Source organism: Pangasianodon hypophthalmus, chromosome 8, assembly GCF_027358585.1.
Source record: "Pangasianodon hypophthalmus isolate fPanHyp1 chromosome 8, fPanHyp1.pri, whole genome shotgun sequence".
Taxonomy (NCBI): domain Eukaryota; kingdom Metazoa; phylum Chordata; class Actinopteri; order Siluriformes; family Pangasiidae; genus Pangasianodon; species Pangasianodon hypophthalmus.
Window position 1 is genome coordinate 8,932,231 of NC_069717.1, and position 128,982 is coordinate 9,061,212.

At 36.6% G+C, this 128,982-nt stretch overlaps 6 protein-coding genes across 9 annotated transcripts; 1 reads left to right on the forward strand and 5 right to left on the reverse strand.

The window, feature by feature from the left end:
- Positions 1-21,790: 21,790 nt before the first annotated feature.
- Positions 21,791-28,619, reverse strand: LOC113532982 (thyrotropin-releasing hormone receptor). The gene is made up of 3 exons (XM_026924744.3): positions 28,448-28,619; positions 27,413-28,299; positions 21,791-25,868 (listed from the first exon to the last, which is right to left on the reverse strand). The coding sequence occupies exons 2-3, from the start codon at positions 28,199-28,201 to the stop codon at positions 25,452-25,454; spliced, it is 1,206 nt and encodes a 401-aa protein (XP_026780545.1). The 5' UTR covers positions 28,202-28,299; positions 28,448-28,619; the 3' UTR covers positions 21,791-25,451.
- Positions 28,620-33,691: 5,072 nt separating this feature from the next.
- Positions 33,692-37,971, reverse strand: ocstamp (osteoclast stimulatory transmembrane protein). Its single transcript, XM_026924870.3, has 3 exons — positions 37,834-37,971; positions 34,791-35,799; positions 33,692-34,531 (listed from the first exon to the last, which is right to left on the reverse strand). The coding sequence occupies exons 1-3, from the start codon at positions 37,863-37,865 to the stop codon at positions 34,064-34,066; spliced, it is 1,509 nt and encodes a 502-aa protein (XP_026780671.3). The 5' UTR covers positions 37,866-37,971; the 3' UTR covers positions 33,692-34,063.
- Positions 37,972-41,210: 3,239 nt separating this feature from the next.
- On the reverse strand, positions 41,211-70,711 carry slc13a3 (solute carrier family 13 member 3). Its single transcript, XM_026913003.3, has 13 exons — positions 70,212-70,711; positions 66,445-66,710; positions 60,036-60,199; positions 58,587-58,650; positions 57,672-57,851; positions 55,669-55,794; positions 55,257-55,349; positions 51,605-51,709; positions 48,666-48,763; positions 46,285-46,397; positions 45,735-45,896; positions 44,773-44,910; positions 41,211-44,080 (listed from the first exon to the last, which is right to left on the reverse strand). The coding sequence occupies exons 1-13, from the start codon at positions 70,317-70,319 to the stop codon at positions 43,919-43,921; spliced, it is 1,779 nt and encodes a 592-aa protein (XP_026768804.1). The 5' UTR covers positions 70,320-70,711; the 3' UTR covers positions 41,211-43,918.
- A 12,199-nt stretch (positions 70,712-82,910) lies between these two features.
- Positions 82,911-84,171, forward strand: mc3r (melanocortin 3 receptor). The gene has a single exon (XM_026914420.3). It carries the CDS (start codon positions 82,911-82,913, stop codon positions 84,012-84,014), a length of 1,104 nt encoding a protein of 367 aa, XP_026770221.1. The 3' UTR covers positions 84,015-84,171.
- Positions 84,172-87,717: 3,546 nt separating this feature from the next.
- LOC113529618 (uncharacterized) lies at positions 87,718-101,048 on the reverse strand. Of its 2 annotated transcripts, XM_026918920.3 has the most exons (8): positions 100,873-101,048; positions 100,515-100,630; positions 98,063-98,285; positions 94,669-95,646; positions 93,754-93,896; positions 93,064-93,283; positions 91,130-91,308; positions 87,718-88,822 (listed from the first exon to the last, which is right to left on the reverse strand). In XM_026918920.3, exons 4-8 carry the CDS (start codon positions 94,697-94,699, stop codon positions 88,775-88,777), a joined length of 621 nt encoding a protein of 206 aa, XP_026774721.2. In that variant the 5' UTR covers positions 94,700-95,646; positions 98,063-98,285; positions 100,515-100,630; positions 100,873-101,048; the 3' UTR covers positions 87,718-88,774. The 2 variants fall into 2 exon arrangements, with proteins under 2 accessions (XP_026774721.2, XP_053092412.1); XM_053236437.1 differs by lacking the exons at positions 93,064-93,283; positions 93,754-93,896 and having other exon boundaries at positions 100,873-101,031.
- Positions 101,049-103,316: 2,268 nt separating this feature from the next.
- LOC113539947 (uncharacterized) lies at positions 103,317-109,402 on the reverse strand. Of its 3 annotated transcripts, XM_053235833.1 has the most exons (5): positions 109,163-109,400; positions 105,956-106,069; positions 105,728-105,841; positions 104,817-104,959; positions 103,317-104,469 (listed from the first exon to the last, which is right to left on the reverse strand). In XM_053235833.1, the coding sequence occupies exons 1-5, from the start codon at positions 109,179-109,181 to the stop codon at positions 104,371-104,373; spliced, it is 489 nt and encodes a 162-aa protein (XP_053091808.1). In that variant the 5' UTR covers positions 109,182-109,400; the 3' UTR covers positions 103,317-104,370. The 3 variants fall into 3 exon arrangements, with proteins under 3 accessions (XP_053091808.1, XP_026791924.1, XP_026792000.1); XM_026936123.3 differs by having other exon boundaries at positions 105,728-106,069; positions 109,163-109,398; XM_026936199.3 differs by lacking the exon at positions 104,817-104,959 and having other exon boundaries at positions 105,728-106,069; positions 109,163-109,402.
- Between the last annotated feature and the right edge of the window lie 19,580 nt (positions 109,403-128,982).

Consider the following 128,982-nt stretch of genomic DNA (forward strand, 5'->3'; position numbering starts at 1 on the left):
ACATCGTTGTAAGACGTTTATTATTCACACAGTGGTTACTTCACTGACCCAACAGATAGATGGATTTCTTTCTTTTGTCCACTGAAAGCTCTCTGTGTTTACATTGCGGGTGGAAATGGCAAAAAGCAAAGCTGTAAAAAAGTAAAACAAATAAATAAATAAATCTGAAATGTACTTTTTTGAGCAGCATCTCAATCATAGGAACAAACACAGCCATAATATCTTGCTGTGAGAAAGAAGAATTCTGTAGCAACTCACAATACTTATTGAAATTCTGTCTCTTTCTCTCTCTCTCTTTCTCTGTCTGTGTGTTTGTGTGTAGTGTAGAGGATTTTGAAGAGGATGAACACAGATGTTCGAGATCTCAAGCAAAGTCAATCAAAACTTTGTTCTGAAAAGGTTTTTTTTTTTTTTTTTTTTTTTCTTAAATTGGCAAACATATTGGTTCCCCCTTCATCATACTGAACACCTCTGAAAATTGTTGTGACAGGATTTTCTTTTCAGATGTTTCTTTATTGTATTGTGCACTTGCTTCTGGTGTCTAATTTGCTGTGCTTTGACATCGATCAGCTCCAATCAAAACACTGAACTATAACTGGGAATATTTTGACTGCTTCTTTAATTGCTGCCATCAGTTGCTATGCTTCAATAAGGTCTATTGTGAAGTGCTTTTAAAACTGTTTCAACATAATGTCGTGCAATAGCTGAACTAATCATTACTGCCTACATGGTCCGAGCACATGGCAATTTTCTGGCTGGTCAGAATCCGGGAATATCTTCTTTATCAAAGCAGACATGCAATCCATGGATCTGTAACTACTGTCATCTATAATTGTGTACAACACACACTACAAAACACCCTCAGCTGCAGATATAGTGTACCCATTTCTCACAAAATAGTCTATAATTTCCCTGATAAATTTCTTTTATAACTGCACTGCTTTGTGCTCTGCAGAGTGAACATAAGATTCCCTAGTGCACATATTAAATTGATATTTCAAAAATAAAGTAATGCCTCCATCTGTATCTGTATCTTTAGTTTAGTGCTCCATAGCTGGTTTTAACTAGAGATGTGTGGGGACTGTTTTTTAATCCCATCCACACAGTTATTATTTTTTTGTACCTGCCAACAATATTTAAATAAAAAAATAGATGGATCTATTTCCCAAAGCATAAATAAACTAGTAGAGTAATTTAACGCACCATGACCCTGACCAGGCTGATACTAAGGATGAATGAATGAACGCTGTACGAATATATTAATGAACACGGTCTTTGTTTGTGCCATGAGCTTCATATCTGACCGCTTACTTGCCTGAATGAGAGCAAAAACCTCCCACTCGTGTAACTTTTATGTTGCAACCCATTGTTGCATCAAATCCTGATATAAGTGTTTAGTCTCAACCAGTTGCTCTGTGACATTTCATGGCAAGCATGAACATTTTGTGCTTATTGCCATTCTGTGCTTATTGCCTTTGGTGTTCAGTTATAAGCTAATGGACTACTTGCTGCCAGCTGCATCAAACTGTCCAGCAAGCTGAAGAAATGAATTTTCTAGCAAAATCTGTTATGCGGAAAAGACTATACTGTGATATGTTGTGTGCAAGGTCAAAACATCCATCAACAGTGCATGAACTGAGATAAAAAAAAAGGATATGCTGTCTGCATCTGAGTAACTAGAAAAACAAAATCCAGGAAGTTTTTATATAACAACGTGCACAAGTATTCACCCCCATTGAACTTAATCCATGTTAAGTCCATTTCAATTCCAGATTGTAACACTACAGAATGTGGAAAAGTTCAAGGGGGTGAATACTTATGCAAGACACTGTACATCCCAGCCAGGCCAGTATTTTAGGCCATTTTAAGTGACAGCATGTCTGAGAATAAGAGGACGTCTGGTCACCCTACTAACACATCAGGTAACTGCTGTGTTTATTTGATATTGATCTCCATTGGTTTTGGAAGTGAGTGACATGATGTTGATATTTTTCAGCTTTTGGGATTTTAATAACATTTCGCTGTGATAGGGAACTTTTTGAGTAAGGATAAGAAAAGAATCAGGGAATGTACGTAGACATCACTGTAATCCCCCTGTGCTGATGGTTAGATGAATTATAAATGTGTCAATAGAATCTAGCTGTCTGTAGCACATGCATTTAAATTAATTTATTAAAAAAATAAATAAATAAGTTAAAAAAAAGCTTGAAAGAGTTAACAGCAGAGGTGAGGTCTCTGGGCACAGAACAGAACAGTCGGTTGCGCCTCATATCTTGGCATGTCTGGCAAACATCTCATCATAAATGACAGCCCATTACCTGAAGCTGAATCCTAATAAGACTGAGATGCTATATTTTCCTACAAATGCAAGCCCAAGTTTCTGATAATGCTGTCTTCTTTTAGAACCGTTGGATCGCTCTGGATTTAAATATAAGAAACGTCAGTGTAACTTTGGACCAACAGTTATCATTCTCAGCAAACGTTACTTTTTCATCCAGACTTCCAGAGCCACTGTCAAGAACGGGCATGGCTGGCCTTGGATGCTATTCTGCCAACCAGACAGCTGATTACCTCAAACATACACAAAACCTGTTGGTAATTTGAATTACAATGTTTTAAATAAAACATCTAATTTAAGATTTATTTTTAAAGTATTGTAGAGTATTGAATTAAAAAAAAAGCTAAAACTTGACAGATAAGGAAATTGGCATGGAAGAAGGTTTGGATCAATTTGAAAATGATCTTCACTGCTAGATAGCATGGATTGCTAGTAAAAACCATTTGCACCTTAATAACCCCTGTCATTAGGACAATGTAACCTAGCTTCGTAACTTAAAATCGCAGTCATACAAGGTTACTTGCAGACTTACAAGATTACTTACATGTAGTTATCTTCCAAATGTAGCTACTGATTTCTAGCAGTTAAGCAGTGATTAAATCGAGTTAAACAATGTCTTAAATAACATGGAAATTATACAGTGGGATTTATTTGGGAGGAATGTGGCAGACATTATTTGCAATTGAGCAGCAGCAACCTTTGGGTCTTCTTCTGAGTTATGATTGGTGAGTGCTGTGTGGCTGCCTCTTCTAATTAGCATAAATTAGCTTAATATTTCTCACAGTGTCATGAGTCAGGTTCTTGTCGCTAGTCATCACACAATCCCTTGCCATTTTTCCTGTGACTCCCCATTGATAAATCTCTAGTGACACCCCATACAGACTAAGCTATACAGAACGCTATCTAGGTCAGCAGTAATGGAGACTGAATACAGACAGAATTTACTAATGAGTGCCCCGTAAACATATCATCATGACCAGCCGTTACATGAACTCAAACATTACAAATTACCTAGCAACCTGATATCACAAAAATATAGAGGTATTAAAAATCAATTTTCTGTATTAAATACACAACTAACAAGTACCTCATTTATACACAAAGTTGGCTATCCTTGTGTAACCATTCTGATAACCAAATTTCAGACATAAAGAATTGTAGCACTTACTGTAGAAGTAGTCTGTATTGGTTGTCCTGTACACTTGATATATGGTGCGCCGTGGCAAGTATAATTTGTCCGTTGAGACATTGTACAACAAAACAGCTGCACCCTATGATATAGTGCACTATATTGTGAGCAGGTAATGAATTCAGACATACTTGGAAGGGCACACATTTATGTGCTAATTGATAAATAAAGGAAGACTTATGCATTGTCAGCAGGGCCTGACTCCTTCCAACAACCTAATCTACAAAACGAATTCAGCGACACTCCACTGGCTTCTCATAGCTGCCTGCATTCGATTTGAAAATCCTGTTCCTTGCTTACAAAATCAAAAACAGTCCAGGGTAAGGATGTGTTCTTCAAACACATAACAAATCACTTCTGTAAATCACTTAACCTACATGAATGTTTGCCAAAAGTTATAAATATGCATGTATAAATGTTTGGTTGGTATATTGGTGAAGTTATGCATTACATTGGTGAAGGAAGCACAGGAAGCATTAAAATGTGTCTATAACCACTGACATTAAGACAACCGGTCTGTAATCATTAAATCAGCTTAATTTGGAGTACTCGATTATCCGAGTTTTCATAGCCTCTTTGAAGAAATTTGGCACTTCATATAGACTGAGAAAATATTTAAAAACAGCTGTACACTGAAGACAACTGGGAGAAACATTGGCTGAGCACAGTAGGCCTTAAATGGTCAGGACTGGCAGCTTTCTTCTTATTTCCTTTTTGGAAAATACATTTAATCTCTTCCTCTACGATGAGGACAGAGGGGAAGTCAGAAGCCATGGGGCTAATGATGAATTTAAATTATTAAAGCATTCACAGAACTCATTAAGTTTGGTACTTATCAGCAGGATATAACTGCTGAAACAGAGCACAGGATTTCTTCTAACATTTATGTTTTCTTTTCGTCTAATTCACTTTTAATCCATTTCGTTGTAGTAGATCTCTTGAGTTTCCTCCTCAGTGACTTCAGCGTGCATTGAGGCAGGTACCAATCTTTTTTTCCAGTTGTTTTTCCAAATCTGATTCATTTCCTTCCTCTCTGAGGCTGTTCTCAATGAAACTGTGTGAAAAGCCTTAGTTTAGAACGCAGCATACACAGTCACTCTTCTCAGGCTCATCAGCCCTAATTCAAGAGTGCTTGCATAGATTTTAATATTAATAATTAACCTCTCAACGAGCCCTGCTCTCAATTTTCATGTTTTTTTTTTTGTAGTCAAGTTTCTTTGTATCACTGACTAATTCTACTTTATATCCTCCTCAGGAAAGAGGAGGACTTGTTCAGCTTGTTTATTAGCATCACAATGGTAGGATAATGGGGGAGCTAAAAGAGGCTGTTGCTACGAGACGGCTGACGGGGACTGTCACCGGGGCGGAGGTTTATCTCGCGTTCAACGGCCAAGGCGCGGGTGGAGAAGGACGTTCTGGCCTTCTCCAATTGGAGAATGAGCGAGGCATTTGGGCTATTAGTCACTGAGGACCACTACTACTCTCCTGAACCTATTCACACACAGCAGGGTGCTGAAAGGAGACACTTGAGCACACACTTAAGCCTTTGTTTCACATATGACACGATAGTAGATATACTCTGTACATACTCTTATACACTATTGAGTCATGTATCTCCATGAGCTGAATGCATCTACAAGAACAAAGAAGACACACATATGCAAAAATGCTAAAGCATTGCAACATGGCCATTTATATAAATGAGAATGATTATTCAGTCATATTAAGGTGCAAGTTAAAGTGTTATGCATGCTAATAACATCTAATGAAACAATATGCCTAAGTAATGAAAACATAGAAAGCAGACAAGTCCTTTTGCATGTCACACCCATAATGTGAACCTGATCTCATGCAAAATTTATAAAACAAGCATAGGTGAATGAAGACAAAATTGTGACCACTAGCCCTGGCCCTAACCTTATCCTTATTAATATTCAGTAACTATTATGAATTATTTATTAACTATAGTGAAACCAATTGGAATGATATGTAGTTACAAGAGTGAGGAATGAAAGAGTATTAAAGGGGTTAAAGTTGAGACAGAGCATATGTAGAAGACAAGTTTACAAAAAATGTGCTGTAGGGGTTTGCCAAGTTTCCAGTGTTTTTCTTCAGGCATGTCTGGACCAGGTCTCCCTGTGGTATCTGATGCTGGCCAGATGGAATCTGCTTCCCTGTTTTTCCCCAGGTAAGTGTGAGACAGACAGACAGCTTGACTGTCAGACATTTTTACTATTTTATTTCACCTGTTCATTGTGCCCTAAATGACTCGTATATTGTGCGTATGTGCACTAATAGCCTCAGAGGAAGTTCTTTTCTAGCAATATTTTACTACATTCTCTCCAATATGAGCATCAGAATCAATGACATCATGTGTCATGTGTCGTGTGCTGAATTATACACTAGTTCATTAAGTGTAGCACTTTTCATTATCAGTTTTGTCACTGCTTATTAGAAGTTCACTTGCTTTATGTCCATCAGCTACAGTAACAACAGAAACACAGAGATCCAGAGATCACAGAGATTTAGTTAGATAAGGAAGGAATAAAACACAACGAGCATGCTGTTATAGGAAAATAATCAGACAGGTTGGTGTGATGCAGCCCAGATGTGAAGCAGAGTTATTGTTACTACCCCAGAGTTGATTATTTTCCACTAACACTAAATCCTGAAGTGCTTTATTCCTCATATAACACAGCAATTTGCCAATGATTACAATTTTTAATTTACTGATGAACGACACATTGCAGCATCGTTCTGTCATCAGTCTCTCTCTAGTCTCTATCTTAAAATTAATTTCCAGTTACCAAGAGCCTAGAAAGTACTCTGTCCTCAAGACTTTTTAGTGGTGGAAAACATACAGACTGTCACAAAGCACTGACACTGAAGACTCCTTCCGTAAATGCTGTCATAATCATCTTATTACAGAAATCTTCAACATCTTAATGATTATATATATATATTTTTGTTAGAATTAGATTGTGGATTGTCCACTATACAAGTCTCTGTGAATTAAATCTTAGTATAGAAATATATAGAACTAGTGTATTAATATAAACCTGTGATTTGAATTAAACTGGCACTACTATCCAAGCTGCTGTTATGAAATATTAATCAACACTTTCTGAGGAATCAGATTCAAAGAATTCAACAGTGCTGTGGTATAAGAGAACATAGTGAAACAGCAAGGAATAGGTAAGCTTGATAGAAGCTGATGTTTGGTCCTTATCAACAGGTTATTCTTGTACAAATTCTTCAAAAATCAATATGCCTTTACAAGCAAGTCTGGCTACATAACATATGTGTACAGAGACCCATACACGTCATTTTAGACCACAGCGTAAATAAGAAAAAAGGGCATTTAACAGTGTCATAAATGCATTGACCTTAACGTAAGGTCAATACGTATCTGGCTGTGAATGTATGCCTACTTTATGCTCATGAGCTCAGGTGTGTGATTTGAGTCATCTGTGTATCTGCGTTATGGGAACTGATAACATGAAGGTAGAGTATTAACACAAAGAGGTTGGTTGGATAGAGATAGAGATGGCAGCAATTGCAGCAAAAGACATCCGGACACACACTGAGCTCCACACTGATTCCTGGCAACACATCACACTTGCTATTTGTCAATACATTTTGTCAATCCAGCTTTTTTTTCATGAAGACTCTCACAGGAGAAATACATGGAAGCACGTAGAGCAGTCAGTGATCTTTTAGAAAGACAGAAATGAGAACAAAAATACACAATACTGGGCCCATGGTCTATAACAATAAGTGATATTGTTGCATCTTGATTGATGAAGCCCTTGGAAAGTGTATAGATCTAATATGGTCAATATATAAGGAATAAAACACTATGGGGTGTGTAGAAAAATTCGCAATGGCACGATGGTGGGATATGGCCCAACACAAAGCTGAGTTACTGTTACCACCCTCAAATGGATTCTTTTCTTAAAAAGCACTTCTAAAAGTACTTTATTCCTCTGATACCATTTGCTAACGATTTAAATTTTTAATTTCTTAATGAATAAATGAATAAACTTATGTTTATGTTTAATGTTGTGGAACATCCCCAAGACAAGTTAGTTCCTGTTACATTAGAGCAGCAGTCATTTCCTCACCAGTATCTTTTTTTTCTCTCTCTCTCTTGAAGTTAATAAGACAAATAATTCATGAGAAACCTGATGAGAAACCAGAAATCAGAAATTTAAATAGTTTTGAAGACTATCCTGTGAATGAAAACAGTGACTGGTACAAAGTGCTGACAGGATACTACTTCCAAAAATGTTAAATAAATCTTTTCTTACACAAAGCTTCACCATGTCAACAATATTCCATTGTTAAATAACAATACTTTTTAATCTGTTTATTTTAAACCTTAGATTATGTGGCACACCTGCCATACAAATCCTTATGAATGAGCTGTTACTATAGAAATGATACCATATTAGAACTTGCATAAATGTAAAGCTATCATTTGAATTATAGGCTGCACTATTGTCAGAGCCATGCTGTTATAGAAAATTAATCAATACCTTCTGACCAATCAGATTTGAGAATTTAACAGTGCTGTGGTGTAAAAACAACAATAATACAGTCATGGACTAGTCAGAGGACTAGTAAAATCATACACATGTAACATGACATGGTTTTAAGCTGTTCGTTCTCCTATCCCAATGACTATTTTGCCCAGATAGACTACTGATGTGCTTGTGCCTCAAAGAAAGGTGCTAAAAGTAGGCCGCAGAGATAAATATTAAATCAAAAGCACACAGATACAATGTGATGTATGTGACAGTTCACTACTCAAACTCTCAACGAAGTGTGAATTGAAGTGTCTACTGTACTGAAGCCTACATAAAGGATTCATAACAGTACAGTGATACAGCTACACATAGTACTCTGAAACCTAAATGTAAATTCAATGAAACTTTGATTTATAGCATCAGACCATTTTTTAGGTATGTGCTGACATATGTACACCCATGACGACAGATCCACAGGTGTGTATTTATCTGTGATTATCTGCTTGTTCTTTTTAATATTTGGAGATGTCTTGCTTTCAAAGGAGAAGAAAGCCATTTTAGCATTTATTTTATATGCCAAAACTATATGATCTTGTATCTTATATGACATTATTGAATGTATGAATAGCATATTACAGTGAATATAGAAATACTGTTAATTGTGTCTGTACATTTTTCTATATTTCAGCCTACATACTTACATATGCTGCAGACTGAGCCTTATTTTTTTTACATGAGGGTTTCAGATGAAACAGTTGATGAAATATAGGGAGGTCTCAGAGTTTCTGAATAAAGCATAAGTATTCAAAATAAATAAACAATAAATTGGAATAGATACTTAATTATAAACACTCCTTTAACCTAAGCATTTAAGTAGCTGCAAAAGTTCACTGTATTCCTTCTTCCCTTCCATATTTTTGGGTTGTAGCTACTTTCTTGTCACTCATTAGCGAGTACTTCTTGTGGAAAACTTCCAGAATTGATGAAATTCAGTATTGGTATTTCTGCTGTCTCTGTTGTATTGGCATCCACCATGCTTGGCAGAGAAAAGAAGGCCAGATGGAACAGTCTGCCAACAAACATGTAGGAAAACAAGCAAGGGTTACTTATTCTTCAGAGCATTTCCTGTCAACATGTTATAGCTTGTCTTGGACTATGGAAGAATTTGCATACAGACTTTGCATATAGAGAATAATTTGCATTGATTCTGATGAAGGTGAGCAATAATTCCATTTGAGGTGCTGTATAGTATTGTTTGGTGGATGATTACTTCATATTTGACTACCTTTAGAAATCAAATAAATCACAGCCAACATAACACACTACCATAGTACCAAAACACATATCAGTGAACTGATGAACCAACATTTACATTGAGTTGAGTCATTGGGTTGAGTCGAGCTGTGCTTGGGAGAAATGTGGTATCGAGCAGGGATTGATGAATGATTGCAGGTAGGTGGAGGCTAGATGACATGGGACTGCACAAGCACTTATGTGGCTTCTGTGGAGAGGAAAGGTCAGATCCACCAGATGTTTTAAAGGAGAAACCTGCAGGACCAAGTCATGCAATCAACATGAGTGGAAAATGATAGCAACTTACAGAAGTGCTTTGTAGTCTCTATCAAAAACACATACCTTTTACCCTGAGAGATGGTGGGTCCAATCAAGTAGTGCTTGGAGAGCATGTGGTGCAGAGTAGGGTGCGATAAGTGCTTTATGATAGGTAGCAGTGGTCCATTTTTGGCTTTGTAGGCAAGGATTACTGTTTTATATCTAGTTGTTTAAATCAAGTACAGGATTAGGTACAGAGGTTGGATTAGGTACAGAGTGTAGGTGCAGACCTGCCAAGAATGAGCTGCAGTAGTCCACTGTCAAAATGACAAGGGGCTGCTCTGTGGATAGAAATGCCAGAATCCTCTTGGTCTTGTAATGGAGAAACCTGCAGGAGTGAGTCAGTTTAGCGATGTGAGGACATTTGGTTGTCAAGGAATACCCCAAAGTTGTGTGCCAGGACAGATGGTGAGATCTAAGAGTTGTCCATGGAGAACACAAAACCTTGACATGAGGGTGCATCTCCGGGTATGTACAACAGCTCAGTCTTGCTGGGATTTAGTTACAGCTGATGAGCTGCCACCCATGAGATGTCTGGCAGACATGCTGAGATCCATGCAGAAAAATGAGTGTCTGATGGAGGAAAGGATGAGTTGAGTGTCATCAGCATAGCAGTGGTATGAAAACTCATGAGAGGATATGACCTTACCAAGAGAGGGCATAGAAGGAGAACAGGACCCAGCACTGATCCTTGTGGGACACCAGTGGAGAGTACTCATAATGTGTTGTTCCCCTTTTGCTGCTATAACAGCCTCCTCCTCTGGGAAGACTTTCCACTAGACTTTGGAATGTGGCTGTCAGGAGTCGTGCCCATCTGACTTTGTGCACAGGGCATTGTTATGCATAATGTTTGGGCTCGGTATCTTATTTGCAGTCAAGGGAAATCTTAATGCTACAACATTCAAAGACATTCTAGACAATTGTATGCTTCCAAACAGTTTGGGGAAGACTCACATATGGGTGTTATGGTCAAGTGTCCACATACTTTTGGCCATATAGTGTTCAGACTTGCTTGGATTTAGCTTCAGGTGATGAGCTGCTGTCCATTGTGAGATTTCTGCCAAACATGCCATGATCTTAGCAGGAACATGAGTGCATGATGGGGGAAAGTAGAGAATGTGTTGTGTGTCATCAGCATATCAGTTACATGAAAAGCCATGTGAGATTATAACCTTGTCATGAGAGTGGGTATACAGTGAAAATAGAAGAGAGACAAGCACTGAGCCTTGTGAGACCCCAGATGAAAGTTTGAAGGGAGTAAATGTGGCTCCTCTCTTCATCTCAAGAGATGATTGCTATTCCAGGTAGGAAGCAAACCACCCTCATGCTGGGCCACTAACTGGGGCAATTTTAGAGTAGCCAATCCATCCAAAGTTTTGGGAGGCAGGAGGAAAATGGAGAACCCAGAAGTAGTCTATACAGACATGGAGAGAACATACAAACCTACATACATTAAGTAGTCTCAATCCCAGAATCAAACAGGGGACCCAGGAGCTGTGAGGTTATGCCACCATTCTGCCAACACTTGCAAATTTGTACCAGTTTTCATGATTCTGTCTTGAAGTTGTGTGAAAAGATATTAAGGTTAAGTTTAGAGGGCACGTTAGACTTTGTACCATTTTACAACTTCATTTGAATAAAATCAGATAAAATCTAACACAACTGCCATCCATCATCCAAATTGATCTAAATGTCTATAGCTTTTCAGCAGTGAAAAGAGCTGCAAAGATTCTGCCTTGGCCATTGAGAGTTAAACCCTGGGTAGTCAATGCCAACCTAGCCGCTATGATGATCGACCCTAATCATGGCAAGCATTCCCACCAGATAGTTTGTGGTTTTGTTCCCAGCCTAGTGAAAGAAGAATAGATCAGCTTTTCTAGACCAGCTGAAGGGCTCTCCATCAACAAACAGGCACAGTGAGGTTCCTCTTCACTAAACCCTTAGCGTTGGCACTGTCTCTGTTCTCACTCTGTATGCTAACACTACTGGACACATTGTGAAAAAACAAGCCAATGCATATTAATGAGAGATGGTTGGGCGCACTTGTCCAGCACTTCAAAAACTCTCTCCACACTCTGTACAACAGCATGATGTAAAGGGCTGTTAGTCTGAGTCTGACACACAGAGCTGCTCTCCCATCCCTTAATTAGCATTCTGCCTTCTTTATATCTGTGAACTTAGCAGGGCTACAGGAGTTTATAGCTTATTATCTTAAGTTAGAGCAAGGTTTATGTGAAGTTATCTTTCTTAGATTGAACTTCAATTAAGAACTCAACAGTTATGAGATGGAGATCAGTTACTCTAAACTACATAATTTAAAGATATGTGATATAATAAACTCCAAGACTAACGTCAAGAGCTGGAAAGCATCAAAAGTGAAAATATTAAGTAAAAATCAAGTCTGAAAAAATCAGTTCAATTAGGTGCATGTAAATGCATGTAACATTGATAATATAATATAAGGAGATTTGACATGTGTAATTGACAATTATTGCTTGTTACATGTTTAGAAAATCCATTTTATTCTTTACATTTTCACTGATGATTTCGAAGTACTCATTACAAATCTCAACATTACTTTACATTACTTGAATTAATAAATTTCATCTCAATCTCATTAAGAAAAATGCTAAACTCATCCCCACCACTAACCCTATGCTTTGTAATTTTAAAGAGCATGCTGAAAAAAAATCATTCCTGATTTCTAGTTTCATTTTTAGGGGCTCTATTTACAAAAGAAAAACATTTGCTTGGTAACCCTGCTGTGTTTCTGTTTGGATTGGAAACAAGGTTTTTTTTTTTTTTTGGGACTGGGTGCTGTTATTTTTGTGATCATAAATGAATGTGCTGTATTGAATTAGTTGGAGTGGTGCAACAGGGTGTGTGACATTCAAAATCGGCCCACACAGTTGGATTTTCAAACATATGTTGGTCCAAATATGAGCATGCACTAGGCTACCACTTCCCAAGAATCCGCCTCCAATTTTTCCATCCTCAAGTGCATTAAAATTTTTGTCCCATTTGTTACAACTATCTATGCACTATTTATGCCACCCATCTCCAATGTAAATAGGCAACTCAAAAAGAAACTCATTTTTGTGTGTGTGGTTGTGTTTGTCTGGCTCTATGTGTTTCTGGTATTTATTCATATAGAAAGCTACAAATGTTCTAATAACTTAAATTACACAGTTGATCAGCTATTTTTTTTCTATGAGACACATCCAGGAAAAGACTAGACAATATAAAGCAAGCGCAAACAAATGGGGAAAAAATATGGACTCAGCAACTCAATAAATTAATCAGTGAAATGAAGAATGGGAAAAAAGAGAGCTCTCAAGTATCTTTATTCTTTTTTTATCATGCTGATTTTGCTGGGCAGCCATTTTTAATTCATGTGGTCAATATATGCCCACATGTGCTGGGTCTCTGGCCAACTCAAGTGAAAAATGCACAGTGATTACAGAGGTGAGGCCTCAGAATCGATGCGCCCTGCTCTTATCAATCTCTCACGCCATAACACAGATGGATGGACACAGTCCTCAGAGGAAATTAGACCTGAAGTTTGACATTTAGGTGCTCTGGTGGATCACAGAGCTGTGAGAGGGGGCAGAAATACACAAAGCCTTTCTTGAGTGGAGTGAATAGTAGTCATGGCAAAAAGGTGAATCTTAAATGCCATGCTGATTCTTATCTTTTCCTCCTACCCATAAGGTCATGATAGTCATTCAGGTGGACACGGTAGTCTGAAGTAATGTGTGTTACTGATGCTGTTGTCAACACTGACTTCCAGCAGCACTTTGATGAGTTTACAGAGGGAAAGAGAAAGGGATCACATGGGATTTAGTCCATACAGGGAACATCTGTGTCCCTCATATATAACCAACTCCCCCAACCACACACACACACACACACACACACACACATCAGTGAGATATTGTTGTTTACTTCCATGCAATGTTCAGATATCTGAATTTTCTATTTGGGTTTCTTGGTCAGTTTTATTAGTCCCACAATTAGATTCAGAGACTTAACATGGATTTTAAATGACATTTAACTGAAATTTCAAGCACTGTGAGTTTTAGAATGAGGTCAGGATTCATTAGTTTAATAATTCAATTAAATTGAGCAAGTGTGATGTCCAGTCCACAACACTGAATCACCCATAAAGCCAAAAGTGCAACTGGAACAAATAGAGTAAGGAAGAAAACATGATGTGGTGTGCTGCTTTACGAATAACGAGTGAAAGGTGGTTTGAACCTGGTTACTGGTTACTGCTACCATCCCAAAGTTGATTATTATCCTACAACAGCACATCCCGAAGTATTTTATTCTTGTTATAACACACCAATTTGGTGTAACCAAGGATTACAGTTTCTAATTTATTAATGAACTCATCACACTTTTAATTGTTTATAGTTACATTTAATGTTGTGGAATGTCTGTGAGACAAGTCAGTTCCAGTTAACACTTACATTAAGCTATAAACAGTCATTCTCTCAACAGCCTTCCTTTTTTCTTTCTCTTGAAGTTAATAAAACAAAAAAAGCACCTTGTCATGTTACTGAGAAACAAGAAAGCACAAAATCCTCTTTCCTGAAGACTCCTGTGGTGGAAAATCTACTGTTCTATTGTTTTTTACTGTCAAAGCCCTGACACCAGAGACTCCTTTTCTAAATATTAAATAAACATAAACCATATAATTGATTATATATTTTTCTTTGCTAGATAACAGCTTAATCCTTTTTATTATTAGGTTTCAATACAAGTCCCTGTGAATGAGCTGTTAGTACACAAACCATAATGTACAAGTGTATTAATATAAACCTTTAGCCATCATTATTGTCAGAGCTGTTGTTCTAGAAAAATAATCATCACCTTCTGACCAATCAGATTTGAGAATTCAATAGCACTGGACTGTAGTATGAATATAAGGAAGCATCAACAGTGTACACGGTGTGCACAGTACATGCTGTTACAGAGAGATGCTACGTGAGATCCCTACTTGCCTGTTTGCTTAATCACCAGTAAATGTCATTTTCCAATCTTGCATGTGTTTGCACAGGTTTCTGCTTAGGCAAGACGCCAGACCTCTCCATGGCCATAAATACAGTTACAGAGGTTCCAGTATCACTATAGCTGCAATCAGCCTGAAAACTGTGCTTCTGTATTACAGACAAGCTTAGATTGCAACAGAGGCAAAAGCAATGATATATGAAAAATACAGTATTTTTATGTACTTCATCCTTTCCGCCTCAATTAATAGTTCTCAGCTGCAGTCCTGGGGGATCCTTGTTTGCTTTCTCTAACATCTGGTTTAACTAATAAAGGCTTCATAAGTAGTTGCTGAGCTGAATCAGATGTCTAGAGGAAAGAAACGTGACGTATTATGTGTGATAGCATGGACAGGACTTTATCAAGAGCAACACAATTAACCAGAGATGTTGTGTTATTTAAAAATGTTGGTGGGATGTCAGAGCTGTCATTTAATTTAACCATTTAAAATCTTTATATTAAAATCCTTAACCATAAAGCAGCCACCTTTGCTACACACTTAACAGTATAGTCAGCAGTTTTGGCTGAAGTTAGCAATTTCGAAACTTAAAATTCAAACAGATACAATCCCTCTCTTCAGTGTTCTCTCCAAATTAACATGCCTTAGATAGAACACCCGAACAGAGACTTTCCAAGCTGGAGACAACACGACTGACTAGACAGTAGAGACACTTCCTTGTCCTGATGGGTTGGATGTTGGTGATTTAGAATGTCAGTCTTGGCCCCCCTGAGACTGGAGTTTCTTTTTCCTCTGAGCAAAGATTTTATTGACAGCTGCTGAAATGTGGAGAAACAACCCAGCAACACTGAAATTAAAGACTGGCAAATATTACAAAAGTGTTCTGACTTAAATATCACTGACCATACCTTCACAGCACAATTCTCCTAAATCAGTAAACAATAATTAGCTGTTTAATTCCCTAATTTTTGTTTGTATCATATAATGAAAGTAGCTAGCTTGTGGTCTCAGCTGTGACTAGCTTGGTGGAGCATGTGCATTACCCTACATGTATCAGCCTCAATCTCAGTTCTAACTAACTACATTTTATTTAACATCATTAATTATTTCATCTATAGTAACTAATTTATCCTGGTTGGCGTCAAGGTAGATCCAAAGCTTATCCTGGGAACATTGTGCTTGAGGTGGGAATACACCCAGGATGGGACACTAGTTCATTTTCTAGTGTCCTAGAAACAAATTACAACCATAAGTCTTCATCAAAATATCAATGACAATGACCAGGAATAATGACATCTTTAATCTACACTTTTGAATGTTAGTTTATGAGTAATCGCTTCAGATTTAAAACAATAAATGTATGCTCTTTTCCTGTACTTTTCCACAAACTTGGGAAGTATGGATTTTTAAGCACACTTAAGCCTATGCATAATAGCTGTGTAGGATGCAAACAGGACTCCACTCAAAGACAACATGCAGCCAGAAGAGCTCTTGAGGCTTTTTAGAATCTTCATAGGAAATACAAACACACATGCACGCAATCACTTTGAATTGTCAGTAGAGAGAACCTGAAGGAGTACTTGGGGACTGGGGATGCATACAACGTGTTTGTTTCACAGGAAATTATAAGCAAACTACTTAAAGGAAGCTGTGCTTACATTTCTCTACCTTCTCCTCTCTCTCTTTCTGACTGTCTTATTTTCTCTCCTCCCTTGCAGACTTATAAATTCTGCATCTGCCTCTCTGCTCATATTATACCCAAAACATATATCTGATGAGGAGCATGATCATCAATATTCATCCAGTGGCTATTGAGGCATTAATATTCATGGTGGTCGTGCTTCTTCACAGATTCACCCAGCAACTAGAATTACTGTAGGAGGGAGAGCGGGTCACGCACGGGCATTCAGACCACTCTTCATTAGAGGTCCTGCACAAGCAAGTATAAGCGAGCGAAACCTCCTGCAGTGGCAACCGCTATTTACTCTGTACCACTTTTCTGGCAGATGCACACAGAGAGACAAACACAGAGAGAAACAGCAAGTGGTTAGGGCTGTCGAAAAGGGATAACAATGCAAGCGATGCAAACACTCATTGTGTGCCATGTTATATAGAGATTGATATGATAAGGAGTTAATGAAGTATGTACAAGGTTTTCTAAATAGGTCTTCAGTCCTTTTATTCACTGCTATAGCCACTGCTGGCATTATGATTTCTGTTGTGGGAAATGAAATCCTTTGGCACCATGGTTTTGAATGTTAAAAAATTCTTTCTGACACACAAGATCTGCTACATAATAAACACTTTATCAACATAAATAAGAACTACTGTATATATTTTTAACTACATATTAATTATAGCTAATCACTACAAAAACCTAACATTTTCTACTCAAGCGCAACTGTGTGGGCGAGATAATGATGGCTGGTCATGATATTAGAAGTGAGATCTAATCAATTGCTTGACAATGAAACTATTAGGGTTGGGCAATGCTTTATATCAAGAGGTTTCACTGATGGCATAATAAGAATGATGTGAGGTGAACAATTACACACACACACTTAAAGGCAGATGGCCACTTGCTTTCATGACTTCTGTTTTTTCGCGGCTGTAATGCCATACTGGCTTTATGCCGTGTTTCTTCCGAGTACCAATATGGTAAGCAGAACTTCACTTCAACCAAAACTCTAAACTACCAGTACTGTCATATGTACGTTTGCATCAGTTGTACATTGATTGGACAAAGTTTGTCTACTTTTAGTTTCTCCTTCAAAGGCATTTTAGGCATAAAAGGATGATAGAGTAAATAATCCACCTTGTTCGGGTTTATCGCACCCATCGCTGTATTTCATATTCTACTTCTCAAACACTGCTGATAATACGTTACAGACGTGTCAACGAAGCAGGCTAAAAAAGCTCAAATTGAGACCAAATGTAGAGGGTGTTTCACTCTGTGTAATCACCTGACACGAATGTCACTGAAAGACAGCATGAATCTACAGTGTGAGCTAGAAAGAAATCAAGCCCAGCCTTCTTTTTTTTTTCTTGCTGTTGCACTCGGTTCTACAAAAATCCCAAATAATCCACCTTAAGACATTTGTTAATGGCAAACAAATGTCTAACAGCACACAGAGGGTTAACTCTCCTAGCACATTTATATAAGAAATCTCTGGTGTAATCTTCCCAGCAGCATAAAAAAAAAATCAGACAACAGGGAAGGAAAAAAGTGTAAGAAAGATATATGACCTGGACTGAGTGCTATACAGGTCAGAAGCAAATTAGGTAGGATTGATAGTTTAAAAATCTACACTGATTAAAATAGAACTGTATTGCAAACTGGGCCGCAATATAGCAGAAGCGGCACATTTAGTGTGTCTGGCATGAAATGTGCTCCCATTTAACTGCCTATTATCATACTGACGGCTCCACTGTGGCTATAGGCAAATTAACCAGCATTAGTGCTTTTACAGCACTTGGCATAGATGACAAGGGTTATTACCAAGATTATTATCTTGTTGCAGTCCAGTCTCTTTGCTGATTCCTGTTCATTTTCTGACTTAAAAAAAATCCTCTTAGGATGTACTTGCAAGGACAGCATGTAAAATCCAAATGTTAAAAGTTTCAGTCACAGCTGCTGATACATAAAGAGCTTAGTGAGCAGAAAAAGAAGAGGTAAAGAGGTGGCTGACTTTGTCATTTTACTAATTATAAAGACGTTTTCACACTTGGCCCGATTGCTCGAGTACATAGAAACTTGGTTGCAGGAGGGAGTCATTATTTCATGCTCAGATGAAGCCCTTCAATTGAATCTGCTCGCTTATAGAATGTCTTCCCACGCATGATAAGTTACATAACAGCCAATAATTTGATTCACTGCCCAGTCTTGCGAGTGGATCTTTTTTCATCACCATGTTCAGGTGGGCCAGAGAGCCGTTCCTGGTCGCAAGCACAGCTTTCCCAGTCGGTGCCAAGCGTGAATGCATGAAAACATCCTAATTTGCTAAAAAATAGCAGAAATCTGTCAACAGGAAAGCGCACCTACACTACAGAAACTATGGCTTACAATGTAATGCAAAAGTGAATCAAAAGAAGATGACATTGGCTTCAAATATCCATTTTCACTAATCTCTAGTGAACAAAAATGTAGACCCAACCAGTGCTATGAGCAGGGCTATAATTATTTTGCAGGAAAAAATACCTGTTTGGTAAAGTGATTGTGGGCTTGATCAAATTAATAATATTCAGCAAACTGTCCTATATAATATTGCTCTCATCCGACCATTTTACACTATAATTATGAGTTAGTACACAGGGATGGGCAATACAAGCATGTTGTCATAGATTATATACAATTTCTGTCTCATAGCTGTATATAGCTCTTTACTATGTGTTAAAGCTGTCAGCTATGACCGTCAGCAGCTCTACTTATATATATATATATATATATATATATAATCACCTCCTGTGTTCTCTGATAACAATCTGGCATGTCAATAAAGTAGCAGCATGGTATTCTTTTCAAGTGACTCACTTTAAAACACACCGTGGCATATGATAAAATGGAGACATGAATTAGAGTCTCTATATAATGTGTACTATTCGTGTCTCATGTTATGGTGTCTTTAGCTTTTCACAGACCATTTACTTCAGCAGGAGTAGCAGAGGACTTTAATGAGGAAATTAATCACCCATTTCACACTGGTTAAATAGACCTTAAAAAGCAACAATGCTGGTAAATGTAGTAGGTCCCTTTTCAAGATGTACTTTAATCTTTCATTTGTAAATGTGGTAAAGTGGTAAATCTGCATTTTTAGCCCGAGTAGAACTCAGAAAATAAAAGAACATTACAACAAAGCACATGTATGCTGAGGTCTTCCAACAAGAGTATTTGCAATAAATAGCGCCATCATACAACCATCTTTCCTTAGAGCTTCTTATCAAAGTCAGCACAGGTTCCAAATAACATTGTTGGCATACATTATCTACATGTTTTAAACTGTCCTGGCAGTTATCCAGAGATCATAGAACCTGTTACATATATGTAGTGTTCTATTTTACTCTTCCTAAACACCCGGGCTAGTGTGGAATATATGGATAATGTAAGCCAACAGTGGCATGAGGAATAGGACTCATCATAGGACTACCATGAAAGATTCTCAGAGATGGTTGCTCCTCTTACACTATTGGGAGAGGCAATGTTAACCTTGTAGAATCTGGAGAAAGTGCAAAATAATGCTAGCAGCTAGCTACCTAATAAGGCCCATGAGACGTCACAGAGTTTGGACAACCAGCTCATACATAGTTCAAGGTGATGATGTCCATTAGACAGTAGGACGGTCTCTGCTTATACAAGGGAGCTTCTTGTGTCTTTCCTCCATAGATGATGAACAGTTGGTCTCAGGATTGGCTGGTTGCTGTGTCTAAATCAGGGGTTTTCAAAGTGGAGTCCGAGGAGACATAGACATAGCATCCTCTTGCATTTCTAATAAGGGGTGAGAAAGATGGCTGGCCACTGAACAGAGGACTGTGGAAAAAAACAAGCCTCTGAGGTCTACAGTCTTAGCTTCTAAATCATTGGTTTCAGCCAAGCCATTGTCTGCCACATAGTCATTGTTTCGTCTACAGGATAACTCAGACTGTTTTCTGGGCTTCTCGCACTTGTTGGTTGTTGCCAGGCCTGGGTATTTGCAACTAGCAGGCTGTTTGAGGGGCTTGGGCCAGATTAATCTCTAAGCTATGTTCCAAATCTATCATCCAAGCGTCAGTGTGGTGGATGTCCAAGTCAGAAACAACATCTCTGAGATGGTCAATATATTGAGGCAGTAAGCAAATACCTGGCTCCTATCTTTGGCTTCGAATAGATTCAGAGACTCACCATGAGTCTTGTCGAAAGGTTATTTTTGGCTATCCACTGATCCACTTGAAAGTGATTAGAATATAGTAGAAATCAACTGATTAGCAAACTGATGCTATGCATTTTTTGTTGTTCTTAATGAATAATAATCAGTTTGAATGGAGGCCTAATTCACACACCAACTCTAGACCTAAATGTATTGTCCTTTAATCTATTTGAATTAGAATTTGTCAGAAAAAGAACCGAAAGCCTTCTCCAATGAATGCAGCAAGTACACATAGAGGAAAGAAAGAACAAAAATCTTTTTGCATAAATGAACTTGAGTACCCACACTAAAGGGCAGTTTCTATCAGTAATTTAAATAATGTACTACTAAAAGTAACCGATAACCATTCTTAGAATAAAATATGTTTTAAATAAAGGAACTGAGTGTACAGTTTTAGCTTCAATATAAAGACCTTAAAACATTCATGAGCTACTCTAAAGAATTCATGAATACAAAATGCCCAGTGCAAAGTTGTTTCCACAAAACACAAGCATGAATTGCTTTCATTTGTTCCCGAAGATTGTACAGAAAGGGCTTTTAACTTATCTGGATAATAGAATATATACCTGTGTATGTTTTTCAGCTGTAGCCTTCGTGCAATTTTGTATCCTTTTGTAAAAGCAAGTGACATTGCAGATAAAAATGTGACACAGTAAAGACTAGAGCTCCTGTTTATAGGATTCCTGAAAAATAGCACTTACTCCAACTCTTTTATTTAGCTGTGTTTCTTTCTATTCTTTCTTCAGCATCTTGCATTTGTCTGGGTCATTTGATGAGTCATTTGGATCACACCTTTAAGCTCATTTAAGCCATTTAAGTACCAGGTTGTTATCTAGTTCTTCTTCTTAAAACATAATATTCTGTAATTACAGTGAAACTAAAAGGAAAGTTATATGGTTATTAAAGGAAAGAACATAAGCCTGGACCAGCTAATGATTCACAATCGAATAAATATCCTGCCAAATAAACACATGTAAATGTTACCATTTTCTACTTTGTCTTTGTTTTTGATCCTAAGCAAATATTTACCACTTTCACATAATACTAGTACAATTTTTGTGCACGTTCTGAATATTTTCACTGTACGAAACCAGGCAGGATGATTTACACAGTTTTTCCTGCAAATCTGATCTGTTACCCACTGATTAAAGCTATCCACACAAAAATTGTCAAAAACTTTTATTCAATTTACACTTCAATTTACACCAAACGAAAAGACACCAATAAAATATAATAAGTCCAGAATATGACATTTCACATTTCATGTATGATTTCATTAGTCCTTCTGTAAACAGTGTCTTACTTCACTTTGCGCAAAAAATGTTCCGTCCTCATGGACTGAAAGTAAGATCATTTAGAGTCTTTCTTTCAAAAGCAGATGTTTGTGGAGAATAGACTAATGAGCTGGCTTATAGGATTCATTTGGCCTTTTAAGTCCATGCAAAGACATTTTAGTGCCACTATTTCAGGGATAAACAATCAAACTGCTTGCTGCAAGCAACATTTATTTTGTCATATCACTAATATGCGCATCCTAACTCTAATCCATGCATCCATAGGAGATATTTTTTTATTATTATTAACTGTAATTGAAAAATTAGTTCAAAGTGATAATAAAAATCAGAAAAATGCTCAACTAGTTAAGAATGAAGCATTCAGTACCAACCACTTAGCATTTTTAATTTGGCATTTAAACTTTACCATTCGAAATTTTATGAACATATAAAAATACATGTCACACGACATAAAATAATATTCATGCAACATAACTTGCCACATACTCATACTTTGTTTATATTGCACAGTGCAGACTGAGCTATTTAATTTCACATGAACACACTTAGACATTATTAAAGAAAACAGCATATTAAATCCATATTCAACAGATTCACAAAATGTCCCAAGTACTGAATGTACAAAAGTGATGGGCCAAAAGTGATTTACTTATATATTTTATTTTAAATTTATATATTTCATATTTTATTTTTTTATTAAAATAAAATTGCAAATGAGATTTTGCATGTCTTATCCTAATAGCTTTACTGTTCTCTTTATTTCTCTTTGCAACAATTACATTCTGAATGCTACGTTGCGTTTGCGAAATTAGGCGAGGATTTGTTATTAGATGAAAATGTTGCACCGGATCATCTAATGGTCTAGGAATTCAAACACAACCTCCAAGTAAAAGTGCCAATGATTAATATTATTATGAGCACTGTCATCTTTGTCAGTATGATTGTGATTCCGATAAATGGTTTTGCTGTTGGTCAGGGAAACTAATCTGATGATATCATTCTCTGAGTAGCACTGATACTTGACTGACATTTCACAGACAGTTTTGTTAGCTGTAAAACAATTTATAATGACAAAAAATATATACTCATAAATAAAAACACATTTTCATTATAAATACTACATTATTTACACCCATTCACAATTGTTCAACAACTGTTAAGAATCTGAACAATACCAAATGATGGGAAAGTAGTTGCTGTTTCCTGATATATTGAAAACTGAGTGATTTCCACAGAGCTACATTTAAGATCATTACAACTGTGAATTAGAAGGATGTATAAAGTTGCTCATACACAGCCCCAAAACATAAATTAAAAACAAACAAATAAATAAATAAAAAGATAGAAAAAACTGACTGTGAGCTTGTAATTTGTCACATATTGTTACACTATTTTAAGTGGAAGCTGATTATCTGATGAAATTCACAAAGAGAACAAAGTAAGTCAAGAATCCCAATAAATATCTGAAGTACTGTTATTTCTGTAATCATGACAGCATCGTGGGTGCTGATTATGAGAGACTATGTGATCTCAATAAGATTTTTTTTTTCTGAAATAATAACTTAGGTCACACAAAGTTTCATTATCAGTGAACAAGGAATACAATCATGTGACACATCATCAAACTGCTGTCCTGCAAACACTGAAAGAATGCTTTGTGTTCATGTATATTGATTTGACTTCAGACAGCAGGGGTGGAAAAAGCACAGAGAAACTGAACTTAAAAAGTATGGGCATTGTCTCAAAATCTTAAAAACCATTTCAAAATGTAAAAAAAAAATAAAATTTGCAATGAATACTGAGGCAAATTATCAACAAAACAAAACTTAGCTAACTAGCTAATGTGAGAAGCCAATTTACAAAAAATGTAGCTAGCTAGCTAATTTAACTAGCTAAAATACAAAATGTAGCTAGGTAGCTAATTTAACTAGCTAAATTGCAAAACTTAGCTAGCTAGCTAATTTAACTAGCTAAATAAAAAAATGTAGTTAGCTAGCTAATTTAACTAGCTAAATTACAAAACTTAGCTAGCTAGCTAATTTAACTAGCTAAATTGCAAATCTTAAAGTTAAGTTAACATACTTATTTAGCTTTAATGGTCAATTTAAGTAAGAGTACACATATTCAATTTCAATAATACATAAGTAAAAATCATCCAAAACAGTATTTAAGCACAGTTAAAAAAAAACTCAAGTATTTTCTACGGCTGTCAGGCATAACATTATACATGCGTCATCATGGATATTTGGTTATTTTCTTACAGTTCATTTTCATGTTTTTCATGGCTTTTTCTTTTTAATTTTTTATCACAGGCATGAATGATTTCATTTCCAGCTGTGCAGTCTCTTTCCATCAGTTTGAGAGCACCAGCTTAAGATGATCCCATGCTGATTTCCCCTCTGTGCACTCAGGTGGAAGCTAATTTAATACAGCCAGAACTAACAGTACAGATCAGCATAGCTCAGAACAGCATGTGGCTGTTGTTTTTTTTAATGTCTACTCAGCAATTTGTAAGAAAAAGCTTAACATCGTAAAACCATTTTTACTTAAATGGGAATGTCAGCTTGAAAATTGCATTCAGTGTATGAGCTGTCAACTTACATAAAAATCTCTAGGTTTTTGCAGATTTCATTTCTTTATTTTGTTTATGTTCAGCAACATTCTGTCACTACAATACCCAGCATTCATTTCACAAATACGTCATATCATTATTGAAAATCCAGTTAGCAGTAATGATACCACTTTATAACGCTGACCTTAAACTGAAGAGGCTAATGGTATGGTTTTTTTTTTTTGTATTTTTTTTTTTATGATTTCTCAGAGTAAGTTGTATAGAAATGTTGTTAATGGCTAACTGAAAGAATGCATATGTATGTGTGATGTATACACAGTATAGGCTACTAGATGAGTTGTTGTTGGATGCTAACCAAGGAAAATTGAAATTCCATTTTTTCCCACACAAACAGATGCCATCTCAAGAAGTTTAACTGAGGTAAATTTGCTAGTAAATGTGGTAGCTAGCTATCCAATTTGCTAGCTTTAGCTTCTGGCTTTTTGTCACACAAGTCGATTTTTGTTCAGGTAGGTTTATTTGTGTAACATATTCATTTTCCTTCACAGTCTTTTCAAATGAAAAAGCAGTTGGCCAATGGGACATTTTTCACAGTGGACTAGGCAAATGGCCTAAAAAAACGAGACAGCTTTTTTAAACATATAAATACTATATAGATGCCTTGAGCGACTCCAATACATGCACGTGTCAAGCATGCATCTCAGTTTAGTCAGGCAGTCAGCCAGAAAAAGAGCTCTTCCTAGCTGGCAAAAATTTCAACAGCCCACTCAACAATATCTACCCTCAAAACACTTGTCAACTTGCAAATTTATTGGCATCTTCAAGAAGCTTGTATACAGCCAATTTTTGACTGTGACCTTTAATGTTTTGTTCTAATTTCAAAAGAAATATTTGGACCACTGAGACGCTGAAATATGAAACATTTGATTAAATCCCCATAATGAATGCCCTAACAACCTCAACTGTTGATCTGCAGCAAAACTAAGTGTCTTTTTCTCAGGTTTACTCAAGCAATACTAAACATCCCCGGAGTGGTCGCTCTTCCAGTCTGGGCGGAAAAGTTCACCCTCTTGGCAGAGCCACTGTATGTGCTAATGTCCTCCTGCTCTGTCTCGTATTCAGGACTTGAGGAGTCTTTGATGACACTGTAGTAGACTGGGGCATTGTGTTTAGACGCCTTCTCCTTACTGGTGGTGCCCTTGCAGTGGCAGAGCTTCTTAAAAGCTGTGCGGAATTTTTGCGACATGGCGTTGTATATGATGGGGTTGATGGCGCTGTTGGTGTAGATGCTCATGCGGCAGAAGAGCAGGAACCAAGTGTTGAGGTACGGAGGGTCCATGAGCGAGTTCACCACCACCAGAGTGCGATAGGGCATCCAGAGCAGAGCAAACAATACCACCACCACCGCCAGCATCTTAGTCACCTACAATAAGAAAGGACAGGAACTAAACATCACCATACTGTGTGTGTAATACATGAAGATCTCCTGTATCAATAGCCAGCATTTATAATTTAACTTGAGACTAGAAATTAAACAGTTTGTTCTTTGTTTTGTGTCTTATCTTAACCACTAAATGAGCCATTCAGGTTCTGTTTTCAAAGGATAAAATACTTCAAATTTCCATTGAGGATTGACTAAGGCAGTCTCATTTTTCATTTATTCATCTTAATTAACCACTTTATCCTGGTCATGTTAGCATTGGATTTAGAGCCTATCTCAGGAACTGGCTGTGAGACAGGAATATACCCTGGATGTGATGCCAGACCATCACAGGGCACCATGCACACACACATTCACACCTAAGGGAAATTTAAAGTTGCCAATCTACCTACTGGCATGCTTTTGGGAGGTGAAAGGAAACTATCAAACCCAGAGGAAACCCACAGGCAGTAACCTGAGCTCAGGATCAAACTAGGAGCTGTGAAGTAACAATGCTACCTGCTGCTACCTGCCTAAAGTTCAGTTAATTCAATTTAAAATGAAATGATTGCCTCATTATGTTTCATAATACTTTAAATGAAGATGTAGTATTCAGTTAAATGGGTTTCTGATGAATGTTCACAGTGCTTCAATTTTTTGGCATTTGAACAGGACAATTTCGTAGTGCTTAAGCTAATAAAAAGTCATTAGCTCCTTATGAAATTCATTCCACGATGCATTTTTTTTTGCTCTGCAAACCAAATCATCTGTTATTTCAGGGCAATTAATGAAGTTCATAGGTGGGTGAGTACAGTGCATTGTAGCCTGCATAATGCCTCAGAGTTCACTGATCAAGTTACTGGAAATACCCACAATTTTAGAACCATTGTCGGGAATATTTTGGTAGTTTACCACTAAGCAAAGTGTTGTGTTAGATGCAGTGTAATTTTAGAGACTAAGTGTCAGACAGTAAGCCTTTGAATCTCTTGTGAGAATGAGTGTTTTATGGTCACTTTGCAAGTGTATTATGGGTACTCCTTTAATTGGCAACAAAATGAGATCATACTTGTCTCTCACTTGCAGCTCTGGATGGAATGTCATATCATTTTTGTCTCTGCCTCACAGCCTGTCTTGCTTTCTTTCTCATAAAATTCTGCTTTGGCTGCATTTAATAGGTACAGTATTATTACAAAGAAGCAGTGGCTTTACTGTAGTTCTGTATACAGCACTTGTGTATTGTCTTGAAATCAATATTTTTGTCACAGTGTACGCATTGGACAAATATGAGATGGCACTAAAATTTACACTTGAATAATATGTGACAGGTGGCTATTCATGTAAATATAAAATTTTCCTCCACGAAAAGAAAGTAACTAAAGAATTTGTGTATGCTTGACAAGTCATGGTCTACTTATGGAAATCTCAACACCTTAAAGCTATTCACGTGACAGCTGGCCATTAAGAGGGTTTGTCAATCATTCCAACTTTGTGATATTTAACACTGTAGGCTATTAGGTTCTCACTACTCATATAAAATAGCAGCGCACCTGTTTTCTGGAGGACACTGCACCCTTATTTGGCTTGCAGGAGACCTTCACTGTGCTGTTTGTCCGTCCCTGGTGGATTGAGTCATTTCCTCTTTCTGATAAGTTTGCTGGCAAAGGGTTCATGAACAATATTCTAGCAATTAACCCATAAAGCACTGTAGCCACGACCAGCGGAATTACATAAAACAGGGTGAAGTCCAAAAAGTAAATTGGCATATAGAGGTTCCTTGACACCCGATAACCACATCTCACAACAACACCATTGGCGTAAACCATCTCGTGTATATCGACGAGGAAAAACCACATGATGCAGTAGAGTGAGGTGAAAATCCAAACGCAGGCGATGATCTTTTTGGCTCTGGATACAGTACATATGAACTGTGCCTTGATGGAGTGGCATATCGCAATGTAGCGCTCAACAGTGAAGGCTGTGATGGAGCAAGAGGAAACATTGATGCCCAGATACTGCAGGTAAGTGATACACAAGCAGCCAGCGTAGCCATAGATCCAAGAAGAAACCACCTCAGAGATGTTGGGCAGTCCAGCCGCTAAGAGAACGATGAGGTCTGCAATGGCCAAGCTGACCAGATAACAGTTAGTTGGAGTCATCATGTGTTTGGTCCGGAGAACCACCAGGACGACCATGATGTTGCCGGCTATTCCCACCCCACAAATGAGCAGGGACAGTAGTATGGTGATGACCTGCACTTCCAGTGAGTTCTCCGGCATATTGCTCAGAGGTTCAGTATTGGTGAAGTTAGTGATAGCGCTAGGAGTCACATTCTCCATTGTAATGTGACTATGTCTCCTACACTTTTGGGTTCTCTGGATAGATGTTAATGAACGATTGGATTTTTTTTTCAATATCAGTTGACACGATAGAAATCCTGTAAACCATACACAACCAGAAAGAAGAAAATTATCTTATTTTGAAGTCTTATAGTGTCTCAATAGTTCTATTAAGACAAAACAAATCTGCAATTTCCTACATGCATTTTCTATGAAAGTTGTAAGGAAGAAAAAAAGAGAACTTACCATGATTACATTTTGATTAATATAATTGGATTTCCTCTGGTCTTGTAGAACAGAGTAGTGTATGTATTTGTGTGCATGCAGATATTTATTTCAAATCAGTGTTCCTCAGCATCTAATAAGGTGGCAGCACACTGCAGAGTGCCAGCACTCTCTATCAGCTTCCCTTTTTCCTTCCTCCCTCCTTCTCGCTCTATCTCTCTCACAGTCCATTGGCCAGCCCCCCTTTTTACCCCTTCTCTCTTGCTCATCACCCTCACACTCCCACTCCTTTACTGTCACCACCCTTTTTCTTCTTCTGACTCCCTCTTTAATAGCTGCACTCATTATCTTGCCTTATTATAACCTCACTATCACAAGCATACTAATTGCTCTCAGCCTATAGACTCTACATATCTACCTAAAGCTTATTTCTAAGGTTATTATTGTATTCTATTTTATTCTTGTTCCAAAATAGAAGGTGTTTGGACCGAAGTCACAAACTGAGGTAATTCAGGTAATGAATTTGGCTTTGACTCCAGCTTTAGTCTCCAGTGAGCCAAGTCTGTGATGATACAATCGTCAGTCATCAGAGAAGAACAGAAGGAGCTAACCTTAGACTAATTTGTGAGCCAAGCACCTTCAGTTCATTGATAGTTAGACAGCAAAGATGTATTACATAGACTCTGTTTATAGTATTTTCACTCTTTTGTACTCCCTCTTTGTAATCACAGTTATTAATCATAATAAGTGGATATGAATGATCCAAAATGTAGTTGCACATTTGAAACCTCATAAATGAGATTCCATTTATTTTGGCAAATGACGAACCAATTAGTCTGTCAGTAGCTACCGTTCCATCATCTTGCCTTCTTCTCTCTCTCTCTCTCTCTCTCTCTCTCTCTCTCACACACACACACACACAAACACTCACACACCCTCTATCATCCTCTTTCTCTTACTCTTCACTCTCTGTCTCCCTTGCTTTCTATTTTACTCGAATTTCTGTGCCACCAGCCACCACTTTTTTTGTAATTTTGTGTGAGCTGTTAGTGATAAGACATGACAAGAGCCTTTCATTTGCTCTGCTGGAGGAATTTGAAAGGCTCTCCCTAGCTGATTCCATTTACCGTGTGTTATCTTTCCTTTGTCATTTACTCTGCAACAGGACACAAATCTACTTACCTCAAATGAGAGCAAGAGGGCCAGAAAATGTCACTCCATTGTTTACAAACAATTCAAATATAAAGTAAGAGAAAAGACCCTCACTGTGCAATTGACTGCTGGTTTATTGCACTCTGTGTTGTGCTCTGAAATCTACAATTTACAGCTGAGAGTGTGCTGTAAATAATAGCAACGAATCAGTTCTGAGTGAAACAGACACCTAGAAATTAGAGGGAAACCAAGAGAGACATCCAGGCAGACACACAATATGAAAGATAGTGAGAACAAGCCTATTTTTTCACAGAGAGAATGAAACAAATGATAGAGAGGAATGTTACATGGAATAGTTTTTCCTCAGCCAAAAATTCAATGTGCAACAAGAACTTTTTTCACAGTCCCTTTCTTCAACATTGTGGAAAATTTGGTAATAAAGTTTTTCTTAGGGAGATTATCCATTTTCAATGCAATGCAGATATCCAACATCTAGTATTTACACACTGATCAGCCATAACGTTAAAACCACCTGCCTAATATTGTGTAGGTCACCGAAACAGCTCTGTCGAGGCATGGACTCCACAAGACCATCTAGCCATAACAATATGGGCTTTGTCAATGTTGCTCAGATCTTGCCCATACGCTTGCCCATTTTTCCTGCTTCCAATGCATCAACTTCAAGAAGGTAAGAAGACTGTTCACTTGCTGCCTAATATCTCCCACCCATTGACAGGTGCCACTGTAATGAAATAATCAGTTATTCACTTCACCTGGCACTGTTTTTAATGTTATAGCTGATCAGTGTATACTGCTAACTCATGTGAGGTAGATGCAGTGAAAGTATGCCTTAAGCCTAGTTGTGTCCTATATTGATGTGCAAAACATGTGCCATGTCAGTCAACATATCAGGTGTTGGATCTTATCAGACTAATCAGGCAATAATGTTTAGAATGTGGTTAAATGTTTAAACTTGGTTTTCATTTTTTAGCTGTTTATGCAGTTTATTGCCATAGATCAAAGGTATTCAAACTGTGAGGCTGGAAAGACTTGCTCGGGTTCGATGCAGGTGAGTGATGAGATGAAAAATACCAAAAGATAATTATTTAAAATGATCAGACCTGGCAACCTTTAAGTATTTTGCACAGGAGCTCCACATTTTAACATCGGCGTATGCTAGAATGCAAAAATATGCTGAATATATGGCCATGATATGCCGTCTTCTTTTTCTAAAACTGTGGATTAACCAATTTATGTATGACTCTGAAATGATTGACAGTTGTGCAGGTATTTTTAACTGACCCCCTGGAAGCTCTGGCCCCTTTCACCCATCTCGCATTGTAACCTGTCTTCTTGACCATATTAAACCATGCTACCATCATCACTATGGGGTACCTGATATATTGGGGTATATTAGTACCTGATAAAATTTGAGATGGTTCTTTATACCCCAATATATCAGGTACCCCATAGTGATGCCTATCATGTGCTAGTAACAACGTGTAGCAAATCTTAGCTAATATTAGCATGTTTGTTTTTTTTCTGTTTAGTTTTATGACCATTTATTACATAATTAAATACGACTAATAATTAGCTATTAGTTAACTATTAGAACTTTAATCTAACATTAGCTAAAACATGAGGTAAAGTTAGCACTTGTGTGGTAACACATTTAACTATGCTGACTTGTTTTTTTTAAGCTTTATGGGTATATTATTGCCTAATAAAGTTTGATATGGTTGTTCAAACCAAATTAGATCTAACAGTGAGATTAAGCTAAAAGCTAAGAGTCTCAAATTTACAAGAATGAGTATTTAGAACTAAGTAGACGGCACCGTAGCTGTCAAATCAGGCTAATGAGGGGTTCTGAGTGGTGCAGTGATCCGAACGTTTGTTCTAAGCAGGTCCAGCTGTCCTCTGACGTTGCATGAGCAGTCATTGGAAAGGATGCAGTGGCTTCATGTGCCTCAGAGGAAGCATGTGTTAGCTGTCACAGTCTCGGCTGTCATGTGATAGGGGAGAATTAGCTGGTGGGTATGTCAGAAAAAATCTTGCTACCAAGAAATAGAATATCTTTCTGTGCAAGTTTAGAGAACTTTGTAATACTACTACTTTAATACTAAGTAAAAGTTATTTTTAGGAAATAACTATATAAATAAATCTCTGAATGTCTGAGAGATAGAAAGAGACTTCGTCATTAGTACCAGACAGAAACTTCTAAATTTAAGTGTTGTGAGTTTTTAAGTCCAATTAAATTCTATGCCATCATGTGTACTGCTTATACTAGTGTTTATACCTAGATTTATACAAGAAATTATTGTAAATAATAAAAGTAAGCAGCTGTAAAACATAGCTGTCTATTGTGGCCTGTACCCATTTAATAAATAGTGAGAATTAAATTATGACTAATAGAGTTTGAATAAAATTACTGCATATCTAAATCTTGTTATACACAAAAGCACATTTTATTTAGAAAATCAGTGTACTTTGGGTTGTTGTCCTAGCAACACATGGTTAATAATTAAATGGGTTTGCAATTTTGTTTGAAATTTGAAATGAGATGTTATGAAGGTTTATTGTGTATGTCTTGGCAGAATAACATGGTTAATCTTTTAAATACTATTATTTTGTATTGCTTTTTTATATTAAGGTAAGGTAATCAGGCTTCTGGGGGAAAATCCCCAATTAGTTGTGTAGACAAATAAACTTGGAAAAGCTTTCTATGAAGCTAAATTCACATGGCTAATCTTAAAAACTAGCCCTTGATACTCACATTTATCAAGCATGCATTAATATTCACATTCAGAAACTAGAAAAAATGATTGCAGGTTTTACAAAAGGATTTCAAAGAATGGCAAGAGTGTGGACTAAACCAGCGTACCCCTAAAATGATGAATGCACATATATTTTTGGATGATAAAATGCTCTGCTCTCAAAAGGTTTTAGAGCTCTATCCAGAAGATACCTAGGTGCTGCAGTGCCATCAGAAAAATGTGAGATGAGTTAGAAAAACACAATACAGGCTTTTAGTAGATCTTCACAAAAGAGGAAGTGTATAGATCTGAGTGCTGTTTTGATAAATAGAAAGAAGGGACAATGCCAGTGATATACAATTTTAGTCAATTTCAAATTTGTTTTCTAATACATATATTGTATGTTGAATCCAACCATTCTGAACAAACTGAACAAAACTGAAAAAAAAAGAAACATTGTACACAATACTTTATTACTCCAAACTAACCCATTATCAGTTACCAAGCAAAAGAGATATCTAACATGTGAGCTCTGTATAGAAAAGTAATTGAAACCATTTTCCTAATTACCTGAAGAATCAGTAAAAAGGCATGATTATCTTTTCATTAATATCCTGTTTTCTCTTATCCTTTTATTCTGCAGCATGTGAACAGGTACAGTTCTTTGCATAAAGCCTGGTTCTCTTTCACTGTATCACGATGACAGTAATCAGCAGACTGAGACTTAATTTGTAAATCATGACTAGCAATCAGGTACAGGTCTGTGTTAAATAACACAGAGATGGGATATTACTGCAAAATTGAAAAGCCAAGCCTGTTTGTACAACTGATTTAATCAAAGCCGATTCCCGTTCAATCAGGCAGACACAAATATCTTTATGGTTTAACACTGAAAAAGGAGATTTTCATTATTGTTCAATAATAACAAGCATTTTATCTCTTGTTAATCCTGATAGACTTCTATGCTGGCTAACACTGCAGACCACTGCAGGTCTTCCACACACATGCACATATGTATACACATTTACATTTATGTATATACACAAGCATACATACAAACACACAGAAAAAAAATTGTCACTTTATGTAGACTCCATTATTCATGCACAGCCAAGCGGATTTAAATCTGTTAGGCTACTGACATCAAGTGGACATTTAGAGACATATCATCCTGGACCTGTTCTTCAGAGATGTGGAAACTGTACCATATACAGTATTATGTTACAATTCTTAATATAAATTTGTTAGTAATATATATATATATATATATATATATATATATATATATATATATATAATATAATATAATAGTAATAAAATGTAATGAATATAAATATTAATTATTATAATAATATCATTAGATCAAAATTACAAGGTTTTAATGGTACAAAATTGATTTGTGTAAAGCATAAATTTGTGTTCCTTTCTTTCCTTTTCAAAAGCTCCTCAATCTAGAGTAACCAATACACCTACCAGCACCTTTTTGAGAGGTGGGAGGAAACTGGAGAACCTGGAGAAACCTGCACAGACACAGAGAGAACACTACACAGAAAAACACTGCACAGAAAGTAACCCAAGCTCAGGATCCAACTGGAGAACCTGGAGCTGTGAAGTGGCAATGCTACCCTCTGCATCGCTGTGCTCCCCTTACCATAAATAAGTCTACATAAAATATTTTGCAGCCAAATATTCAAATATAACGAAGCTAACTTTTCAGTTTCGACCAGTACAGTCAGTGATCTGACTGCTTGATTTCATCAGTGTGCTTGACTGCATTGTCTTTTCTTGCAGGAAAACATGCATATAATCTAGAAAGAGGTAAAATCATGAATAGTCTCTTATCATTCCCCTGCTTAATGCTCTCAGTACTTTCAAGTTCTGCTTGTTTGGCCTGTCTTCTCTTCTTCTTGTTCATAATCTGATCAATAAGAAATGTTATTCTTTTCTCCTCCTGCACCTGGAAGAAAGAAGAGGCCACTTTCCTGCGAAGGCGTCGAGCGTAGACCTCCAGGAAAGTGAGACAGTAACTGAGGAAGTAGAGCAGGAGCAGTGCGAATATCACATCTTCTTTCAGCTTGTTTGGCGTGGTCTTGCACTGAGTCACATCAGAGCTAATGGTGGCATTGTACATTTTGACGAAGTTCACCACTTCTGAGGGTTTGCATCCAAATATCTCACAGGTGTTATGCTTAAAATAAACCTATTTAAGATTGGATGGATAGCAAGCAAAAAAAAAAGAATGTTCAGATGAAAAAGATAAAAGATATGGAAAATTACAGTTTTTGCAATAACTTGAGGGGTTAATGGTAGTGCTTGCAAATTAAAAACATTACAGTTGCTGCCACCATGGTTCAGGTGAAAATGTTAATTTTGTTATGGTATGACAAGCCTTGTAGCCACTTATGTAACTAGAATCAAGTCAGTAATGGGCAAGTTCTAAGAAACGTTGCAAAACTTACCTTAAAATGGATGTCCATGGAAATGTCAGTAGGTGGAATGTCCAAAAGCCAAGGCCCGCCTGCTACCACAGCATAATGCACTATATGGTCAAATACTAGAAGCACAATCGTCATCAACAGATACAATGTGATCATGAGAACGGGAAGTAAACACTTAAGGAGTTCTCTTTTCGACATTCTGAAGCTGGTGACGTTCACTCCATTTTTCACATCATTTGCCTCCACTTGGATTCCTCTCTTGTCTGCATTTTTTTTGAGCAGCCCAGTAATGTAGACATTATCAAATCTCACAGATGTCAGGTATGACTTCAGGTAAATGGATGAATCCATAAAAAGGTAGATTACTAAACCAGCAGCAAGTATTCTGCTTGATAGGAGCTTCAGTGCCTCTAGTTGATGTATGGCCTTGGAAAAATCCTGCCCAACGTGTCTGCTTAAACTTTTCAGATTTTCTCTTAGACCAGTCACGTCAATGTCTGTGCGGTGGTTAAAACTACTTAGCTGCTCCACGAAATCCCCCAAACCTAAATTCTGAATATTTTTAACTTTAGAAACCAGATCACTCTTTATGATGTTGCTTAATGCCGATGAATTGAGGACACTGTGAGCGACGTTCTCTGATGTGCACTTCATGAGATGTGTAAGTTCAACTATGTTAGTGGCAATGTTCGGCAGAACATAAACCAGCACAATCATCACGCACAATGAGAGAACAAGTTTGCGTCCCTGTTGGGTGCCCAGCGTTGGAAACATCAGTGTGAATGCACAACGAAAAGGATGTACGAGAAATGAGATAATCAAGATGGCTACTGTGTAGATGCCTGTGGCGATGCCCGCAGTCTTGGGGTGGTACTCTAAGAGCCCACTTAGCCAGTGGAAGAGTAGAGCACCAGTGCTCATGGAAATGATCAAACAGAGGAGCAGGAGGGTGAAGACTTGTTTGACACTCTGTGGAGTTGGAGTAGAGTAGGAGGCCCAGAGGAACCCCAGGCCATTCATCACTGGCACTCTGGAAGGCAAAATTTAGAGGTTAGGACATGACTTCGAGCAGTGGGATTGTAAACCAGTGTTACTCTTCACTGAAGAGCTGCAGCTCTTTACATATCTAACAAACTATTAGGGTTAATATCATAGTGTATGAAGCCAATTACCCTTGGATACCCTTCCTGGATTGTTGCCTACACAAAGTCACTACACCAGGAAACATGTCAGGGTTATGCGAGAGTTTCCCATTTGTGGCACTCCAGTACATACTGTTATGTTGTGATTGATGCTGTGCTTCACCAGTGTTAACCTCAGCCCCCTTTGTAATGAGTTCATGAGTCATGTTAGGTGAATTAGGAGCAGCATAAACACTAAAATGTGCATTGCATGGAGCCTGGGAAACAATAGATGGTGCTGATTAGCTGGGTTAGATTTGCTCTGCAATTCCCAATTAGACCACTAATAGAGAATGTGGTGTTACATCAAAATGTACAGCATATTGGGGAAACATTACCATCTTGTATGGAATACAGTGTTTGTTGTTATTGTGAGCTTAGTATTATATGGTTCTATCCAGGTGAAGTTTTGAGATATGGGGCATCAATTTTCCATCACATTGACATTCCATCTAGCAAAACCTGAATGTACTGTAATCTACATGTACAACCCAAGAAGGCCTGCACTCAAAAAGTTAATTTCAAGTTTCCGTCAAACTTCCAAGACACTTTACAAGATTTTTGAACAGTCATCAAATACAGATAGAACCATATTATTCTGTAAAATCAAATACTGTATAATCAAATACTGGAACGTTCAGTTTTTTAGGCATATTGCATGTAGCTTGCTAACATCTGTAATATTTAACGTTATTAGTGTACCATATTAGCTTCCAATGCAGTGAATGTGCCAGAATGTTTACACCCTGTAAGTCTAACAAGTACAAGTAAAACTTGCACGCATTATATTAAATTCATCACACAAACAAAACAAGGCTTCAAGTCTCTTCTATCAGCATGTAACTAGACTGTAGATATCTCTGCCTATATTGTGTATTCATCTTGGATGATGATTGCCTAGCAAATAGAATTTTATAATACCACGATTATCTGTGAATCTGAAGGTAGAATTATGCTTAATGTTTGTATATATATATATATATATACAAACACACACACATATATATATATATATATATATATATATATATATATATATATATATATATATATATATACAAAACTTTATACTGAGGTCAGTGGCATAGGGAAGGGGCATGTAATGCTTGTACAAGTCTACTACAGATGACATGCATCAATTACATTTTTTTGCATTACACTACTGACTGTGGTCAAATAGGATCATTTACTATGATAAGTTATGTGAGGGAAGGTAGCACAGCATAGCATAACTTTAACAATCATTTTACCCCTGTGTACACCACAGCATAAACCATTTTGTGTATTAGTTTAAGTTTACTAAATTAAGATCAGTTTGTAACTTTAATATTGGGCAAACTGAGAAACGAAAATGCCATGAGGAAGCAAGTTACCAGCTGTGTATAAATAAATGTACTGTATGAACAGAGGTAAACTTCTGCCTTTAAAGAGCACTATTTTGTCATATGACTTAATATTTTAAATGACAATTACCTTTCATAACCCTCTAAAATATTGTGACATTTCATTGTGACATTTACTGAAATGTGCTCTTTTACTGTTTAAAAATGTATAACTTTGACAAGCCGCATATAGTTTTGTATTATTTATGCCTTTGCCTTTTGAGACTAATAATTTCTGTACTTACAACAATTCTAAACATACATACAATTCCAAATTTACAACCAACTTGATAAATGTAGCTTTACCCAGAATTTTCTATTAAAGGTCTAAAAGATCTAGTAACATAATTAAGTCAAAAAATATATGCTTGACAGGTAGTATTTCACTAAAAGATTAGAGTTATTTTCTAGAATATTTTATAATATTTGTTGTAGTAACATTATATCTGACCTACACTGATAAAAATAAAAAGAAATAAAAAAAAAAGTTAAATGACAAACCTGAATGCATGCCAGTTACTCTTTAGGAACATTTCGCTGTGTAGTAGTTATACAGCTAGATAGTGAAGTAGATAGAAAAATGGACTGAAGGACAGGGATCCAGATGGTAAAATGAGAACAGTACAGTTTGTCAACATCATATGGAAGTAGAAACTGACCACAAAAAACACACAGTGTGTTTAAATGCACTAACCCCTGAGTCATCATGCTGCTCAAATTCACATGATAAGCATTCAGCGTAAGCAGACATTGTATTCATACGAACAAACTGTGGCTTGTGACAAGTATGTAATGCAACAAAATATAGCATTCTCGTTCTGTGGACTCATGAAAATAATAAAAGATATAATTGCTGTAATGATGCTCATTAGTGTGTGAGCTTTATTTGAACAATAATGAATGAATACCATAAACAAACTAAAAGACACTAAATAAAAAGACAAAGAAACTAAATGAGAATAAAATTGCTTTTGATCACAGGACCACACACACCTTCCATCCCCACTGAAAAGATGCAGAAAAACATCAACCTATTATTCATGCCCACTATTTGAAGTGAAGTGAAGTAAAGTGACTTGTGGCCAAGTATGGTGACCCATACTCGGAATTTGTGCTCTGCATTTAACCCATCCAAGTGCACACACACACAGTAGTGAACACACACACCATGAACACACACCCGGAGCAGTGGGCAGCCTTATTTGCTGCAGCGCCCAGGGAGCAGTTGGGGGTTCGGTGCCTTGCTCAAGGGTCTCACCTCAGTCGTGGTATTGAGGGTGGGAGAGAGCGCAGGTCATTCACTCCCCCCCCACCTACAATCCCTGCCGGACCCGAGACCCGAGGACTTCAGGTTCACCTTCGGGTTGCAAGTCCGACTCTCTATCCATAAGGCCACAACTGCCCCATTTTTTGTTATACAGTATGCCCCATATTTGTAGTTATACAGTGTATTTCAGTAGGTACTGGTTGTAAAACAGTATTCATACAACTGTTTTTTTGGAGAATGGGTTGAGGCCGGAGAAACTTGCTCGCAGACTGGATCCAGCCCATGGGCCACCGTGTGATGGCATAACTAGGTATTCATTTTACCCCATGAAGACTTATTTGCTTATTCACCCTCCCAGATATGTATGAGGCTGTATGGACTTTGCAGGTCTACTTTGTTGTACTACCAAATTCAATGCAGTTGCAGTGTGGCAAGTAAATGACATAAAATATTACTGTGAATTAATGCACCTCTTACTTTTTGTTTCTGGACCCTTTCACTGGCGCAATAGGCATCCAGTTAGAGTTATGTGGGGGACTGTTTATTTTTTAAGCCCACTGCTGCTCACTTATGGAGACACTCTTGACCAGTCCTGCCCACTCATGCAATTCTTTTTATTTGTATTTTTTCTGCAGTATTTCTGATTAGCTTAGTTGGTTAATAACCTAACTCTCCATGATTTTCTTTATTAGGTCCCACAGGATGCCAGTCCTGTTGCACACCGCTACATGCATCCACTGCATGTACGAGCAGAGGTGTCTGACAGGGCTGAACAGAGATATTAAAGGTTTGGACCAACACTGATTAATGAACTTAAGAATGTTTGGTTGCCCCTCTGGCAGAACCCTTAGAGGTTCTATGTAGACCCCTACGCCAAAGAGTCTCCCTGTTAGAAAGGATATTAATATCTCTTATTAATATCAAATAACTTCAGAGAACCCTGTATCTAAGTGTGTATGGGGTTTGGGTCCCTCTCAGTACAGTACATGCTACTAAGATGTGTTGTGCATGTCACGCCAATTTCCATAGGCTCATGGGAACTGGCTGGTGGACGTTTTGAAAGTTGTGGCTGGTTTATGATGGCACTGCTCTCAGAGCTAATTATTCTGCAGGATGGCAAGGGAGGAAAGCTGTTTCTTTACAGGCGATTGGGTCTATAGTTTTGCCCTGAAACTGTTTGCCTTACTCCCTCTTCTCAGTGGGATGGACATACTAACATAGCCTGAGTGAGATCTGTGAATTGTTTATAGGACCATGTTTCCATTCCCTGTGATTCCCAATTGAAATAGTGGCATGAATAATATTGGTAAGGTCATATTCAGCAAACACAGAACTTGGTTAAAGAAATACACCAGGCTACAAACCATAGATAAATCAAGACTACAAACAATTGAAGAAACAGCAGTAAATGGAATAAGACAAGCACATAATGTGCAAGACTCACAACTGGGAAGTGTTTGGTATTTAAATAGTATCTCCTGAATCAGCAGGTGTAATTATTCAGGGGAGGTGTCAGTATGTCAGAAAAATCCAACCTGCATATTACAGCATATTCAAAATAAAAACATATGTTAACCCTACGCAATGCTGAAAAACTAGTACAAGGTTTCATAACCTCTAGATTGGACTATTGTAACATGTTGCTGCTTGGATGCTCAGTGATCACATTAAACATCCTTTAGATAGTCTAGAATTCAGAGCACATATTTGCATTGTCTATAAAGTCTTACTTAAGATGTTCTATATGCTAAATACAGATTTAAAAAAAAGTACCATAGTTGTTTAGCCTAGCATGTTCACAGTTCTTTTGTTTGTAATTTAATTTTTTTTCCAGAATTTGTAATCATTTTCATAGATTTATAATTATTTCATTAATGATTGCAGACTAATTTGATTGACATGCTTTCTCATTAATACATTTTCCCTGACCAAGAGAAAGCGGTTGCTAAAGAAGGTTGAATGAATGAATGAATGAACGAACGAATGAATGAATGAACTTTATATTTTTTAATATTTCTATAAAGCTTTTTGAGATTTTTTTGGTCTCCAAATGCAAAATTTCTATGTAATTTGTCTATATAAATACATCATTTTTAATCTGTATCAGGATGTATTAATAGTATAATATCATATACATAAGATGAGTATTATTATTATTATTATTACTATTATTATTATTGAAATTAGCTCACACAAGTCCCAGATATTCTCACGTTAGCTCACAAAAGCTTACAACTTTCTAAGTATTGTTAATTTGTCATGAATGAGTCAACGACAGCCTGCGAGTTACACATCAGTTCTGCATATAAGAAAAGGGAACTATGACAAATAAACAGATGCTTAAAAATTTTTACTTCTCGGATCATAACTGGAGAGTGTTTTGCTACATAATGCTGTGATGCAGTCCTATTATGGTAATAAAAGGTCAGCTAATAATAGTGAAATAGGAGGCATGCCGTTTATGCAAGTGATAAATGTTTCATGTTTCTTAAGAAAGTTTATGTAGAATTCTTCAATTTTATGAATGATTTTTAAATATCTCTTATTTATATTTGTGTGTGTGTGTGTTTGTGTGTCTATTGGGGATAAAAAAGGACAACCAAACAAAGGCCTCATGATACCTTTTATTGAATTCACAGTATAGATTGGTCTACTATAAATCTGATCTGCATGTTCCATTTTCCAATAATTAACCACACGTGTAAACATTCACTCCATCTTTAAAAAGTAATAATGAGGTCTTTTTGCATGGTATGTCAGAGGAAGTAGGTAGTGTTTATTCTGACAGCAAAGAACTGCCTGTTCCCAGCTCATACTACCATTTTCTTCATATTTCCTGAATGCTTTATTTTAAGGAAATTTATAATATAGTGTATTATATGTATACTGTATGTAACTGCTGGTCATGTATTACCATATGTATACTTTCCTCCAGCAGTTTTAACAATACAGCTGAATTCTGACAGTTAAAACTGAATCCCATGCCAAACAATACACAATTTGACCATTATGTTATTGCACAAATCATGATTTACAGGTTGCAATTGCAATTAACCCAGGGTACCTACAAAACACAAGGATCATCATTTACATTCCATTACATTTACAATCAAACAATTCCTAAAAAAACAAAAACAAAAACAAACTCATGTGATCATGATAAGTCTATTAATTACATAGGAAACTACTCAATTCTCCATAAACTAAAATATAGAGCATAATGTAGGTAATTTTTAACAAGTTCCTGGACATAGATATGTGTTATATATTTCTATATATACAGCTCTATACAGGTTTTACATACAGTTTACATTCCATGTGTGTAAAAAAAGAATGTAGCACTTGTTAAAGAATCACATCTTAAAAATTCAGAATCCATTAACATATATAGGTATATAAATCTAAATAAATTATTGTTGTTGCTTAAGGATTGTTTTGTACAAAGAGTTTAAAGAGCCACTGTGTGTGTGTGTGTGTTGTGTTTGAATGTAATTTATCACCAGTCAGTAATCAGTGGTCAGTGACTCATTCACAGGTAGATTTAGGGTCACACAGTGCTCTTACTGTTAAATAGAGGATGCTATACTACTCACAATTACGCATCCAAGCCCACACAGTCCAGTGACTTTGCTTGTGTATTACCCAAAACAGTAAAGTCCTGAATTGTGTTCTGTCAAGTTCATATGGACTGACTTAACAAAATATTGTTGAAAAGTCTGCATGTTGCGAAAGAGATGGTATTTAAAGGAAGTGGAACCAAATGCAAGATGACCAATTTGTGAAAAGAAAAAAAAAAGGAACGTAGAAGTAATATTTCATAAAACGGATAGTTTCAGTTTTAAAATCCAACTGTCTAAATCAGGTTTAAAGATGTGGTAAAAGCCTTGATATACACACACCTGTGACCACATCACAGTAACTGTATTCTGTATTAATGTGCCAGGTTTTAATCCAATAAAGCTGTTAGACTAAAGTCATTGTTCTGTCCTTCGAATACTCTAAACTTTGGCTGTTACATTTCTTAGCAACCGAAGCTTTCTGTTAACTGACTACATTGCGTGGCGTAAGAATAGTGAATTGTTTCATATTATTAATAATAAACTGTATTATATACTGATGTTCGGCATGTGATGCAGAACAATGCAAATTAGACTGCTGCTACCCCCCCTTTTGTATAGAAAATAATATTTTAAAATTCAAAGCCTCTCTTGTTTTATAGCTTAACACTGGATTTACATTTATAATTTATAATAATTTGTACGAATGACTGTTTTTCTGGTTGATTGTGGGTTAATACACTAGGGGGCACCATTTTCTTAGAGTTTAGGATTCCCCAATCATGTAGTGTGAGCAGAGAGTATGAAGCTAAACAGTTGTTTAACTCATAATCATAATACATTACAAATATAAGGCAATGGGCTGTGCAATATATCATTTGTAAATCATTATGACAATAGTTGACATACTATTGATAACAAAGAAATACTGATAACAAAGAAGGTGGCAATATGCAAATTAGCACTCTAGTACATCCATAAATAATTTCTTGTGTGCCGTGATCAATCTACCAAAACCTTGGATGCTCCAGTGGAGCATTTTTGTATATTAATGTATATTAACTACTGTAAGGTCAAAATTGTTTCTGTCACATCAAGTATACATTGCAATATATTAAAACAGTGATGAACTATTGATATAACAGAGATAAATAACACAATCTTAATATGATGGGAATAATCAGGTTTTGATCAAATAGAGGCCTATATTTATGAACATTGACATACATTTGGTTTCAAGTCTGTCAAGGTTTCTGGGTGTTCTGAATTTTTTTTTTTTTTTACTTAATATTAGCAAGCATTTTTAGTAAATACAGATGTTTCTATAATGTTATTTTTTGTTTAACTAGGAACATTATTACCATAAATGTTTTTATAACATTGCAGAAACCTTCCTGGAACCTTCTCAGAAGCTTACTGAATGTTCTAATAATGTTCTTTGTTAGCTGGGAGAATACTGATCTAGTGAAACTGTTGATAAAAATCTAAAAGCCATTTGCAGTTATGCCTTCATTTTGACCTTCTTTGTTAATAGTGATAGTTGTTACTATGGCAGCAAAATAGTTAGGAAACATAACGAGAAAGAGCACTTCTACACTCTGGACATGAAAACAGTGAACAATTTTCCAACATCTCATCTCACCACAGATATTATTCATAAATATTGTATATAATATATAGGGTATGTTACAGAACCCATTTTGGCAGCTATGACTTTGGCCCACTCTGTGGGTATATGACTGTTTGAGGTGTGTGTATGTGTCTATCCGGTAACGTTAACTGTTGGTACCGTAAGCTCTGTAGAGTTTACAGGTTTGGCCCAGTCCGGGTAGGTGTCTAAGCCCAACATGTGCAGTCCCCACGTGTTCATAGCTAGAGATACACACATAATCCCCAGAATGTTCATCATAAACCCCGTTTTCACCTGTGAAAAGAGCAATAAGAAAAGATATTTTCTAAAGCAGCAATGACTTTCCAAGAAGCAGGAAATTCAACTATTTATTGTGGAAGTCTGGCAAATATGATTTCCAGATTTCTGCAAAGCTGCTTTGTGACAGTGGCTATTGTTATTTAGAATTTAAATTAATTGAGTAAAACAAGTAAAAAGCTTGATTCAATTAATTTAAACTCTATGAGAATCTTATGAAAATTGTTGTTTTTGTTATAATTTTGAAGCTTACAATATGTACATACGTTCATTGAGAAGTTATTTTAAAACTGCAGTATTTCAACCCATTTCTCTGATGTTTTTTACTGTGCTTTGTCTGTTCTATGTAGACGTCTTAGTGCTTTAGAGTGCTTTGTTAAGCTGTTCTAAGACCAGTTTGTATATTTGTTATTTAATGGCTAGGATAGGAAGTTGTGTAGGAGAACCTGTTCTTACATTTGACTAATTTTACCCAGAAGAAAACAAAATAGATTCTCCTGAGGCATTTGACAATTTTAGAAATCGTTAAGGTGTTTCAGCTTGGAGTTCCTATAGATACACTATAAGAGTATGATGTATAACCAGTAAATTTTTCAAATTTCTGCATGACCAATTGAAACATGATGCCAAAATGCCAGGCTTGTTTTTGAATCTAATTTTCTCAATGAGTCTTTTGTTGTATTACTCACCATATCTTTGACCATGAGGTGTCCAGAGGCAAATGCGATGGAATTGGGTGGAGTAGAAACAGGAAGCATGAAGGCATAAGAGCAACCTACAGTAGCTGGAATCATGAAGTAGAGAGGATTCACCTTCACATGAATGGCCTGTGAATAAAAAACATCAGGTGAATGACCGCCGCTTCTATATTAAGTGTCACGAAAGGGCTGCGTATCAAGGCGGATATATATGAATTTATTTGTATATCATTCATAAGAGCATTCACACAAGAAATATGGTATTCATGATGATCCAGTTAGTTTGGAAAACCTTGTATCATACTAGAGCTCCAGAGTTTGTGTAAATTTACACAAATTTTCATACAAATTAACTTTGAATCATGTAATAGGCATGCATTTTTGCAGTTCTAATATACAGATTACATTCACATGTTTAAAATGGCTTATTTGTTTCAATAACACAGATGAATTTAGTGAAAATTTAGTGAAAATGTCATTTCATATTCGTGACTTGAAAGAAAGCAATGTAAAACAAATCCATAAAGGAAGAAAAATAAGACTAGCAATTCAATTAGGACGCCCTATAGTATATAGAGTCAGTATGGCCAATGTGCTGCAATGGCTGAGCTTACTGGAAAAATTAGCACACTCCATGGAGGCTCTCTTTCACAGTTCAGTCATTTTCAGCTCTCTGTGAGCTTTAGTAATTTTATAGGTGATTGGCATTTTTAATGTACATATGTGAGTACAAAGAAAATCAGTTTCAGTGAAACTTTTGTAAATCTGGTGGGAATTTTTACTTCGGTTCTGGCTATGAAAAGTTTTACAGGCAACTTTACTAAAAGATTAATAAATGAGGTTTATTGTTGGAATTGCACCATTCCAAACCCAACTTTCATTTCCAGCTCTAAAGTACACTGAAGTGAACCTGCTAATTGCTGTAGGTCTTGGGCAATGATGCAGTTACTCACCAGTTCAGCAATGACTGGAAGGAAGATGATGATGGTGGCGGTGTTACTGGCAAACTCCGTGAAGCAAGCAATGAAGGCTGTGATGAGAATCACAGCTACCGGAGGTGGAACCTTAGCTAATGGCTGCAAACGTCCTCCGATCCATACAGCCAGACCAGACTCCTGTCAAAGAACAAACAGAAACGAACAGAACTGAACTCACATCAGTGTACTGGAGCTGAACTGCATATAAATCATGACCAGACATGCGTTTTACTGAATACACTCACCTGCATGTTGTTATAGCTCTAAATCTTTTTCTGTTCATTACTTAGTAAGCAATGTCCTGTGTTCTTTCAGATTTACAAAAATTAAATGGCTGTTTGGTTGTTTTTTTAAAGCTTGTAAGTTCCAAATTGTTTGAAAAATCTTTTATTTATGTACTAAACATTTTTAAATTGGTCATTCTGACCTGAAGCAAAAATTGCTAGAAAACAGAAAAAAGTCAATAATTAATGAGTCCTGACATTGTGTGTGACAGAGTGAGAGCAGGAAAGACAGGTAAATGTACCTCACAGCCTTTTGCCAATGCAAAGCCTCCACCCAGCAGAAGGATAATGTTCCAGGGTACACATTCTTGAACTCTTCTCCAAGACAACAGAGGCACATACGGCGTGTTCGGGGCTGTAAACGAAAGTGGTGGTGGAAAATGTAGCTGTTTGAATAGTTTAGCTACTTTTTATGGCACTTTTCTGAATGTCATTATCTTTATGGGTACTTTTACCAAGCGATTTGTTTTCATTGGCAGTGAACCACACTACATCTGTTGATTCTCAAATTCACATTCTTCAAAAGAATTGGACTTTGCATTTTGCATCGTCACAATAGTTACAATTTAAACTGTACATGTTAATCGCAGAACTTTCAGTACGTAAAGAAAATAACAACAGTCACATGTTTAGTTCTCAAACAGCTGCACAAAGGTAAATTTACTTCATTTTAAAATTCGCCGCTAACTAAGTATAATGGTAGAAAAGATTTTAAAGTATACCAAACAGGCACTAGAAGAGTGTTATGAAATGTATAAAGAAGTGGGCCACCTTTGTGTGAGATTACTATAATCTGTTAGGAACAGTGGCATTACAGTGTGAGCCCTTGGCAGGGCATGATAAGCAAACTCATTAACATTCCACATCTTATTTACTGTGGCTCCCAATGCTTCTCTCAAACAGCCCTCTGGAAAGAACATCTAAAAACCTCCAAACTTGAACTTACTGTGCTAGATTGTGAGTACATTGTGAAATAATTTCAGTTAGCATGTCACTTAACCAAGAACAAAGTTGTGAAAATACTGTAGCAAATCTATTTTTGTTCATTAAGAAATCTTACATTGATCTAATATGTCATAATATATCTAAAATAGCATGTACTGGTATAATCATACCTGCATATACCAGTACATGTACACAAATAAAACTGCAATTTTATTACCTTGTTATGTACGGAATAAAATATGAAGGATGTGCTGTTATAGGAAAATAATCAATGATGGAGTGGTGTGATGCAAAGCAGAAAGTTTATTATTTTCCTATAATGACATGCCGTTATGTTTTATTCCACATATTCCACAGCAATTTGCGTACGAATAAAATTTTTATTTATTGAAGAAAGACACATCATACTTTTGATCTGCTTATAGTTACATTTAATACATTTAAATTAGTTCCTGTTATCAGTTATGCTATAGCCGTTATAAACAGTCATTCCCTCAATTTCACTTGAAGTTAACTAGACAGAAAAACGCTGCTTTCACCTAGAAACCACAAAGCATAAAATCCTCTGTCCTTAGAAGGAACAGCTTTACCTCTGATACTTTTATCTCTTTACTGTTTACTGTTTCAAGTGCTGACACTGGAGACTCCTTCCACAAATGTTAAATAAATATCTCATTACAGAAACCTTCACAATATCTATTATATGTTTATCTTTGTTTAATAACATGCTTTTAATCTGTTTATTAGGCTTATTATAGGCTCCTATGTAAGTTGTTACTATAGAAACAATAACATATCAGAACGATGCATTAATATAACCCTGTGATTTGTATTAAATCCGCCCTCCTGTAAGAATCATGCAGTTATAGAACAATAATCACCAGAAGACCAGTCAGATAAGAAAATTCTTCTTTGGTATAAACTTATTTATATATCACAGCACTGATGAATTCTTGAATCTGAAGGTGTGGATAAATTTTCTATAACAACATGGCTAGGACAGTAGTTCTGGCTGTAACATAAATAATACATTTATATTATGTGCTTGTTCTAATATGATATTATATACTCTACTGACAACTCACACCGACTAGTATGGAGAACACTCTCCTTAATCTAAGCCTAATAATAAACAGATTAAGAAAACATGTTATTTAACCATGAAAAACATTTCGATACTTTTGATATATATGAAGGTTTCTGTAAGGAGATGTTTATTTAACATTTATGGGAGGAGTGTCAGGTGTCAATGACTGTTTATAACTGTAAGTGATAACAAGAATTACCTTGTCTTGAGGACATTCCATCAAATTAAATATATTAGATAAATATTAAATGATTAAAAAGTGTGATGTGTTGTTCATAAATAAATTAATAATTGTAATTAACTGTGGTGGCATCAGAGGAATAAAACATGACAGGGCATGCTGTTATAGGAAAATAATCAATTTCCGCTTTGTGCTGGACTTAATTACACCACCCCAGATTATGGTGGATTATTTTTCATAACATCACACCTGGTCATGTGTTATTCCTTACCACTAACAGGTCCTAAAAGGTGAAGGGGTTAAGATGATCTTAACTTTACAATGCTTTAGGGAAACAAGGCCACTATCAGAGTATTAGCCTACTTTACTCAAGTTATGGCTAAGGTGACTTGTCTGGCTTATGCTCTGACCTCTAGTGTTCAGCCACCAACGCAGCGATGGACACTTGGAAGGAAAAAAGAAAAGGATGGAGATGATGATGACTCCAGTAACAGCATCCGACACGTAGCTTTAACCATAAGAGAGAGAGAGAGAGAGAGAGAGAGAGAGGAAAAAACAATTTATATAACATTATTTTCTTTATTTTTGTGTTTTTCTTATCTCTTCAGCACACAGGCTGTTTTATAAGAACCCATTAATAGAGACCTGACCTGTTTGGGTCCATCTTGATTATTAAATCACCTTTTGGAGCCATTTCTTCTACCTTTTTTTTCCGCTCCTTCCTGATGGATAGATGATGAGGCTGATCCTTGTTTAAGGTAACAAATTTAGTAACCCATATTAGATGCTGAATTGGTCATAAGATTAGCTGAAAGGATAATAAGCATCAGAGTGTGCTTTTGTCCTGAATCTCTTTCTTCCAGCTAAGCTCAGTGTGCATGCTGTGCTCTAATGTTAATGCAGCTGAGGTTCCTGTGGAGACACTTTTGTCTCCTTCCCTCACTATCGTCATTCATCTCTGTACTTCTCTACATTTTTGGCTATTTGTTTACAATTAAAAATGTACCGGCTTCATTCATGCTGTGTTCAATTAAAAACATGTCCATTTTCATAAAAATATGTATTTATACCTACGTTCTCAGATAAAAAATGATCTACAGCTATATCTACTTTGCTTATCACTGGAGGGTACATGAGTGGTCCTTCTTTTATACTTCTTGTTTGGATCTTCACTTGGCAACGTGTATGTAATGTTTTTTTTTAAACCTAATTAAAAGACAAATTACTAGAAGTGCTGTAGTAAACATTTTATATTAATTCTGAGATTGTAAATCAAATCAAATATATAGACTTGATCTGTTGTCACAGTAGCATATATCAGTACATGTCAACGTTAACAATTTAATCTACTCTCTTGTTTCCTTTTTAAATAATGAAGAAAACACAGGACATGCTGTTATGGGAAAATAATCAAGGAGTCAAAATAATGAAGGAGTGAAAGGGTGGTGCAAAGGTGATTATTTTCCTATAACAGCATGTCCCATTGTGTTTAATTCCTCTTATACTACAGGAATTTGCCAACAATTTGCCAACAATTACAATTTTTGAAGTTTATTAAAGGACAGCATGTCATACTTTTGATCCATTTAATGTTGTGGAATATCCGCAAAACAAGTTCCTTTTATCACTTACACTATAAACAATGGTTCCTTCATGTTCTCTTGAAGTAAATAAGACAAATGCAGCTTTTTACAGGGAAACCACAAAGTATGTACATTCTCAGAAAAAAAGAGGATACATTACACCTTTGTTTGTCACTAGTGTATGTATCATCACGTGGAAAAGTAAATGTAATGTATCTTTAAAACTAGTTAAGGTATATTTATGGTGACTGGGATATAATTACAGTCTATACTGGATCTTAAATGAGCCTTAAAGGTACACTACATAGTAAAGGTACAAAAGACATACCCTCGAAGCTCTCACTCTGGTAACAAGCAACAGTGCAATTTCATGCCTTTTTAACCACTGTAATAGAATTCTTTGTGACATTCTTTGTACGAGTGCAAATATGACTGAAAGTTTGTTTAATCCAGCTGATAAAAGGCCTGTAAAAACATGAACGTCTAGCATTGAGGTAGTCTAGAGGTGAAGTGTATGAGATGGATGCAGTATTTGATATATATATATATACATATACACACACACACACACACACACACACACATATATATATATATATATATATATATATATATATATATATATATATATATATATGTGTGTGTGTGTGTGTGTGTGTGTATATGTAAGGTATAAGGCCTGTATATATATGTATATACATATATCTCAAACAAGTCCATTTATTCAAGGCAACATATATGGTAAAGAGCCCTTCTCTATGGTAGAGAGAACCTTCTCTCTCTTGTTTTATAACTTTGTCTCTCTGCTGTGAGTCTTCTCTTAGGGTAAATAAGGAAAAGTGAGTGTGGACAGACACCCTGCCGTCAGAGAAAGGCCAGTTTATTGAAAACTATATGAGAGCTGGACCCCTGCACCTCCCTGTCTCTGTTCATTAGTGTGATGGGGAGAAGAGAAAGTAAGGAGATGAGGTGATGGGTGATTGACACACTCTGTGATCTATTCACACTCTGTGATCTATTCCTTCCTCCTTGATGTCGAAATGTGGTCAATTTTCAGTCATCTTGCTACATGAAGTTCACCTGATTTTCCCAGGTTTAGTCATAGCAAGTTCCCAAAACAGAGGAACTCTGAACTGCCCCTAATCTCTCATAGGTGATGTTTTTCTTAACATCATGTTCACTCATTATCTCATTTATATAAAATGTATCTTAAAGCCATAATTATAATTCTAACAATCTTTCAATCTTTCTAATGTGTTAATAAAAACAGCTCTGGGTTAAGGTTCTTTCTCTGTGGTAACGTGCACTGTCCAAACTACATTGCCTACATCTAATTTAAAACCATCAGGTTCAGTGTGAGCCTTTATTGTGTAGCCTTTAGTGTTAAATGTGAACTTGCCACTGGAAATACAATGATTGAAAGTGGAAAGCACCATAATACACCATAAATAAATTTCATTTTTTGTCACTAAAACAACATCTATAAGATGGGTGAGTTAAAAAGAAGGAAAGGCCCAAGATATACAGTCCTTATACCTTTATATTTATATTGTGATTAATATCTGATATATAAAATATCAGTATAATATATAAAAAAAATATAGAAGTGTTTTCATATGTGCTGCTTGTGACCTTTATGAATGACTATGAATGTGAAAGTTCACTGTGTGAGATTTGGAATTTAATATCAAATGGACAATAATGTGGTTAAGATGTTTGCAAAATTGACTTCCATGTTCAACGTTAGGGATTAGATTCTGTCTTACTCTTTTCTGAAGAATATGGCCCAGCCTCTGACAAATTTCGGGTCTCTGGTGAACAGGAGGATAGCGAAAAGGATGAAGAAGAAGGAGATGGCTTTCTCTGCAAAACTGGGGAGGAAAAAAGGCAGTAAACATAGAGATATCAAATCCAGTAAAGATGTGCTTGTTCTACAGCAATATCACTATGCAACACATAAGACAATGAAGGATATGATGGTATGACATTTGCACAACCACAAATAGAAATACAGGGGTCTGTTCCAGAAACAGGGCTTGAAAAAAATCTAAATCTAAATCCTGAGATGATTTGTCCAAATTTCAGCCTAAGAATTATTGTTCTAAACAACAAATTACAATTAGCTTAACTAATCCTGTATAGTCTGCGTTAGGATCATACATGTTCATGGCGAATTTTGAAAGCAGTCATCAAACACTGAAAATGTGAAAATCTATAGATTGAAAGTGGCAAAAGAAAATAAGATGAGAAGACAAAAACAAGTCAACATGTAAAATTTCACAGTTGCGTAGCCTATTTATCTAGCGTTTAATATTTATTTTTATTATATCTAGAGTCAAAGTGATATAATATAAGCTCATGGGTGCAATGATGAATACATATTGTATTATTGATTAAATTGGCCAAATATTAAACATAATTACTATACAAAAACATCATCAAACTCTTTATTTGCATAATAGATCTTAAAAAGATCACAAATTTCTCAGTTTTACTTTGCAGTGGGTTCCCACCACCACATTTCTCCCTGAAGAGCTGGCCTTGATCCAGAAATAGGACTGGCTGTTTATTAAAAAAAAAAAAAAGATGTGATATTTATATGTAAAGCTTTACCCTAACATTACGTCCCTGGAAACAACTGAAAAACACTGATAAAAAAGGTAGAAATGCCAGCACTGGTGGCATGATCTGTGAATTCTGATTCTGATAGTTCCTCAACCTCATCTTCATCACTCGAGTTCACAAGTGGTCTCAACTAAAGATGTGTGAGGGACTGTTTTTTTAAATCCTGCTTGTAAAGTTATTATTTTGTTTGTGATATAAAAAATTTAGTTTACTCTAATTCCCAAAATATAATCACCCTGATTCTGACCAGGCAGTTACTAAGGATCCTGTAAATGCACTGCACATGTTAATAAACGCAGTCTTTCTTTGTCCTGTGACCTTTTTTACTTTCAAGTGAAACTTATGTGACTTAACTGACCTATGTTGTGTTGCAAACCTTTCTGGCAAGCTTTATAAAAAAACACAAATATATATTTGTGTGACAAAAACACAACATTAAAATGTTACCTCAGAGTTTAAAATGTTACCTCAGTTTTTACAAAGTCGTCTTGTCATGCATTACTAACTTTATTTGTAGTCAATAAGATGCTCAATGAAAAGATCCATGATTGGATCCTCTGCTCCTTTTATATTGCAGACATGGTTGGTCTCGACTCAGTCTAACTTGCCATTTTTCAGGCTAGTTTCAGGCTAGTTTTTGTCTTGACTCAGTCTAACTTGCCATTTTTCAGGCTAGTTTCAGGCTAGTTTTTGTCTGGGTAACTGAACTGGACTTCATCTAATCTCTGCATCTGTAACAAAAAAATCTGGATTTTCATGAATTTCAAGCTACTTGCTCTAGTTAACCTGCAAATCCTGTTTTTGGAAACAGACCCCAAGAGATTACAATACAAATAAAGCTGGTGGTATACTTCCAACAATGAAAGAAATAAAGAAAACAGAACCTCCACTAAACCTGCAGTTGTATGCTGCAGGTAATAAAACCTCCAGTTGTTGGTATGCTATAGGTAATAACCCTGCAGTTGTTGGTATGCTATAGGTAATAAAACCTCCAGTTGTTGGTATGCTATAGGTAATAAAACCTCCAGTTGTTGGTATGCTATAGGTAATAACCCTGCAGTTGTTGGTATGCTATAGGTAATAACCCTGCAGTTGTTAGTATGCTGCAGGTAATAACCCTGCAGTTGTTGGTATGCTCAAAAAGAATGCAGTGATGTGGTTTTGAGAGGATGTTGCAGTGGGTGTTAGTGGCAGTGAAAGTGATAGTGATAGTGATAGTGAAGTGACTTGTGGGTGTTGTTGGAGGGCTGCCAGGGCAGTGTTGCCACAGTCTACTTTTTTTTTTTTACTGCCATTAGGAAACACTGTGTGATTCATTAAATTATATTGCATGGTCCTTATAAATATTACAATGGAATTTGCAAAAGTAACCATGTTGTTAGACTTTAAATAAACAGTGTGTGTTGCTCAGAAGGGTGTGTTTTTTTTCTAGCATGCATGGCAGTCCTGTCAAACTGAAATAAACCAAAAATGTCAGCAGTGAAAGACAAATGCAGCAGAGGAAGGGAAGATGCTGGTAGTGGTGGTTACCAGATAGATGAAACAAAGAAGGATTTGGGTATTGTGCTATTGGGCTACTGATTGGAAGGTCGTGAGTTGAAATCCCAGCACCACCTTAAAATAATCTGACCCCTTGAGCAAGGCCCTTAACCCTCAATTGCTCAGTTGTATCCAGTCTCAGTTTGCTTTGGATAAAAGCATCAGCCAAATGAGGTAAATGTAAACATAAGAACATGTTTGTGCCATTGCTTCCTCAACTGCATGCTAACATAGCCGCTGGAACCAAACTGCCACTCCATGCACTGACTTTCAAGAAAATCCCAGTAGGCAGAGAGGAAAAAATTTATTTCAGCACAAAAACTCAAGTATATGCTGGTGGACGAGACGGCTACTTACAACAGTACAACGGCAAAAGTCTGGTGTGACCACTACTAAATTAGATTTTTTTTATCGACCAAAGACACCACAGTCCCACCAACTTGTTTTCTATTGACTCACAAAACCAAGGCTTGTGAATTCAAAGGTTCACCTAGATAGTTCACCTCGGCACAAAGTAACCGCTACCAGAAGCAAACGTCTTTCACATCAAGTGTCCTTCCCCCTTCAGTGCAAAGACTTTTCTGCTGAGCGAATTTTATACGCATTTGGTGGAACCACTGCTTTGTATGAAAAAGCAGAAAAAGCCTAGTTTTCAGGTGACTGCCGTAATGCAAGAGGTCAAAATTTTAAATGCTATGACTAAATCAAAATATTGGCGAAATATTGACCAATCGCAGACAGGGGAAGGTCTCAGAACAAGAGATTCTTCGGAGTTCTATTTGGAAGCTTGTTTTCAATGCGATGTATGAACTTTCTCAAAAGATGTATTTTTGAGTCGAAACATTTTTTTTGTTTGAAGTATACTGCCAGCTTACCAGTCTATTCCTAAGGTATATTTGCCAGTTTCTTGATATGAAAGCAATTTATACTGTAATACAGAGTAATGTCTACACTAGAGGCCAAATACTGGAAAGCAACTCCAAAAATTACATTTTCAATAATGGACTTAATATAAATGTTGGCAACAACATCATACAATTGATTCTTCATTTCTTAGTTCTTTTCCCCCACATTCAGATCACAAGGTTTAATTATCTGAAGTGGATGTGTATGAATTAGTAGCTTAGTAGGCTACTAAATATTTTACAATTACTGTTTGCTTCAATACTTTAGCCCTATAGTGCATCTCTAAGCAAAAATGATGTTTTCAGCAGTGTCTGTATCTGTTTAGAATATCCCAGCATGTAGTCTCACGTCATGGGTCCCAGCTTTTTGTAGTCTTCATCAATGACCGCGTTGGCCTTGGCTTCCGCAGCTGCACGGTCATTGTGTTTGTTTATACACAATCTAAATACATAAACATGCACATGCATGCATGCACGCGCACACACACACACACACACACACACACACACACAAAAGACACACAGTGACATAATAAATATATATTAAATAATAAATGGAATAAATGAATGCATTCAGCAAAGACAAACACAGAATGAGCATGCATGTGTATGAATGCATGCGTTTGCGTGTGGTCAACATTTATCTCTTTGTGGGGACAAAATGTCCCCGCAATGATAGGATAGCTGCAATAATAGCCGCAGTAGGATAGCTGTGTGTGTGTGTGTTGGGGCGTGGGGGGTGTGTTTGGGGTTGACTGTACCTTGTGCTGATTCCTCCATATAGGAAGGCAATCCAGATCCATGACACGAGAAGGAAGATGATCATTAGTGGGAAAGCGAAGATGAACCATGAGCCAAAGTTGATCAGGTCACACTCTGGGAAGTAACTGCAAAATGGTTCAGTTTCATTATTGCAAACAGTTCACATTAAGTAACTTACTCACTCCTTTTTAAGCTGGAAGGTATTAGAATTTATGATTCTTAAAATTTAGGAATACTATCTTAAACACCAGATGTATAATGTAGAATTTTAATCTAAACTTTTTACTGTGATTTAAATGAAGGTTCTTTCACCTTTGTTTAGCTTGAACTTATTTTCACTAAAACAGAATATAAGTTCAAGATAAACAAAGGTGAAAGAACCTTCATTTTGCATCAGTTTTCGTGTGGTTACTTGATAATCCTAGATTAAGTGAATATGTAGAAAAAAAATACAATTTATTCAAATTGAATAAAATATAAAGTGGAAGTGCAAATTTGCTAGTTTGCAATTTTGCCTTGATTGTGTAAGCAGTTGGGGAAACTTATTAGTTTCTACTAGTGTCTATTAGAGTGAGAGACTGCTGTCTGCATTTCCACGTGAAAAAACTTAGGTACTATGTTCCTAACATGTTTTTCTAAATAGCAAAATACATGAATAATTGGCTAGCAGAATCTACATGGGATGCAGCATGCTGCCATAATCAAAAGAGTCTGAGCCAAGCACACAGTGATAGACAGACTGGAAAACACACCATCTGCATTATCATTTTTCAGAAAAAAAGGTTTCCATCACCATTCATCACTTTATGTTTTCTACCTCACGCACAGTATAATTTGTTTTCAATATTTAGGCATTTTCTCATGCATAATTTCAAAATTTGCATAAAAACATGGGTTTGGGAATGACAACTTTGAACATGGAGGCTAACATTTGATTCTAAAATACCAATGTGAACTGGGTTAAGTGTATGTAGATAGGGAAAACAAAGAGCCAGGACATCTAGTGTTGGATAAAAAAAAAATATGTTGCTCTCTATCCATTTTAGCTTTTCTATGCTTAGTCACCAAAGAAGAGCTAAGGTTAATAATCGCTAGGGATGGCCTGAGAAGTTATTCAGTCTTCTTGAGCTTTTTCCAACTTTGTTACTTAAAAACAAGGTGAAAGTTCTCTCTGTATACTTTGTAATTTCTCTTTTGATAGTGGCATTGTGAGTCAATTAAAATCCAACAAATTTCATAAGGCTAGCTAAATAACAATATGAAACCTGTTTACTTAAAGAAGTACAACTAATCACCATTTGCTTGATGAACAATTAGAGATGTCCTTCTTCCTCCCATTGACATATTAAACATGTCATTTTAAATCATATATTAGTAAACCTAATATCATTAACATTAGCTAACATAGCTAGCAGGCTAGATGATTGTATATTTCAAAGGTCAGCATGAGTGGGATTTCTGTATCTGAACCTTGATTTGCACTGTCATGTTCTCATTGGTTTGTTTATTTACAAACTGCCACCATAGAAATTAAAGTGTTGTTCATCATTAACATAAGCTGAATTAGCTAGCTAGTATAGCACACAGTAAAAATTTGCTAGGTTCTGCGTCATCCTCTAATCTTGTGACTGGTTCAAAACAATACATGGAGGTTATTTCATAACATGTCTAACTGAGCTTCCTGATTTAGTTTTACTGGAAAAGTATGACTTTTCATTTGACCTTATTTTTACTTCTGATTTGTTAATACATTTGACCCAAACACATCTATATATTCAGAATCAGCTGACCAAGTTGAATTAACTGGGACTCACATGAAGGCTATAATATTTCATATTGCAAGAACTGATTCTGATTATATGGTTGGTGTTGAACCATTTTGAAAAATTTCTTTGTTGGACAGTAAATGTGGACAGTAAATGTTGTAGGGCAGTAAGTGTGTTTTTTTTGTGTTGGTTGTTGTGTTGATGCTGCAGACCAGTATAAGCCTTCTCCCACTAACCTCTTCAGCTGTCCGATGAAAATGAGGTTGGGTGCGGTTCCAGTGAGGGTGGCTGTTCCCCCGATGCTGGCTGCATAGGGGATACAGATGAGAAACCCTTTCCACACTTTCAGCTGGTATTCTGCCTCTTTCCTGGCCTCCTCCTGACTCTTCTGCTCTATCTTCTCTATTCCATCGACCCTATGATGTTAGCATAGTGTTAGAACAGATAGATTATTTCCCCCATTTTCTCCCCAATTTGGTCACCAGCCAGTTCCCACCCACTCAGCAAATCTCCCCTATCATATGACAACTACCAACCGGGAAGGGTGAAGGCTAACACATGCTTCTTCCAAGACACATGAAGCCAGCAAACTGCAACTGCTGCTCATGCTGCATCACAGGGCAGTGTAACACACTTGGAGGAAAGTGTTATCCACCCTCTTCTGCAAACATGACCTCTCAGACTTCCGCTATTGGCTAGTGTCACTGTGATTGACAGAGGATTGACAGCATATCATCCCTTCCAGCCAGAGACATGAATAATTTTGCTCCTTTGACTCCTGGCCATGAATGGTTGTAGGACAGACTGATTCTTGATGTCTTGTGATCAGTGTCAGATCAGATTTGGGTCATAAGTTAAGTAGATTTTCTAAGGCAAGGATCAAATCACTCACTAGTTACTTTTGTAACCAAGTTACACTTTAGCCACAATTACTGATTACAATTCATGGCTCAACATTTAGTGATGATTTGCCATCTTCATGCAAATACATCCTGACATCTTAGTCATCAATTTTTATATTATTATCTTGTCATCCTGACTTGACTGATGAAGACTGATGAAGCTCAACTCTCAATGAGTAAACTAGCTGATATATTAAAGCAGGTAAACTGGTTGATATGTGTTACAGGTTCTATTCTTTAGTCTTTCACCTGTCAACTGCAGTCAGAGTGTGTTTTTCAGAAAGCAGTACATGCAGCTTCACCTGAGACTGGCCTGCAGAGGAAGAAAACAGTTGTTACTGAGTCATATCTGAAACACTTAAACAGCATTCATAAAATAACATCTGTGTCCTTGTGCATCCTCAAATGTGGTTTAGTTGGTTTTCTCAGTGTCATGTGCTTAAAGAGTGGCATTATTCTGCTTGAAGTAAGCCAGTGATCTCTCTGGGCCAAGACGAGACATGGTTTAAAGATTATATGCACATTTCGCAAAGGACTGCAGTGTGTTAAGTGTTAAGCCCACTACACTGTGTGTATTTGTGTAAGAATGTGTATGATGAAGTATACTTTTAATATGAAACAGTATTCCTGGAAACATCTTTGAACCCAGCTCTTATCATTTTAACAGTCATTACATGTTATTGTTTGAGATAATTATATCTTAGCGTGGGGAGAATACAGAATAGGAGAGCAAATGTTTATATAACATACAGCAAAAACATGTCTATTATATATGCTGTCAGACGTCATCTTTATGTCGACATGAGTACATCCTTTGAAAAAGATTTGGGTGGCTTTTCAGGATAATTAAACAATGGACTGACATATCAGACTAGAATCTTTTAAGCAAGCAATAAAACACAACAGGGCATGCTGTTATAAGAAAATAATCCATAACAGTGGTGTGGTGTGATATGACCAAACGTGAATCCAATAATAGCTCATCCTGAGATGTATTATTTCTCTTATACCACAGCAATTTGTCAACAATGACAATAACTTATTAAATAAGGAATATCATCATTTGTATTATGTTATTCATTTGTAGTTACTTTTAATATTCTGGAACATCCACAAGATGAGTTAGCTCTCGTTATCACTTACAGCAGTTAAAAACAGCTGTTCCCTCGACAGCCTCTCTCTTTTTTCTCTCTCTTAAAGTTGTAGGCTCGGTGAGGTGGTTGTATTTGCTTTCTCTCATATTACCACTGAGGCCAAGCTAATATTGAAGAACTCCAAACTTCACATCTTTTAATAAGTCAATATTATTCTAACTTGTTAGTCATGTTATAATAGGTGAGTTGTGGCAGATGATATTGGTGCAAATAATTAATAATAAATTAATTATCATTGATTATTTTACAATTTTTCTTAAAATTATTTGCAAAAGTGCAAAACAGGAGTCTATATATGTCTTCATATAAACCTTGCAGTGGGAAGAAAAAAAAATACCCACCGACCAATCAGAATTGAACATTTAACAGGGCTGTAGTACAATGTGCAATAATGCTGCATAAGCATGACGATTCTGAAGACTACGTTTATGAATTATAAGACCATGTGAATATATATGAGTGACTAAAACATGATACCATTCTAACACAGACATGGACAGCTATCACATAAATGCTTGCTTGATAATTGCACTCTTTTGCATACCCTCAGGGTCATCTGTGACCTTGCTCCTCTCTTTAAGTGTTTCCAGGTCTCCAAACAGGCTTTCCAGAATGGCATTAGCGATGGGCAGCATCATGGCTGTCGTAGCAGAGTTACTTAACCACATGGACAGGAAAGAGGACGTGACCATCATCCCCAAAATCAACCTGAAGAAAAAGACACACCTGTTTACTGGGGAGTTTGACAGGAGAGGCCTACAGTATCACAGCAGCACAATCTAACACAGTTACACTGCTGACTCATTGACAGTCACACCAGATAATATTTGACATACTGATACCTGCATATTGAGGAGAATCGTGAGGAAGGCAAAAAAGAAATCAAAGTTAGCAAAGTTGTTGGTTGCCACCTCCATAGTGACATGGACTGTTAGTAAGGGTCAAAGAAGTAAGGGTAAAAAAGTCCTTCCCCCAAAACAATTCACAAAATGCAACTTCACTAGAACTACAATTGGAGAACAAAATTGAACTTTTTGGTCATGCACACCATCACCATGTTTGGTGACAAAAATGGGCTGCATAGAAGGGAAATCACCTGATACCACCGTAAAATATGGTGGTGGATCATGGTGGTGGTGGTGGCTAGTGGTTGTGGGGCTCTTATAAAGATGGTATTAGGAATTCTGGGATATTGCATCCCAAAACCTAGTTGCCTCTGCCAGAAGTTTCAGACTTGGCCATAGATAGGACTTTCAACAAGATGATGTGCTAAACACACTCCCAAATCAACATAAAAATTGTCAAAGAGACACAAAGTCAATGTTTTGCAATGATGCCAGCTGGATTTGAACCTTACTTAAAAACCTCTGGTCTAAACTGAAGAGGGAAGTGCATATGCACAAACCTAAGAATATAAAACCACTTCCGCATGATCATATGAAACTAGCTTTAGCAACAAGTATCTGAGCACCAACAAGTCCTTTGGGAAATGAATGACCTTCAAAAATATTTGTGGTATGCAAGTCACTACAACGCTAATCAAAATGATTTTACTGCAAACGTCAACATCCACAATTATCACAATTAATACAGAGACCATCAAGGACTGTCATGAAGTCTGCCAGGAAGAAAAAAGAGGTAAGAAAATCCTAATATATTAGTCAAACAGTGTGATCCTGTTTAAAGACAGCTGAGGAGATTATTCTTCTGTAAGCTATGAGCCTTGAAAAAGTTCAAGGACTATTAGTAATGTACTGGCAGATAATGGAGTTGCTTTAACTTAATAGTCAAAAGCATTTCTACTCTTCTGCCACCTATCATTTTATTAATATTTAGCTTTATGTTTGAGATAAAGTCAGGCAAGATCATAGATTAATATGTAGAATGTTATATACAAAGACTTTATACTGAATCCCGTCCACTCGGCGGCCATCTTGCAAACACCATGAGGAAGTATTTCCAGTCATACAAGATCAGGCTCCTATCTACTCGAACAGTAAGAGACCCATAAACCCAGGCTGACATTTCAAACATGGTTGTAAATTGTCAGACCAAATAAGGCCAAATACCGAATGGTTTCCTTTCCCCCACATGCACGCAAACACAGAGCAAAACATAACGGCTTTGTGCCCCATGTAGGGAACTTTACTGTCAATATGGGGCCATATAGGATTTTCTTTGCAGCTTGGCTAGGTAGCTAGTTCCCCTGAAGTTTACCTATTCTGGATTTTAAGACTCATTTCCATTAGAGTTAATACATATTCCTATAAGTTTGAGTGCTGCCACTAAATATACTATGTGTTTTGGTTTACGTCGACCAAAATAAATGCAATATAGTATATTCATCATCTGGAGTTGCCATGTTAAATCAATCTGGCATCTGATATTGAGAAGAAACTAAAGGACATATGAAGATTTTGCAAATAGTAGTCAAAATGGTGTTTAAAAAGATATCCAATCCCTGATTTTATTAATTAGGCTTTATACTACATTTCTTCATGCCTGTGCTACCGTTTATCTTTGTGCTGTGAGGCTTTTGGGAAACTCAGCCAAGATTATAATATTACAACGTTCTGTGTGACAGTTCTGTGATTTTAGGATATTGAGCACTAAAGTATTCACATTAGGGTCAAAGCAGAAACATTTTCTGAGGCATTGTCAGGCATCGTAACATATAACATATTCATAAAAAAATGTCAGAAATTAAAACCTAAAGGTCTAGATACAGAGGAATAAGGTTAATGAGCTGCCAACTCAGTGGTATAATGAAATAAAATAAAATAAAATAAAATAAAAAGCCTTCATTACACTGCCATTATGATCAAAGTCAAGTGTCAGGTAAACAAGTTTTCTGTGATAGACATAAGCCATAGGAAATAAAAACACTGTAGTCTCACTGTACTTTATAGAAACCTGAATGAAACATGACACTCCTGGTTCACACTGAATGGTTTTCACTGTGTCTGTACATGCAGACAGAAATATAACATCTATCTGTGTACTGGTAAAAAGATGAGAGGTGGAGGTTTTTTGTAAACGTTAGATTACACAACCAGGCCACATGACTGCAAACTAGATGCAGTTCCTCTATGTTGGACTTACATCCTGTGGGACTTTTCACATGTTATGCTGACATTACAGCCACAGAGGAACTTCCAATTTAACAGCACCTCATGCCATTAGCAGAACTTGTTGACTTCACCTTGGCAAAGTTTAGACACTAAATGCTGGAGGACTTCATCTTGTAGTGCAGGATTAGCTGCAGTTTAATATCAGCAAGAAAACAAAAATGGTGAAAGACTTCCAATGTGAGACAGAGGAGCAGTTTGCACAGAGAATGCACAGAGAATGTGTAGTTCCACATGTACATGTAGATCCATCTAAACAGTATTGTGGTGTTTAAAAAGGCCAGTGCAGGCTCTTCTGCAGAGGCTCGAGTCATTGTACAGATGGGTGACGAATTAAAAGAAAAACCAACATAAAGTCTTTTAGTAAAGCACTGGGCCTCCACAAGCTGCCAGCTCTCAATGCACCTTGGGATTGAAGTGATGTTTTGAACACACAGCTACGAAATCTCCCACAAGTGTCCAATTGGGTTGAGATCTGGTGACTGTGAAGGCCATATCATATGATTAACATCATTTTCATCCACATTAGACCATTCAGTGAGCCATTGTGCCCTTAGGGGGGGGGTGAGGTTATCCTGGAAGAGGCCACTCTCATCAGGATAGAAATGTTTCATCATAGGATAAAGGTGATCAGTCAGAAGAACTTATTTGTAATGTATTTGTACTTACTTGCAGTGACTGTTCTTTCTCAAGTGGAACAGTCAAACCATTTCAGCAAAATCCTGCCCCAGCATAACAGAGCCTCAGTTTATTCCTTTAATTTGTCACCCAAATGAGCTTAACATGCATGATTGTAGATTTGCCTACTAGCTATCACCCACCCACATCTAGCAAGAAGTATGATTTATAAAACACACTTACTAGTCACGTGAAATCCCATGAACACCCAGAAACACCATTACCAAATATCATAGTCTTTGCAACATGATGGAAAGAAATGAATCACAGCATGTGTTCACTTGATAATTTACCACATGATGCTTCATCATCTGTCTGCTTCAGGTGGCTGTTTCAATACCCCTTTCAGTGCATTAACATGGATTTGTTTATGGCTAATTCAAGTCTTCTCCTTTGTGAGGCACTCGTCTGACTGGCCAAACGCAGTGTGGCAGATGCACTCATTTGCATAAAGCTGACTTTCTCTGAACACATAGCACCAGTCACCAGACTGCTAGATTTCAATTTCTGCTGACAGATCAAGGGATTTGAAAGTTGCTATGCTGTTCATGAACTGTTTACAATCAGAAGGTGCCACCCTTAATCAGTCTTTTTTGCTGCAGACAAGTTAGTTCCCTAAAATCTACCAAAATCACAACGGGACTGTAGTTGACAGCTTTACTGTGGCTTCTGTTTATATGTATAACACTGATATACAGTGGACATCAAATGTATACACGTTCTTATGGAAATGTTGGAGTTTCAAAGGCATCATATATATCAGGCCTTTAAATATGCCAACACTAGAACTTGGCAAAAGTCAATATATCTTTACAGCCTAAGATGTCCTAAGCCTGGTACTGAAGCTCAAGGGGTCACTAAATGGCAGCCAAAGGCAACCTGCAGAGAGCTGCAGGAATGTATGGCAGTATGTAAACCATTCTACATACACGCCCACAAATTTGAGCTGTGGGACAGGTTGGCAAGGCGAAAGCCATTTTTCACACACACACACAAAAAACAAACAAACGACCAAAACCATGTGATAAAAAGTCTTATGGTGTGATGATTCCAAGTTCTGGCCTTAATCCCAGAAGATATATTTGGCACGAAGCCAACACCAAAAAACTCCATCACCAAGTACACACAGTGCCTGAAGTCAAGCGTGATGGTGGACTGTGGACTGACCTAAAGAGGTCTGTGCTCAGCAGATCACTTCACCTTCGAACTGAGCAAGAACTGTACTGAATAGAAAAGTGGGATAAAGTTAAAATCCCACTGTGTTAAGCCAAACACACTTCCACACAGCTGTTAAATTATTTTCATGCTTATGCAATCAAAGCTTTGTTACTGAAATGATGCATTTCGAAATTGTATTAAATATCTCATTAAAGGTTTTAAGATCATGTTGGAGTGAAAAAAAGTAGCAGTATTTCTCTCTTCTTATATAAATGACAGTTCAAGAAAGATGTATTTTTGATGATCTTCATTATATTCATGTTATTTATAAGGTAACTTGTATTCCCTTGTTTTGCTCTGTTTAAATTAGATTATTCATTTATTATAACACTTAAATTTGATTAGTATTTCTTTCCAGTCTAGAATACATCACAGATGAAGTGGTCTGGAAAAATTCACTAAAGACACGGAGATCATAGTGGAGGAGTGAACAAGGATCTTCTTTGTCCTTGGTATACTATTCAGCTCCTAGACCCTTTCGAAAGTCATTTTTTTATATGAAAGACAAGAAATTCTTCCCAAATGCATTGAACTGGGTATTCAAAGCTTTCTGTGAGAAGCGTTTTAATGTTTTGTACCCTCTGTCATTTTTATATTTAAATGTGTTTGCAACATTTACAAGGAAAGATTCCTCCCAATTACACTCAGTCAACAATTTAATTTGTTGTCATTTGTTTTGTTTTTAATTCCTGTTCTTTGTGTTTGCTTCTGTCAGTACTGTATTTTTTCAACAAACAATCAGTTAACTGCAAATATTTGCTTCTGCAACATGATGAACAGTCAGTCTACATTAAGCTATAATATAATATAATATAATATAATATAATATAATATAATATAATATAATATAATATAATAGAAGGTGATATATAAAGAAAATAACCCCATTTTAACCCCATTAAGATGCTATACATGTTGTGTATAATATTTACTGTTATAGGAAAATAACCAACAACACAGTAGTTTAATGTGTGTAAGTGCTTTACTCCTCTTATACCACAGCAATTTGCTAATGATATATACTGTTGTTAGTTTCTGTTACCATTTACATTATAGTACCTATAAACAATCGTTCCCTCACTAGCCTTTCTTTCACTTTCTCTCTTAAAGTTAATAAGATTAATATCATATTAAAAATCTGTTTGTGGAGTTTCTGCCAAACATGTCCCTGTCCAAGTTACTACAGCAACAATAACATATTAGAATGAGTGCATTAACATTAACCTTGCTGTTGAAATTACCATCTGAGCCATGCTGTTATAAAAAAAAAATTAGAATCACACATTCAGTGTTCTATATAGCTGCAAAAAAGAGTTTTACTATCGTTAGATGAAACAGAACTTTCTTCTATAGTTGTGAAAAGACATCAATCATCTAAAAATTCCAGTGGTTAGAATGTTTATTGAAACATTATATTATCATAAAAATTAAAAAAAAAAAAAAAAAAAAAAAAAAAAAAATCACACATAATAACTGAATTGGCAAACCTTACTATATTACTATGCTGCAAAGAGATCCTTCTTGTCCTAGCAATTAAAAAAAGGAAAAATGAACTACATAGTTTAGGATGGTTTAATCATGTCGGAATTAATGTCAGAATTTCTTCAGTGTAGGCTGACCTTGGATCATTATGTTCTGTTCTGCTCTCTTGCTACAGTAATGCCAAGTATCCTCTTGTTACAGTGTTCCTTACACATAACCATGTTAAGCTCCAGCAAATTGACCCCTTTCTTTCTTTTCACTTGACATATTCTTATACTATTCCTGTCCTTGTGTCTTACTGAAGTTATGTATACACTGAATGTAGAATTACACAATACAGGAAATTATATATAACAAAACTGAAAGAATATAAAATGAATATATTGCATATGTTAGTAAATGACTTTTATGTATGATTGTATTTCCTTATTAGACTGTAATTCTTACCAGGCTGGTTTCACTCCAACAATCTTGAGCACTCTGAGGGCGATACGTCTGTGTAAGCCCCACTCCTCAATTGCAGTTGCCATTACTAGGCCACTCAGGAAGAGGAAGTTAGTCTCTAAGAAGTATTGAGGACAGACCTTCTTGGAGGCTAGAATACCCATGGTGGGGAAGAGGCAGATTGGCAGCAGGGCAGTAACTGCGAGAGGGAGAGCTTCTGTACACCAGTATACTGCCATCAAGAGCACCACGTATAGACATTTACCCTCCTGCAGGGAAGAGAGAAGAGGGATGGACAATAAGAATTTGGTAGATAAATAGTTGGATGCTGAGAAGATGGACAGACGGATGGACAGATAGGTGGACAGATGCATGGATGGATAGACAGAGTGAATTGATATATGCTGGGTGGATTCATGAATGGATAGCTGATAGATGGATATTTGCTGTGTAGATGGATGCATAGGCGATCTTACACTTTCCAAACAGCGGATTCAAGAGGCAGAGAAAGAGGGAGACCACATAGTGTTAGGATAAATCCGTCTACATTTGCTATGTAATTCTAAAGGCATCAAAAGCTGGCAGCACATCGATGAAAACCTAATCAAGATATCATTTTGGCAACATCAATCTACATACAGTTGCCAAGCTATAAACAGTCATTCCCTTATCAGCCTCTCTCTCTCTCTCTCTCTCTCTCTCTCTCTCTTTAAGTTAATAAGACAAAAAATGCAGCTTATGTTATAGAGAAACTGCAAAGCCCTCCATCTTGAAGATTTTCCATGTCATGAAACATAAAGTCATATCTTTACCTCATATCAAAGCACTAAAATTGGAGATTCCTTCCAAATATGAAAAATACACTGCTTCACACAGTTTTTATATAGATCTCTACCTTACAAGGTACCTTATATATTAGAACAAGTACATTAATATAAACCTTGCAGCTGGAACTACTGTCCGACATAACCTGGTATGTAATGAATAATACACAACAGTGTATGCTGTTATAGGAAAATAATCAGTGCCGAGGTGGTGTAATGCAGCCCAAATTTTGATTAATTTCTAATAACATCACATCTGGAAGTGTTTTATTCCACATAGCACAATTTATCAATGATTACAATGTTTAATTTATTAATGAATGACACTTCCTTATTTTAACTCTTTCTAGTTACAGTTTATTTAATTTTGTAGAACATCCATGAAACAAGTTGGTTTGTTCAGTTACTTTCAAGATACACTATGTGCTTCCTCAGACACACCAAGAAACATGATACATTTCAAATTCACTCAGTCAACACTTAACAGTTTTAGATGACATGAAATACAGATGATATTTATTCAAACCCCAGGACTCATGCACTCCTCTTGGGCTCATATAACGTCAAACTCACACAGAGTTCAATAATTCACCTCTAAACCTACTAGACTCACATTAATTTGAACAAATACAAACACAAATCTTTAACAACAAAGATATGGAAAAGACAAGCACAGGATCCCTGTTCTGACTAGTCAAACTCTCAGCAGACACCAGACCCCATCTTGTTTATAGGAAGCCCAGGTCCCATTTAAAGGGCTATGTATCATTTCTCTAACTGATTTGCATCCATGGTCCAACCGCAACCTATTAATGGAACTTCGTATCCGGTAAATGTTTGTGCCCCCAGTTCTATAAACACTGACTAGTCTTTCTCACAGCGTTTAGCATGCATGCAGGTCCACGGTCCTACCATGGCCTCTCAACACAACCCCAGGTCCATTGTATCTGGGCCCCAGCAAACACAGAATGGTCTTATCTCTTAATTGAATAAATGGGTGGTGTATTCCCCACTGGGCTTGCACAACTATCCAAGTTGGGTCCCTCTTCTGTTAATCAGAGGGGAATTTCCCAGACACCCAGAGTCTCAATTTAGGCACCTTCAGACGTATGGATCACTGCAGACACCCAGCAGTGATGCACACCACCAAGTCCATCACAACGCACCGTGCAAACACATTCACACATTCATTCACACACACTTATTTACACCTAGGGGCAATTTAGTGTAGCCAATCCACCTACCTGCGTGTTTTATTGGAGATGGGAGGAAGCCCGGGAGACCGGAGCAAACCCACATGAACACAAGAACATGCAAATCTCCACACAGACAGTGACCCGAGCTCAGGAGCAAACTTAAAAGCTCATTAAGAACTCAGAAGCTTTGAGTCACCATACCACCCATAAAGAATGATGATGGATAAATATGTACAGTATATATGCAAATATGTACAGTATATTCAGTGCATCTCCATTTGGCATATAAGCATTGCATCATTTGATATACAATATATTTGACTGACAGAAGACAAGCAATATCTTCACAGTGTGAGTCAGTATGAATGTGTTCCCACACATGACTTCCCTGATTCACTTCACAACAAGAATGCAATTCTCAAGTTACCATTTATACGTCATATCACACAAATATCTTGACTCCTAGCTTCGGGAAAATGCATGCTGATGATTATTCTCTTTCACACAGGCAAAACATTTTATCATTATCAAATGGTGTGTGTGTGTGTGTGTGTCTGTTAAAGGTGCAATAGTATGTACTATTCTCACTTATCACTCATACTCATACTCATATGTCACATATTACTGATGTGCATCTAGTCACATGCTGGTCTCATGACCTGCCACAAATCTGTGACATATTATCATTTAGAAAAAAATAAGTGCATAACGTAACTGAAAAACATAACTGTCTTTAAAAAACAGCCACATGGGGTGTAATAAAATATGAAATGATTCAAACAGGGATTGGTTCAGTCAATGTCTCCCCGGATCTAACTGATCATAATAGAATCTAATGTGAAAATGATTCACTTATGAAACCATAAAGTAAACCGTGTGTATAAATGGATCTCTTGTAGATTTTCTAAAAGCACGGTATTACTATGTTACATTACATTATGTTTCAGTATATAATAAAGTATATTCTAATATACAGTGGGATCCAAAAGTCTGAGACCAAACAAAAAAAAGGAAATGTACAACATCTTGACTAATCAATATTCAATATTTAAGTGTAGGCAAATGTGTGATATTGACTGATATGTTAACTGCTTTGTACAGAAGATCAGATTTTCAGTGAGTCTTATCCCTTCTAATGAAGCACGTGTTCACGTGACACACTGATGGATTTGATCTTCAGGTTGGCACAAACCTGTGGAGGCTGTGTCAGCTCGAGCGCACGCTGTCATTAAAGCAAAAAAGTCGACTCCGAAGCTTTGAGTCACCATACCAAGAATGTCACCAAGAATGATGATGGATAAATATGTGTATATGCAAATATGTACAGTATATTCAGTGCAGCTTTTTGCTGTCATTAAAGCAAAAAAGTGGACATACCAAATACTAAAAAATTCTGAAATTCTGAAATATTTTGAAGATTCACCAACTTTTCACTCAAGTTGTTGATAATATGATTTGTAAAGAAAACCTTTGTGTTAAATTGAAAAAGAATGCATGCATTATCACTAGTGCTCTCAGACCTTTGACCCCCACTTTTACTTTTTTTTTTTTTAAATGTTGTCCACATCATTTGTCATTCTGTGCATTCGGCTTTGCGCCTCCCCAAGGCAAGCTGCAAGGCCACACCAGCAAGTAGGGACTTCTGATGTGTGTGCACTTGCTCTGAAAAAAAACAACACAGTCTAAATACCGGAGCAGTGACACCATCTAGGTGTGCTGGGATGTTGAGAATGAGGATTCTGCGTCCTACCTTTTCTGGCAGAAGGAAGAGCAGCGGAAGCAATAACTCTGGTGTGATCAGGAGAACCAGCTGCTTACGGACGCACCAGAGCTTCTTGGCAAACTTCAGCAGGTCCATAGCGCGAGAAAGCAGGGTTTTTCTCTCTTTCTTTCTTTCCTTTACTTCAAGCGACCTCTCAGTTCGTAGTCTTCACACCACCGATGCTCCTTCTCCACTTTTTATCACGCTTTCTTTGTTGATTTTTCAGCACCGTGGGAGAAGATTAACTCTTGGATTACTCGTTAACTCTTCGCGCGTAATAACCGGTGAAACATGCTGTGGGGAGACACGCATGCAAAGGTTACAGGTTCGAACCCGGGCACTTGAGAGGGATCAGCGTGGGAAACATCTATTATCGCGGGATTTTACTAACCGTCCCTTTATATAAATGAGCTTTCTATATGGCGCAGTATTGTTTAACCAAGAGGGTGGGTCGTAAAGGAGTATTGCGGAATAGGCACTTGTACAGATAAGAGGAACATGCCTTTGGGTCAGAAGGATTCAAGTTGGGGATGGTTGCATCGAAACTGAAATATCAGTCTGCTCCAATCCTTCTGAGATCTGATCCTTACGCACACAGCCTAGATAACACATCTCTATGATGTAGGAATATATAGCTTAGGAACTGGTTCCTCCTTATCCCACATTGCCAAACACACACACACACACACACAGGCATGCTAGGAATGAATGCAGGAATACCAGCATTGGGTTGTTTAGAAGCATTGGGCCCTGCTTGTTATTTCACTTCACTAACAAGAAAAAGAAAAATGAAACATGTTTCAAAAATCTGTACCTTACAATATTGCATCAGTTCCACACATCATAGACAGTTTGTATTTTGTTCCAGTTTTCAATGAAAAAAAAAAAGATTTCCCCAAATTTATACATACAAGCTGACTTTTAAGTATCAGTATCAGTATTGTTATGAGGACATTTCCGGATACTTGCCTAAGGAGAAAGCAACAAGGCTGTTAAAACAACAACAACAACAAGAAGTCTATGTAAAATAATGAGAAACAAGAATTCTTTTCTTTCTCAAGTCCATTAACATTCAGTCTTCCGCAGAATGTAGAGATGCACTTAAGCATGTTTTTTTTTTTTTTTTTTTTTTTTTTTTTTGAGTCTTTTTATTTTTATTGTTGCAGCCTTTCCATTCATCTCACATTATCTCCATATGAAGTACAGCCTGACAATCCAACTGGTCCACTTTTCTCTTATTTTTTGGTGTTCCGTAAAAGCTATCAGCTACTTTGGCATAATGTTCATAACCAGACGATTCTGCCCCATTGTGTCTTATTGCCAGTGCTTTCAGAAAGTTTCCTACACAAAACAAATATATTAACAGATATTACCGTCCAATCTTTTAATCAATATTTCCATCAAAGTTTTATTTTGTGGTATAGTTTTTATCAGTTCTGGTTGTAAGAAAGGGAAGCACAGTACATATAAGATAACAAAATACAAAATAAATATATAATAATATAAAATACATTATGTTTTACTTGATTTTAGTTTACTATTCTTTAAATTTGTGAAGTATATCTGTGGTTGTTCAATTTAATATTTGTAATTAAATTGAAAATGAATTGTGAATATGAACTACTTCCATCTTTTCTCTAAGCTCTTCATACATACACACACATGCTCTCCTACCCTAAAAGTGAATACAGTGTGTCTGAAAAGTCTCCATACACAGGGGACTATGTGTGCCAGCACCACTTTGGTTGTGCCTTCATCAGTGGATGTTCGTGGACGTCCTCTTCTGGGTTGGTGCGCAACACTTCCAGTCTTTTTGAATTTGTTAATAAGTTTGGCAACAGTGTCATGTGTGATGTGATGTTTCCTGTTAAAGTCCATCGCAACGTTGCGACACTTTCCCAATCTTCTTTTGTCAAAGGCATTCGTAAAGGCTATCTGGAAAAAAATATAAACTAAATGTGACAAACTTTGGAAGTCATTTTGCTAAAAAGTGACTTTTGGAACACCCTGTATTTCCAGATGTTGCATTTACCAGTGAAACATGGGCATGGATATTTATTACATGATTAGTCAGAATCACCTATTTCTGAATAAACATAAAATAAATATCCATGATTATTCAGAAATAGGTGATTCTAAAGGAAAATTAGTCTAAGAAACACTTCTGTCTACTACTGCAACAACTGATAGATCATGTAAAAATATCCATGAGCATTCTTGTCTAAGTTGGCAGGTAATCTGTTACTGAGTAAGAACTTTGTGGTTATGAGGCACTAGTATAGTGTTTAGAGTTTCAAATAGAGGTGCTTGATGTGTATTAGGGATATACCTTAATCCAAATATGCTATTTGGATTATTCACATAATGCGATCTAAACAGATACAAATACAGATATGAATAGGAGGTGCGCTGTTAGATTTCTGTCTAGAGAAGGCCATCTGATTGAGGCTAGACAAAAGAGAAAATCACAGAGAAACAAGTAAGAAGCTTGAGAGACGAACAAAGACCAGTGATCATTAACATGAACGTGCTGCATTCATTCATTCATTCATTCATTCATTCATTCATCTTTAGTACCTGTCTGGTCAGGGGCACAGTCTTGCACACATCTCTAGCTGAGCTTGAGGAACTGTCAGATGCACCATTCACAAGCCATACTATGCTGAAAGTGCATCATCTGCATCTGTGTATGTGTGTATGTAGATGCATAAATACAGGAAAAGACAATATTTATGTAAGCTTTATATAAGGTAATGTTTAATTGATGAACAACCTCTCCACCCACCCCAGTAAAAGATCAAAGTTTAATAAATGAAGACACAGGGAAGATGCTTGTTGCTAATTTGGGGCGTTGCACTTTTTGTTCTTGTTGTTCTTCTTTATAATGGCCATTAGGTTGTTGCACCAAAAGCTGATCAACTACTTACAATGATTCATAATCAGTGCCTTGAGGCCAAGGTTAAAAAAAAAGAAAGAAAAAAAAAACAGAACAACAGAACACAGCTGTACTCATGTAATAACAAGTCTGAGCAATGCTTTTGCAGGTGCGGGCTAAGCATGGTCCTCTTCTAAATAAAAGATACTGTTGAGAACCCCTAGGTGCAACCATTATCCTTAAAACCAGTTCTGCATATTTTCTTCCCATAAATCCTGCTCTTTTCAAAATCATAGCCGATGAAAAGAGGACAGTCAACTAGGCTTTTATAGTATATATAAAAAAAACCCTCTTTTCTTCCTCAGTGTGTTGTCCCGTAATGCAGAGATGCACTTAAGTGGATTTTCTTTAGTCTTTTTATTGCTCAGCCTTTCCATCTCACATTATCTCCATATCAAGTTTAGCCTGACAAATCCCATTGCTCTTCCTTTGTTTTTTTTTTTGGTATGTAAACGCTATAAACTACCTTGACGTAGTGTTCATAAAGAGAGAATTCTGACACAAGAACACAAAAAGAAATAGACAAACACATATTACCATTCAATCTATTAATCAGTATCAAGCTTTTCTATTTTGTGCTATAGCTGTGGTTCTAAGGGAAACTGGGAAGCACACTGTAAGATGTCAGATGTAAGATGTCAGTAAAATGTAAAATTGAAAAAAAAAAAAATCAAATGTGTTTACGACAACATATATTGCATAATACACTGATGATATACTGTATTTTTTGCAATAAACAGATAATTGCCACTTTGCATATATGGGAGAATATATGGATCAGGTTTATATACTGCATTTCGTATACGTTATGGATTTTATGGGTAAGTATATTAAAAACATAATGTATAATATCTAAAACATTCAGTGCATATTATTATGCATGATTTTAATTTAATCATGGCCTATCATTTATTTGACATGAAAAACAAAAGCGGACAGAAGGAGCATAAATCTGGCATAAAGCACATTCATTATTATTATTATATTACAGTACATTTAAGAACATAATGTGTGTATAGGAAATCCATTAGGGAAAACCTACATATATTGAGATACTGTATATTGGTAAATATATGGGATTATATTAAATTTGAAAGGCAATTTAAAGCACATAAAATCTATAAAAGAAAGTATGTAAACTATGTTGAAATGTTGTTCACAAAACAGATCCTTTGCTCCCACATCACAGAGAAAGGAACTAAGCCTACTTACAATTCCCTTTGGATTGGCCCTGCAAATTATATATAACCTGTGATTGTAGGGTTGAATTATGAATTATGCATTGAGGTGCCTTTTTTTGTTTTGTTTTGTTTTTACAACCCTGCTCTAGCACTCTGTCAAGACCGTGGCATTTTCTTTAAATACCACAGTCACAGGGTAAATGCTGGATACCTCCATAAGCTGTCATCTTGCATGTAGAGGAGAATAGATAAACTGAATGGAGTGCAGACCTCTTTTCATTTAAATGTCAATTATGGGGTTAAAAGTTTGCATAGGTAGGTAGGTAACTAGCATTAATAGAAATGCAATTAGGACATTTTAACATGCTCAAACAGCACCATCTTTTGATAAAGGTTTGCAACTTTTGTCTCTTACTTTTCTGGGTGGCTTTTAGTTTCCTGTTAGTTGCAGGATCTAGATGTACTTTTTGCGAAGCAGTTCTGCAATCGAAATTCCTGGACTTTGACTTGCATAACTGTAATAGATTTTTAAAGGGCACTTTGACCAAACTTACTTGATAGCTTTCACTAATATACAGTAGATTCTCTGGAAAAATAATTTATGACTGTTCTGAGATCTGTGATCAGACACTAAACATTTCAATACAGTCTGACTTTATTAACCAATCAACAACCTTACCTGCAATGAGGCGGTTCTGTATATTATTAGATATGTGAATGGCCTGAGAAAATGAAGCATGCTGCTGAAAATAAAGCATCCAGGAAGGAATAGAACTGTGTAAGTGCCAAGGCAAAAGTGAACAACTGTGTGTTTTTTCAGAGCTGGAGAAACTTGCATTACTTGCCAGGTTCTAGCATAATTTGTTTTTTAAATCAAGTGTGTATCGGCTTGTGTGTAACAAAATTCTGTATCATAACAGGCACCTTTTGGATCATAATGCTGCATTATGATACCACTGGAGGATGTACTCATTTATTGGCTATGAGTGGCAGAAGATAGCAGGAACTTTTAATATCACTTACAGCAACTCCTATAGAAATGTCTAATGTTTAATCCACACCCAGTATTTAACCCAAATCTATAGCCTTGAGCTTATTGTGGTAGTGAACAGAGCACAGGGCTGCCATGGGAATGTGCTGCTACACATATCACACACCACACACTGTATTTGTCTTACACTGTAACGGCATCTTTAGAGAATTGCCATAAAATGAATGAATATCACAACTACACACTAAACCAAAATTTAGATTGTTTGAAAAGACAGATTTTCTCAGGGTCCAGAGCAATTCACGTTGCTATTCTATTCTGTCTTTGAACATAACTCATCCTGATAATCAGGAGCTGCAGAATACAAAAATGTGAATGTAGAATTACAAAAATGTGAACTGCCTGGGGCTCACCAAGGATGGCCTTGCCTTTTTTTACTTTATTTTATGAAGGAAGAAAAACATTTCATTTAAAAAAATCAATAACTTTAATACAGAACTTTCACAATTTGTAAAGGAAATTGCCTATTTCTGACATTTTGTTTACTTTAATTCCAAAAGCATTACCTACATATAGCATATATAAATATAATTTTGTATAGTCCATGTATAAACATTTGAAGATGAAATAATGATTTGTGTTGAAAAAAATGTCCTGAGATTGTTACTTATTGATTTTATTTTTATTTTCTTAAAATGACATGCTCTGCTTCATTCCATAGCTACAGGGTGGTTCCCTTCAGAAATACTCTGGGGGAGTTTTCCCATTTGCTTATTTATTTGCCTAATACTAGTGAGTGACATCTCAGGATAATCAAGGCATGCATGTGAACTCAATTTGGAGTGCCTTAGCCAAGGGTCTGAATATCCAATATTTCAGTTTAAATTTACAAAAAAATGTTTAAATTTTCTAAAAATGTTTTCACTTTGTCATTGTGGATTATTGTGTGTAGATTAATGACCAAAAAAGTAAATTTAATCCATTTTAAATTGCAGTTATAATACAAAAATTGTGTAAAAAGTGAAGGGGGGGTCTGAATACTTTCTGAATCCACTGTACATACGTATGTAACCTTCAGATTCCCAAATGCCATTTTCTCAGCCTTTAAAGGAGTGAGATTTACATAATTTTAATAAGTTATTTAAGTTCTAATTATATATTTTGTAGTTTTGTTGTTTAATGACAATTTAACCATAATGCTATGCATTTGTCATACATTAAATAATAATATAATTATATAATATTTCATAATATTCTATGAAGTTGGGTGTGTTATCACAATACAAAAACATTTTGAGTGAAAACCATTTCTTATATTGTAAATTCTTGTAATCATGAATACTATTAAAGGAAGAAATACGCCTATGAGGATCTAGTTTCCAGCATTAACCTCTTCCAAAATAAACACACTAAGCCCTGAAATTGAATGCCGTAGTGTTATTTTGGTGTCCTAACCTTGTGTAGGTATCAGGTTAGAGGTTAACGATATTATAAGATTTTGTCCATAACCACAATATTGTGCCTCTGTGTGTATGTAAGAAGGCTTCTCTGGGTAAAAGCACTGACATTGCTCATATTGTTTTGATTCATTTCATGTGTTTTGAGACATTAGCTATATTATCCATGACCTTAAATCACCCATTTGAATTGGTGAAGCTTTAGACTCATTTTGTGGCACTGCTCGGCCCTGATTTTTTGCTTTAGTCAGTAACATCGGTATGAATTGGCATGGTATTTATAATGGTAATTAGGAGTCATAAAACACTGTCTTTAAACTGAATTAAAAAGGAGCTACGAAGGACCTACTGTACACTTTAACCTTTGCTCTAATTAATACAGCCTTGGGGGGTTATAAATACAGAGCTCTTGTAAAATTATCTGTTTAGTAACAGTTAGAGCAGTGGTGTAATTATACTTTTTAAAAGTGCAATCTGTGTGTGCGTGGGGGGGGGGGGGGGGGGGGGGGCTTCATTATGAAGCTCAGCTTCTCCTTGACAACCAGCTGGAATGACCTGTTAATAGCAAGACATCAGTGTGTGTGAGAAAGAAAATGAGCATGAGTGTGTGGGCATACACAGAAGGCTCCAGTGGTGAAAAACAATCATTTTTACCTGCATTTATAATTACTCCTTTGGATCGTATATAGTTGCTTTTTTTTTTTTTTTTGGATTCTGTTTGGATGCTTTAGTTGCTTGCTGATGCGAAATAGAGTTCTCTGAATTCTCTGTCTCTATCGAAATGTCGAATGGCTTAGTTTTAGTCACATTAGATTCCTCATTTTAAGATTCCTGTTTAATAAGGTGAAACAATAAATAAGTGTGGTAGAATAATGGCACATTTACAAAAAAAACAGCTATACTGGAAGTGTAAGGTGGATTTGTTACTTAGATAGTTACGTAGTTTTTTAATTATGACAGTCTGTATAGAACAACAAAAAAATCAGTGGTGAACAGCCATGAGTTTACGCTATAGAAATATATTTCTCTAGTGGGAATAATTACAGTAAAGCCTAAATGAAAGTCTGTGTAACAAAATCCCATTAGAGATAAAAACACTCTCAACAAATACGAACCATTAAATGCTGATAGAAACGTTATATAATACCTACTGGAAACCACTCTAACTAATTCCCATTAAGGTTGATTACATGTAAAACAGCGAAGATTTTCCAAATGGTTTGTAAGGGTTTTTTTTTCCCAGCAAGGGTACTTTCCTAGTCACCTTTTAATAACGGCACCTTATTCGCAGGAAGGGCATCAGCAGTACACTGGTATAGAGAAATTATCTGAGTGTCCTTTCTCACCTATTTTTCTGCTTCCCAGTTAGGCAGAAATTGATACTTGTGGTTCATTTGGTTTGAGCAATAAACAACTGAGGGACATGTGGAAAGAATGAGAGCTGAAAATATCCTCATAAAGTTGTTTTATTCAATGGTCAGAAATGCAATGACAAAAAAAATGCAAACAATGTAATCTATGTCAAGTGCACATGGAAATCATGAAAATCAACTACATATAGAGGACACTCAGTGAGTGCTAAATTATTAAATAACTATCAACAACTAGCTTTAGGCATCAGTAATTTTATGATTTTATTTTCTTTTTCTTTATCTTTCTGGTTCTTTGGTGTAGTTGGATAGAATAGATGATATTACTGAAGCACTCCTACTCTTTCAATTGGCTCAGTTTGCACCTTGCCAAATAATGCTGCCTGCAGCTACCTGTGCATGTGGGGTTGGAATCAGGGTCAAATTGTGTTTTTACTGCAATCACATGTCACTCTGAAGATTTGCAGATTGCAATCAGGGTTCACTTTGAAGCTTACTACCTCTCTCAGATGGTTATTGTTGACTGCATCCAAGTGCAATTGCTATGTTCTCATCTTCATCTCACCAAAAGGTAAACAGCACGCTGATGGTCCTGATGGTTCTGTCCTGACCAGTGTTGGGCCCTCTGCATCTCACTCAAGTCTCCAGTGCCAAAAAAAATAAAATAAAATAAACAATAATAAATATATATTGGCCTATCTTGACCATATCAGCTAATAAGAAAATGTCTTAAATATGAAATGACATGAAGATAGAGACACTCCTGCCTTACATTTCATGTATAAAAAGAAACTCATCATTGTCCGAATAGGCAAATAAATACTCATATCTATCTATCATGTCAAGCTTTACTATCCAAGAGGAGTAGTTTCACGCTAATGGCCTGATCTGGAGTCTCCTGACACTTCCTGGTTCTGGCAATTACTTGGACTCCTATTAAAGACCTGGCCACACCCACACACCTACACCTACACGGTTATTTATTCCAAGTGAACAGTTGATCATTTGAATTTTGTGTCTTGACTCTTTTATGATTCTTCCCTTGAGTCAGGGTTGTAACATAATGGGGGCTGATCTGGGATATGAACCCAGTGGCTTATCCTGTGGCTTACTTTTTGAAAATGCTTGAAAAACATCAGAAACTCTACTCAACTATTAAAAAGAAGGATGTGGCTCTTATGCTAGACTTCAGAGTTAATACTCGTAACACCGGGTGCAAAGCAGAAGAATTCACCCCAGATGGGATGTGTCCATCGCAGGGTACCATGTACACACATTCACCTATGCGAAATTTAGCATAGCCAATCCACCTATCTGCATGTTTTTTAGACAGTGACAGGAAACTACAGAACTGCAGAAACCCACACAAACAAGGGGAGAACATGCAAAAAAAAAAACACAAAACTAACCGAGCACATGATTGAACTGGAGACCCTGGAGCTCTGAGGCAGCAATGCTATGCACTGCACCACCGTGCCTCCCTTCTTTCATATTATGTTGTATAACTGATTAGAACATTTGCTACAAATGTGAAACTATGGCTGTTCTCATACAGTGGCTTTATTTTGCATTGGTTTTTTTTTGACAAAACTGTCTTTGATGCAAATTGTCTTGACATATTATAGTAACTTTTGCCCTTGTCCTCTCCTTACTCTTTAGTAGAGTTCAAGTCAGATTCAGTTCATTTTAAATGCCACAGCTCTACCGACACTCCACATTCTTGTTCTGACAAATGTACAAAGAAGTACATTACGTAACTCTATTCCCCTTGAGTGACTATGGCTGGGTTGGGTGAGCATTGGCCAATCATTGCTTCATTGAATCTGACATGTTTGGAGATTTCTGCTGTCATTGACAGCTGGACTGTTTCGTTTTTGGAAGTCATTTCTGTGAAGTTGGTCAACAGGAATTAGAGTGATTGATGAAGAATTATGCACTGGAGTGTTGGTTTAGAGATTTGAGCACTGACACTGGGACCATACGCCTCAGAGGTGTGACATACATGTGATCAATAACCAGGCGGTATGCGTGCAAACACTGCATTTCCCACACACCTGCATCTCTCTCTCTCTCTCTCTCTCTCTCTCTCTCTCTCTCGCTCTTTTACTTTCAGATTCTGCAAGTAAACACTTTTAGATGTCATTGGACAGGACAAAAAAAGAACCCAACCATTTGTGTAAGTGCGATACTTGTATAAATGTCTAAGTAAACCCTGATGCAGAAAAGACAACTGTGTGGAATATGAAGTCAAAGAAAAAGAAAATTTCAGACATGTTACATCACTACTTCAGTTATATTTTTTTCAATTATATTCAGTTTTTCAAGGTTGCAGACAACAATATTCCTGAGCTTTTAACAGTTTAGAAATGGCCTTAAAAAAGTAAAAAAATTTTACTTGTATTTATTTACTTATCCGTATTTGGGTGTCAGTTTCTGTACTATGTGATGACATGAAAATTTTTGGCTTAATACCTTTCTGAAATTTCTGAATTCTGTTATTATTAATTACCTTTTTTGTACTGCTCCTGGTGCTGATTTCTTATGTTAATAGATTCTAAGAAACACTAAGTAAAAGTTTAGTGGACAAGTGAGTAGCATTGCTCCAGGGTTTCATACAAGTTTCACACGTTCTCTCTGTGTTGGTGTTGGATTTCTCCAGGTTCTCTGGTTTCCTCCCACCTCCCAAAACCCTGCTGGTAAGTGAATTAGCTACACTATATGGCCCAAAGTATGTTGCCACCTGACCATCACACCCATACTTGGGGTTTCCAAAACCACACAGTTGGAAGCACATGATTATATAGAATCTCTGTATGCTGTAGCATTGCAGGTTTCCTTCACTGAAACTGTTCCAGCATGACACTGCTCCTGTGCACAAAGCAAGGTCTATGAAGACATGGTTTGCTGGTGTTTTAGTGGAAGAACTCAAGTGGCTTGCACAGAGCCCTGACCTCATCCCCACTGACACCTTTGGGATGAATTAAAACCCTGACTGCACCCCAGGCTTCCTTGCCCAGTATCAGTGCCTGACCTCACTAATGCTCTTGTGGCTGAATGGGCAAATCCCCACAGCCACGTTCCAAAATCTAATGGAAGATCTTCCCAGAAGAGTGGAGGTTATTATAACAGCAAAGTGGGAAGTAAATCTGGAAAGGGATGTTGAAAAAGGACATACTGTATGAGGATTCTGGTCAGGTGATCACAAGATTTTTGTGCTGTAAATTGCCCCTAGGTGTGAATGAGTGTGTGTGTGTGTGTGTGTGCGTGTGTCTGCGTGCGTACGTGCATGCATGTGTGTGTGTGTGTGTGTGTGTGTGCGTGCATGTGCATGGTTCCCTGCACTGGGTGCCTTACAAGATGTATTCCCACCTTTTCTCCAGTGCTCCCAGGATTAGCTCCAGATTGCAACCCTTACCAGGATAAAGCAGTTACTGAAGATTTAAAAAAATTAAATATTCAAAGCATATATTAATTCATATTTATTTTACAAACTATGAAGAATTTTTAAATTGGGACTGAAAGCTTTCCAGTTCTATCAAACTTACAGTTAAGCCTGTGATTTTAGCTTTCAGAGACAGTATTGCACTTTGATTGTATTCCTTTTTTGTGTTTTCTTTATCTTATTTTTTTTTCTTTCTTAAATAATATTATACTGTATTTATTGTTCTTTTAATACATTTTAATTTTTTTGAAATTATTATTTTTATTTTCTCTCATTTTGTATATATGTTCATTTGTTTTTATTTGTTCCTTTTACCTTAAATTGTATATGAAATGTGCTATAATTAAATCATTAAATTATAAAAAAAAAAAAAATACCCTACAGTTTTTAAACAAGTCCTTCCTTTCAATAGGACATTAGTTCACAAAACCAAGTTGACAAGAAATAACAAATAAATAGCAGTGTAGTGGAAACAGGGTGACTTTTTCTTGGCCAAAAATGTTAGCATTTAAACAAAGTGTTAATTGTTATTTTTGAACATTTTTGGCAGAAGATTTCCATTGGATTTATATTTAGTTCATTTTAAATGCCACAGCTCTGCTGACCTCCCTCCTGAGCAAAGAAGGAATTATTTTGTTTATTAATTTTTTTTTTCAATATTAAAATAAAAAATAAATAAATAAATAAATATTTCTCTTTATCAGTTTATTTTTAAGCTTCTTTTTTTTAAAGATGGATCAAAATAAGACAGCATAGTCCTACTAATTATGTAATCTTTTACTGAATATCAACAAAATCAGACTGAAAGTATGTATGTATGTATTTATTTTTCTCTGAACCCCACACACACACACACACACACACACGTACGCACAGAACCAAGGGCAGACAATCTGCTTTTCTTTGGAAAAGTGTATGCACAGATTCAAGCACACACATGCACAGACACGTCCATGAGCACATAGACAGAGAGAGAGCATCAGGTGGAGGCAGTGCGAGTTGCAGAATCAGGCAGTGAGTCAGTTTGCTCTGAGCATCACTGTGAGAGCTCGTGTCAGACACCAGCACAAGCGGACTCTTAACTATCCTATGCACCATTATCTGATCTCATTCATTCACATTTACTTCATACATTTTGTTCTTTCTTTATTATTCTATTCTGTCATCTGAGTTCAACCTCTCTCTTAATCTTCTTGTTTTTTCCACCAACTCTTCTTCTCTCCACATCTCTCCTAATAATTCTAACCTCTTTTTCTATACCCAGGTCTCTTTAATTTTCTCCATTTTCTATCCCTTTTTCTGTGGATACTCATGAACGGATCTTACCATCACATGCTCCTGCAGGACAGCTCTCTGATCAACCTCACAGAAGAAGCAGAATACGAGAATGGGAGCACATCGCTGTGGCTGTCTAACGGCAGTGTCGCTCCTCCTCCATCAGGGGCGCTGTGCCAGCAGGTTCAGATCCATGCTGAAGTTTTCCTCGCGCTTGGGATCATCAGCCTGCTGGAGAACATCCTGGTCATTTCTGCAGTGGCGAAAAACAAGAACCTCCATTCGCCCATGTACTTCTTCCTCTGCAGCCTGGCAGCGGCGGACATGCTCGTGAGTGTCTCCAATTCCCTGGAAACGATTGTGATCGCCATTCTTAGAAACAATCTGCTCAAACTCAGTGACTATTTTGTGCGTTTGATGGATAATATTTTCGATTCCATGATTTGCATCTCTCTGGTAGCATCCATTTGTAACCTCCTAGCCATCGCCGTTGACCGCTATGTCACCATATTCTATGCTCTACGCTACCACAGCATTGTAACTGCGCGGCGTGCATTAAGTGCCATCGGCACCATTTGGCTCACCTGCATCATCTGCGGCATTGTCTTCATCATATACTCCGAAAGCAAGATGGTCATCATTTGTCTAATTACAATGTTCTTTGCAATGCTGGCACTGATGGCAACACTCTATGTTCACATGTTTTTGCTTGCCCGACTCCACGTCCAGCGCATCGCGGCATTACCAGCTGCAGCTGTTGCTGCTGGCGATCCGGCACCACGGCAACGCAGCTGCTTAAAGGGAGCGGTGACTATCAGCATCCTCTTGGGGGTGTTTGTGTGCTGCTGGGCACCTTTCTTCCTCCACCTCATCCTCCTTGTGGCATGCCCACGCCACCCACTCTGCCTGTGTTACATGTCACACTTCACCACCTACCTAGTGCTCATCATGTGCAACTCAGTCATCGACCCCATCATCTACGCCTTCCGCAGCCTGGAGATGAGAAAGACCTTTAGGGAAATCCTCTGCTGCTTTGGCACAGGGTGTCCAGCTCCACCCTGCGAGCGAGAACGAGGGATAGACACAGAGAGACCCAGGGAGAGACCACAGGAACGAGAGAAGGAGAGTGAGACAGAGTGAGATGGAAAGGTAGACAGACAGGAAAACAGAAAGGGGGAGTCTTGGTGGGTATGTGGTGGGTGATGTTGTGGGTGATGTTGTTGGAAAGATGAAGAAAAGAGAGGGGAATCAGTGCTTGGAGTATCAAGGCTAACGCTAATTAAACTAATGTGTGTGTGTGTGTGTGTGTGTGTGTGCGTGTGTGTGTATAAGAGGGAAAAATTAAGTAAACTGAAAACAGAATGCATACATGGCTTTCATAGAGGATATTAGCATGATTGTTTGCTAAAAGTAGATGCTATGAATGCATTTGTTGTGTTAGCTTTGTAGTTATGTATATGTAAGTGTTTCAGGAATTCAGAATACTTTTGAAATAATTATATGATATGGAAATCTATGAAAGTTTTGAAACTTTTAAAACTATGATTTATAAAAATCTATTATCTTTTTTTCTACTCATAGATTACATAATATTTATTAACTTGTAGGCTTTAAAAAATGGCCATCTGGCTGTCTGTTCAATCTGACCTGTTCAGGAAAAAAAAAAAAAAAAAAAAACAGATATTTCCCGGTTCACAAATCACTGTGAGTCTCGCAAAAATTCCATTTCTACCAAATACTAATGCAAAATATATATTTTTCTGAATATCCTTGATATTTAATTAAATGAATGATATAGAAATATGTAAGTAAATTAACTGTTTCTTTAAAAGCAGCGTTATCCTTGAGTGAGTAGTTGCTTTAGTTTGTGTGTGTGTATGTGTGTATGTGTGTGTGTGTGTGTGTGTGTGTGCGTGTGTGTGTTTGGAGGGGGCAGATGGGGTTAAAATGCCTTTTACCTCCAACTAATCCCTTTGATCACGTGTTTTTGAGTTGCATTGTGTTCACGATGTCTCTTAGGTGTACAGTGTGCACTTCGAATACATTTCTCCACAAGTTCATGCACTTCTTTATTGTCAATTCACAATGAAATACCTTGTAAATACCTTCTAGTGTTATTAAAGGGCAATTCCAGTGTTATGGATGTGACATTTGCACTCACATTGGCTATCAAAATTTCTCACAGCGGAAAAAAGCTTAATGAGTCAGTTTGCATATGTTGTCATTTAACCTCTTGAAGACAATGCAGACAAATCTTTAAAAAAAACATATGAATTAATTCACGTTTCTAATACATAGCAATTTATCAGCATTATGGCTGTGACATTTGCACTCATACTGGCTAACAAAATGTCTCACAGCAGAGAAAAGTTGTGATTGTTGTCAATGAACCTCTGAGGACAATGCAAAAAAAAAAACTTGCATTCATTTATATGTTTCTAATACATAGTAATTTATCAGCATGATGGATGTAACATCAGATGGACAAATGTCTACACATTTTAGCAAGATGTATATGTTTTATTTGATTTTTTGATGAATTCTTTATTGATGTGGTGTATTTGTGCTGTAATGTTTAAAATGAATATGGAAATAAAGCTTGTACACTTGGATGATAGATAGTCTGTGCTCAGGTGTTTCAGTGCTCAGCATATTAGTTTTCTTCATTACATTCACAGTACCCCACAGTGTGTCATACTGAAAGCCACAGAACATTTTGTTGTCTGTGAGCACAGAAATGGAATATAGCTGTTAACATGGTGATGGCGCTGATGCTGTTTAGCCCATTTCAACCCATCTGACCTGAACCCTCCATGTTTGCTCCAAATTGCTCTTAAGCACCTATCATTAAAAATAATTTTAATTCAGCACTGACTCAACAGATGTTGTTTTGAAGTTACTTTCTGGAGCCAACCTATGTCACTGGAATTTATTTCAAGTAATTAATAGTCAGACCAGCTCTCTGTGCTCTGTTAGTGACTTATGACGCAGGGCACCTATTCAGCTCATTCTGGCCTAATGAATTGTGTGTGTGTGTGGTCCGTTCTTCATTTCTTTGCAACTTGTTTTTCCAGAAACCTTAGATTGTACTTCTGAATATGAAGAAGAGACGGAGTGTGCTTTCCTCAGTAATGACATTAGAGAGTAGACATCAAATCTTTTGAAATAAATGTGATGAATGAGAAAATATCCATGAATAAAACGTGATGGTGTGTGCTATTGAATAACAATAATCAACGCTGATTATTAATGCCATTACAGTCTGGAAGTTGATTATTTTCCTATAACAGTACATCCTGAAGTGTCCTCTTATACCACAGCAATTTTCCAACAATTACAATTTTTTATTAATTGAACGAATTGATACTTCAAGCTTTCTAACCATTTACAGCGACTTTTAATGTTGTGGAGTGTCCACGAAACAAGTTAGGTCCTGTTATCACTATATTTTAGCAGCTATGTACTGTCTCTCTCTCTCTCTCTCTCTCTCTCTCTCTCCAGCCTCTCCTTTTTCTCTATTTTGTAGTTAATAAGACAAAAAAGTGACAGAGACACCAAAACTTACAGAAAACTTACTGATCATTACTAAGCACTGAAACTGGAGACTCCTTCCATAAATAAACTCCTCCTTAAAATAAACAGCTCCCTACAGAAAGCTTCACCATGCCAATGATTACAAGTCTTTGTTAAATAACATGCTTGTTTTTAATGTGTGTATTAGTCTGAGTTTATGTGGAGCATCTGCCTTACAAGTCTATGTGAATGAGCTGTTACTATAGAAACAAGAACATGTTAGAACGAGGACATTAATATAAACCATTAAACTAAATCATTTGGCAGCACAACTGTCAGAACTCATAGAAATTAAATGAATCAGATTCGAGAATTCAACAGAATTGTGTCTTAAATATCTATATTAGTCAATATGATGAAATTGATGTCAGAGTTGTTAGCTTAAATTAACAGAAATTATGTAATTATGACATAAATGACATTTAATAGTGCATAGGTTTATTTGGCTCTCATAATAATTCTCTTATCTACGCAGATTATAAAAGCACAAGCATCATGTATATCCATGCTATTTTTTAATTTATTAAAAGAAAAGAGTAAAAATATGAAACAATATATTTCTCTTCATGCCTTCAAGAGGAAAAAAACAGTTTAGTCCACATCTGTTTGTTTCCACTTGGGCTTGCTGAGTGCATGGTTTCTGCCAGAGAACCCAGGTTACAGGAAATATGGGGTTTTTTTTCTATATATCAGAAATGGCAGCAGTTTTTATGAGAATTACATTTGACTTTTATTTTCTAGAGCATTCTAAAAGGTTGGCAATCTGAACAGCGTGAAAATAACAGACTCATATACCGGCACTTATTATTACCCTTTCCTCTTCATCTATTTGAACTGAACTGCGCTCTAAGGAGGTGCTTCACGCTGACATGCAATATTTTTGGTGACTCGCCCAAAGCACTGCCTATATGAATGAAATAAACCCACAGGTTGAAACTACCCGCTTTGGTTTTTTTATTTTTTTTGTTTTTTTTTTTTTTGATGTGATCATTACTGTCACTAAGCACAGGGGGGAACTGTTGAGTGTCTTCTTTGTTCTGTGTACTTTCTTGCACCCTGTGGTGTGATATCAGTCAACACCAGCCCAGCCAGTGCATAGCAAGAATTATGGATATATATTGGGATGTGGCTGAGAACTCAAAACTTCAAAACAGATGTCTCTGCAGTTCTGTAACTCTGTTAAGCAAATACATTAATATAATATATTGGGAGCAACTGAACCTGGACGCAGGCTGGAATATAAAGAAGGTTGACAGATGGTTCATTAACCTTTTCTTATGATGACACAAAGTTGTTTATTAGACAAATAAGTAACTTCACATCTGGATGAAGCAGCTGTGCGCTCTCTATCTCAATCTGTAACTTTCGATAAAAAAATCCAGATCATGAAAATGTAACAAAGATCAGTATTTCTACAGTATGCTGAAGATGCTGAAGAATAGGATGGTCCCTCATAAGGAAGGAAGCTAAGTGCTTCATAACAGTTTAAGGTTAAAAAGTTAAATAGGGACTGATTATATCCTTCATAATATATTGACAACGAACACAGACATGAAATAAACATAAAAATTGAAAACATATTTGCTTACTCAAGCATATTGAAACGTTTTACTGAGGTAGGTGCTCATCCCTCGCCTTCCACACCACAGTCCAGTGGCTTATGCATATCCAGATGCATACAGACGGCTATAGCATTAATTACATTGTGTACCATGAGAAAGTCTAGATAACGTTTTGCTACATGGATGAACCACATTGATTAAAATGCACAAGATTTTACATACATACACATAAAAATATATAGTACATACACATTTTAATGTTCCACAATTAAGTTACAGTATATAGATATATGATGGATATTATAGCTCTTATATGCATAAGCTATAATATCCTGTTACTGTAATAAATGTAAATATAAGTAAATGTAATTACGGAATACCTCTAATAGCACATTTTTAATATTTATATCTTGTATAGTATAACAAAAATACACATCATTTAACAGGCTTTATATTAGCCACCTCTCATTTCCTCAGTAAACGAACAAATTACAGATGATTGTGCATGTCTATTATTTATTCAGCCTGACCTGTCTTAGATTCATAAGAAGTCTTTGATACTGGTCCATTTGAGGTGGGTTCTGGTTCGTCTTTATCTGACTCTTAGATGTCCTTTTTTTTGTTCCATATTAGGTTTGCTGTCTTCTGTATTACATTAATAATATTTTCTATAAGTTAAAAAAAAGAGCCATTAAAAAGTTTTACTCTGACCAAAATGTAGATGTTGTATTATCATCCGGTCGGGAATTCTTTGCTCTCCCTTGGTTAGTGCCATAATCTCCTTCTTTGGTGTTCCTTAAACTTTGCCATCCCCTATCAACAGAAAGATCAGTAGTGTATCATTAATGTGAAGAATGTTAATCTGAATTTGGAATTAACTCTGCCCTACTCCATCCATCTAACAGTCTAATAAAGTAAATTCTGTGCTTGTATTCTTATACAGAAATACTTAAATGCATGTCGTCATGGACATAATTAGAGAAAACTTTTCTTGAATTGCTTAAACTGAAAATATTTCATTTGAATATGAAAATTCCACTTTTACTGGAACAATTTCTTTTCTAGAGTGGGTGTGTAAGGGTTAACAGACTTTACTCATCATAACTGTATCTACCTACTCTGCTATATCTTTGAAGAGATGATATGATGACATTTCTGCAGAGATGTTTTTTCCACACCTCTTGTGTTACATAGGATGGAAAATATAAATACTCAAAGGTCAGCTGAAACTACATAAATTGAATGTGTTGAGTCTGTGAAATGACACGTTGAAGGATATAGTTTCCACAGCAGAAAATTTAAATCAATCAACAATGTTAATCTGATGGAGTTGAAAGATTTTATCTATATGTAACATAAAACCAAAAGAGTTTAAAGTCAGTGTACATTATTAATTACATCATACTAATGTATATGCTGTTTATTTAAAAAAAAAAAAAATTAAATTAAAAAAAAAATTAAATTACATTTAAAACCATAATGTAGCTTGGAAAAGTCTACACTTCTTTCACCGAATTATAATAAAAAGTGCATTTTGATTAGATGCACCATCTCGGCCATGTATTCAATCATGATCATGATTGATTGGCTGGGATATTGAATACAAGTTAGAACACATTAAATTAAACTATTTTACCCAATAAAATGAAACACTACAATACTGCCTGAGGTTTTTTTTTTTTTTTTTTTTGGGGTCGGGTATGATATGGTTCAACTATTATCCAAATTTCTCAGGGCAGATTAAGAGAGATTTTCCAAGGTGTAGCACTGATACCTCCAAAGCAATCTCCAAATTGTTTATCATAACTTCAAAAATTAACAACTAATAATTATTAATTAATAATTAATTCAAAAAGTTAAAATAGTGGGAATGCAGAAAATTAGAAAATGTTCACAGGATTTACACTAAGCAAATTTTTTTTATTATTAGCTTTGTTGTTCATGAGAATGAATATAATAATTCATAAATAATCATCATTCTGTGACTGGTTGCAGTGGTCGGACAGTTCCAGACACTTTCACAATGAGGTGACTTAAAAGCCTAGCACCTACAACTGAAGCAAATTGTGGAGGTAGCAAAATAACATTTTGTATATTTACAACTGTAGGAGGAGAACCTATCACAACAATTATTCGTTTGCATTTAATTAGACCTTGATCGAGACATCTTACTCTAACGTCAGCTGTGCCTCCTGGTTGCAGGGGAAAAAACAGTGGGAGATACTGATTTTTAAGAGCAACCCAGATTTTGTTTTCTAAATTGTAACTGTGCTGCTGGGTATCAGAACCAGAAAAGTGTTCACAAACACCTTTCCATGCCAACAGAAGACGGTTGTGGTTACAGGCAAATTAGGAGGGATCATTTGTCAAAGGAGCTCCATCTTTGCAGTGCCCATTTCATCTCAGCTAAGTAGCTAACTATTATATCAGTGCAGTTGGCTTGCTAACTAAGAATTTAACAGGCTTAGCTTGCTAGTTAGCTAACATGACTGATTTTTGTTGCTTTAACAAACCTATGTAGATTGCCTAAAATCAACATCAGGAAACTAGCTCGCTAACACTACATTACATTCTTCCTAATGAGTTGCCTATAATGGACATGTTTAATTAGCTAACTTTTTTCAGCAAAGAAATGTGTTTATGGCATCATAAACAATTTGAAAGTATTCGTTTAATTTAGTTTAGCACTCACTGTCTATTAGTGGCAATCCAGTTTCTAAATAAAATTGGTGATAGATTCTTCAGTCAGACCAAACATTACAAACACTAAAGGGGTCTATATTCTATGCACAAGTAATTTTACGTGCTCATATTGCTGCTCAGGATTATCAACAGAGTGCTGGTTTCCGATAGTGTTAAATGTTTACCGTACAGTTTGTTAACTGTATTGTCTACTGTATAATGTAGAGTCTCTTTTAATATTCTATTGTCTGTGTTTATTGATTTTTCCCTGTCTGTTACTTATCCTCTTGTCTGATGCCTGATGTTGTTAATTGTAGCACCATGAACAACAATGCAAGCCTACTTGACTTGACCTGACTTGAACTTTGAAGGAAGCAATGAGATGTTATGAAATACAATTGCCAGCATTATAAAAACAAATTAATACAAAACACTTACCCACACACACACAAAACAGAATAGAACTTTGCTCAGGCTTAGACTGAAGAATCCAACCAGGACAGAAAAGGGTTTCACATCCACTGGTAGAACCAGACCGGGCAAAGATGAGTTCTTAGTGGAATGATGACCAACCTTGGTGGTGACATCCAGGGTTGCTGTTGTTTTAGGAACATTCTCTATATAGATAAAAAATAACTATGTTATAGAAGTACAATGCTAAAACATTTCAGTACAAAATAAACAAAACATTTAAAATTCTGATAAATTAGAGGTTTTAAGGTCTTGATGGGGGTTGGGGATGGAAGAAAACTGCAGAAACCTGATTGAAGTGACCTGATTGAAGTTCTACTTCCTTAGGTTACGGATTGCCAGGGTGGTTTCCTTGGGTTCTTTCCTTGCCAAGGACCAATAGAAGTGGATTCAAGAGGCTAAGTATAGCACTGTAATTGTTTGTTTCTTGATCACTTTGTTATTGTTAAAAATTTTTGCACACCTTAGGTGATGGTAATTCTGCTGTTTGACTTATTATCATTCTCGCTAGAGAGGAGAAAGGTGGTGACAATCACAGGGGCCATAGCCCATTAGATTCAAAATAAGACTCAATTTCCCAACCCGTGGTTGGGAATTTATTTATAATCATTCTAACTGAAACAGAATGTAAGCAAATCTATAAAACTGTGCAATACCGATGAAATAAGACTCAATTTCCAAACCAATAACCCTCCCTCCAAAAATGAGCCCTCCCTCCATCATCTATGGTTTGCGAATGAGTGTGACGAGCCTAGCTGAGTTGTCACTTGATAAGGAAATATAAATCATAAAACTTAAATCAGGTTTTCAAAAATAGCAGATGAAAATGAGAGACAGGCAAGAAGTAGTGAAGGACGGAAGCCAGAACCCTGGAACTGTGAGGCAGACTAATATTACACTTTTATAAATTCATAAATTCATAACTGGCTGTGAACTTTCCCAGCCTCTTGTATTCTGGGTCAGGTTGGTGAGCTGCTTGTTTGCCAAGCCTCCAGTGGAGTAGATTGATGGACAGTAATCAATGGCCAAATTGTCTGGGACCAGAACATCTTTAACAAGCACTTGCAGAGCCTTTCCCTAACAGCAGCATAATAGTGATGAACAAAGCTCGCAGCCTACATAAATACTGCCGACTATTTATTATCCTTCCTCTAACACTGCGGGTCAGGGCACAGAGTGAAAAATGTAAGCTACTGTGCTGGGTTCCATGACAGGAAAAGAAATACCCAGAAGCCTCAGCTACTTAGACCCAGGAATGGGAAGAGTGAGTGCCTATACAATGTTGGAATCAAGAGCTGGCAGAGAGCATGATTAGATTGGTCAACAAATCTTATCTGAAACATGCATTTCCATATTACAATTGCTGTAGAATAAAGGCTTTTTTTTCACTTTCACATGAGCAGAGTGATTTACCTTTCTCTTTGGGTTAAATTTGGCAGCCAGGGTGTTAGAGCCCCTTCAAGTCCCTGAAATGCCATGGTTTGGGCATACTCATTTGGACCATAGGCTGCTGGGCGAATAGTCCCGACAGCAGATGATGAGCCAGTAAAAAAAACAACCTCATCTCACATGGGGAGGTATTAGGACTAAAAGTCAATCATGAAAAGAGCCACTTGACATGGGAACGGAAAGCTACATATATAAAAGTGGTTCTACAATAGCCAACTGGCTCATTGGTTTGAAGAGAATTGGCAGAAGAGTGACATAGTAGGGACCTTTTACAGGTTACCCATATCGAGTCATGGTCATAAGATGACAACTTTGCTATTGGTACTTAGTAAGGTAGCAAGCAAACAGGAATACTCCACTAATTCTGAAGAAAACAGCCCTGGTTGTTTTCCAGTTCCTCATAGACAGACAGTTACATACATTTTCAAAAGCCATTCACATTGGTAAGTTACCTGTTACATTCAGCATGACAAACGACTCATTATTCCTGTGTCCAACTTTTCCAGCCAGGTAACACTTGTACGGCCCTGCTTGTGAAAAGTTTACCTTCTTCAGGACAAGAGAACCTTCTTCTGTAATGAAGACATCTGTACGATTCTCATAGCTCTTATATAGCTGTGGTTTGCTATGCTTGACTGATTTTCTAATAATGCCCTCTTTGTTTGAGAAATTCTAAAGAAAAAGAAATAAAAAAAATGTATATAGATATATATATATAAAATATGTAACCTGCATAAGAAAGGTTTTGTTTGAAGCATGCAAGCATTTCCTCTTTGATGCCTGAAACAGAATGCATCAGGGTGTATGTGCATCACTCACACAGATGACTTCAGTTATTAGTTATTTTAATACATACAATTACATTTCTGTATTATATATGTATAATATATACATATATAATATATGTGTGTAGATATATATATATATATATATATATATATATATATATATATATATGTATATAGTAATATAATTGTATGTATTAAATATGTATATATGCATTATATATTTATATAATATATAATTATACATACATATAACACATATACTTATTCTATTTCAAAATAAGCTGATAAAAAGGGAAATGGGGTTTATAGGAGAGTAGGTGATAATTCAGAGTAGGTGATAATATTGCTCTGTACCTTGTACCAGGAGATAGATGTGTAATGTTTACTGTAAGACAGTGCAGGACAGGGCAGGATGGCAGTAGTGTTGTACTCTGTGTGGATCATGATTGTTTCTTCACTGGCGTAACACTGAGCTGTATATACGGCCAGATATATGGCTGGAGAAACAATCACAAAACTCCCTTATTGTTCACTGCCATTTAGTTATCTGCAGCTAAAATAAAACCTCAATACATAAAAGCTACAAGCAAAATAAAAAAAAAATTTTAAAAATACTCACGCAATAGACACACTTTATATTTCACAAGCATAAATATATGTCCATTTTTTCATAGCAGTGAAAGTAGGCAACTGTTAACCACAACTCCATTTCACTGGTACTTGTATTTAGGCTGTGTTTTCTGAAGTGTTTGTTCTCTTTATTTGAATGGTGACCCCTTTCTGAGAAATGCAGCTTATAAATAACGAAACCAGTCAAAATACACATTTCCCTACAGTGCTATTACAGCAACTCAGCCATGCCTTTTATTGCGTGGGTCCTTGGTATTGCGTGGATCTACTATGGAATCCTTGGTTACACCTCAGTAGCTACTTGAGTCACAGACTTAGTGTCTTTACTGTGCAAGCATTGGACTCATCTTAACATTAACAAAATACACAGATTTTAATAAAGACAGATTTTTAACACTGTCTTTAAATGTCCATAAATAAACACAGAATAAAAAATGTCAAATCTAACAAGGAGTCACTTTCATCATCCATTCATCCATCATCTTGTCCACACGTCTCACTTAGGCATATACAGCTATGATTAGACATGATCATCAAACATTTGTATATCCTTAAACTATAAATATTTTTCAAATGTAGCCTCAAAACTTTCTATAAAAGAAGAAAATAAGATAAGATAAAATAAGAATATTTGCTTACCCAGTATTCTACAAAGTGTGCAATTCTTCATTTTTCACCAAAAGTTCATCCTACTTTGTCACATTCAGATCAGACATCATGTGTGGAAGTGAGTGTGTGCAAGTGAAGAAGAAACAGGAAGAAATACTGTTTTGCTAGCAAGAGGTATTCTGTGGAAACTGCAAATGGTGCATAATGGTTTTGGAATTCTTGTAACAGGGTAGAATAGCTTTATTTTTACATTTGAATAACAACATAAAGGGAAAAAACATCACTTCATGTAACAAAAACACATAAACAGCTTCTTCTGATTTTCCATGATTGTCACTTACGTACTACATTTTAAACTTTAAAGCTGTCACGCTGGAATAATTCTTAGGAAGAGAAAATGTTCAGATAATGAATAATAATAATAATAATAATATTAATAATAATAATAATGGTACTCTACAGTCAGTGTGCCCTTACATATCATGACAACATGTGAATCCTAGAATGTGAACTCACAGAAATCAAAATCAAAGAAAATACATCTTAGAGAATTAAAGAATTCCTGAAGATGGGTATAATTTCTAATTATTTATTTATTTATAGAACCGTATAACTACAGAAACAGTAGAAACAACTTCTACTAGAAATATATATATAATATAATAACAACATATAATAACATCATATCATTGTATTCTATAATTCTATAGACTGTAAGGTTGAGCTGGTATGTAACAATAAAAAGTGTGTATATGACCAAAACACCAAACAATCTGTTCACCCTGAAAGTGTCTTTAAACTCGTTATCACACGTTTACATATATTCCATATCCTGCTTTGCCTTTTTATTCTGCATTATCCTTTTACAGCTGAGGTAAACAATCCCCATATTACCAGCAGCCAGCAAAATTGAGATTGCAAGAATTACAGGAACATTAAACAATCTCAGCTTGGTCTTCTCATCTGGGATGGTCTTAGTTTGCTGATGATGTCTAGAGCAACCTGAATCTAAAAAAACAAATCCACAAACAAATTAAAACATTGCATCTGTATATATTAAGTTTAAAACAGCTACCACTTTTTAGCTAAGCGATGTGTTTTTGTTCTTATATAGACAAAAAGACCACAGACCACATAAACAAGTTTAGATTATTTTTAGATCATTTAACATCCTGAAGCATGTTGAAGCAACTGGGTTATGATCTTAGTCCTAAAACTAGATATATGCAAGATAAGCTTCTTCTTCACACTTTCATATTACAGTAGAAAGTCCTTCTTAATTTAGGAATAATATCTTATCTTACAGTGTCTTATCAAGAGACTGCTAGGATACCTTAAACTAGTACAAAATCAAGCATTACCTAGATATCTGTTACCTAGCAACAACTGCATGCATCTTTATGTTATGGTTCATCTGAAATGGCTCCTAATTTGATAGTTAGTTCACTATAAAGGATGTAAAAGCCATTATTTCAAGCCACATACAGTGCACCACATAGGGACTATATCATTTCAGATTCAGCCAAAATTATATAGCTATAAAAAATTAAAAAAATAAATTTTTAAAAGCACTGTGAATTTGGTCTAATTTATCAACATGCTTTTTCATCCTCATTCCAAAACTTATCAAATAGCACTTGATCCGGCACATCCTATTATTTTGCTTTTTAATTATTTTATATTTGGCACCGCAAGTCACATGTGAGCACTTACAGTATCTAATGAAGCAATATTATACTAAATCGAGGTCACTGAATTGCAGTGTATAAGCAGGATATAATATATTTTATTACGCTTTTAATTCACTATTTTGAATTGTATTCATAAACTAATGCCATCACAATGGATAACAATTTTTTTGGTTAATTGGATGCACTCTCCTATAAAGAAAACCTGACCACAGTTCGACGGATAGACTGACCATACCCTCTGATTAAAATGTTGACTTCCTCAATTTGGGGGGAAAAAAAAAAACATTTTCACTGACTTTAAAGGAATGATATTATTAATTAAATGTCATTAGTGTCATATTTATTTATGTAGTTAATACTGGCCTCAAGTTGCATTTCATAGAATTTTTTAAAATGCATTTACAGCCCAAATCATACATTTCAGCATGGCACATTATGCTTACATCAAATTGTCAGACAGTGGCACCGTGGCACACTTAATATTGCTCCTCGCTCAAACAGATATTGTTCAAGGTCATAACTGTGTGCCTAACTGCATACTTGCTGAATAGTGCTTAAATTTGTAGTTATGATTGAGGTACGAATGTTTCAGTATTAAATCCTCACTAACTCAAGGTATATTAACGTATATCATTTTCCTGGAACTTGGTTTCAAAAACACTGTGATGTCCCTAACCATCGTACTGTATGCACAAATAGGAAACTAAAACCACGCAACTGCTCAGGGGATTATGGCAAGTTTGTATGCTTCTGTAATCCTAAACGTAGGAACATTTTTTCTGTAACAGTTATTGTCCTAAATGAGAACTGTAGCTGTCATTGTTACTAAAGAGATATGATTTTACAGCTACTTCTTTAAAATGGCCCCATGATGCTAATTGGAAGTCATATAGTTCCCTAACTTGTTTGCTGTTACCCTTGCAGCTGTTTTGGCTGGTTCACTACATTTGATATGAACACATTCTTTTAAACTGCTACACATTCATCTAACCATGCTTAATTTTTTTATGCTTCAGTTTGCAGTTGCTGCGTGGTTGCTGTGTGGTTTTAGTTTCCTATTTGTGCATATGATGGTTAGGGACATCACAGTGTTTTTGAAACCAAGTTCCAGGAAAGTTATATACGTTAATACACCTTCCAGCAGCCAAGAAAAACAATAGCTTAACAGCTGCTGAATATAATAAAATGCTGAAGGTAAAGATAAAAGATAAAGATGCTGAAGACAAACAACTTTATCAAAACATCAAAATGTAAAAGAAACCATTAATATTACTGCTACTTGATTTAAAAAGGATCTACTGATGTGTAATAAGTGTAAATACTGGAAATGTTTAAAGAGAATAAACATGTCTGCTATGTTTTTGCCCCCTACATTTCTGCCACCGACCTGTTGCACAGAACCCTGGAAAGGAAGCAGAACATTCAACAAGAAGCATAATTTATTTGATTTGAAATATTTGATCAGAAGTTCAAATACATACTGGCAATGTTCCATGACTGTAGAAAGAATTTTTCACATATGTTTGCTGCCTAATTTTATCACCTTCAGCATCAAATCATATATCACCGAGACGTAAAATTTGAACTATGCTTATCTTTAGTTCGGGAGCACATGTTCGGAACAGAATGTTCAACTGTAGTAGTGATCATTCAAAGGATAATGATGATAACAATTTGGTGAAAATTGGTACTGAGGATAAGAATTAAAAATAAGTATAAAAGTATAAACTTACCTAATGGATAGTACTCGTAGTCACCATCCTGGATGTAATGACCCAGCGGAGGCCACAGAGTGCAGCGGTAATGACCGCAGTCTATCTGTCCAGCCTCTGGGAGCAGCAAAGAGTAATCATCACCCACTTCATAGGACTGGTTAGCGAATTTATAGAGGACAGTTTCCTGTGTATGCAGGTCTTTCATCACAAGACCAGTTAACATTTCAGACCTCACTTCCACCTGTAAAAAAAATGAAATACAATATAAAAAAAAGAAAAAGGCTTCCTGAAAGTGGTGGATCATCCATAAGGGCAGGCAGGGCACATCCTTTTATCAACTGTTAACTCTTCAGAAAGTCTTCATTCACAACTCCATACTTTTTAAATTCTGTTGAAATATTCCTCTTTTTAAAATGTTGCTATTTGCCAGATTCATTTAATTTGATTGCCTTTCTAGATGTTGCGCAATCGTGTTTGGCTCCAAACAGTTGTTAAACCTAGCGGCCAAATAAGGGAAACCACAAGAAGCCCACTGGGGGAAATATTATGCTGCCCCATGCTCGCTCTGAGAAAATTTTAAGTGAAGGAGAAGCTGTTAATTAGAGGGTTGCCAAGGATTGCTGTTTTATGCCAAATTTTACAAAAGGTCTTGTTTAATTGAAAATAATCAGGAATAAAATCTAATAAAAAAGAGAGAAAGGTTAATTATGAAATATACAATGTCCATACATCAGAAATGTTTGTGCACCATGGTGCCCTTGTTTCCTATGCAAAAGCTGAAAAAGTAAGATGTCTGTAAGTATTATGTCTCTTTTTTTTTTCAACAGCTGATTTTTTGGTCTAATTTCAGGTCTGTAGTGTGGCTTTTGAGATGTTACTGATGCTGGAAATTTTGCTGAAAACCCACAAGCCTGATTAATGATAAAATCATGAGCTCAGCTGTTCTGTGTGCACCTTGCACTCTAGCAACAGGAAGCATATCTACCGTATGGAACACAGCTTAGTAAAGATGCATCTAAAACCATTCAAAGTGAGCTGCTAGTTGCTGTATGTGTGTTGGAAAGAAGGGAATCTAAAAATATGATGAGACTGGAATTACTGTGGAGGATCAAATAAGCATTCATGCTCTGGAGTTCAGTGAGCTCCACTCCATTTTCTGGGTCTACGCAGAACAAAGAATGCCATGGTGGGTTTTCGTAAAGCTGCTTTATAACAAAGTCTACTGTTTAAAAATGCTATATAAATATAAATACAAACTTGAATTGAATTGAATGGTTTTGTTTTGATTTAGTTGATCTCTGAAGCTAATGTGAGACTTTTTCTATACTGATTGCAATTGCTCAGAGTCAAGCTGAATCGTGTGAATGAGCTGTTCACACATAACAACAGGTCATGAGAGGCATGATTATGTGTAGGTCATTAGAGGGAGCCATTTTTATATCTAAACAATATTGTAATCATACAGTGTAAAATATAAGAACATATTTTACCGAGTGAAAAAATTTAAAGTATTTGCCCAAAATTAGTATTTGTTGACTACAATAAACAGCATTGTGCAGGTAAGCCAAATTAAACTGGAGAGTTATCCAGTGGCAAAGTTCAGTCCCAATCCTAATCTAATACTCAAGCTGCTCTAAAGTTTGTAGAGTATTTATATAATGTCGGATAATATTTAATGCTAAATACCTATTAACAGATAAAGGTTTGTGTGTATGGAGCGAAAAATCTGTGTGCTGCAGGAATTTATACTCCTAATATACAGGAGTATTTATGTGCTTTTCTTTTCACAGAGTGCATGTGATCATGTGTAACTATGCATCTCAATTCTGTGCCCATGTTAACAGAATATAAATTACATAAACTATATAAATTACATTCATTTTGGCTGAAGGGTATGCATTACATACAGTTGTATATGTGTTGTATAACTACTAATGAATTATTAAACATTTACATAACATTTAAAATGGTAATTTAATCCAAATTAGCATGACTAAGCTGAATCAAAATTTCATTTAAAAATATTACAAACAAAACTTCAGGACTTTTTTTTTGCTCAGTCTGCAGAGAATGTTTAAACAAACATGAAGCCCCTCCTCCGCCGACAAGCGATTGGTCGAGAGACAAGGCAGCGCCATGTGATAGGTCTATAAATACGGGCAGCTTCACGGCTTATGATATAAACACAGCGGAGCAAATGCCGCTGCGTACTCGAAGGCATTAAGTGTATAAAAGCTCTTATCGTACATAAGTGTATGTTATAAGTTAATGCAAGCATTTAGATTCTATCTTATTTCTAAAACTATACCTCTGACTGATTCTGTGTAACGCAGATGATTTTTGAAACAGTTTGTAGGTAGGATACATGTCTGCTCTACTCAGTGATCACTTCCGGGTGCCTGTCAGTACCTTATATGGTGTTTCGCTGCTGTTGTGTCTCTTTGCTACTAACATGTTTATTATTTATTACCTTGTACCAGGTGATTCTCCGGTACTGAACTTCTGATTCACGTTTTGCTTGACATGGGATTGTAATGAAGCTCTGATCATCCCGTACAGATATGGACAGTTCAAGCAGATTAACAACTGAGAATAAAAAAATGAATAAATAAAAAAAGAAATACTGTTAATAAAGTCAAAGGATGCAATCATTCAATGCTTTAAGTTCATTACAGCACCCATTAGAAGTGTCGCAAGTGCTATGGCTCTGCAGTCTGCATACTGCATCTACTTTCGTTTTCGTTGTTTACATTCTGTCCAAATGGAAATCCCCCTTTTTTCCCTCAACACATCTCTTTAATTCGCTGGAAATGCAAACGGACACTCACGCATAGCAATGCTCAGTCGCTTCATTATTCCCCAGCTTGGTGTTTTTGTGCAGTTCAGGCTTTGTTTTTTCAGCAGCTCCAGAAGATCTGCAGCACTAGTTCCTCCTGCACACACTTTCAGTAAGCCTCTGCTGCTCATAAACAAAACAGCCTACAGCCTAGCACTCTGCTTTTACAGCCACGGCAAATTATAAGTACCAGTTTAAAAAAAAAAATTAAATTAATTTAAAAAAAAAAATCTCAAATATATCTCACAGCATTGCAGATATATAGCTCACAAATATCTCACAGCAGTTCAGTCACATGATTTATGACAGTCAGCAATGTGGGGAAAAAATGTGCTGAAATGGTGTTGCAAAAAGTTTATATATATATATATATATATATATATATATATATATATATATATATATATATATATATATATATGTATGTATGTATAGTTGATCCTGCTCTGATCAGTCTCTAAAGTAGGAATGCTGGTAAGTTTAACCTGGCCTGATAAGTGACAGTCAAAACTTTTGGAAAAATGCCATATGCTTTGGCTAATTTTTTTTTTTTTTTGTAAGTTTATAAATTATAAAATTCCACATATCTCTGATGCATGCAGTATATACATAAGATGTACTTCCGTAACAAAATAAGTATAGAGTTAGTTCAAATCCTGTACAAATGTTTATAATTTATTCATTTCAAGATTTATGATTCAGGTTAATTTGGACAGTCTTAAAAGTACAATAAGTTGAGTGATATAATCACTCAGTGAAGGGATATAATGGATGCATGAAGCATCTTAATAATCAGAGGACTAAGGTAGACTGGGAAATATAGAACATTGCTTAGGCCTGCAGAGATTTTTATTTACTTGTACTATTTTTTTGAAAGTGTATAGTGTTCATATCATTTTAGAGATTGATGTTGAGATTGATTTTTTTTTAAATCCTGGGTTATGCTGCTACTGTGAGAAATTAATCATAAAATGTTACTTACCTTTTAGCTGTAGCTTTCTTCTGAGATTATTACTTAATCTGTTAATACTGAATTTTAGAAAGCGATTGTTATAAATATTGAAAATATTGAAGATTTTCTAAACCACATTATTGTTGCTGTTGCTTATCTTAATATGTAGTCAATTTTACTGAGTCTAATGTGTTTACACAATAGAATAGGTTGATGATGAATTTGCTTACAATTACTTTTGAAAAGCTATTTACTGAAATGTGATTCATTGATGCCATGAATTGGATGGATGTAAGTAAAAGCCTAAACCAATTAAAACATGACCCAATTTATGAAAGATATAATTAAAAATGGCTTGACAAAAGGGTAACCCATCCTTCTTCAAAATATAACAATCATTTTTCCTTCATATGTCTATGTCAACACATTGCTGATTTCAGAAATGTACTATATGTTGGAGTATTTGTTTTAATAAGGGCAAGAAATGTTAGACAAATTGGAAATTCCTAAAGTGTCCTAATATGCATGATATGGACAGTTATCAGTAAAACGTTGCATGAAAGGATCATGAAAACAGAAAATGGCATACTGTATATAATTGTCCTGTATGCAACTCTCTAAGGATGGATCAAATAATTTTGAGTTTATTTATTGTCATAGCAATTACATAAGAAAATTATTAAACTAATAGTAAATAATCATAAATATAAGTGATTCTATTGATTTGTTTAATATTTTAAATATTTTTATATTTTATACATTTTAATATTTTAAACATTTTAAATTATTTATATAGCCCTAGTTTACAAAGTGCCTTACAGAGTACATAAAACAACTATAACATGAAAGTAAAGCAAAACAGGAGGAAAAAAACATATAAATGTAAAGCAAAATTATGTTTTATATTCTAATCCCACACTCATTGTGTTGGATATGCACCATGTAGTAAACATAATGTTGTGAAAGATGTTTTTAACTCTGCTTTCAGAGCTCCACAGGTATGAAAAATAAAGTTATAGGTAAACGTTCTGCTTAGCCTGTCAGCTAAACACAAAACATACACACACAAGCACACATACTTTTGCTTGCACACAGGGTGTTTTTGTGCAGAAACCTGAAACCTCAGAACATGTAGGCCACGCAACCTACAAAAAATAACAAAGAATTCACACATCCTGAAATAGGTGACAGTAAAACACACACGCACATGCACAGACACACACGCACACACACGCACAGACACACACACACACTCACACACCCCCACAGAAACTAGCTCCATGGCTGACCTTTGTACTGTGATAATTCTGCTTCAGGGTTCTGTTATCTTCCTCAAAGCTATACAAAAGCTATACGGGTAGTACTTAGTTGTCAAGTGTTCTGTGACTTTACATGGTATTTGAGTGTTTGAGACTCATTAAACTGTCTAACCAGGTTTCCTCCTTGAAGCCTTCTGGCATGTTATTGCAAAAAGACTGATCAAATCAACTGTTAGCACTTTATTTGGAGAGAAACTTTAGACGCTTTACAAACAGTCAACTAACCACCTATAGACTATCACCAACTCGTATTCCTGCCATGTGCTTGATGTTCCCAGGATAGGCTCTGGATCCACCGTGATCATTAGTAGAATGATGCGGTTACTGAAGAACAAAAATCAATTTCATGATTTTTCAGTCCTGAAAGCTGCCAGAAACTTTAAATTCTCAGTAAAGTTTTGTGTCCCAATCCAGCCTTGAACTGTGACATCAGTAGTAAATGAATCAGACCAGAATGACAACAGTGGTACAGTGACAAATAAATAATAGAAAATACACCATAGCAGAGGATCATTCTGTTAGAGCAAGCCATAAATATCTGAAACTGTTATTAGTGAGAATAGCAATGCTCTGTGGACACAATTTGTTGCAAATTCATATTCAAAATTGCAGAGTACACATACAAAAGTCTTAAAATGCATTCATGTATTATAGTATGTTTTATGCATTTACAAAAGATGGCTTTCATTTGTGCAACAACTATTCAGGAATGTATGTACATATTTTTGGCATTTTATACCTATATTTGTGAGAGGTTTTAATACTGCTTAACCTTCATATTAGTTACCAATTATTGCAGCTCTGAGATTGGCCACTTTCTGCCTATGTGCTACTTTTGGGTTAGAAGAAGCCTCGCTTATCTCCTGAATGGCACAAAAAAGTGTTCAACCTTTCATCGAGAGGTCATGAGTTCAAATCCTGATGATACCACAGCCATCTGTGTGTCAAGAGAGCAAAAATTGGCTATGCTCCCAGGATAGGAGGGATGGCATTCACTATCTCCCCTGTCAATCAGAACAACACTAGCCAATCGCAGGGATCTGTAAGCTCATATATGCAGAATAGGGCAGATAGTGCTTTCTTGTGTGTGTGATACACTTCCCTGTAACGTAGCATAAGCAGTAGTTTGAAAATATGTGGTTGGCTAGCTTCACATGTCTCAGAGGAGTCCCCCTCCCCCCACCCCGGGTAGCAGTTGTCGTGTTATGGGGAGAGTTAGTTAGTGGGTTGGTGAAAAAAACTCCCTGTGTTTGTGACAATCGTTTCTCCGTCTCCCGCTTCTGTGTCTCGCTTCACTTCCTCTGCGCCGCTTGCAAACCTGAGCATAAAAACACATCTGATCAGCATGCAGAACAAAAGCTTGCATTTAGATGGTAAAGGGTACGAGTGCAATAGGTTGCAAGCTTCCTTTTTGTACAAAAAATATTTCAGCTTGGAAAAATATATTTGATTCTTAAATTTAAATAGACTATTTATTCATATTATGAGTACACATGTTGAAATAGACATCACTGTATATAGTGTGATTACCAGTCTTATGTAGAAATAAATCAACAAACATTTCCTACTAAGAAACGCATTCAATTTTGACTGAATCATTCACATGTAATAGAATATTTATCCTTTTGTGTATGTGAGAAGAGATTAGATGATCTCTGTACTCACTTTGACAGTTATGAAGCAGAAGATGATTTTAGACAGGCTGATAAGACTAAAACCAGTCAGAGACCACAGAATAGAAATTTCTACTACATCAAGAATGCACAGATTTCCAGATGTAGTCCAGGTTGGACTAACAGTCACACACTCTGGAAATGAGAGAATGCTTTAGCTGAGATGTGTATTACAAACACGGGAACTTCTTACACAGTGATCAACAGTTTTCAACTGTATATTTTTATACTCATATTATACATACAGTATATTTGTGTAAAATCTATTGCATACTATATTCAGTGGTATGTAATTAACATTAACTCATTTTTGTGAAAAATGTCAAATGGAACGTGAAGAAGTAATGACAAAATACAGAACCAAAAGAGCTAAAATCTGTTGCGCCGAAGCACTGCAGAATTCTCGGATCTGATTAGTCATACAGAAACAGCAGCTCTGACAGTAGTGCTGGCTGTAATTTGGTGAAGTTTTCTGTGAGGAAACATTTATTTAGCATTTATGGAAGGAGTCTTCATTGTCAGTGCTTTGTAACAATCATAGGAATAGCTGTAACTCTTCAGGACAGAGGGCTTTATGAGATTTTGGTTTCTTGGTTACATGACAAGCTGCATTTTTTTTGTCTAATGAGTGAATAGCTGATTATAGCTGCTATAATGTAAGTGGATGTAAAAGGAACTGATTTGTTTCGCATATTTTCAAGAGCCTTAAATGTAATTATAAATGTATAAAAAGTATGATGTGACATTGTTAAATTAAAAAAAATATTTTAATCACTGGCAAATAACTGTAGTATAATAGGAAGAACATGTTGAGATATGACAGCAGGCCCTGTTGGGTTTCACTCCTTACATAATTAATGAGTAGAATGAATAGAAATATAGTGACAGTGAACTTACACACACCTGAAACTGTGAGTGAGACAAATGACTGTCTGTCTTTTTTGCCAACTTCTGCAGCCAAGAAGCATTGGTAATATCCAGAGTCAGACGGCTGCACATTCTGTAACACCAGTGTGTCTTGAACTCCCAGAGATGCAGGAGAGGACTTGTTATAAAATGTCACTTCATTGATCTTCCTTTTAATGATGGCAGTGTCATTTCTGTACCAGACCATATAGCGATAATTGCTACCTGGATCACTGACGCTGCACGGCAATCTAATGTCGTCATTGCAGTTTGCTGGGATGAAGGGCACCTGCTGGCTCAGACCACTCCAACAGCGTAGCACAAGCACCAAAATCCAGGCTGCAATAACAACAAAACTTAAAACTCTTATAACACAGGAAAGATGATTAAGACTATCCCTTTATTTATCAGGACATATTTATCAGATATGATAGGTATTCTAACTGATGAATAACTGATTAGATTCCACCACCATCATGAATATCAAAATGTGATTGATATCTTTAAGACTGTCTTGTCATTGATCAGATATGACTAAGCATATGAACAGGTCATATGCATGGTACTAGGCGTGGCTTTGTCGTTAGCATGTTTGCCTTGGACCTCCGGGGTGTATACTTTCAGTGTATACTTTTTCAAATTATTTTATTTAAATCTTAAAAACAATATTTCTGACCTTCATGCAGGGTTGTACCCCATTTATTACAAAATCATAAGGAATCATCTTAAAATGTATTGATGGTTTAAAATGGCTTAAAATGTGCATGCTGTTATGGTCCCTTTCTTATGCTTTGTATTTTCACAGGGGCAGTGTCCATTCTTTTGCAACAAAAAGTTGACAAATATATTATGATAGAAGTGAGACAAGGGAACTGCTGCTGTAACTATTTGCTTTTATTTATGCCAGGGTTTAGTAAAAGATGCTTTGCAAAAACATCTTATCATGACTATTTTGGAATTCATTCAGGACCATGGTAATTATTTACATTTCATTTACATTTATGGCATTTGGCAGATGCCCTTATCCAGAGCGACTTTAAAAGTGCTTTGAAGTCTATCAAAAATACATTCTGATACTGGCTCACTAGGTCACAAACTAGGAACACCATCAGTTGAGGATAGACAAGTGCTCAGACAATACTTTTTTTTTTTTTAGTTTTGTAAGTGCTAACTTAAGTACTTTAAGAAGAGGTATGTCTTTAGATGTCGTTTGAAGACTGCCAGTGACTCAGCTGTTCGGACATCTAGGGGAAGTTCATTCCACCACCGTGGTGCCAGAACAGAGAAGTCAGAGTGACAGAGTGAAGTAATTATGTGACATCAGGTCCTCTAAAATGTAAATATTAGAAGAAAAGGTCTTTACTTGGCACATATGCCTTACAGCACAGTGAAGTTCTTTTCTTCACATTTCCCAGGCTTTTAGGAAGTTGGGGTCAGAGTGCAGGGTCAGCCATGATTCAGCAGCCCTAGAGCCTTTCTCAAGGGCCCAAGCATGGCAGCTTGGCAGTGCTGGGGCTTAAATCCCCAACCTCCTGATCAGTAACCCAGAGCCTTAACCATTGAGCCATATTATAACTACCTTATATAAACATTTTAATAGTTAATACTCATAACAGAATGGACATATTTTTGATTGTATGTAAAATAGCGATTTTGAGCTCAAACAGTTGAACATGTCCTCCTGTTCCATAGTTTTCCAAAATTATAAAACAATTATATCATTTTTTTACCCAACTAGCATCATATTGTAGAAATGACCTACTTTTGGAAAATATAAGACAGACATCTAAGTACTAGAATTAGACAATAAGAACAATATGAAAAAGAAATTGCTAAGAACGCTAGAATTAGACACTAAGAACAATATGAAAAAGAAATTGCTAAGAACGCTGTACTACAGAATGAGAGTGCAAAGAGATTAAATGTTCCTGATGCCTCAGTGCTCAGATAGTGTTTCACATCTATTCAAGTTTTCAAGTGTACCCACAGCACAGCACACATCACACTTCATACGAAACAGAAGGTAACATAACAAGTTGAACCAATGTTATACTCCTGGGCCTAAGCACAAATCTCTTTTATGCATTTACATGTAAATTCAGTGGAAGAAAACGACAGACCACCATTTACAATTGAAACAGAGAAAATGTGTAGATGCCCTAAATGAGTTTTCTCTTCAGTGTAGTCAGACTGATAGTTATAACTTGAGGGCTGGATTCAAACAATATTACTTTGCAGAGATTAGTAAGTGGCAATAAAATTACTGCTTAAGTTTAGAGCAAAACATGAATAAAGCCCCCTATGCTCCATAATAAAGACCTACTGCATCTGTTCAGAACTCATGTAACATGAATTCTGTCATTTGATGCTTTTTTTTAAATACCAGGAAATTATTGTTTACAGTAAAAAAAAAAAAAAAAACTGCAACCACCAAATGCCACCTGATTAACTTTTTTTTCCTTTCCTTGGATGATACTAGCTTTAGTCAACTAGAAATACTTGCAAATGCATCTCAGGTTCAACCAAATTGATTCTGCGGTAAACTGACCCAACTGTTAATCATCACTAAAAATAATTTGTACAAAACAATTTTAAAGTTTCAAAAATTCAAAAAAAGTTAAAAAGGGCTACTGAATCAATTAATTTTTAGAATTAATAATGATTAGAAATAAATTACTGTCTTATTACTAAAATTCTCCTTTTACATTATTTATTACATATTAGTATTTAATTATTTACCTTGGCTCTGATCAGGAAAGCAGTTACTGAAGATGAAGATGATGATGAAGAAGGTCAGAAATAAAGTGTATTATTTATATGGCCATTTAGGGTTATATAATGATAAGGCTCTTCATTTTATTTATATCCTCCTCTGTTTTAAGCATATTCATTTTAACTTCATTGTATTTGTGCATGATTTTCTGATGGTAAAAAAAGCTTCAGGTATAGGAAGACAGGTTTGTGTCACAGTGAGAAAGTTGTGAGGAACGTGTCATTTCACTGTAATATAGTTGAAGAAATTATGCAATCAAAAACAAACACTGGGACTGAAATATTTCAGATAGTTTACATAACATTCCTGATAGTTTTTGTAGAAAAGGCATTATTTCTGTAAGCTGAGATGGACTTGTTATTAAAAATGATCTGTGGTTTGTTGTGATTAGCTCAGAGTATTTCTTTTGTTTGATCCTCAGCCTTCCTTATTGCTATTTAATTTAAGATTAAATGTATTCTTAAACACAACTGGTTCATTAATTGATTAATTGATTGACTGGTTAAATAAATAAATAGCAAACACAATAATATAAAAAAAATGCTAAGCAATCAAATAAACAAATGATGAATTTAGTATTGTGCAATTCTGTAGTATAATAAATGTGCACTTAAAAGAAAAGTGTCTGTTTAAATGAGTGAGTGCATCTGTTAACTTACCCCAAATCCCCCCATACATCCTGAGCTCTTCTCATCAGCTAGATGAACTGAAAAACTTTCCATCTAATGGAAAAACTGAAAATAACCGTTTTTCTTCATCATTCTTTTCATGCAGCAGCAGGAGTGTTTATATTTCACCTTAAGCCTACCAGCCCAGTGCCGTAAGATGTAAACCAAGCTACGAGACTGGTTACACAGGCATTTTCCTGTACCTGAAACTCTGAGGAGGTCTTCGATGGCTGATCACTTGGTCCACATTTCAAACCACAATGTAAAGCCAATGTACTCCCTAAATGGGCCCCATCTTATAGCATGCCTATGTCCAAGTTTCAGTAAATAAATACAGACTTGGGACTTACCAATAAAGAAGTCATAATTAGGAAACAAAAGTAATTTGATCTCAACTTCCTTTCTGAAAAGCAAGCATTCCAATGCATTAGTGCTTTGGTTGGGAACATATCACTCAAAACCATAGGGTGACATTATGACATAGGGTGAGTTCAGGTAATTTGGGACTGAAATCAAACTGCAGTACTTATTATTTACAAAAATGCACACTTTCAATATTTAATTTCAATTTGACAAAGCAAGCCTGAGCAATAAAGTATCCCTGATGAAATACCATCAACAAATATAATTCCATTCCCTATTAATCCCTATTTTTTTAAACAATATAAATTGAAGCAATAAAACTTCAATTATGCAAAATGCTCTTAGATTTAATACACAACACTAATAGATGTAATGTTTTATTTCATCTAATCAATGGTTCATCTCAATCGTATAGAAAGATTTATATAAACAATATATTCATATTTATATATTCATATTTAGGTTATGTTTGGCAAACAGAGACCATTCTCTTCAGCACAGGACTCATGATACCATTCACACACATCTAATCCATTTCTGGATCCATTCCTGAGTAGCTTTAGTGTCTTCTTGTCATGTCAGTGCCGGAATCAGCGTCGAACTACAATTCCCAGAGAACAATGTGGCCTACAAACATGGCCAGCAAGGACTCTGATTCCCAACACACACACACACACACACTCAAACTCACCTGATGACTGATTGCAAGTACCTAGACTCACACATTGTGAAGAATATGTGCTGTGTTTTCATACCAGTTGATACCAAACTGTTTGTTTTGTGATTGTCTCTCTGTTTTTTTTTTTTTGTTTTTTTGTTTTGTTTTTTGGATCTAGTTTCTGATTCTCTTGTTTTGTTCTTGCCTGCCCTAGTTCATGTTGTTTGTTGATTGCCTGACCTTTGCCTGAATTTTGACAATGTTTCTGCAATACGTATTGGACTTGTTTGCTACTCTCAGTAATGTCCGTACCTGTCGCTGTGACAATTCTTTGCTTCCATTTGCCATTGTGCAGACACTGCATTTGTGTTCTTCAACAAGGGTTTTTTTTTCTTTATTTTTCACAAACTCCAAATACATTAAATGTCACTGGCTGATTAAATGGTATGATGACAGCCAACAGAGGCCCGGGCTTCCTTATGTTCAGATTTTTATTTCACAGTATGAACCTTTGGAACTAATAATATTTAGCTTTTTCAGAAATACTTTAAATGTCATTTATTCTCACATCCTGACAAATTAATTTGATATTACAAAGAATCTGAAACTGTGATAACATCATCAAGATGTCTCTGAGTTCCTTCTCTGCTTTTTGCAGCAGATATGCTTTCCTTCCATCGTCTCTGCAGGTTTTTCCCCTCAGTCTGCAAGCTGCCTGTATTCATCACTGATGTTTCACGCCACAAATCACGACCCATTCCTTTTCTTTTCTCCTGTCTATTCTGAACTATTCTGAACTTCCTCCCTTTTCATCCCAATTTTCTGCCTTCACCTCTATATCAGTCTGTCTGTCTATCTATCTTTTTATACAATAACATGGGAGGAGGGTTTGGCTATAATAAGAAGTAATTTTACTCTAATTTTTAGTTAATTACTTGTTTTGGGTATTGTATTATATTGGTTATTATATTAGAGTTTTATTATATTATAGATAAAGCACAAAATTATGTCTCACTTTATCTGAAATGCCCAAGTAATTTCTTTTGACAGAAACCGAAGATAATTTTTTAAATAAATTTTGTGTTTTACAAAGTGCTTAAAACACTTCCATACAATCCTGTAGTACAATATATTAAATTATGTTAAATTCCGTGACGTTAATTGTCCCTAATATCACACATTACCTGAATGCTCCCTACCTTTACCGGTAACATTCAGTCTGTGTGTCATTCGAACTTGCAGGCTTCAAGCAGTATTTGGACAGGATGCAGGCACACACACTTGCCAGGAAAGTACTTTTCATAAGATGTGATGTAACTCTAACAAATGGTGATACTTATGTTTCGAAACACTTGAGTTTGCTGCTGAACCCACCCTAAATTACACATTCTGTGTTGTTTTTCATGGGACAAAAAAGTCAAAAGCAACATAATTATTTATGAATCACTCTATTATCTAAATGTCTCCTTTTTAAACTAGTTCACCATACACTGGTAAACATACATTAGGCTTGGTAAAATGACACACTCTGCAGATGGCCCTGCCTATGTTGGATAAACCAAGGACTTGTCAGGTAACCAAGTTTATATTATAGACTCATATACATACATACACACCTGCCTAATATTGTGTAGGTCCCCCATGGGCCACCAAAACAGATCCGACTCATCGAGGCATGGACTCCACAAGACCTCTGAAGGTGTTCTGTGGTACCTGGCACCAAGACGTTAGCACCAGATCCTTTAAGTCCTGTAAAATGTGAGGTGAGGCCTCCATGGATCGGACTTGTTTGTCCAGCACATCCCACAGATGCTTGATCAGATTAAGATCTGAATTTGGAGGCCAAGTCAACCCCTTGAACTCTTTGTTATGTTCCATTCCTGAACAATTTCTGCAGTGTGACAGGGCGCATTATCCTGCTGAAAGAGGCTGCTGCCATTAGGGAATACTGTTGCCATGAAGGGCTTTACTTGGCCTGCAACAATGTTTTATGTCTCAAAGTAACATCCACATGAATGCCAGGACCCAAGGTTTCCTAGCAGAACATTGCCCAGAGCATCACACTGCCTCCGCCAGCTTGCCTTCTTCCTATAGTGTATCCTGGTGCCATCTCTTCCCCCGGTAAGCGACGCATATGCACCCGGCAGAAAACGTGATTCATCAGACCAGGCCACCTTTTTCCATTGCTCCATGGTCCAGTTCTGATGCTCACATGCCCACTGTAGGTGCTTGGTGGTGGACAGGGGTCAGCATGGGCAGTTTGACCAGTCTGCAGCTACACAGCCCCATACACAGCAAGCTACGATGCACTGTGTGTTCTGTACCGGGAACACGCCACAAGACCTGCCATTTTGGAGATGCTCTGACCCAGTCGTCTAGCCATCACAATTTGGTCTTTGTCGCTCAGATCCTTATGCTTGTGTGTTTGTGTGTGTGAGATCTTATGCTATTTAAATCCCATCCATTCCATGAAGCCCTCCAAAACAATGTACAAGATGTTTTTATTTATTTTTTAATACAATTATTTTAATACAAACAAGAAATTTAAAAGAAAAACACAACCTTACTAGCAAAATATATCCTTACAAATATTTCAAATGGATACATGAGATGGGACTTTGGTATGTGTTTTTCTCTGTTGGCATACACACACAACAGCTGTTACGGTTAGAATAACCAGAAGCGATACTCCAGCTATGATGATGTATTGACCCGGAATGGACAGGGCCACATGCGTACCTTGTACCTGAGAAGAAAATTCTGTCATTTCAACAGCATTGCTCTGGCAACCTGCAGACAAAGAAAGGCAGAGAAATTAAGTGCATGGAAAATAAAATTCCAAATTGTGATACCTGAAACAGTGCTATATGGATCATTACCTTGTGGGAGGCTGTAGTCACTCTGCAGAATACGATGTCCAACAGGTGGCCACACACAGCAGCGGTATATCTCACACTCTTCCTGGTGGCGCTCAGGCACGTGCAGCAGTGATAGATCATTTCCGATTTGATACGAGTGATTGGCGAACTTGTAAAGCTGTGTTGTGTTGGTGCGGATGTCTTTCATTACGAGACCCATCAATGAGCCTGACCCGATTGACACCTGGACAAAAAAAATGATGCAGCAGGGGTGATGTTTAATGTACGTTGTATGTTGTTGTCATTTTATTACATACTGATTGTTGAAATTATTAGCCCTACCTTATACCAGGTTATTTTACGATACTCGACACCCTCTTCCAGGTTTACTATACATGGGACTTGCAATGACAATGACACATCAGGCATTGGGAAGATCAGAAACAGTACTGTAAAAAAAAAAATAGGACAAAAATACACAAGGATAAAGTGTCAGCCTTATTGGGGAAAATGTGTGGTGGTCTAGGAAAACATTTTACAAGGTTAAATTCTGTCCTTTTCTACTATAGCTTATACAGTTGTGAGAACTACAGGAACTGAAATATCCCCTTTGCACATACAGTATTTCAACCAGAAGTGTAGTTACAGCATTTTAAAGTCTGCTTTCCCCCAGTGCATTTAAAATTTCATTCCAATTCCAGTAAAAGACGCCCTAATCTACTTATGGAGAAACAAAATCACTGGCAATTGTTAAGAGAATTTAAAAAAATATAAGTTTATAATGGGCATGGAGGCTTAGTGGTTAGCACTGTTGCCTCACACCTCCAGGGTTGGGGGTTCAATTCCTGCCTCCACCCTGTGTGCATGGAGTTTGCATTTTCTCCTCGTGCTTTGGGGGTTTCCTCCGGGTACTTCGGTTTCTCCCAGTCCAAAGACATGCATTGTAGGCTGACTGGCATTTCCAAATTGTCTGTAGTGTGTGAATGGGTGTACAAGCGTGTGTGCGATTGTGCCCTGCGATGAGCTGGCACCCCGTCCAGGATGTCCCCTGCCTTGTGCCCCGAGTTCCCTGGGTGGTTACCCTGCGACCCTGTGTAGGATAAGCGGTACAGAGAATGCATAGATGGAAGTTTATAAATCAAAGTTCACACTTTGATTATCAGAGTCACCCACATCAATCTCTGTCTCATCACCTGAGGTAAAAGTCAGTCATGGACTTTTACCGCCTCATTGCTGTCTCTTCACTCAGCTAACTTCTGTTCACAGTAACATCTGTGCCTATTTATTCAGTCAGGTCTGTTGACTAAAAGTTCTTGTTACTGTCCTTGTATTTGGCAATTTAAACATTTTTTGAAAACTTTGCTGTCATCTGTACTGAGTGTGTAAACTCCCTTCTTTGTTTTTTGTTCATGGTGAACAGCACAGGAGCATGGCAGCCATTTTGAGCGTCAGTATCTGATTACAAACTGGATGAATTACACTTGTGTGTATTTCAGTGTGTACATATCCAGCTTGATCAAATTGTGGGAGCTAGCACAGACATTTTCGACATGTTTAAGCAGACTGACTAGTGCTGTTTGTTAAATTGGTAACTTACATGTTAGAATGTAGGCCAACTAAAAAATTTCCATGTCATTTTGGTAAAAAAAATGTTTTTTTTTAATAAGTATAACATCGTCAGAAAAGCTACATTTTGGTCGAAACCAGGCCTTTCATCACAATCTCAGGGAAAGGGTATGACTAAAACCTTTCCCTGTCACTGGATATTGTGTACAATTGTGTAACAATGATTTACGATAAATAAGTGAACTATAATTTGTTTTTAGCTTTAAATTTTAAGCTTTAAAAGGTACACCATATGCAAATTTCGAAGTAAAAGTCGTGTACTAAAGGACAAAGGGCGGATTTCTGAGTGCTCCGCCATGTCTTTTTTTTTTTCAGATAGTGCTCTTTTTTCCTGTTTGCACACTTCAGCCGCAGCAACAGCCACAATCTACTCTTCATGTTTTTATCCCCATGTTTAAAAAAAAAACCTAGTTACTAACTAGTCTAGGTGTTAGAAGCTTGTCTCTCTCTCTCTTTTTCTGTCATTTTAGTATGTAGGTGTGTTATAAGGAAGTCTCTTTTTTTATTTAGTCTGTGGGTGAAAAGATTAAATGGACACTGACAGTTTGTAAACTGCTTAGCTTACTTAGAAACTCCACATTATAACAAATATTTTACTTACTGAAGTATTGACGCATTTCTGTCTTCAGATTAGTTTTTCTTCAGTTCCTGGAAGACCGCGTCAACCTTTAGATGAAGTGAAACTGAAAACTAGGCTAAAAGCAGAGCTGGATAACTGATGAATGATTACTAACCACTGGGGGGTGAGTCGGCTGTAAAGTCTGGAATGTTTGACTGACATTCTCTAAATAATTATAGTTATTTGAAAATAATAAGGAAATTAAAATAAAATAGATGATAAATCGTTTTATTTGAAATAGTGTTGCCTATTTAACGACGTTGTTGCTACATTTGGCAACACAACATGGACCCTTTTAATGGAAATTATCATTTTTAATCAGAAAAAAATGAGCCTAGCGACTTGTTGCAGGTGACCAGCTCACATCACAGCTGCTACTTACACAAGGTGAGTGAGGTTAGGTCCAAAGCTTTGCTTGAACTAGCTATGTTCCCAAGGACCAATCACTGATCGCTATTTTTCCACAGTGACCAATCACTAATCAGCATTGTTTCAAACGACCAATTAGTGATCACCATTGTTTGGTCCCACCCACGCACATCACTCGAATGTACTTCATTTTACTTTGTTGGCAAGTATATTTAATAGTAACAAACACTAATACACTGCTCAGATATTGGGTGATGTACATATAATACACCCTTTAATTAGCCTACATAAATAGTTTTAACCTTTGACCCTTTATATGTAAATTGTTAAGCTTTGGGGAATTTGGTAATTCATCTGATTACCAAATTTAGGCAAATTCATTAGATCACTGAATCATCCATCTAACTATGACAAAGAAATCACAGGACTCTTTGAAAAAGATTAGTAAGCAGGGCTCTATCTATCTTTAACACCCAAAGGTTTCATTAAGGCAGTGTGTGTCTTATGTTTGTTGATCAAGCTGTGTAATAGTTAACATTAGAAATGCTTGCTTTCAAGTGATACCTTTTAAAACAAATTATATAAACAGAAAGGAAATAAATTTTATACGAGCCTATTTAGAACTGGAAACAGAACTCTTTTTTACTTGTATTGATATGCATAGAGTAATTCTTAAACAAACCACTAGATGGTGGTGTTGTATCGTGTTTCTACTGACTGCTTGTTGCATTTAAACTGACATCATTCCTGAGAGCATGTCACAAAATGCAGCACCTGAACATCATCAGCTGTCATTTGAACTACAGTTGGCATTGTGTGGTTTGATCAAATGAGACCAAAGTCAGACTTTTTGGTCATGCACACACCATCGACATATTTGACGATAAAAGGGGACAGCGTACAAGCACCTGATACCCCCACTGTACACTATGGAGATGGATCAGTGATGCTTTGGTGCTGATTTGTGGCTTATGGTTCAGGAACTCTTGGGAAGATTGACAGCATCGTGAATTCTGCTAAGTACCAGGATATTTCAGCCCAAAACCTGGTTGTCTCTGCCAGGAGGTTCAGACTTGACTATAAACAGAAATGGTTACAGGAACACAAATCAATGTTTTGGAGTGGTCATGTCTGTCAGTTTGTATTATTCTGCATAAGACAGAATAATACACACATGTTTCCTTTCTAGAAGTCAGTAAGGATATTCTTGTCTGCATAACATATTTGGTGAATGATTTAAGGAAAACGAAAATTGTTCAGAATGTTTCTAATGTGATACTTGGTTTGTTATTTCTAATATGGCTCCAGAACTTTTAGGTTTTGGGTTTGCTCTGTTTTCAAATCACAGCCAAAGGAATTCATAGGTGGCATCAGTCTGCAGACATGTCCATACATCTGCACTCTTCTTCCCTTCTCTATATCTCTTACCCCTGACCTTCTATCTTGTTTCAAACCCCCCTTCTCTCTCTGAAGTTCTTGGTTTCCTCTGAGGCCCATTTGTAGGTCACAAATGGTTGAAGCACACAGCCGTAAACCTGTGTTTCCTCAGCAGTAAATTACACTGCTGTTGGAGCCTCTGCTAGCGGAACTCTCTCCTCTCCTCCACCGAAGAAGAAATTCCCTCCTGTGTGTTTAACCTACTGCAAGACATCCTCACTTCCATCCTGTTGTTGGTCGTTTAGGGGATCCCCTGCTCCCCCCAATCTCCTTTTCTCCCCTGATTGCTCATGCTGGGACTGGATGTTTTGCACTTGTCAGTCTTGTCGACAGAGAATCGGGGGATAAGAGTTATTAATAGGAGGCTGAGCAAATGGAAAAAGGAAGACAGAGAGCACCAAGATCACACCATCTGGATAAAACAATGCCTGAGCTACTTCAGGATGGAGCGACACAATGGAGGAGAAGGGGATAGACAGAGAGGACAGAAAGGGGGAGAGGAGATCAAGAGAGAGACACGTTTACTTCAATAAATACTCCTTAATTTCTGTTTGAGGCTTTTGCACATTTAAGACATTAAAGAATAAAATCAATACTCACTCATAACACACCATGAAGTACTCCAGTGTTCTTCTTAACAGCGATTATATTTGTGAGATAAACAATATTAGTTGGTCACTATTACTGTACATAATCGAATAATAATGCATACATCAAATACTATTTTAAATTCAGATATGCAATAGTACCCTCGTTTTATATTTAAATCCATGGATTTGTTTACCACTAATCATAAAACTAAAAAAATGATCAATAAGATGCAAGATTTAATGATTTAAAGATTTAACACAGTTAATGTATTATATGGGTAGTGTTTGCTGCCTCACAGCTTCAGGGCCCTGGTTCTATCCTGAGTTTCACATGTTCGGCCTGTATCTGTGTGGGTTATGTACAGGTTCACAGGTTTCTTCCCACCTCCCAAAAACGTACATGTATGTGGATTGGATATGCCAAATTGTCTTTAGGTGTGAATGTGTCTGCATGGTGCCCTGCGATCGACTGTTTTCCCGTCCAGGGTGTATTCCTATCTTGCACCCAGTGTTCCTAGGACAGGCTCCAGATCTACCATAACCCACAGCAGGATAAAGTGGTTACTTAAGATGAATGGATGAATGAATAATGCTGTATTGTGTCATGACACTGCTGGTTATTACTTTAAGCTTGCAATTCTTTGATACCAACCACAAACCCAGGTGCTGCTGATGATACATTCATGGGCTGTTTATGAGTAACAGATACAGGTCTCAGAATGCACAACACGTCAAACCTTCCACAGTAGAAGGTTGAGTCTGTGCCCACTGTAGCCTCAGATTCCTGATCTTGGCTGACAGGAATGAAACCTAATGTGGTCTTCTGCTGCTGTAGCCCATCTGCCACAAGGGTTTTTGTGTGTGTGTGTGTTGTGTGTGATGCTTTTCTGCTCACCACAGATGCAAAGAGTGGTTGTTTGCATTACCGTTGTCTTCCTGTCAGCCCCAACCAGTCTGGCCATTCTCTCTCCTGTGACCTCTCTCATCAACAAGACATTTCTGCCTACAGAACTGCTACTCACCGGATGTTTTTTGTGTAAACTCTAGAGTCTGCTGAGCATGAAAATCCCAGAAGATCAGCAGTTTATGAAATATTCGAACCAGCTGATTGGTTTTTTCAGTGCTGCTGCCACATGATTGGCTGATTGGATAATTGCATGATTGAGCAGGTGTACAGGTGTGTGACTGGTGTCTGTGTATATTTAAAACATTTTTTTCCTTCATTTTTGATACCCAGGTACTTTTGTTTCTTAAGTACAAAGTATCAGAAACATCTAGTAAATTAGTTTCATCATGGTTAGAGTCTACTTTATCTTTTTCCAGTGAGGGGGAAATTTACAGTCTTTGATTTCACTTATTTCAATATAATTATTCTGTATAATTAACTTGTAGTTCATTATTTGGTAAAAATCAATATCAGTGTTTTAGTACCATACAGTATTGTAATTAAAAATAGGTCTTCATGAGTTTTTTTATGTTTGAGACTGCTCTATAAATGCTGGTACATATTATGCATCATGAAAATGTATTCAAGTATAATAATGTTATATTATTGACCTTATTGCTCACTCCTAGAGTATGGGTATTAATTTACATGCTCAGGTGCAAGAGTGTGTGAGGGTAAAAGAGGTTCATTGTGGTGTGAAAGTTTTCAAAGATATGTGTGTGTGTCCTGCATTAGGTCCCCAAGGTTGTTAGTAGACTCAGCTGTGTGTGTGTGTGTGTGTGTGTTTGTGTGTGTGGGTCTATGTTTCTGTCAGCGAGCTTGTTCAGAGTGCACTCTCTGGCCTTGATTGAGGATATCCTCTGGATGATCGTTCCCGCTACACACACACACACACATACACACACACACACACACACACACACACACTACAGAGGAACGCCCTGATCAGTTCCTTCAGCATACTAATACAGCCCTTCCACAGCTGGGAGACTTTCCCATGTGAAAACATAGTAACTAGGATGAACACACACTGACATAAGCTCGCACACACACACACACACACACACAGAAGTTTCACAACAAATATTAATAGACAAAGTTGTCTATTAATGATAAGTTAAGGGACTATTTGTCCTTGTTCCTATCTGTGTCTGTGTGTGTGTGTGTGTGTGTGTGTTTTCACTGCAGAATGCTCCTAGTGCCTGAACTTGTGTTATTGTATATTTTGGAGCAAGGCATGATGCTTACTAAATGGATGAAAAGTGATGAGGATGATGGCTGTTCGTCTTTCTCCACCCTCTTGCTGCGTGTCTCAATTGTTCGATTGTTTTCTTTCGGAAGCTTTGTCCGCACGACACCATGGCTGACTCCTCACCTCATGGACACAACTGCTGGTGCTTAATGTCTGGGTGGGTCACGTCTCCACGCCGACGGCTTTCGGAGCTGATCACGGTGCAGAGTTCGCATTGTACCGCAATTCCCAGAGCAGGGAATTCCTCTACCACTTCCCCACCCCAACACATAGCATAAACAATATGTGTGTGTGTGTGTGTGTGTGCAGAACATGAGAGAGAGAGACGGCAATAACAGAGTTTAGTGCTTTTTCTTTCAAATCTCCTTCCTCCTCTTTATATCTCAAAGGAAATACAGAATATCCTGGAAAAAAAACGGAAGCAGGAATATCCAAAACCTCTTTTTGGAAGAGAGAGAAGTACAGTACGCGTCTGTAAGTCATTAGTATCTATGACGTGCAGGTTGACTGAATGGCCATCTCCCTGGTCACTGGGTGTCTGAAATATGCATGTGTATATGTGTGTCTGCATATTTCATGCATTGGGAGGATATGATTAAAATATTATTCCCTCTCCTGCAATTTGTCCAAAATCTTTTTAGCAAACTCAGCCATGGAGACGGTCTTCTCTTGAAGAAAACATTCATTTAGGGGTTATGGGTCTGTATGTGTACAGTGTGTGTGTGTGTTGTACTGTACATTTACTCCTTCTGCTTTCCATGCTCCTCAATTAGATGTGGAACAAAGTCTTTTACATTAAGTCTAACAAGCTTTTCTTTTACCTTTCTCTCCCAGGACCAAATGAACATTCTTAATGAACACTAGATCAATGATAATACATGAAAACTGCTTAAACCATAGAGTAGGAGATTCTGTTTTTGTTCCCTGTTTTTAATAAAAGAATGAAGATTGGTCTGTATCCAAACACCCAGTTTATAAAGGATTTTTTTTCCCAGATAGTAGTTTCAGTCTTAGCTGCAGCTGTTGCTCATCCAGCCAACACATACAACTTATAATTTTGGTAAGATTCTAGATGATAAGCTAAAGTTCTCTGATCACATTACATCAACCAATAAATCATGCACATTTCCTTTTCATAACTTCAACATTTCTTGACTACAGAAACTGCTTATATTCTCATATACACTCTGGTTATTGCTAAACTTGGCTAATGCAGGCTCTCCACTGGTCTCTCTTCGTATGTAACTTCCTTACTGAGGTCACTGGCCAGTACTGGCCTGTTGTTACTGTTGCAGCAAGTCAACTCTAACAGTCCTTACATTTCAGACCACAAAGCATTCTGCAAAACATTGTCTATGTAGCTTGGTTCAGCAACTCAACTCATGTTTTCAGTTTCATGGCTGTTGGTATGTTCATCTCTGAGATCTAACCACACTCATTGCCTTCTTTGGTGTCCATGTCCTTGTTTATAGAATGAGATTCCCTCTTCTTCCAAACAGCCCAGTGTTTCCACTCCTTCTGCTCCTTCTGGTATAAAGACCCACCTCTTCAGAGATAATTAGGATAACACTATTTACGAGTAGACCACTCTAGCACTTGTACAAACTAAGAATTGTCTCTATTATTTCATGTAATGAATCTCCAAGTACTGTCAGTGCACTCTCAGCTTTAGGATTAGAGCATCTCTTAAATGACTTGCTGTGCATCCGAAATTGCATACTTATGCACTGTTCTATGCCATTGTGGAATGTTGGACACTTCATGCATTCAATGGTCGCAACTTTGCTTACGTAACGGAAGTTGATTTTGGATTGTGCGAGCAAAATTCGCCTGCAGAGACAATTACACCTCCGTCTGATGGTGACTGAGGTCAGGTTGGGCATAAAAGGTAGCATTAAACAGTAAAATGAAGAAATTCATTTTCGCTTTTCTGGGTATTCTGCTAAAGCTAGCGTCATCGCATTATGTGTATTTGATGGCTCACAAACTAAAAGCGAGAATCAAAGAATCTGTTTAGAAACTTATATTTGTTCATTTTTGTATTAAACAGTATGTTATAGAGTGACAGACAATAGTAAAATCTAATTGTGTGACGAGAGGTGAGTGATGATTCTAGTATGCAGACTGCACAATGCTAATCATACATTAAGATAATATATGAGGCTAATGGTAGCCTCTTGCTCCAACTAGACAGTTATAACCCTCAAATCCTTGTCCAATGATGCTGAATTTATTAGTCTTAGTTCCATGCATCTTAAATGTGAGCCTTATAGGAATACAACTGCAGTCCTTATCCAGTAATATGTTAATTTCTAGACATACACTATTGTTTCCCCTTGTACAGGGCAATTCCCACTATACACTACTTTAGAAAACCATAGACCAGAGAGAGAGAGAGAGAGAGAGAGAGAGAGAGAGAGAGGGGGTGGGGGAGAGAGTAAATGTAGTGAAAAGCCCAAAAGTACTGAGCCTAATTTGTCTGGAATTCTCTCTCTATTTCTCTCTAGTGTCTCCATTCATTTCTTCCTGTGCCATCAACCTGTCTAGTGAATTTGTTGTTCAAAAAAACCGGATGCTTGTCTTCTTTCACCCCTTTCCCTTCTTTTTTTTCATCACTCGTTTGCCTGGTTTTGGCTTCTGGGAGCTATCCATCTGCTGAGTCTGCCGGATGATGTCAAGACTGGAGTTGACCCACAGCAAGGTGTGTGTGTGTGTGTATGTCTATGTATATGATGGTGGTGAGGGGGATGTCCGTGGTGGGGTCGGACACGTCTGTTTTGTTTTCCGGTGTGTCTCAGACATCTTCCTGCAGAACAGCAACCTCAGGGAGCCATCTCGGATCGAATGCCTGGGCCAGCAGTACACCCACACACACATACACACACACAAACACACACACCAACACTCATGCACCCACACACCATTGAAACAGAAAAAAATGAAGACCCTCAATATTCTTCTCCATTATACAGTAATGAAGTTTCCATGCACGTTTGAGCACCAGGGAGTTCCCTTCATTTCTTCCACAATCATTTAGTCTGGCTTAGAACTGATAGGACCAATGTGTGTGTGTGTGTGTGTGTGTGTGTGTGTGTGTGTGTGTTTCCAACCTGGCAGGAACATTTCCTGTCAGAACTTACAGAATGGAGTTCTCTTCAGAGATGGGCATAATAAGACAGTAGATCAGTGGTTAGTAAATGAGCAGAAGTGGGTGAGACTGACTGTTTGCACCTCTGAAACACAATAAAACACAAATATAACACTTAGGGTGCATTATATTTGATCAAAAACTGTGAATTAGGCAAGGTGTGGTCAACTGGCAGACTGTTGTCCAGATGAGGATGGGTATTTCAGCAGACTGACCTGAGTACATGAAAATATACTGTAGCACACTCTTTAAACATACTGTATGAAAACACTGCCCATAGTCCAATGACTCTAGATTTGTTAACATGAACCAAGCAAATGAGTGAATGAAAAAAAGGGAATAGCTACAGGGCAAGAGACATGAGGTCAGAAAGTGGGGAGTTTTCACACTTTCTTAGATGTTTCATTATTTCTTAGATGTTTCATTATGTTCATTACCCTCTATGGTCTGTTTAGTGAACTGACAGTGTGGGTTGTTTTGGGTTTTTTTTTTTTTAAGTTGACGACAAAACCAGTATGTTTAAAAATGAATGGATGAAGAAGTATGTGTTTATCGCCGCATGTCAATTCAAAACATATACACTATGTCTCATCTGTTCAGAGGCTTTGCTGCTTGTCAAAAGTGGTAACATGAAGCTCCACTACAAAACAAATCACTTCAAATTGTCTTATTTATAGCTATAAACTAATTATTAATGGTTAAGCTTTCAAAACTAACTCTCGTTGCCGGCAAAGACTGTAAGCAAGAACTTTTATGTAACTGGACCTTTATAAATTTTAGTTGAATACCCCTGATTTAGGCTATTATGCTGAAGTATGATTTTAGGCTATTATCACAAAAGTAATGATATGGCATACAAAATTCTTCCCCATCTTTTGCTAAACTGATTAACTGATTACTATTATTACCTGGTATATCATTCCTAGTATAGCTGAGACAGTGGTGTCTCTTCAGTTAAGGCTCTGCGCTGCTGATCAGAAGGTTGAGAGTTCAAATCTGAACGTGTCCAAGCTACCACTGATGCCACACTTGTAACTGTCTCTGCCACAGGCATGTGGTATCATGGATGACTCTGTGTTACTCTGGGATTCATTTTCAGTAACAGTTTTATCTTGGTCTGGGTCACAGTGGATCTGAAGCCTATTTTAGGAACATTAGGCCTGAAGCAGGAATACCCCCTGGATGGGACACCATTCCATAACAACACCTATTTTTCTTCATTTTTACACGTACACCCTAATATGCTGTTGAATATGTACAACAGGTACCATCAATGCTGCATATGCATCTAGGGTAGAGTTTGTAGTAGAATCCTACCTTCACTCAGGCAAGGGTAGTTCATATAAAAAAAGATTGCTCTTGGGTCCTTCTAGACCTTCAGAGAAGGTCTAAGGCCTTTGAATGACTGGAACTTTTGGCTGTAATTTTCAGTTCATTTTTATTTCATAAACTCAACATGCTTATTTATCTTTCTGACTCTGGTCGTTTCATTATGTTGGAAAGAAAAGGGTTAAAATCTTGAAATACCAGAAGGAAAATTGTCCACTCAGGAATATTTTCTCTGTGTTGTCTCAGTAGTTGCAGCCAAGTGCACTCATCCAATGATTAGGACTTTTAAAGCTGTGCAGAAAGACTTTACACATTTAATTAAGCAAAAGTATGATTATAAAGTGACAGTGGAATCAACGAAGTTTTGATTTTTGAGTGGGACCATTTTTGGGGAAAAACAATTACAATTATAATTAAAAAAATAGTTACTCTAGAATTCCATTCACTCATCTTCAGTAAGCACTTTACTCTCGTCAGGGTTGTGGTGCATCTGGAGCCCATCCTGTGCACAGTGGGAATAAAGCCAGAGAATTGATCCCTAATGGGACACCAGTCCATCGCAGGGTACCACACACACACACACACACACACACACTCATTCACACATGCTTTTGTACAATGGGAGGAAACCAAAGAACCCTGAGGAAACCCAGGCAGATGTGGGGAGAACATCCACACAGACAGTAGCCCATGCTTAGGATCACACCATGGACCCTGGAGCTGTGAGGCTACCTGCTGCCTTCCAGCTTAAGCATAACTCAAGTTGAAAGAGCACTGTGCTGTCTAATTGTTTTCTTTAACTCCTGCTTGTATTTGGATGTTGAAAGCTACAGGATTGACATATTGCCAAGAGAGCATGTCTTGGGGGCAAAGCACGTACCCTGTTTACTCTAGTTGAGCCAAGGTGCTGTCACATTCCCCAATAACATCTCTTAACTTTTCGGCATCCTTTAATTACATCAAAGATTGCACTTAATCATGTTCTGCCTTCTGTCTGAGCTTTACCTCCTTCCTTTGATTCTGATAAATGTGGAATAATTACTGAAGACAATGGGCACTAAACATATGTCAAGGGACATTGGGTTGAACTGAACCAACCTCAGGAATTGTTGGAAAAGTGCCATGACCACTCCAGGGCTTCTGTGTGCAACAATCAAAAAATAAACATACACGATGTACAGCTTTATTAAAGCATTTATACTGGAGCTTTAGCAATCTTGTTTTGGCTTGTGTTCATATAGCACAGAGATTGCATACCAACATGCAACATTTCCTGGTAGAGCTTTTATGTGCAAAAGCTGGAATGTGATATTTCTAACTCAGCTATGTAACCTAGTCCTGACATTAATAATTAAGTAATGATTAAAACATGATAGGACATAATGTTATAGGAAAATAATCCACGATAGGGTGGTGTGATATGGTTCAATGTGAAGCCTGAAGTTGATTATTTTCCTATAATAATATTTAATATGTATTTTTTAATATAGTTTCTTCTTATACCACAGCAGTTTGTCAAGAATTACAATTTTAATTTATTAATGAATGACACAGCATGCTGGCAAGACAAGTTAGTTCCTGTTATCACTTACATTATAGCCTATATAAACAGTCGTGCTCTCTTCATCTTTTTTTTCTCTCTCTTCAAGTTAATAAGACAAAACCTCAGCTTGTCATGTTTTTGAGAAACTGGTGCAAACTGGTCCTCTGTCCTGAAGACTTTCCCATGTCTGAAAACGTACTGATGGTTACAATGTGCTATCACTGGAGACTCCTTCCCTAAATGTTAAATAAATAACCATACAGAAAGCTTCACCATGAACAATTATATGTTTTTCTTTGTTAAATAACAACACTTTTTAAAATCTGTTTATTATTAAGCTTAGATTATGTGGAGCGTCCACCATACAAGTCCCTGTGAATGAGCTGATAATACAGAAACATTAACATATTATCATCTGAATTATTGCCGGGACTACTGTCAGAGCCATGCTGTGATAGAAAATTAATCTTCTGACCAGTCAGATTTGAGAATTTAAAAGTGCTATGGCACTGGAAACAACAAATAAAATAAACACATATTTAATTGTTATTAAATTAAAGACTGAAGAAAAATACTGTGATTTTAAAGGACTTCAATCAGGTGGGGTGCAGAAAGAAGGGAAAGCATGCATTGTGGATGTTCTGGCTACTCATTTATAAAAGCTTTTTATTTTTCTTTTTATTTTATAGGAATTACAAGAACATTATCTCTATGGATTTCCAGAACCCTACACTAGGTAAAATTTTCTATAAATATTTTGTAAAATATTTATGTAGAAATGTGTCTGGTTTATTATATTGGAAAAAGAATTCTTGGAAAAATGTCTTTATATTCTACGCTTAATTTGGGAACTTCCTGTTCCTGTGCTGGGGTCAAAGACTGGATGATTCAGTAACGTGAAAAGTGCAACACTGGCATATATCATGGTGTGCTTATTAAACAACAGTTTTCTGGCGAAGGTTTTTTTTTTTTTTCGGGAAGTTGCAGTTGATGCGGTAAATATGTCATGAGTCAGAGGATGCTGAGAAGTTTTTTGTCTGAGTCAGAAGAGTGAAAGGGTCACTGTGGATAAGAGTTACTGTAGGTGTGTGCGTGTGTGTGTGTGTGTGTGTAGTTTTGACTTTGTGTGTGGGGACATTTGGCTGGACATTTGGCTATGACTTTTTTTTTTTTTTTTTTTTCAAAAAATTTAGATTTTATTTTTATTTATTTTTTAATTTTTTTATTTAAAAACCCAAAAGGTTTCTTTTTGGTTATTAAAGTTAAAGGTAGATTTAGGTGTATGTATAGCATTAATTAGCTGCATTAATAATTAATAAATGGAAGGTCCTCAAGGATAGTAACACAAACTGTGTGTGTGTCTGTGTGTGTGTCACGGGACATTACTGCTAATGATACTGATACTGTACAGTGATTACGAAGCCGATTTCCAGCTACACTTTCTACAGATTTCTGAAGCTTTTTGAGAATCAATTTATAAAAGTAAACACAAAATAAAACAAAACTCATTATAACTAATCATAAAAGTAAAATATTAGTTCAGAGAGAGTATATCAGTTTTCTGAGTTGACGGTTTTTGGTCCGTGATGTTTTAGAATCGAGTTCTATCTATTTATGATTTTACTATTTTTAACCTCACATCAAACACAGCAGTTCAGTGACCTTGTCAGTCATCCAAAATCTCCCATTTTCAGTCATGCTTTATGGATTGGTTCACATAGCTGCACCAAGAACTCTCACTCTTTTTGGGTACACTAATATTCCCCCTCTCACACACCCCCTTTTTCTCTCCACCCCTTTGTGCTTTCTCTGCTCCCTCCTTCACTCCTTCTGACCCCACTGGTGATTTATACAACTTGCAGACACACAGCTGTGTCAAGGTCCTCACACTGACCAAGGGGTACTATTCACCATGACTAATCCATCCCAGACTTCAAAAAGCAGAGAGAAAGAGAGAGGAGAGAGGGAAAGAATCAAAGCGTGAGATATGTACTAAAGTACACTGGTGCTCAGGAGCCTATACTGCCGCTGTATTATAGAATAGACTTTACAAAACTTTACAAACCTGTTCATGGATGAATAAAGGAGAGAAGGAGATACTAAAGAAGGCAAAAGTAGGGCAAAAACGATTGTTAAATCAATATAGAGGGGATTAAAGCCAGAGCCACCTTGCTATTTAATGAATTAACGGATTTATTAATTCACTCACTGAAGTCATATTTATTATAGATATAAACTAGAGCATTATTTATATCTTTAGATTGACTTTTACATGCAGCCTGAGCATTCTTATATGTTAATATTTACTTTGTATGGGACCGGATCATTGGCTCACTGACGTGCAATGTCTATTTGTTTCTCTGCCTTCCTCACCAAAGTCTGTGGGTGTTTTGCTGGATCAGGCAGGCGGTTTTCGAGCTGCCAGTCTTAGTGCCCCACAAAGGGAGTCTAACTGTTCGTTTCCTGTTTTTCCCCTTTGTGCCCACTGCTATTGAAAAGATAAAAGGAGCTTGGCCTCTTCCAAAGCCGCCGCTGGCGCACTATAAAGCCCCTTCCTTGTCAAGACAGCGGGCATCAGAGGAAATCCTTTTAGTTGTTTTAATGAGAGCAAGAAATATGAAACCTCACGATACCTTTGTTTATGTAGGCTATGCATTCCTAAACAGGTGTAAAGAGTAATACTGTATATTTAGAAAGGGTACATATTAAATTTTGAAAAACAGGCTCTTATGGGTAAAATAAAAGCTATACCTTCTAATGTAAGGGAAATGTGCAAAAAAAAAAAAAACTGTTGCCAGCAAATTGGAATCTGCTGAAGTATATTCAATAACATACACATGGCAGTAAATACAATTATATTCATTAATTGTAGGAACTACTGCACAGTACTTGAATTGTAATAATTGGAAAATGTCCACAGAAACTGTAAATCATAATAGAATAAATATATGCAGTGGATGAATAAATACGAAACAAAAACTGTTGGAATACCGCACAAGTTGAATTATTAATGAACTGCATTAAAAACACTGAGTGCAATCAATGTCTTCATCAGTTCTTAAGTCAATGCCAT

What these genes read in the sequence shown, in the direction of transcription:
- mc3r (XM_026914420.3), top strand. Translation starts at nt 82,911, where the DNA reads ATGAACGGATCTTACCATCACATGCTCCTGCAGGACAGCTCTCTGATC.
- LOC113529618 (XM_053236437.1), bottom strand. Translation starts at nt 101,011, where the DNA reads ATGAGCAGCAGAGGCTTACTGAAAGTGTGTGCAGGAGGAACTAGTGCT. An exon ending in GCGACTGAGCATTGCTATGC is followed by an intron (nt 100,631 to 100,872) that starts GTGAGTGTCCGT and finishes TTTTATTCTCAG; the next exon opens with TTGTTAATCTGCTTGAACTG. An exon ending in GGAGAATCACCTGGTACAAG is followed by an intron (nt 98,286 to 100,514) that starts GTAATAAATAAT and finishes TTTTTTTTACAG; the next exon opens with GTGGAAGTGAGGTCTGAAAT.
- slc13a3 (XM_026913003.3), bottom strand. Translation starts at nt 70,319, where the DNA reads ATGGACCTGCTGAAGTTTGCCAAGAAGCTCTGGTGCGTCCGTAAGCAG. An exon ending in GGTCACAGATGACCCTGAGG is followed by an intron (nt 58,651 to 60,035) that starts GTATGCAAAAGA and finishes CTTCCTCTGCAG; the next exon opens with GCCAGTCTCAGGTGAAGCTG. An exon ending in TTCCAGTCATTGCTGAACTG is followed by an intron (nt 44,911 to 45,734) that starts GTGAGTAACTGC and finishes TTTTATTCACAG; the next exon opens with GCCATTCATGTGAAGGTGAA.
- ocstamp (XM_026924870.3), bottom strand. Translation starts at nt 37,865, where the DNA reads ATGTTCCTAAAGAGTAACTGGCATGCATTCAG. An exon ending in AGTAACTGGCATGCATTCAG is followed by an intron (nt 35,800 to 37,833) that starts GTTTGTCATTTA and finishes TTTGCCTTCCAG; the next exon opens with AGTGCCAGTGATGAATGGCC. An exon ending in CCATGGACATCCATTTTAAG is followed by an intron (nt 34,532 to 34,790) that starts GTAAGTTTTGCA and finishes AATCTTAAATAG; the next exon opens with GTTTATTTTAAGCATAACAC.
- LOC113532982 (XM_026924744.3), bottom strand. Translation starts at nt 28,201, where the DNA reads ATGGAGAATGTGACTCCTAGCGCTATCACTAACTTCACCAATACTGAA. An exon ending in CAGTGTCCTCCAGAAAACAG is followed by an intron (nt 25,869 to 27,412) that starts GTGCGCTGCTAT and finishes TTCTTATTGTAG; the next exon opens with GTGACTAAGATGCTGGCGGT.
- LOC113539947 (XM_026936123.3), bottom strand. An exon ending in TGTCTCACTCACAGTTTCAG is followed by an intron (nt 104,960 to 105,727) that starts GTGTGTGTAAGT and finishes TCTCATTTCCAG; the next exon opens with AGTGTGTGACTGTTAGTCCA. An exon ending in TCTGCTTCATAACTGTCAAA is followed by an intron (nt 104,470 to 104,816) that starts GTGAGTACAGAG and finishes TTTTATGCTCAG; the next exon opens with GTTTGCAAGCGGCGCAGAGG.